Genomic DNA, 144,179 nt, shown 5'->3' with positions numbered 1-144,179 from the left:
TCCATCCCCACCCTTGTCTGCCTTCTGGAGAGACCACTCTCTCCGGGACTCGCTTGTCCGCTCCACACTCCCCTCCGGCCCCACCACACCTGGCACTTTCCCGTGAAACCGCAGGAACTGTTACACTTGCCCCCACACCACCTCCCTCACCCACATCCCAAGCCACAAGATGACTTGCCACATCAAGCAGATGTTCACCTGCACATCCACCAATGTGGTATACTGCATTTGCTGTACCCGTTGTGGCTTCCTCAACATTGGGGAAACCAAGCGGAGGCTTGGGACCGCTTTGCAGAACACCAATAAACAACCGCACCTCCCAGTCATGAACCACTTCAACTCCCCCTCCCATTCCTTAGACGACATGCCCATCATGGGCCTTCTGCAGTGCCATAATGATGCCACCCATAGGTTGCAGGAACAGCAACTCATATTCCGCTTGGGAACCGTGCAGCCCAATGGTATCAATGTGGATTTCACAAGCTTCAAAACCTCCCCCCCCCCCCCCCCCCCCACTGCATCCCAAAACCTGCCCAGCTCACCCCTGCCTCCCTAACCTGTTCCTCCTCTCACCTATCCCCTCCTCCCATCTCAAGCCACACCTCCATTTCCTACCTACTAACCTCATCCTGTCCCCTTGACCTGCCCGCCCTCCCCTCCCTACCTCCCCAGCTATAGTCTCCTCCACAGGCTCTATCCCCGCCCCTTTAACTTGTCTGTCTCCTCTCAACCTATCTTCTCCTCTATTCATCTTTGATACGCCTCCCCCCTCTCCCTATTTGTTTCAGAACTCTCTCCCCATCCCCCTTTTCTGATGAAATGTTAGCTTTTGTGCTCCTAAGATTCTGCTTGGCCTGCTGTGTTCATCCAGAATCACACTTTGTTATCTTGGATTCTCCAGGATCTGCAGTTCCCCTTATTGGTGATAAATACCAACTGTGTTTCAGTCAATATCTAACCTTAGCTGTGGAGCGTGAACATTGACTAAGTTTGGGCAGACCATATGGGATTTTTGGATTGAAATGGGAATGCCCTGCTCCTGAAAGTTAATGAATGGTGGTGTTGGGTGAACAGAGACATTTATTTAACAGAAACTCAACCTCTGGGCCAATTGAAGTTTCAGTGAGATCATCTACCATCCAGTTTCTGCCTTGCAGCCCTTGCTGTTCAGTGAGTATTGTGGAACCAATTGGGTTATTCATTAATACTTGACAGCATGCACACTTTAACGAAAGCCTCATTCGCTATGTGTTCATTAGTGGCACTTTGAATGAAAGCTCATTGCAATTTGATTCAGTCCAAAGCATTTCCGAGCCAAGCAGCAGATTAAATTCTGTTCAGAATGATGAATGGGGAACAGCGGCATGATGATTCCAACTGAAGACTGCATGTTCTTCATGGTTTGCAGCTAAACAGATAGGGACTTTAAGAACATGGAAACACAAAAAATAGGAATGAGGTAGACCAAATGGTGTAGTAAACCTGAATGGGCTTTCAATCTAATTTTTGGCTTCAACTTACCCATTCCTCATATCACCATAATTCTGAAGAGCCAAAAAGTCTCTCTCTCTGAAATATACCCAACGACGCAGAATTCACGACTCCCACAGGTAGAAAATTGCAAACATTCATGGTGTTTTTGAGACTGTGTTCCCAGTGAATGTCGTGATTTGCCTCCACCTCTGTTAATCACTCAGTCTCCTGAGCAAGGGCAGGGGAAGTCATTCAGAACTCATGCTCTTAATCTGTATCTTGGAGTTAGATGATAGCCACTCTGATCAATCCCCTCTGAGAAAGGGTCTTTGGATCTGAAATGTTAACTCTGCTTTTTCCTTCACAGGTGCTACCAGACCTGCTGGGTTTTTCCAGCAACCTTGGTTTAGTTCCTAATTTACAGCATCCGCAGTTCTTTTGGTTCTGCTCAGTCTTCTTGGGAAAAATATTTGCTATATTTGTGGTTCAGTTCCCACCTGTACTACAGAATGGCAAAGACTATTTTTATACACAAATGGGAGCAGTGTACAATAAACAACGGTATAATCACAGCCATGACCGCACAACCATGAAAACTCAACCGTCGTTCCAATGTGCCATCGCCTTTGGAGATATTGAATAATCGCTGCAGGTTGCCAACTCTGGAATGTTTCAATCACATGACCTCTTGCCTCCAAACCTCCTTCCCTTCCTCCTCCTTCCACCCACTGCCGGATCAGTCTTGCCACTATTTAGGATGGCAGCCTGCCACATTTACCCCTCACTGGTATTCTTTACCTTGGTGGCGGGTGGCAAGGTTGAGAACATGGTAGCGATGAAGGACAGGCAATTAATTTGGCAAATAAAAAAGAACAGCTATTTTCAAGGTGATTTTAGGGTTTACCAGGGCTGCATGGGGGTCCACAAACGTTCAGCGGCTCATTGGCTATAAAGTGGTAAGCATTCAATGTGATTGGCTGGGAAGCCAAAGTGAGCAGGACGGTGAGGGGCATTTAGTGACATGATGGCAAGGAGCACTGCAGCTGATCACTTTTATGCCACAGAGTCATTCCAAGGATCCCCTGTTGACATTAACAATAAAAACCTAACTTAAATACAGATGAAAAGAGAGACATGCTGCCAAACAATTCCATCTTGCAAATGCCAGGGCAAATGCAAGAATACCAAAAGTTTTAGCTGATCACAACAAGTTATCCTACAGGAGGAAAGGGCACGGATTGCTTGCCAAGTACCTTGCATTGGTCAAAATGTTGCCACAGAGAAAGCCACAGAGAACGATCAGCTTCCAAAGCTCTTAGGTATTCACAAAAGGTGCAAGGCTTGAACATAATCCTTTTGTTTGCAGAGACCGTGTTCCTTGGCATGAACGTTAGTCACTTCTAGAAAACATGAATGAGACACCTGACAAACTCGATTGATTATCTTAAATCGGTTGTTAGGGTAATTATTTAGCAGCAACTCACTAGATCTCAACCGATCATTGAATCAGTTGCAGCATTACAACCGGGTCCAGACAGATGGGCTGGCCTGCTCATAATAATCTGTCATCTCTAGCCATGCCTTTGGTGAGCCCTGATACCATCAGGTTCACAGTTCCTTGAAAGTGGAGTTGCAGGTAGATAGGTTAGTGAAGAAGGCATTTAGTATGTTTGCCTTCATTGGTCAGTGCATTGAGTATAGGAGTTAGGAGGTCTTGCTGCTGCTGTACAGGACATTGGTTAGGCCACTTTTGGAATATTGCATGCAATTCTGGTCTGCCTGTTATAGGTAGGATTTTTTGTATTAAACATCTACAGGATGAGGGTGTCACTGGTCAGGCAGCATTATTGCCCATCCCTGATTGGCCAGAGAGCAGTTAAGAGTCAACCACATTGCTGTGGGTCTGGAGTCACATGTAGGCTAGAAGATGTAAAGATGGCAGTTTCCTTCCCTGAAGGACATTAACGAATCAGATTTTTTTTTTGAATAATCTACAATGGATTCACGGTCATCATTGGATTTTTAATTCCAGCATTTATTGAATTCAAATTCCACCATCTGCTGTGGCAGGATTCAAACCCGGGCCCCCAGAATGTTATCTGGGTCTCTGGATTAACAGGCCAGCAATAATATCATCACCTAGTGTGAAACTTGAAAAGGTTCAGAAAAGATTTACGAGGATGTTGCCAGGATTGGAGGGTTTGAGGCTGAATAGGCTGGAGCTATTTTCCTTTGAGCATGAGGTTGAAGGGTGACCTTATAGAAGTTTATAAAATCATGAGGAGCATGGATAGGGTAAATAGACAAGGTCATTGTTCAGAATGGCAGAGCCCAAAACTAGAGGGCATTTTTAAGGTGAGAGGGGAACGATTTAAAAGGGACATAAGGAGTAATTTTTTCATGCAGAGGGTGGTGCATGTACTGAATGAGGTGCCAAAGGAAGCGGTGGAGGCTGGTACAATTCCAGCATTTAAACGATATCTGGATGTGTATACGAATAGGAAGAGTTTAGAGGGTTATAGGCCTAATGCTGGAAAATGGGATTAGATTTATTTAGGATGTTGGGCTGGCATGGATGAGTTGGACTGAAGAGTTTGTTTCCAAGCTGTACAGCTCTATGACTCTATCTTCCACATTAACTGAGAAAACACCTTTCTGTGTTCTTGCGAACAGCACCTTCAGGGAGGCATCACTAAACCTGGGAGTCACACTGCCTCCCATTGCAGCCATCCCTTGAAAATGAGTTACATTTAGTCTTATTCCCCAGTACCTCTCTGCACATTATCTTACTTTTTAAGGGCAATGCCTCTGTTTCGGCTTTGAGGATTTTCTCCTGCTCCTTCACGCATTAAGACACCTGCCTTCCATTACTTGGTAGCTGTCATCAAAATTCAGGGATCCTGTCTGGATCCTAGCCATGCAGCAACAAAACAATTTGGAGCCCCAACGTTGGGACTGCAGTGTCCAGTTGTGTTGTGTTTGATTGAGTCTGTTTACTGTTGATGCTCACTGTGCTTGATTGGATGTAGACTCAGAAAAAATGAACAATACCATTGAAAGAATTGGAGAAGGATTGGAGATAAAATCATGCTGAAGACCCCCTACAACTATACAACCTGCTGGGTAAGGGGAACTAGTCCCCATTGACAGTTTAGCTCAGTGGGGAGCTGCTTCCTGCTCTCACTCTTGATAAAAACTTGCACTTATCGAAAACTCCACTGCCCATCACCGTGTACTCGTTCAACAACAATGGCTTCCAGTGTGGCAACACCTTGATTGTAAAATTCCCATTCTTTTTATCAAAACCCTTCATGCAATGACTAACGAAATGTGCTAGGTAAATGCAAACTGTTGTTAGTGAGCTGAATGAGAGCACACAGGAAAGTATTGCAGTATCACACCTCAATGTGCACAGGCTGTTGACAGGTAACACACCCACAAGATTCCATGAAGAATGGGCCAAATTTAAGTTTGGTTCTGGCTAGACTATGAATCCTAGAATGTTGAAACAGTCTATATATTTGACCTGCAGAGTGTCGCTTGATGGATTGTTAACAAGACATTAATCTAATCGGGGGCAGTGCATTTGATGTATGACCTAATGCCAAATAAGAGAAGATTGGATTGCTGTAAAGTGGCGGGGTGACCTGGAGAAACTATAAGAATGAAGTTTATTTATCGTCTCTCCTGTATTGAAGGAAATATGGCTCTTTCTCAAATACAGGGCTGCAGTCTTATCTAAATGATGTGGCAAGCAGTGTACAATTACCAGCTGCCTTAAGTTTTGACGTCACCTTAACTCTGTGTGGGTCCAATGCTGGCTCCAACCTGTGGGCCTGTATCTTGCCAACTGTCACGTTGAACAACTACAGCCTTCAATCCACCAACTATAGCGTACTGTGGGTTTCAGGCCCCTTAAACTCACCACTTGTGACCTTCCCTCATCCACAGGACCTCCACTGATTCTGTCGTGGTGGGTGTGTTTGGGGGATGGGGTGGGGGGGTAATGCAAAACGATTCCTAAATGAGCCTATCAGGCTGGCGAAGCGTGAATACAGACCTGATTTGCCAAAACCTGAGCAGGCAGTCTATCAGGTCATCTGGGACCATAAAAATATTTTAACCGTTGTCTCACCTGAAAGGGGCCATCACTTAAACACCTGTCTACCAATGAAGAGGCAAGAAGAGGTTAAAGGAGAGGTTGAGATGAAATGCTGAAAGTTGTGAAAATGTTTGGAGATGCGGACAGGTCAAAGATTATTTCGAACTGGCTGGTGAATCACTGACAAAGGGACATAAACCCTGGGTCAATTCTTGATGCATGACTGAGAGAGCTGCAATGTTTTCCTTCCATTAAAAGGCTTATTAGGGATCGCATGCATCACCCCCTGAGTGCCTACTAAAGCTAATCCAACCGAGTTTTAAGTAAACATGAGGGAGTATCTCCACAATGCAGGAACTCTTGCGGAAAGTGGCCCTTCCAGGGAACTTAGAACCAGTGTGCTTTCCCTATTTTCTTTTGGTCAACAGAGCTAAACACTGGGATTTCTCAAAGGTTGCTGGATCTGGGTGAGAAAAAGAAACATGTGGTGAAATCCAATTTTTTCAGAAGATGAAAAGAATAAAAGTTCTAGGGAATGACATTCAAATGGATTGGATTAACTAGGTCCAGTGGGAAAGTTGGGAGGTGAACCGGAGTTAGTGCAGGCATAACAGGCCAAATGACCACTTCTTGGACTATAATTCCTCTGATTCTGCGAATGCTTGGCTGATGACTTCCAAATCTATTAGCTGCAGTTCAGGATACAGTCAATTCAATTTCAATCTCTGGTAGATGCAATACATTTCTTTAATTGTGGGGACTCAGCAATTTCTAAAGCTGGAACTATAGAGAGATAGTTGTGGAGCAGGGAAGGTGTTGAAAGCCAAATAGACTCGGTGGATGAAGAGATCATTCCAATCTCTGGTTCTTCACCCTGCTGGACTAATAAGAAAAAGGCAAAGTTACTACAGACCCAGTGGATCACAAGCCTGCTCTCCATTAGAGGGAGACGATTGGTGATGAGTTTAACCTGAGGGTCATCACATGTCAGGCCGAGGGGTAAGGCTGAGAAGTTGGGATCTTCATGGGTACCTGGACTAATGTCAACCCATCAAACAGATTATGTTTAGAGAGTTGCTGGTGTAATGGTAATGCCACTGGACAATTCATCCTGAAACAACAGGCTAATGCTTTGAAGACAAAGGTTCAAATCCCACCTTGCCAGAACTTAAAATCAATTAATTTAGAAAAATCTGGAATAAAATATTAACCTAATGGCAAACTTGAAACTACTGTCAATTATTGCAAAATCCTATCTGGTTTAATAATCCCCGGCAGGGAGGGAAGCAGCCATCCTGACTTGCTCGGACATAGACCCACTAAAATGTGGTTGGCCGTAACTGGCCTCTGAGAAAACAAAGAGGGGCAATAAATGGTGGCCTAATCCAGTGATGGCCATATCCTAATCAAGGAATAAAAAGCGACCATACTATTCTCCTCACAACTGTGTGGCCAAATTCCACCCCAACTCTATTTACAAGTTTGCTGACATCACGACTGTTGTAGGTCAGATCTCAAACAATGACAAGACAGAATACACGAAAGAGATTGGATGCTTAACAGCATGGTGTAAAGACAACAATCTCCCCATCAATGTTGACAAATGAGTTGGTCGTTGCTTCAGAGAGTGGAGTGGAGGGCACGCCACTGTCTGCTTCAATGGTGCTGAGGTGGAGATGGTCAAAAGCATTTAAGTTCCTGGGAGTGATGATCAGTGACAATTTATCATGATCCACCTGTTTTGACGCGATGGTCAAGACAGCACAAGAACATCTCTACTTCCTCAGGACGCTAAGGAAGTTCATCATGTTCACAAAGACAGCTACCAAATTTTATAGATGCTCCAAAGAGAGCATCCTATCTGGATGCATTACAGCATTGTGTGGCAGAATCTCTTCCCAAGGCCACTAGAAGCTTTAGAAAGTTGTGAACACAGTCCACTCCAACACGCAAACCAGCCTTCCATTCATTGAATCCCACTGTCTCGGGAAAACAACCGACATAATCAAGGACCCCTCCCACCCTGGTTATGCTCTCTTCCATCTTCTTCCATTGGGCAGAAGATATAAAAGTTTGAATAAGCATGCACACAGATTCAAGAACAGCTTCTTCCCTGCTGTTATCAGACTTTTGAACAGACCTCTCAAATGTTAGTTCTGATCTCTCTCTCTGTCTCTCTTTCTCTCTCTCTCTATACCTTCTCTGTGGCTCTAACACTGTATTCTGCACTTTGTTCTGCTTCCCTGACACACTTTATTTGGTACAATCTGCCTGCAGAGCACACAAAACAACACTTTTTATTGTGTCTCTGTATATGTGGCAACAACAAATTAAACAAGTCACGAACCATTTCAACTCCCCCTCCCATTCTTTAGACGACATGTCCATCATGGGCCTCCTGCACTACCACAATGATGCCACCCGAAGGTTGCAGGAACAGCAACTCATATTCTGTTTGGGAACCCTGCAGCCCAATGGTATCAATGTGGACTTCACCAGCTTCAAAATCTCCCCTTCCCCCACCGCATCCCAAAACCAGCCCAGTTCGTCCCCTCCCCCCACTGCACCACACAACCAGCCCAGCTCTTCCCCTCCCCGCACTGCATCCCGAAACCAGCCCAGCCTGTCTCTGCCTCCCTAACCTGTTCTTCCTCTCACCCATCCCTTCCTCCCATTCCAAGCCACACCTCCATTTCCTACCTACTAACCTCATCCCACCTCCTTGACCTGTCCGTCTTCCCTGGACTGACCTATCCCCTCCCCACCTCCCCACCTATACTCTCCTCTCCACCTATCTTCTTTTCTCTCCATCTTCGGTCTGCCTCCCCCTCTCTTCCTATTTATTCCAGAGCCCTCACCCCATCCCCCTCTCTGATGAAGGGTCTAGGCCTGAAACGTCAGCTTTTGTGCTCCTGAGATGCTGCTTGGCCTGCTGTGTTCATCCAGCTTCACACTTTATTATCTTGGATTCTCCAGCATCTGCAGTTCCCATTATCACCAATCAAACAAACAGTTTGCTTCTGGAAGCTTGCTGTGTTCGTTATTAATATGTGCATGCAGATATATCTTCAACTGCATGTAGACATCCAGGTATACACATGCAAGCATGCAGATGTGCTTACATGTAAATACACAGCCACACACACAACAATTGCCAAAACACAGGCACACATGTGCATAGAGACTGCCTCACCTGGCCTCTTATAAAAAGATCACAGCTCCTGTCATTGTGTTATCCATATGCCCTGCAATTGCATTGAAAGTTTCACTTTATCTGCCGCTGAGCTAGCTACAGTTCTGGTTGTTTCCCTCTGGGTGACAACATGATGACCAATTGGCTTCATATGGGAAGTACAGCCACAATTTGAGGCCGAATCCTTTCCTGCAGGTATGGTTCAAAGATCCACAGTGTTATAATAATTGAACCAGGAGAAAACCCTTGCATCCAAAACCATGCTGCAGAGATTTTAGTGACAACCGAAGCTAACATCCAGTACAGTACTGAGGGAGGGCTGCATCGTGGGTGGGATGCACTTGATGTTAAGGTTACTTCAGCAATTCCATGGTGCCATTTAAAGGAGATCAAGGCCAGCATTTTCCTTCCAACCAATGCAAAAATCAAAGTACTTTTGCCTTTCACTTTCTTGATTTTTGTGAATACTTCTTTGCTCAAAATGGCTGCTCTCGCATGATGACAAATATTGCACTAGAATATTCTGCAAGGTGCAATCAGTATTGTCCAGAGACTGATTTCAAGCAAATCATTTTGCTTTCTCATTAAATGTTGAAGTTTCCAGGTTGTTATAATATCCAGTCCATGCGAGGTGTCTTGTCACCAGAGGACTGTGGTTTGATGCTTCAGTAAGGTTGAGTTAAATTATAATGAATTAAAATGCTGATTTGTGGTGCTGTGAACTTTTGCCCACTCTTTGCATCAGAATCGTTAGTGTTTCTGCTCACCTCTCTTTCTAAACAGTGAACCAATTTCTCTGTTTCTGGAATGGAGTCTATGACTTGGGGGCATATTCTCACAATCAGAACTAAGCCTTTCAGAAATGAAGTTCAAAAATATTTTCATGCACAACATATGGCTGAAGTTTGGAAATCTCCTTCATAAATAGCAATTGAGGTAACCTTAAATCTGAGGTTTTTTTAAACCAATAATATTAAAGGGTTCAAGGCAAAAGTGAGGTAATCAGTATTGGGCTACAGGTCAACCCTCGTTATGTTAGAGAATAACAGAACAGGCCAAAGGAGCTAAGCAACACCCTCTTCTTCTTATGTTCTACTGCCATGTCCCCTAAATAATACTCCAATTTCCAATCAGCAGATGGAAATGCCCCAGAAACGCCTTCGCCACCAATCAGAGTGGGTAGGATGGGAAGGGAAAGAGTTGGGTGTGTCTCACATTACATAATACAGTGCTGGCTCTGACAGCCTGGATACAGCCAATGTGAATTGTCTGCAAATGATAGTTTTGTCATCTCAACTGGATTCCATTTCTCCTCTCTGATGAAGGGTCTAGGTCCAAAACGTCAGCTTTTTTGCTCCTGAGATGCTGCTTGGCCTGCTGTGTTCATCCAGCCTCACATTTTATTATCTCAAATAAGGAGGTATTAGGTTGTGACCAGGAACCTGGTCACAGGCGTTGTTGTAAAGTCGTATCTTAAAATAGGAGAAGACGTCAAGGGTGGAGATATTTAAGGAGGAAATTAAACTGACCATTGCTCAGTTCTGAGGGAGGGTCACCAGACCCGAAATGTTCACTCTGTTTTCTCCTTCGCAGATGCTGCCAGACCTGCTGAACTTTTGCACCAATTTTGTTTTTGTTGTTGAGTGTTGATATTGGTGCTACATTAGGTCCATTCTTTCTACAGCTGTCACACAATGTGGGTGGGGTCAAGAGGTTCTGCACCAGCTTTAAGAGGGAGCAGATGTATCTGTATCAGCTCTCTAAGGTCTTCTTAATTATGGCTGATCAAGTGCAGCTGTACTTGCACATACCGTAATGCTGTAAGATGCAGGACCAGATATGGGCTATTTGGCCATCAAGACTGTTTGCCGACATTCAACGAGATCATGGCTCATTTGATAATTGTCAAGTTTACTTTCCTGCCTTTTGCTATGTCGCTGTACGCAGACTGTTAATTCAGCGTGGGTATCACTGACAAAGCCATGCTTTATTGCCCTTGAGAAGATAATGATGACCCAGCATCTGGCTGCAGGCTTCTGGTGAAGCTTTTCCCACAATGCTTCTAGGAAAGGAGTTCTGGGATTTTACCCAGTAACGCTGAAGGAACGGCGATGTATTTCCAACTCAGGACGCTGAGTGGCTTGAAGGGGAACTTACAGGTGATGATTCCTATGTATCTGCTGTCCTTGTCCTTTTGGATGGTAGAAGTTTAGAATGTGCCGTTGAAGGAGCTTCAATGAGTTGCTGCAGTGCATCTTGTTTATGGCATTCACTGGAGGGTCTAATGCTTCATTGGTGAAGGGAGTGAATATTGAAGGTGGTAGACGGTGTGCCAAACAAGTGGGCTGCTTTATCTTAGATGGCATCTGGCTTCTTTAGTGTCATTGGAGTTGGAAGTGGCAAGCATTCTGACTAGTGCCTTATAGATAATGACCAGGAGGTGAGTTACTCGCTGTGGAGCTTGCAGCCTCTAGTCTACTGATTAGAACAAGCATTAGAATCAGAATTAGAATTAGAATTATGTTTTATTGTTTCATGCACTCAAGGTCAGGGATAAAGAGTACAGTGAAAAGTGTACAAAGTCGCCATTCTCAGATGCCATCTTAAGTAAAAAGGTTCCTAGGTACAAAACCTTGGATATAAAGCAGAAAATCAAGAAATAAAGTTAAAAGTTTAGCATTACAGGCCTTCTTAAGTGCTGAACCCTGGGCCTGGATTCAGGCTCCTCCACACTGGTGCTGAGACCATCACCAGCATGAATCCTCTCACTGCACCATCACAGCAGGAGCATGTTGCTATTCTTCGGTGCCATCTAGCCTCTACTGATGACGTTGCTTGCCACCAGAGCACACTCAGCCCTCCACCACCAGTGGACCAAGCTCAACTATGCAGCCACGTCTGAAACTGTTGGGTTCTCCCCACAGAAGGTAAGTAAGGTTAAAGTTAAAAAAAAACTTCACCTGGGCTTCTCTTTGAGTCTGCACTATCTCACCTTGTCACCACTGATACTTTCTGAGCACAAGAGGTAAGTAAGGAAAAGAAATGAAACAGACGTAGCCAACAAGCTCTAGCTCCTGAGTCCTACTCTGCTGTTAACTTGGAAGGACAGGGACTGTAGTTAAAGCATTTATATGACCTGTCTGATTCTTTTTCTGGCCAATGGTAACCCCCAGAATGTTGGAAACAGAGGTTTTCTTGATGATTTGCATTATATTTCTGGGAGAATATTTAGATTCAGTCTTATTGTGAATATGTATTACCTAACGTTTGTGTGAAGCACACGTTACTTTCAATATAAGAGGGAGGCACGGTGGCTCAGTGATTAGCACTGCTGCTTCACAGGGCCAGGGACCCGGGCTATATCCTATCCTCGGGCGACTGTCTGTGTGGAGTTTACACGTTATCCCTGTACCTGTGTGGGTTTCCTCTGGGTGCTTCAGTTTCCTCCAATAGTCCAAAGATGTGAAGGCTAGGTGTGTTGGCCGTGGGAAATACAGGGTTACAGGCATAAGGCGGGGTAGTGTGTCTGGTTGGGGCGTTCTTCAGAGGGTCGGTGTGGAATTGATGGGCCAAATGGCCTGCTTCCACAATCTAGGGATTCTATGATTTTGTGATATCAACTCAAGCCTGAACTTTGTCCAGGTCTACAAGCATATGGACACGGCTGCTTCAGAATTTGAGGAGTCATGGACGGTATGAAATATTGTGCAATCATTAGTGGATATTTCCACTCTGATTGTGTGATGGAAGGAAGGTCATTGATGTAGTTGTTAAAGATGGTTGGGCCAAGCGTACTAACCCAAGGAATTATGACAGATTTCCTGTGCCTGAAATGATCAGCCTTCAACAGCCACAACCATCTTCCTTTGTGCTGAATCTGTTTCCAACCAGGGGAGAGCTTTCCTCCTGATTACTGTTGACTCCAGTTTTGTTCAGGATTATTGACACCAACTGAGTCAAATGTTGCCTTGATGTTGAGGGCAGTCACTCTCACCTCACCTCTGGAGTTCAGCTGATTTTAAATTTTTGGACTAAGATTAAATTGGATCAGGAGCTGAATGTCCCTGGTGGAACCTAAAGTGAGTATCGTGACTCATTGTAAAAAGTTTAAAGACATGTGTTTCGTCCAAGACATAACATCACAGTGCAGCACTGCGTGGGCACTGCATTGTTAGAGCTGCTATTTTTCAGATGTGACCTTAAACTGTAGGCCCCATCTATGCTCTTAAATGGACATTTGTTCCCATAGCACTATTTCATACAACTGTAAAATATTTATTTGAAAAGCAATGGGTGAAATAGTTGGTAAATGTAGAGTGGGGAGGGATATTCAGGGACAAATTGGATAACTCCTTCATACATCCAGCATCAAGTTGATGGGCCAAATGGCCTCATTCCATGCTGTAAGATTCTGAAGAGTTTAATCTCCTTTCTGTGAAACAGCGGAAATGAATGATTTGGTGAGGCCACTGAACAGAGTGTATAAATGATTCTCCTCCTTTATGGGAACACTGTGAAATTATAACTTGGGCTACGTTCAGACACCATGACAGACACATGCACGGGTTCTGACCTTCCATAAAACAGATACATAATGCCACAGACTGCATTAAATCCAAGCAAAGACTCATCTGCTTCAGTGGATTCCAACATATTGGAACAGTTTAATGTTTAACAGTGTGTGCAAGCAGCTCCTCCTAGTCAATCACTGAATATGACACGGACAGTGAAATGTGGTGTGGACATGGATGTATCAGTAACCAGGGGAAATCCGCAGGGGGCCTGATCAACAGTGGCCAATGTGATCTTGCCTGGATATGCGCGCGCGTACAAACACACACACACACACACACACACACACACACACACACACACACACACACACACACACACACACACACACAAATACAGGCACATATGCATTTCCACAGACACACTCGTAGACATACACAGAAACACACACACTCCCACACACATGGGCATAATAGTGTGTGTTAGTGTGTGTACATTTGCACCAACTCCCCACTCTCCATTTATCAAATTTTTACTCATTGCTTTGCAAATATCTCCTATATAGTGTTATAGGAACTAATGTCCACTTAAAATGTTTAATGTCACATCTGAAAAATGGCAAATGGCATATGTCACTCACTTAAGGTGCACATACCTCCAGTGGACAGCTTCCATTCTCAGGTCAGATCAATAATGGAGCAAAACTGAAGCAGCTTCTTAGACTCGTTATATCAACTAGTCTAGGGGAAAGGCATGGTCAGTGGCTCATTCAGCTGCATTCTCACCTTTCAAGTCTGAAAGTTGTAGATTCAAGTCCCACACATCTAGAAATCCCTGATGTAGAACAGGTTGATGACAGTCTCTATTGATCGACTTGTAAAGCTAAGACCTTACCTGCTGTCTCAAGTGAGTGTAAATGATCCAGTGACACTAGTTCAAAGAGCAAGGGTTTTTCCCTGATGCACTGAACCTATTTCATAATGTCTGACTGTATTAGTCATTTGCAAAGCATTGGAAATATTCAGCAAGTCTGGCATTGGTGGAGAGTGAAATATAGTATTGGCCTGATCACCATACCTGGCACGTTGTGGTCCTTGCCACCTCTACTGGGTAAGGGCTATCCTTCTTTATCTTAGCCTTAATTAGCGGTCAGTGGTAGCAGATACACCAATGTAGCATATCTACAGTAGGGACACTGTACTTAGATAACCAGAAGTTTATTGTGTGATAGCAAATAAGCACAACTACATTGGATCAGGGAAAGTTGAATGGACCTTAGAGAACAAGCACAGATACTTCCTCTGCAAGTTAGAGTAGAGCTCCTTGGGTCTAATCACAGTGCATGTGTGAAATCAGTAGAATGGCTGGAGTCAATGGTAAATGAACATTAATTATTTCAGAACCATTATCTTATACAACAATATACCTAGTTAATGGGCTGAACTTTCCTATTTTGATTTAATGTGTTTTGTCCAGTGAGATGCAAGGTACCTGGCTCATGGTGACTCTTCTTGCATAATCTAGTGCCTCTTCGCCGCATGAATTTGCAACGGTGGTCTTCAGTGCCCTTCTCATGTAATCAGATGGCAGGAGGGGCTTGCTACAGCTGGGACCTTCTGGGATTCACACCACTGACACCATATTTAAAGCTTAGCTGCACCCCACTTCAGATTTTGCAAGCCTGAATTGATCTCTCATACTGCAGTGCTATACCAGTACCACCCAAAATGATAAATGGCCTAAAAAAGGCAGAATGGCCCCTCAGTTTGTGGACTGGAACCCAGGATTGTTGGTGGATGGGCCTGATGGAGCAAAAGGCAGTGTGTGTTATGCTGCTGGCCAATGTAGGAAACCGTAGCACCAGATACAGCCAGTGGGGACCCAGATAACACTGACTTGGGCCATTTTGTCTCACTGCAGGAGGAAGGTCACTGATCATCTGCTACCTCCCACTCACGGGATCACCACTCTGTCCAATTCTGTCACCTGTCACCAAGGCTTATGGACAACAACTTTCTTCTATTGTATACATTGTATCTGCTAACTGGCTCTTAGGTACCTCACCCACCCAACCACTACTGTGAAGCTATATCCCAGTGAGGGACCCCTTGTGTGGAACTGCACTAGAGCACCTTCAGGGCTTTGACAGAATTGGAAGAAGCAGTGCATTGTCCGGGAGCTGAGCTCATAGGTACCTGGTGCCAGATTGCCTCACCAAATATGGGCATCTTGAAGGAAGAAGTGTACAATTCTGACAGAGTTCCAACATCAGAGGAGTAACTGTCCATAAATTTCATATACAGTTGCATGCCCAAATCACATGACTAACTTGTCTTCTGCGGGGTTCTCAAAGAGCCGTCGCCGAAAGGCTTGGCAGAAGGAATCAGGGAGAACACAAAGGCATTTTACACTTATGTGAGGAATAAGAGAATGGTCAAAGAAAGTGTAGGGCCGATCAGGGATAGCATAGGGAACTTGTTTGTGGAGTCTGAGGAGGTAGGGGAAGCCCTTAATGAGTTTTTTGCTTCTGTCTTTACGAAAGAAATGAACTTAGTAGTGAATGAAACCTTTGAAGAGCAGGTGTGCATGCTGGAATGGATAGAGATAGAGGAAGCTGATGTGCTGAAAATTTTGTCAAACATTAAGATTGACAAGTCGCCAGGCCCGGACCAGATTTGTCCTCGGCTGCTTTGGGAAGCGAGAAATGAAATTGCTTCGCCACTTGTGAAGATCTTTGCATCCTCACTCTCCACTGGAGTCGTACCTGAGGACTGGAGAGAGGCAAATGTAATTCCTCTCTTCAAGAAAGGAAATAGGGAAATCCCCGGCAATTACAGACCAGTAAGTCTCACATCTGTCGTCTGCAAGGTGTTAGAAAGGATTCTGAGGGATAGGATTTATGACCATCTGGAGGAGCATGGCTTGATCAAATACAGTCAACACGCCTTTGTGAGGGGTAGGTCATGCCTCACAAACCTTATCGAGTTTTTTGAGGATGTGACTAGAAAAGTTGATGAGGGTCGAGCTGTGGATGTGGTGTATATGGACTTCAGTCAGGCATTTGATAAGGTTCCCCATGGTAGGCTCATTCAGAAGGTCAGGAGGAATGGGATACAGGGGAACTTAGCTGCTTGGATACAGAATTGGCTGGCCAACAGAAGACAGCAAGTGGCAGTAGAAGGAAAATATTCTGCCTGGAAGTCGGTGGTGAGTGGGGTTCCACAGGGCTCTGTCCTTGGGCCTCTACTGTTTGTAATTAGTGACTTGGATGAGGGGATTGAAGGATGGGTCAGCAAGTTTGCAGACGACACAAATGTCGGAGGTGTCGTTGACAGTATAAAGGGCTGTTGTAGGCTGTAGCAGGACATTGACAGGATGCAGAGATGGGCTGAGAGGTGGCAGATGGAGTTCAACCTGGGTAAATGCGAGGTGATGCATTTTGGAAGGTCGAATTTGAAAGCTGAGTACAGGATTAAGGATAGGATTCTTGGCAGTGTGGAGGAACAGAGGGATCTTGGTGTGCAGATACATAGATCCCTTAAAATGGCCACCCAAGTGGACAGGGTTGCTAAGAAAGCATATGGTGTTTTGGCTTTCATTAACAGGGGGATTGAGTTTAAGAGTCGTGAGATCTTGTTGCAACTCTATAAAGCCTTGGTTAGACCGCACTTGGAATACTGCGTCCAGTTCTGGTCGCCGTATTATAGGAAAGATGTGGATGCTTTGGAGAGGGTTCAGAGGAGGTTTACCAAGATGCTGCCTGGACTGGAGGGCTTATCTTATAAAGAGAGGTTGACTGAGCTTGGTCTCTTTTCATTGGAGAAAAGGAGGAGGAGAGGGGACCTAATTGAGGTATACAAGATAATGAGAGGCATAGATAGAGTTGATAGCCAGAGACTATTTCCCAGGGCAGAAACGGCTAGCACGAGAGGTCATAGTTTTAAGCTGGTTGGTGGAAAGTATAGAGGGGATGTCAGAGGTGGGTTCTTTACACAGAGAGTTGTGAGAGCGTGGAATGCGTTGCCAGCAGCAGTTGTGGAAGCAAGGTCATTGGGGTCATTTAAGAGACTGCTGGACATGCATATGGTCACAGAAATTTGAGGGTGCATACATGAGGATCAATGGCCGGCACAACATTGTGGGCTGAAGGGCCTGTTCTGTGCTGTACTGTTCTATGTTCTACCTCTGTGGGTTGGTATTGTGCCATAGTTTACTGGGTAACAGGGCTTAATTGATGCAGAATGTAAATTAGAATGAACTGCTCCACTCACCCTCCATCCTGTATCTCCTGCAGGGCTTGCATTCAAACTGGACATGGGCAGCACTAGAGATTCGGAGACTAGAATCCCTAACCGGTGAGTCAGGAATATTGATTGCAAAGGGAACAATGAGGAAACAACGACCAGCAATAGTGATGGATTTACAAGGAAGTGTCTAGGAGAGGGTAAAGAGATTGTAATATATTTGGATTACTGAGTTCTTACCTAATGTCTATTATTCCTTTCCACATAGTAAAGATGAGATTGAGAGCCAGAATTGCTTATTCCTGAGCAGGGATTCCACTGATTAGTGACAATGAGAAAGAACTGGTGGGTTATACCATCTCACTCCCATGCCACACTTTATGGGCTAACAATACCTACCCTGGGGGAGCAGCTGGTCCACTGTTTACAGAAAAGATAATATAACAAGAGTGCTGCCCTCTTCTAATTAAAGCTTGAAATGTATAGAGATAGATTAGGAGGTGACAACATGACTCTAATAGCCTGCTCTCTGCCCTTCAGTAAGATCATGACTGGTCTGATTACTCCACATTCCCAATAACCCCAATAATGTCCCATCTCCTTTCTCATCAAGAACCATTCACCTGTGCAATAATATTTTCAAAGGCTGCAAAGACCCATGGGTCCCTGTGAGAAACAATTTCTCACCCCTGCTTTAAATGGGTGACCTTTAATTTTTAAACAGTGACCCCTCCTTCACTGCTCTCCCACACGAGGGAGCATCCTGTCCACATCCACGCTGCCAAGATCCCAGAGGATCTTACGTAATGCAAGAAAGTTACCTTTTACCCTGCTCAACCCAGCAGACACAGGCCCAGCCTCATTTACCGTTCATCCTAAGACAATTTGCCCGTTGCAGGTATTTGTCTGGTAAACCTCCTCTAAGCTGCTTTTAATGGATTTACATCTTTCAAGAAATAAGATGAACAATATTGCAAGCCATATTTTAGATGTGTTCTCATCAATGCTCTGTATAACTGAAGCACACATTCCTTACTTTTGCATTCAACTTCTCTCACAATAAATAAACAATCTATTTGCTTTCTTAATGAATTTCTTGATCTGCATCCCAACATTTTGCAATTCAAACACGAGGACATCCAGACTTCTCTGCATCTCAGAGCTTCTACAATCTCTGTCTATTTAGGTAATATGCTTCTTTGCTAATCTTGTTTCCAAAATGGATAATTTTGCACTTTCTCACTTTATGCTCCAGATCTTTTAAGCAGTTACCTGACTGATCTCTGCCCCTTTGTAGCCTCCTTATATCCACCACCTAACTTACTTTCCAACTCTGATGACTTCATTGCAATCTGCTTACTCCGGAGGCTTAGCTTTGCTACCAGATGCTGTCAAAGCAGCCAAAAACAGACAGGCTGAATGTATGAATTGCCTGATGAAGGGTCTAGGCCCAAAACGTCAGCTTTTGTGCTCCTGAGATGCTGCTTGCCCTGCTGTGTTCATCCAGCTCCACACTTTATTATCTTGGATTCTCCAGCATCTGCAGTTCCCATTAACTCTGAATTTATGATTTGTTTGCCTTCCTAAAAGAATATATGAGGTCCTATGGGAATCATGTCAAAGAACTGTAGGGGAGACTTTTGTAGTGTCCTTCAACCAACATCATTAAAACTAGATCATCTGATGACACAGTGGTTTGTGGGAGCTTTCTGTGCATAGTGACCACAGTTCAAAAAATACTACCGTTGGTTGCAAAGAACTTTCAATAAGACGAAGGGGTAGAAATTAGGCCATTCAGCCCATCGGGTCTGTTCTACCATTCAATGATGGCTGATAAGTTTCTCAATCCCATTCTCCCACTTTCTCCCTGTAACCCTTGGTTCTCTTGACAATCAAGAACCTATCTATCTCCATATTAAATATACTCGATGATCTGGCTTCCACAGCCTTCTTTGGCAGTGAATTCCATAGATTCACCACTTTCCGGAGGAAGACATTTCTCCTTATCTTTGTTCTAAAAGGTCTTCCCTCTCTGAGAACTCTGAGGACGGGTCACTGGATCTGAAACGTTAACACTGTTTTTTCCTTCATGGATGCTGCCCGACCTGCTGAGCTGTTCCAGCAATTTCTGTTTTACTCTAGAGACTATGTCTGTATGTGAAGACTTTTAGAAATACAATATAATTTTGCAGTAAAAAGAAACTATACCATCCCCAGATACATTTACAGGAAAAAAACTTTTCCAAAATGGTTGTCCCTTTTGTTTGGTCTTCATTCAGCCTTCTCACCATATCCTTCGAATCTTTTATTCTTCAGAAGTGGATCTCCTTGCCCTTAATCTTTAACAAAGTAAAAATTGGAATCCACAGCAGAGACTATAAGCATAACGGCACAGTTCAGGTTTTGCTTCTATTGGAACTAACTGGTCTTGATTTAATCTCTGTACTGAGGTAAATAACACTGGCAGACCACACCCCTTAGCTCCACATTCAATCAATTCGCAGATCATCTGTAGAAATTTTTAATTAACATGTTCTCGAATGCGTTACAACGCGCGTTTGGAGCAGGGGAGGCTTGCATCCTGCCTTCTGGGCAGTGGAATGGTCACATCACCACTATATGGTTAACTCTTACCTACATTCTGAAATGACCTCACAATCCATTCAGTTCAAGGGCAAATAGGGATGGATGGTAAGGTCTGGTCTTCCGAGCAATACCCACATCCCATGAAATAACAAAGAAGGGAAAACATAATTTGCAGCCAGCAAAAATGCTCCTAGCCTTTTTGACTGTCTTTACAAAAGATTTGGAGTCATTAGCTGCCAGCCGAGTACAATCCCAGCTAATTCCTTTGTCTTTCAATGCGAATATGTAATGATAGGTTTCAGCAGAGTGGATAGGAATGAATTGATTCGAGTGACAAGGAAGGTTGGTAAGCAGAGGGACCCAAGGAATTCTTCTCTCCCCTCAGTGAGTTTTGATAATCTGGAATATACTGGCTGAAAGCTGATGAAATTAATTTGAATGGTAACTTTCACAAGGGAATTGGGGACTGTCAAATGAAACTGTCAGTAATTGAAAGAGTTAATTGATGTTATGAAATATGCTCTGCATCTGGATATAAAGAAAGAAAGCAAAATCGCTGTAGTCTGCTCTCTCTCATTAGAGAGACACCTGGTGTTGAGTTTAACCTGACGGCCACTATGTTTCAAGTAGGGAACAAAGTTTCGTAAATGACTTTCAGGGTGCCCTCACCATTGTAGACATTGATCTCACATGCTTGACGTCTCTCTGCATTGCAAACCAGTCACCACCAACTGGTCATGAGAGAAGCTAACCAGTTGTTGTCCTAAATGCTAACTTCTACGTAACTAACAGCCACCTACGCTCACTCTCAAGTCCAGCTTGAAGCTTACAAAGGTCTTTCTTGCAATTAGCAATGAAGTACTGTTTAATAAACCTATTCTGTTTATCAAGACTGAGTTCTGTTTTTGACAAAACTTCATGTGGGCAACCTTTCTCACTTGATAACAGAAACTTACATCAAGACCAATAAGGATTTGGAGGTGGCAGGGAATTTACCCAGTGCATCCCAGATGGTTGCACTGGGCAGAGACACAAGAGATACCATCGTTAACATTTTGGGTTGGGCCACCCTTCCTCAGAACTATTCTCCAGTTCTGAGGAAGATCCTGAAACGCTATCTCTGATTTTTCTTCACAGGTGCTGCCAGACTTGCTGAGCTTTTCCAGCAACTTCTGCTTTTGTTCCTGCTTTACAGCATCCACAGTTCTTTCGGTTTTTACAACCGATTCCATGCCAGCAGATCTGACACCTGAAAATACAACATGGTAAAATAATGAACTTGCAAGAGAGAGAAGGAGTAAAAGGATTAATTAAATTTCTCTCCTAAAATGCTGCCAGACCTGCCAAGCTTTTCCAGCAATTTCTGTTTGAGTTTCTGATTTCCAGCATCTGTGGTTGTTTGCTTTATCCTTCATATAGTGTTTAAGCCACTGCCGCATCTCTTCCAGGTATGCCCACCTTGAAGAACTTCTGCTCATCGTTTCAATGAGGATTTCCATTCCATTATTTCTTTTCTCATTTACTGACATTATATATCAACCTTGAACTATCTGCAGTCAGCTCTGATAAGTTAACTCTGTCTTTCTCTCACTCTCTCCACAGGTGCTGCCAGACCTGCTGAGATTTTCCAGCAATTTTTGTTTGTGTTAGTTAGATTGCTGTTTTGAAGAGTTTGCATGGTGGGTCGGTGGGGTGAAATGGTCTGAATGGTTTCTGTCTGTATGTTTTCAGTTGCTTCTGTGGTTTCACTTGAACTGATTGGCAAGGAATTAAACTGACCTCTGCCCTTGACTCCGATAAGGAACATGGCCCACTGTGAAATAGTTTACATAAATGGCCTGGAGCAACTGTTGCCTTGAATCAAGAGGTAGCACCTGCTGCCAAGGCTTGGGTTTATGAAGTTCCAAAGAGATATGGTGTACCGTCTGTACTTTATTCCAAGATGAGGTTTCAGAGATGTAGGTCATTTTGGAATAGCGCCAGGTCTAACAGGTTGGAGAAACAAAGCAGCTGTGTCTCACCTGCAGTCAGACAGAACCGTGAAATTCCCAGCACCGCAAGTCAGACCCAGTACTTGTTCATTGTTTGCCTGTCCCCACCAGTCCTAATGGCCGCCATGCGCTGTTACACATGGTTATGCCTGATGGTTCTCAAAAGAACGACAAGGCTCAAGAGTGAGATTTTTCAATAGGGTTCTCCAAATTTTCTGATTAATGTTGCTTCACTCAGAAATATCGACAAGGAAAGTCTGTCCCACCTACCTCCACCTTCATTCCCCCCCATGGCAGGAAGCTGGGTTGGGAGATGATGTGCATTATGTTGTGACCATTGAGAGGAGGTTTTACACTGGTCTCAAATTTTGCAATGAGCCAGTGAGTCATCCCCCACTTAGGTGTTCTTGTATTATATAGAAGAGAGTGGAAGTAAGACAAATTCTGTTACGTCTGCACATTTTTCCTAGCTCCCTCTCCGTCTACTCAAATCTGCAGTAGATATTAGGACAAGGTTAATGATGACAGGTTATCAGAATCTTTCACAACTAGGCAAACAGCAATCGGAACCCGTGCTAGTAACACAACAGCCCTCTCAAGGGATAATACTATTTGTGTTGTCATTCCACCAATCAAATCCCTTCTCTCTCAAGTAAACAAACTCTCCCGTTGAATGGAACAAGCAGACCTCTTTATTAAAAGGCAAGCTTACACTTAACATTTTAACAACATAAATGGTAGACTATCACTTTCCCTCGAGCATGTCTCAATGTTCTGAGTGAATTAAATGAACCCCATCTCATTCTATTCTGTCAAACAGCATGAGGGACAATTGCCCAGAATCATAGAACGCCTACAGAAGGGGGGCAGGCCATTCAGTCTACCAAGTCCAGAGTGACCATCCGAAGAATATCCCACCCAGACCCACCTCTCTACCCAGCATTTCCCCCGGCTAATCCACCTAACCTGCACATCTTTGGGTGTGGGAGGAAACCAGAGCACCTGGAGGAAATCCACACAGACACATGGAGAACGTGCAAATTCACGCAGACTGTCGCCCGGGTTTGGAATCAAACCCAGGTCCCTGGTGCTGTGAGGCAACAGTGCTAGCCATGCCCCCTGTGCAGTGACACAGTGAAGATATACACAAGTGAATGTATGAATATGTTTGCATTTGTGCATGGTTGTGTGCATGCATGGAATTGGTGTGTAAGCATATATTTATCTTGTTGGCTGCGCATGTGTCGGTGTGGATGTGAGTTTGTGCATACATGTCCTCACACATAGTTGTGCACATATTGTTGTGTGTAAGTTTGTCCATATGTATAAATATTTATGTATGTGTAAGTGTATATGTGCATGTGTGTGTGTGTGTGTTCATCAGGGAGAAATGTGCCTGAGGTGGGTTAGCATTAGTTTTAAGGGAAAGGCACCCTGACAGCTAATAAACATTACTTGTGAGTGGGTAATGCTCTCAATATAGTCAACAGAGGAACAATGTTTCTGAAACCTCCTTCACTTCAGCAGCCTGAAAGTGCACGATAACATGCAATTAGCACCTGTCTGTTAAGCGGCCTTTGAATTCTTTGCTTGAGATTATAATACAATTGTGAACATAAATTATATTGAAGTTGTTTACCTACTCTAGAAAATATGGGATTCTGTTAAAAAGTTGACTTATATTAGAAATAATTGAAGAGGGGAATGTTATGAATGAGTGAACAAACAAGCTGCGATATTACTGGGTCACTATACCCTTTTGGGAAATATGTCAGCATCTAAAATGGACCAGGGGGTTTTTGTGAGGTGCTGGAGAAAGAGGAGTGTGCCTGACCTCGCACAGAATGTTCCTTTTCCTTGTGAACAATGCACGACACACGCCAAGTTGGAGCTCTGCCAGCCACCATACAATATTCGCACATCAAACAGCCAGGAGCACAGAGGGAAACGGGGCCTAGTTTAGCGCAAGCTTCCCATTGGGCTAAACCTAAGATACATCATTGACTGGTTCCTGTCACTCCAAAATCAGAATTCATGCCCTTAAAGGCTTTGTCATGACACCGGTGAGAAACAGAGTGAAGCCAGCTGTTGACTGAGGCCATGCTGGTGCTTTCAAGCTGAAGCTGCTGCTGTTAACTGGTGATGGTTTGATCCCGCTTAGCTTTTCCCAAAGCAGAAGTAGTCAACCAAGCTAATTTAGTCAGCAAAAGCAGCAGGTCCCAAACTGAACTGTCAATTGATGATGATGCTCAATATCAAATTTCACATCCCAGTTTTTAAATTCCCTCAGAACCTGCTCAGCTCCAAATCTGTCTTCCCATTTTTTCCACCACTGGCACGATAACTGGCAAAATCACCCCTTATTCTGGTCTCTTGCATTTGCTGCTTCCTTAGTGGTTGTTATGTCTTCAAATATCTGGGCCCCAATCTCCTGAGTTGCTTCCAAAATTTCTCCCTGTCCTCCCCTTAGAATCTCTTTAAAATCTACCTCATAAACCTAGATTTTGGCCACTTTTCTGGATATGTCCCCATGTGTTTTATTGTCATATATTGACAGTATCATGAAAAGATTGTGGAAGCAGAAATGAGGCTGCAGGGACATTTAGTTGGGCAGGATATATAACATCAGCTTTCCAATAACAGTATGACAGTTGGTTTTTAAGCTGGCTGAAAGGGAGCTGATTAGGTTTCCCTTGGGAAGCTACAATTGCAAAGAGAAAACACAAAGTCAAGCCTCTTTACTTCTCACAATCATCGGAACGGGAATACAAGACACCAAGCTTGGAAAGGGAATGACAATTTATACAGCATGAGAAACTGGTGCCGATTGTTTGGCCCATGGTTGGTATTGGTAGCAGGTAGCAGATACGAGAGTGTGGATAGCCCGAATCGGTCAGTTGGTCAGGCAATGTGGCTCTCAGTCCAAGGGTAATTATTCTGAATCCTGCATGAAGTTTAATTTTCTGGATAAGGGAAACTGTCCCTATCAATGAAAGGATAGAAGATGAGAGGACACAGAGGGCAATCATTGACAAAAGAAGACAAAACAACACGAGAAAAATGGTTTATTGTAGCAAGCGGTTAGGGTCTGGAATGCATTCCTGTGATTGTTGTGGAGGTAAGTTCAACTGAAGCATTCAAAAGGGCATTAATATGGAACATAGCACAGTACAGTACATACAAACCCTTCGGACCACAATGTTGTGCTGACCTATTATCCTACTCTAAGATCAAAGTACCCTGCATATCCTATATTTAACTATCATTATATATTATCTAAAAGGAAACAATGTGCAGGGTTAATGGGTGAAGATGGAAAAATAGCACTAAATGATTATGCCTTTGGAGAGCTAGTGCAGGCATGATGGGCTGAATGTCCTCATTATGAGTTGTAATAATTCAGTGCTAGCTTAAATCGGTGCCCATTCATTCTTAGTCCTTCCATCAATTAGAACAGTTACTCCTTGTATACTGCCCTCATGATTATGAGCAAATTTATTAGGTCTGTTTTTAATCGTCCCTTTTCCAAGGAAAACAGTTTTAACTTCTCCAGCCTTTGAGTCTAACTGAAATTCCTTCTCCCTGGAACAATTCCCATGTATTTGTTCTGCACCTTCTTTAATGGCCTAAAGTGCAACACACAGAACAGGACACAATACTTCGGCTGAGGTCAAACCAGTGTTTTATACAAGTTGAACACAACTTTCTCACTTTTCTATTCTATGTATTAAGTAATAAGGCCCAGGATCCTGTACCCTTTGACCTTCAATGATTTATGCACATGTGCCACCAACTCCATGGACTCCTGCATGCCCGTTTAAAATTGTACGCTTTATTTTATATATTGCTGTTTCTCATGTTTTCTTCCATAATGTTTCGCTTTGAACTTCTCTGCACTCAATTATTTGCACACAATCATTCAGGCCATGACCACTAGATGGAGCATCTATCCATTATACCCCCTCCAATCAAGGAGAACTGTTTGTTCCGATAGGGGTGCTGCTGTTGCTATATTTGTCTACATGTCTAATTACTGTCCCCCCTCATGCCTTGCACCATCATCCTTTCATCACACCAGCATCCTTTCCTGCTCAAGTCCCTCCAGCGCTCAGCCCCTTCACCTCCACCTATCTTGCTCATGGTCATAATGGTGATTACACTTTGAAAGCATTGCATTAGCTGTGAAGCACTTTGAACAATCCTGAAGTAGAGGCTGTCTTCCATTATCGATGGAAGATCATTGGCCTGAAATTTTAACAGTCTTTGTCTCTTGTTATGACCAAGACTGGATCAATCCACTGTTGTTCTAGTCCTCTACTCCATGAACATCAGGTAAAATAAGAATATTTTTCTCGTCACAAAAATGACTGATTAAGTATGTTACCCATTCAGGCTTTAAACAATGAGATCTACCAACCAGGTTTCTTAATAAATACAATCATTACGTTGTTATCAAATCAAAATTTAGTCAATAAAGATGCAACAGCCAGTTAACATGTATAATTAGACATAGTAGTGTAAATACTAATGCATCTAAGTATCCTGGAAGACAGATCGGTGTTCACGTGCACACACACACACGCATAAACTCTACAGGAAAATAGAAAAAAAGAACAGATTTCTCAGTTGAAATTGGCTTTGTAAAAATGATATATATATAGGGCCATTGACTATTCTTGGAATGCAACAGGTAATATGTAGAATGATCCAGAATCAGTTGCTAGGATGTTCTGTTGGCTTGGTCAAGTCAGTGGTAATGCACAGATATCTTAATTTTGCAGCCATACAATCTTCAGATGTTTCCTTAATAATTAATTCAAGTGAACAAAGTGGTTTATCCTGAACTGAACAAGAGGGTTTTCTTTTCAGAAATGAGAGAAATCAGCTGGAGAGCTTGTTCTTAGAAGGTTTTCCTCCAATCAGCTTCTTCCTAGCAGGCTTTCTTCCAACTGAACCAGACAAAACAAGTACTTTACCAAGCCAGTCACTGTTTACAGAAAAACAAGCAATTATCACTAGTCATATAATTTACAAGAATCTTTGTTCAAACAAAAATTAGTCAAAATAATCTTGGTTAATTTTCCTGCATTCACAGAAAGAAAGTGTCTGTACTTTGTTTCACAGCTGCGATAAGAGCTGCAACTTGATCTGTGGTCTTTCTTTGCACTGATCCTGAATTACTCGCTAAATCCCATGGTTTGTCTCACAACCTCTAGCCGTCAGTAAGAAGATGTCCTGCCTTGTAACATGTGGGCACCCAGGCCTTTGGACATCTCTTCCACACTCAGTTCTTTACTTTTCAGCCTGAAGTGGAGATCCTGGGGTTTTCCCAGGTGCCCTACCTACTTGTCTTATTTTCATTTTCCATGCTTGACTTCTCTCAGGTTTGGGGTTGTCGTGTGCTCTGGACATGGCAGTCAGGGGAAAATTGTCTTCCCACTTTGTGGGCAGACACCTGGAGCTCCTGCTAGATGGGTGATGAAGGTACAGGACCTTCTCCTAGCACAGTACTGCAGTGTTGTCTTTGATAGCAGACCAAGCCAAACGGGTCTGGGTTATGGCAGTCTCAGTCATCTGGAGGGATACCCAACACTGTAGGAAAAAGATAGATGTCTTTCTCCACTCTACCAAATGCCACCATCTTCTTTCCAATGCCTCACACTCACTCTCTCTGCCACTGCACTCATCTCCCACAGGGCTCATGCTCTACCACTGTCACTATCGCCTACAACACCTTCCCTCATTCATTCTCACCATCCTTATACCCTGACACCAATATCTCACATGTCGTCTGTGCTGCCTACTCAGTTAGTTGGGACATCTGCCCACCTACACCAAAATTAAAAGCTGTGCCATCCAATTTTGTTTCCCTCATTCCAGGAGGAAAGCAGCACCCATTGAGGCAGAGAATTTCAACATGGGTAATGGGCTGCCCAAAATTCAGCTTCTCACTCTATGTAAGGACAGCATCCTGACTCTGATTGTCCCATCTGGCAGACTGATCATGTCCAAGCCCCTGGACTGGTATCAGATGCCACCCTTGACTTATTGTGCCAGTGATCCCTGATGACAGGCTCACAGACCCTCTTCTTCTTGTTCCTTTTATGAGCAGGAACAGTTTCTCCTTATCCACTCTATCCAGCTCTTTCAAGGTTTTGAAAATCTTTATCAAATCTCCTCACTGCCTTATTCTCTCCAAGGAGACCAGTCTCAACTTTTTAAAATCAATGCTCAAAACTGAAGTTCCTCATCCATGACTCCAATTTTGTAAATTGTTTCTGCACTTTCTTCAAAATGTTCACATACGTTCTATAACGTGGTTCCCAGAAATGTGCACAATATTCCAGTTGAGGTACAAAAAAATCTTATATAAGTTCAACATCACCTCCACAATCTTGCACTCTCTGTGCCTACTGATAAAGCTGACGATATTGTATACTTTGTGCACTGCTGTCTCTCTCTCTCTCTCTCTCCTGCCACCTACAATGATCTGTGCACATACACACCCTGGTCCTTCTGCATCACACTTCCTCTTTAGAATTTTACCTCCAATTTTTATTGTCTTTCAAAACTCTTCCCAACAAAATGCATCACCTTACACTTTTCTGCATTGAAACTCAACGACTACCTACCTGCCCATTCTGACAAATTGTCAATGTCCTTTTGAACTTCTGCACTGTCCTCCACAGTTTACATTTCTTCCAAATGCCACATTATCTGAAAGCTTTGAAATAATTCCCTGCACACCAACATTCAGATCGTTACTATCTTTCAGGAAAAGCAAGGATCCCAACATTGACACCTGGGAAACTGCACTACATACCTTCATCCAGCCCGAAAAGCATTCAGTGACCGTACTCTCCGTTCCCTATCACTCAGCCAATTTTATATCAACATTATCACTGTCCCTTTTACCCCTAATGCTGTAACATCTCTCTTCTGGCAACTGCCTGAACCTAGGGAAGACTGTAAGATTACAGACAGTGCCTCTGCACCTGTTGCTTTCACTTCCTTCAAGATCTTTAAATGTATCTCATCCAGTCCTGATACCTTGTCAACTTTTAGTACTGTCCAACATTCTTCCTCATCAGTTTTGAAACATTCCACTAACAGTTTCCTCCACCTTCATCATGGCCTGAGTACCACTTTGGTAACAACACACACAAAGTATTTATTTAACACTTCATCAATGTCCTTGCCTCCAGGTATAAACCCCTTTTCTGATCTCTTGTTGGCCCTAGTCCTTTTACTGGGTGAGGGGGCAAAGCATAAACAGATAAAATATGCCAATTCAAGGCAGGGATGCTTTGAGCTTCCAAGTGGGTGCTGAATGAGTGAGCGCTATGACAGTGAATGAAGAATCCAGTGTTACTGTTCGGTCCAATCCATAGTCTGTGTCCCTGACAGCAATGTGTCTTTGATGCAGCACTACATTGATAGCTGCCCATGGGCCCCGAGGTGCTGGGTTGAATGTAATGGATTGGAGATGTGCCATGAGGATTCTCAGGGGCTGTCACATTGCAGACGCCAATGTCTGTGGATGTGGGGGTGAGCTTGAGTGGTGTAACATGGAGCATGCTCTGAGATGTTGTTCCTCGGTGTCCAGCATGAGGATCTTTCAGGGCAAGTGGTGAATGGAACCTTTTGTTTCCATGTTGAGTTTTCTTAATGTTTCGCTTGTTTTGGCAAGTTTCGTAAAGTAGGAAGCTAAATATTAATAAGGCTGGTGGTGTCATTAACAAGGTGCTCAACAAGCAATAATACCCCTTAAATGGCAACTTGCTGCTTCTGGTTCCTGCCTGTCAATCATAAAAAATGGCATGAGATGCCCCTGACATTAGGATGAGCCTCACTGGGCTTCTTGTCTGATTCTGCCACTAATCTCATCATAACACACATCGCTCAAACTCTTAGACCTACGTTCCCATACTCCTTGCCTCTTTCAGTTCCCTCTTATAAATGACTCCTGAAAAACCCTCTCTTTGACCAAACATTCACATTTCCCTAAAACTCCTTGTAAGACCATGAGATATAGGAGCAGAACTAGACCATTTGGTCCATCAAGTCTGCCCTGCTGTTTGATCATGGCTGATAGTTTTCTCAATCCCAATCTATTGCCTTCTCCCTGTAATCCTTGAGCCCCCTTACAAATCAAGAACCTTTCTCAGGCTTAAATGCACTCAATGACTCGACCTCCACAGCCTTCTTTGGCAATGAGTTTCACAGATTCACCAACCTCTAGATGAAGAAATTCCTCCTCATCTCAGTCCTATAGGATTGTTCCTTCATTCTGATGTTGTGACTTCGGGTCCAAGTCTCTCCCACCAGGGGAAACACCTTCTCCACATCTGCTCTATCCTGGCCTCTCGGCATTCTGTAGGTTTCAATAAGACTTGGGTGGCTCAGTGCTGAAATGTGTTTTACAATCACTCCTGTAAAGCACCTTAGGACATTTTACTAGGTTAACGGTGCTATTTAAGTGCAAGGTATTGAACTGATAATTAGCTGATCTCTTCAGCAACGTTGAAAGTGGAAGGACAAATTATATCATGTAAATTTCTATCCCCATTCTTTCTCGGGGGCCCAAAACTAAAACCTATTCAAACCTTCAGTCTGCCATGGACTTTCCGTCAACTGGCTCCTCAAAACCCAACATCTGTTGTCAAATAATGAATACTTTCTGACTGTTCCACCTTTCCTTGCACTGCAGGTGATATTTCGGATGCATTTTCCTGCCGTGGTGAGTGTTTTCTGAGGTGGCCAGGGGAACAAGGAGTTGTCAATGCTATCAGGCTGTGGTCTGTCATTTGAGAATTAACAACTGCATGGGGATGGGTTTGTGGTTGGTACGCAGTCCAGGGGTTTGCATCACCAATATTGCAAAACACATTCAATTAAACTCCCGGCTCATAAATCACCAGCAAATGTCAGAACGTTACTGCTAATTCCCTCTGAGAATCGCTTCTTGTATTGTCTCAGAACACTGACGCGAGCTGCCAGCATTGAATTAATTAAATAGATTAGGAATTAACCTGATAATTTCTCCCTATTAGCATGCATTTATTGGCCATGGCTCTTGCCTTGAATCAGACGTGTATGAGTTTGAACCTCTACCCAGAACTGAGACCACAGAACCTAGACTGACCCTCTGAATGCTGCAGTGTTGGAGATGTAATGTTTTGGACAAGATGTTAAGCTGAGACTAGAACAGAACTTGCTGGAGAAACTTAGCAGGTCTGGCAGCATCTGTGGAGAGAAATCAGAGTTAACGTGTTGGGACGAGTGACCCTTTTTCAGAACCATTAGAGTCATAGAGGTCCACAGCATGGAAACAGACCCTTCGGCTCAACTTGCCCATGCTGGCCAGTTTTCACAATTAATATAGTTCCATTTGCCTGTGTTTGGTGCATCTCTCTCCATACCTATCCCATTCATGTACCTTTCTAAATGTTTCTTTAATGACAAAATTGTAATGGCTTTCATCACTAGCTCTAGCAGCCATTGCAAACACTTACCACACTCTGTGATAAAATTGCCCCCGGGACCCTTTTGAATCTCTCCTCTGTCACCTTACACCTATGGTCTGTAGTTTTAGATTTCCCTGCTGTGGGGAAAAGCTGTTGGCTATGTACCTTATCTATGCTTCTAATGATTTTATAGACCTCTACAAAGTCAACCCTCAATCTCCTATGCTCCAGGGAAAAAAAGACTGTTCTGAGAAAAGGTCACTGGACCTGAAATGTTTCTCTCCACAAATGCTATCAGATCTACTGAGCTTTTCACAATTTCTGTCCTATTGTCTGGTTTCCATCATCCTCAGTTATTTCGGTTTTTATGTTAAAGTGCAAACCTGTCTGGTCTCTCAGGTGAAGGGTAAAGCTTCTAAGTCACCATTTTGAAGAAGATCAAAGTGAGTTCTCCTCAATCCTTCAGTTATCCCTCAACCAATATCACTATCAACAAAACGGATTACCTGTTCACATCTGTTTTGGTTGGAGTTTGCTGTGTGCAAGTTGCTAGGTTTCATGTTTTACAGCCATGACTGCACTCCAGATTCACTTCAGAAGTTAGGGGATATCCTAAAGCTTTTAGATCTGCTACACTTTGTTGAAATTCACCACTTCTCCTCTATAGCACACAGACAAATTTGGCCGATCAAAAGGAGTGTATCACTGGAACAGTCTACCCTAGTAATATTTTCGATTTTTTTTTACATTTGATTTATGCCGTTGCTTATTGTATGGACTTGTTTGTTGCTATGAAATTGGAGAAAGACTTCAAGGTCTGAGTCTGGCCACAGAAAATTTGCTCTTAAGATTCAGCTTCTTTGCAGTCTGTTCTTCATTTGAAGAGCTCTATTGCAAGAACTCAACCTGCCATCTCCCCTTAATTCTCCCAATAGAGTGACTATCAGTGCACATCCTTCTGGCTTTGGCTTGATTAGTTTACAATGCATGCACCCTGCACACAGGCACATAGTTTGGAATTAACAGCCAGCTACTGAGTTGCCTTGGCACACTCCCCATATCTGCTCCGAGGGCTGTAAAAGTCCAGGAGGCAGGTGATGCAAGTTTCCAAATACCTTTACAATTGTACCAGTGTCAAACATGCCAATTACTTTTAGTGCAACAATATTTCCGATAAGAGACTACCTTTGTCCTCAAGTCGTAAACTCTGAAATGCTGATTGCCTTAATGACTCTTTCAGCCCTGTCTTTTTAATTAAGCACGTCTGCCAAAGTTATTTTAAGTCTTCAGCATTTACATGAGCTCTTTCCAGGACAAGTATGCAACTCAACCTCACCCCACTCCTGAGCAAGGACACCCATTGGGAAACTATCATTTGCTGAAAAAAATTTACAGAAATAAAAAAGACTGAAATTTAAAAATAACACATAGCACAGCTATAGGCCATTCAGTCCATCTTCCCCATGCTGGCTTTGAAAATATTCCAACTAAACCATTCTGTGATCCTCACTGCTGATTGCTGGGTCAGATTGACATCCAACCATTTTTAAAGATACGCAAGACACATCTCCTCACCCTATCAACAACTTGCATTTATATGGCAACTCTATCAGAACAAAATACTTTGATGTGCTTTACAGGGGCAATGATCAAATAACATTTGACACAGATGAACATAAGGAGATATTATGACAGGCGCCAAAAAGCTTGTTCTAGGATTTGGGCATTATGGAATGTCTCAGAGGAGAGTGTTGAAGAGGTTTAAGAAAAGCATTCCAGAAGTTGGGGTCTAAGTAGTTGAAAGCACTGCCTCTAATAGGGGGCTGAATGGAGTCTGGGATGTCCAAGGGGTTCTTTACTTGTATACAGAGATATCAGGCAACTGTAGGATTATAGGAGGTCGCACAGCACCCAAAGAGAATCTTAGCCCCTAGTCTTCATGACCTCATATCAGGATGAATAGTGACAAAAAAACCCACCAGATTAAAATGCAACTGTTTCAACAGTTAAACAGGGAAGGGAATCTGCATCCCCCTACCCTTCCTGACCTACACCTGAAACCAGGCCAAAAGTTAGCTGTTAAACCCATCATGGTAACCAGTGAAGGGCAATAATTTCGGCCTGGCCTGTGGTTTGAAGATCTCTAGAAATTAACAGCTTAAAGACATCTTTCATTTTATATTCTGTATTTTTGTTCAACCGAGGCTTTGCTGCACATTTTAAAGCAAGTTACCGAAACTCATTGCATGTGGTGTTTACACTGCTGATTTTGTTCAAGCAGTGGAGGAAACTGGTTGCAGATTGCATGGCACTGGGATGTGTGTGTTGAATGCAATTTGGCTGGCAACATTGGCTTGTGATTGGTTTGTATAATTGAAACCAGTTGCAGCAGCAAAAATCATCAGCGTGATATAACCTCCCTGATTGGTTCCAGGGCAACTAAATGGCTTGTGGGTGTGAGCAATTTATCAAGAAGCCTTCAGACTGCTGGAGGGGCAGATTGTGTGTCTCTACCTCTGCAGTAAAATAGCTAAAGCCTGAAGCAAGCCAGTTATTTGCTTCCTCCAGTTGCTAAAAGTTTTTAACCAGTACATAAGTGAGGAGAAGGAAAAATGGAAACAAATAAGCTTCCTCTGGGCAGCTGGGTGGGGAAGGGCGTAGTGGTTGGTCACCTCCTATGTAGGAAAGATCGGGGTGATGCAAGGAGAGCATGCAGTTGGGAGGTACAACTGAATGAGCAAAGGAAACATGGGAAAGCAGTTGGGAAACCAGAATGGACGGTACGAGAGTTACTTATCAAGAAAGTGAAAAAAAATGCTGGTGATGAGGTCATTGGGGGCACATGAGAGAGTTCAAAATAACTCACTTTTCATATTGATTTTGTCCAGTTAACCATCGATCTAGAAAGGTAATTGATTCTTGTTGCTGTCTTCTCATTTCAGCTAGCAGCAGCAGGAGGATGCTGTTTATCATAGCTCATAGCAGGAGAGGGGACATTCAACTCATACATGGAGATTTGTTTAGATTTGAGTCCACATAATAATCTCATGCAAAGACAGGACAAAGAAGACTGAGTGCACGAGAAATAAAATTGTGATTGAGGCTGTTGCCAAAAAAGGAGTCAAACTATACCTGACTTGGGAGCTTTAGATGAGATGGAAAAGCTTTGCGCTGTATCTAATCCCATCCTATAAACGGCCTGTGAGTGTTTGATGGGGACGGTGCAGAGAGAGCATTACTGTGTACCTTTGTGCTGTACCTAGCCTGGGAGTATTTAATGGGGACAGTGCAGATTGACCCTTCGTCTGTGTATTACCCATTGCTATACCTAGCCTGAGAGTGTTTTTTGGAGGCAGTGCAGAGGGAGCTTTTCCTTATACTGGAACCATGGTTATATCTGCTCTCGAGCTATTTGACAGGGAAAAAAAGATAACCGAATGAAAGGACCCCATACAGAACACTGACGCCATTCAACTTGATGAGCACAGAAATGTATTTGTGTGACCCTTTAAAATCAGGTTATTTTCATATCAAAATAGTAAACAAAACACATTCTACATGATGTTGTAAAAGTTTTTTTTTAAAGTTTGTGAAAGTAATATTCAAAAATTATAAGTTGATAATTACAGGAACTGCAATAGAATCTTTTTTCTCCCCATGAAGCATTTTCCACTCTGAGAATGCTTTTGATATTCACAACAAACAGACCAGGTCAGGTATTCAGCCCAAGATCTTCTCCATAGATTCCAATCCTTCAGCGCTTTGCTACTGAAAGTCTTTAGACAGTAAGTTTTCCCGAGTTTTACTGCACCCCTCAGCTTGTAGACCTTGGCCTTGGAATGGGCCAGTCTGCAGCACTTGGTTGAGGACAGTGCCTTGCATAGGAAGACCATCAAGCTTCAGGCTCTCACAGAGTTGCTGGTCCATTAGACACTGTTGGTGTTATCTTGTATATGTTCCTGGGAAATTGTATGGAGCACTGAGGCCTTATCACAGAGTTTCTTAGGATCAATCTCAACGAAAACCATTACATTACTTTCCAGAACTTCTTTCCAAAAGCATTCTTCTCACATGCAGTAGAAGAGAATTCTGTAAGATGAAAAGAAATGCTTATATTTTGATAACATCTTTCCCAAGGATTTTACAGTCTATAAAGCACTTTTGAAATGTAGTCACAACAATATAGATGCGCAGTATAATCCAACCCCTCTTACCAATTTGTACATATGTTAATGTAGATACAAATCCATTACTCATATGCTTAATCAGGATTTAACTTGATGCAAATAGCCCTTATATAATGCAACATTGATACACACACAATGCAGTGTATCCTAACCATTACATTTGCAGATAAACACTGTTCAGTTTCAGCCATCGCAAAGCATGCTGTGGATATTCACCTACAAAGCCAAATTCAGCTTATTCATTGTAGACTGAGTATCCACAGAATTTCCACGACTACCATTAGCCTGTGGTAACGTATTATGATTCACAATTTACTCTTTTTGAATCTCAGTAGCGTTTACTAGATCTGTCAACTGAGGTGAGTCTTTACCAAGTAGTTTGATTTATTGCATTCATTAAAGAATTTCAAGATTCAAGAAATTCTTTTCTCAGTTTTGATTGTTGATGCTAATCCCATTTATTTCTGCCTGGACTTGGTTATAAATCTTATACAGCCCAAAGGTGGGGAGAAAGTCTAAGGGGAAATTAAGAAATAAGTCCCCAGAAGAGAAAGCTTAAAAGCTTCCTATCATAAGTTGAGCTCATCAATTCTCTTTAAAATAATTTATACTGAGTTATGCTGAATATGCAGCTTAGAAACAGGCTATTTGGTCCATGTTAGTGTTTATAGCCCACTCAAATCTCACCCTACCCCTCTTCAGCTTATAATCCTTTTCCTTCTAGTTTCCCCTTAACTGCAACTGTTTTAATCGCCTCAACCACTCTTTTAAATTTTTTTTTCATTTGTTGGCGGGATGACGACATTGCTGGCTAGGCAGCACTTATTGCCCATCCCTAATTGCCCAGAGGGCGGTTCAGAGTCAATCACATTGCTGTGGGTCTGAAGTCACATGTAGGCCAGACCAGGTAAGGATGGCACTTCCCTTCCTAAAGGACGTTAGTGAACCAGATGGTTTTTTTTCAGACAATCGGCAATGGATTCATGATCATCATTAGATACTTAATTCCAGATATTTTTATTGAACTCAAATTCCACCATCTGCTGTGGTAAGATTTGAACCTGGGTCCCCAGAATGTTTTCTTGATTAACAGTCCAGCGATAATACCACTAGGCCGTTGCTCCCTCTGGCAACAAGTTCCACCATCTCACAACAAAGATAGATTTATTGACGATTATTAATATTTACGTTGTTTCGGTTCCTCAAGTGGAAACATCTCTGTGCCTACACTCTCAAATCCTTTTATAATGCTAAAGCCCTGTATCACATCGCCCTCATTCATCTCTTTTCTGGAGAAAAGTGGGGTCTGGTCGGAATTTCCTGACAATTCTAACTATTTGATACTTTAAGCATTCCTGACCAATGTTTCTACATCTTTTCTAACAACTCTTTTTAGATTGTTGATTGCAAAAGATGAATACCATGGAGAATGGACATGATCAAAGCAATTGGATTTGACAGGGGGAAATTAGAACATAAAACATAGAACAGTATGGCACAGGAACAGGCCCTTTGAGCCACGATATTGTGTGAAACATGATACCAAATTAAACTACTCCCTTCTGCCTGCTGTTGGTCCATATCCTCCATTCCTTGCACATTCACGTGCTTATCTAACAGCCCCCTTAAATGCTCCTATTGCATTTGCGTCCAGCACCACCTCTGGGAGAGCGTTCCAGACCCCTACAACTCTGTGAAAGACTTGTCCTTCACATCTCCATTGAATTTTCAAAAGCAGAAGTTGCATGGAAAAGCTTTGTTTTTGTTCCTGATTTACAGCATCCGCAGTTCTTTCGGTTTCCATTGACCTTTTCCTGTCTCACCTTAAAGCCGGGGAGAATTCTCAGTTTTCCAACCAATACCTATGCCTCAACAACAAAAGCAAATTATCCTTATCTATTATTGTGTGATTGCAGGAGTTTGCTGTGTGCAAATTCGTTGCTTTGGGTGTGAAGCACTTTTTGGGATAACCTGAGATGGCAAAAAATGCCTCAATGGAAGTCTTTCATACACAAATAGATCAGTTGTGTTGCCGATCATGGGCTATTGCTATTGGCTGCGGGTTAGTCTTTTTGAAACACACACAAAACATTTTCAAGGCTGCAGGAGTGGGTTGGATGGATGTTCAATTTACACTGTTCACCGTGCGAATCAAATGAAATCCAATATCCAATTACCCTGGCAAGTCAAGTGGCTAGGGGCATATTGAACTGGGAATTGCAAAGTAATGTGAGTCGGTGCTGAGTGGTAGAATATCCTGTTCTTCAACACTATCATTGCCTGATTAGCACCTGAGAACATGATACTTCATTTTAATAATCTCTCCTCTGACCTCTGCATTCATGTTACCTCAAGGACCCTAATTATCTGTGTCAAAATGCTTGGCTGTCTCTATGTAATTGCTAAACTGAGAGAGAGGCAGAGAAGAGTTGCAATTATCAATTGCTCTTAGCTCAGCTGCTGACTTTTCATTGGGGTTTGACAGATTGTTATTCATCAAGGGAATTAAGGAGTAAGTTTGGATGTTACAGAGTTAGTTTGCAGCATTGCAGAATGGCAGAATTGATTAAGGGGTTAAAAGGTCTACTCCAATTCTTAGCCTCTCACGTATCACCGTGTGGTCATTTTTGTTCTTTTACCTGGTTGCCCATCAGAAGGTCAGAGCTCAAAGTTGGTCTGGTTACCAGGAAAGTGAATTGCACTTGTTAAGTTTCACTGCCATCATGTTTGAGTCTGCGGATGGTATGAAGGTACCATACCAGTTGCTAATTGACATTTTTAGTTCACTCGCTGTAAGGACAAAACCAGACCGAGATGCAGCTTCAAAATGCTAATGATGGGAAATGATTCTGGGCTCCTGGTCAATGAGAGCTTCAAAATTCTTATTGAATATCTTCCTGCCACAGCAGATTGCATTTTCAGCTGAATCTAAAACTCATTCAAAATGGTCAAATATCCCATTCTCAATGATACCTTTATCCAAGTAGTCCACTGGTTCTGAATAGGCAAAAGTAGATATTGAGCTGCTCCAAATTGATGCTGGAAGGCTAGTGATGGGAGATAAAGAAATAGCTGAAGAACTTAATAAGTACTTTGTGTCAGTCTTCACAGTGGAAGACATGAGTAGTATGCCAACAATTAGGGAGAGCCGGGGGCAGAGTTGAGTGCGGTAGGCATTACAAAAGAGAAAGTGCTAGAAAAGCTAAACAGTCTAAAAATTGATAAATCTCCTGGCCCCGATGGGCTACATCCTAGAGGGAGGTGGCTGAGGAAATAGCGGAGGCTTTGGTCGTGATCTTTCAAAAGTCACTGGAGTCAGGGAAAGTCCCAGATGTTTGGAAAATTGCTGTTGTAACTCCCTTGTTTAAGAAAGGATCAAGGCAAAAGATGGAAAATTTTAGGCCGATTAGCCTAACCTCGGTAGTTGGTAAAATTCTAGAATCCATTGTCAAGGATGAGATTTCTAAATTCCTGGAAGTGCAGGGTCAGATTAAAACAAGTCAGCATGGTTTTAGTAAGGGGAGGTCATGCCTGACAAATCTGTTAGAATTCTTTGAAAAGGTAACAAGTATATTAGACCAGGGAAACCCAGTAGATGTTATCTATCTAGACTTCCAAAAGGCCTTTGATACAGTGCCTCACGGGAGGCTGCTGAGCAAGGTGAGGGCCCACGGTGTTCGAGGTGAGCTACTGGCTTGGATTGAGGATTGGCTGTCTGACAGAAGGCAGAGAGTTGGGATAAAAGGCTCTTTCTCGGAATGGCAACCGGTGACGAGTGGTGTCCCGCAGGGTTCAGTGTTGGGGCCACAACTGTTCATCTTATATATTAATGATCTGGATGAAGGGACTGGGGGAATTCTGGCGAAGTTTGCCGATGATACGAAGATAGGTGGACAGGCAGGTAGTACTGAGGAGGTGGGGAAGCTGCAGAAAGATTTAGACAGTTTAGGAGAGTGATCCAGGAAATGACTGATGAAATTCAATGTGAGTAAATGTGAGGTTTTGCACTTTGGAAAAAAGAATACAGGCATGGACTATTTTCTAAACGGTGAGAAAATTCGCAAATCAGAAGTGCAAAGGGATCTGGGAGTGTTGGTCCAGGATTCTCTAAAAGTAACTTGCAGGTAGAGTCCGTAATTAAGAAAGCGAATGTAATGTTGTCGTTTATCTCAAGAGGGTTGGAATATAAAAGCAGCAATGTGCTTCTGAGGCTTTATAAGGCTCTAGTTAGGCCCCATATAGAATACTGTGTCCAATTTTGGGCCCCACACCTCAGGAAGGACATACTAGCCCTGGAGCGTGTCCAGCGGAGATTCACACAGATGATCCCTGGAATGGTAGGTTTAGCGTATGATGAAAAGCTAAGGATCCTGGGATTGTACTCATTAGAGTTTAGAAGGTTGAGAGGAGATCTAATAGAAACTTACAAGATAATGTATGGTTTAGAAGGGGTGGACGCTAGGAAGTTGTTTCTGTTAGGTGGGGAGACTAGGACCCGTGGGCACAGCCTTAAAATTAGAGTGGGTAAATTTAAAACTGAAATGAGACGACATTTCTTCAGCCAGAGAGTGGTGGGCTTGTGGAATTCATTGCCGCAGAGTGCAGTGGAGGCTGGGACGTTGGATGCCTTCAAGGCAGAGATCGACAAATTCTTGATCTCAACAGGAATCAAGGGCTACGGGGAGGGTGCAGGGAAGTGGTGTTGAAATGCCCATCAGCCATGATTTAAATGGCGGAGTGGAATTGATGGGCCGAATGGCCTTACTTCCTCTCCTATGTCTTATGGTCTTATGGTCTTATGAATAATTGTACAATTTTATTTTATTGGCTGCTATTTTGGTCAGATAAATACTGACATGGGCATGCCTTATTATTCATCTCTAATTGCCCCAAGGGTACAAAGGAAACATAGTATTGGAGCAGTTATGTTCCTGGATAATTCAGGTTAAACATTCATCATTGGCAGTTTGAGAATTTATAGAATCATACAGTTCAGAAGAGGCTCTTCAGTCCATCCCGTCTGCACTGACAAAATCTACTTTAAATCTACATTGGTCCCACTGCCCAGCACCAGGCCTGCAGCCTTGAATGTTATGACATTTTAAGTGCTCAGACAGGTACTGTTGTGAACTTTCCTGCCTCAATTAGCCTCCCAGGCAGAGTATTCCAGATTCACGTCACCCTCTAGGTGTAAAATATTTGTCCTAAATCTCTTTTTTTACCCCTCTGACTTTTGCACACCCCCACCCCCAACATTGTTATTGACCCTTCAACTCAGGGGAACTGCTGCTTTCTATTCACCTTGCCCATGCCCCTCATACTCTTAGACACCTCGGCCAGGGCTCCGTTAGCCTACTCTACTCTAACAAAAACAACCTGAGCTTATCCAGATCCTTTTCAGGTTAAACCTTTCCATCCCAGGCAACATCCTGGTGAATCTCCTTTGCATCCCCTCCATTGTGGTCCTTCATATAGTGTGGAGACCAAAACTGCACACAGTGCTCCAGCTATGGCCTAAACAAAGTCCTCGACAGCTCCAACGTAATCTCTCTTCCCTTACAATCCATGCCATGATTGCATCATAGGGAGATAGGATCAGGAGGAGGCCATTCAATCCCTTGAGCCTGCTTCACCATTCTAGATCAGCAAAGTTCTTGCCTAAAATCTCATCAGCATGTAAACACAAGCTCATTGCTAAGGATGTGCATTGTGGCTCAGAACAAGAGGGACCTTTCACTCAAATTAAACTAGTAATGACATCACCAATGATGATGCACCATGATGTCAATGATGAAGACACATTGTTGTATGGCAGCGGTGAGGCTGGATTTGGAGCAACATTAATCCAAAAAGGACAACCAGTGACATTTCCATTTGCGGAAAATAATACGGGAGAAAGCATGTCTATTCTTCAGAATAAACTTTTATCGAACTTACATAGAACATTACAGCACAGTACAGGCTATTCGGCCCTCGATGTTGTGCCGACCTGTCATACCGATCTCAAGCCCATCTAACCTACACTATTCCATATACGTCCATCTGCTTGTCCAATGACAACTTAAATGTACCTAAAGTTGGTGAATCTACTACCGTTGCAGGCAAAGCATTCCATCCTCTTACTACTCTCTGAGTAAAGAAACTACCTCTGACATCTGTCCTATATCTTTCACCCCTCAATTTAAAGCTATGCCCCCTCATGCTTGCCGTCACCATCCTAGGAAAAAGGGTCTCCCTATCCACCCTATCTAACCATCTGATTATTTTATATGTTTCTATTAAGTCACCTCTCAACCTTCTTCTCTCTAATGAAAACAGCCTCAAGTCCCTCAGCCTTTCCTCGTAAGACCTTCCCTCCATACCAGGCAACATCCTAGTAAATCTCCTCTGCACCCTTTCCAAAGCTTTCACATCCTTCTTATAATGTGGTGACCAGAACTGTACACAATACTCCAAGTGCGGCCGCACCAGAGTTTTGTACAGCTTCACCATAACCTCTTGGTGCCGGAACTCGATCCCTCTATTAATAAAAGCTAAAACACTGTATGCCTTCTTAACTGCCCTGTCAACCTGGGTGGCAACTTTCAAGGATCTGTGTACATGGACACCGAGATCTCTCTGCTCATCTACACTGCTAAGAATCTTACCATTAGCCCTGTACTTTGCCTTCTGGTTACTCCTACCAAAGTGCATCACTGCACACTTGTCTGCATTAAACTCCATTTGCCACCTCTCAGCCCAGCTCTGCAGCTTATCTATGTCTCTCTGCAACCTACAGCATCCTTCGTCACTATCCACAACTCCACCGACCTTAGTGCCGTCTGCAAATTTACTAACCCATCCTTCTACGCCCTCATCCAGGTCATTTATAAAAATGACAAACAGCAGTGGACCCAACACCGTCCCTTGCGGTACACCACTAGTAACTGTGCATTCTGTCTTTCTGTCCATCGATGTTGCCAGGCCTGCTGAATTTCTCTAGCAATTTGTGTTTTTATTTCAGATTTAGTGCATCTGCAGTATTTTGCTTTTAATGGCTTCACTCGGATTGAGAAAGGGTGAACAGTTATTTTTGCTTGTGAGTATTTTGATTAACACCTACATTTGTGCGAGGCAAAATGACAATGGAATCTGATCACAGGCCAGTTCAAAGCAACTTCCTCGAAATCTGCTCCAAAGTAGTTGCAAAGAATGTTGTTTCATTTAGCAGAGATATTTAGGCAGGTAGATCTGGGTGGAACGCTTTTCAGAGGGTCAGTATGGGTTTAATGGGCTGAATGGCCTGTTTTCACATTATAGGGCTTCTATGATATTGTCTGGGTTTGATAGACAAGTAAAAGATTCAGACTATTGATGTTAACATGATGTTGAGAACAGGAATCCCTATGAAAAAACCTGAGGATGCTAAGACAGAATATCAAACCTTCACATTCAATGAGAAGCATTGAACCGTTAAATCAGTGAGTCAAATTTCATCCTCAGACCAAGCAAACTATGCAATAAGATACAGCTCTGCAAGTGTTGCAGGAAGTAGTTATGAAAGGATGGGCTGCAATCCTCCATGACACACCAGTTTACAATGACACAAAGGTAGAAGGATAGGAAAATATATTGCAAAGAGGTTGGTGTAGATGGGTAGAGATTGGTTGAGTGAATGGGCAAAATTCTGGATCACGTCATAAAATGGGAAAATGTGAAGGTATTCATTTGGCAGGAAAAGTAAAAAGGAGCAGAGTATTATATAAATCGAGAGCATCTTTTGAATTTTGGGGTGCAGAGGGATCTAAGTATGCTAAGGTATGAGTTCCAAAAAGTTGTTACGCATGCCCAGCAATTAATTAAGCTAATGGAATGCTGTTCTTTATTATGCAAGAAATTGAACATAAAATGTTTCAATTATGCAGAGCATTATTGAGATCAAATCTCAAATACTTGTGTGTGCAGATTTGGTCTCCATTGGAAGGAAGGGTACAAATGCATTGGAGACAGTTCTGAGGGCGTTTACTAGGCTGTCATCTGGAAAGAGCAGGCTGTCTTATCATAAATGATTGGGCTTGATTCCACTGGCATTTAGAAGGGTAAGTGATGATTTCATTGAAGAATACAAGATTATGAATGGTCTTGACAAAGTGACTGTGGAAAGGATGTTTAATCTCACATATCAGTATAGAATTGGAGGTACTGAGTAAACGTTAGAGCTCATCCTTTTAGGGAAGAGGTGAAGAGAAAGGCTTTCCCTCAGGAAGTTGTGTAACTTTAGAACTGTCTGCATGGGAACACGGGGGAGGCAAGGACCATTGAATATTTTAAAAGTGGAGGCACGTGGATTTTTGTTGAGCAACGGAATCAATGGCTACTGGGGTTAGATGGGAATATGACCGTATGATCATAAGATGCGAGACCAGAAGTAGGCTATTCAGCCCATTGAGACTGCTCTGCCATTCAATGAGATCATTGCTGAGCTGATAACTCGATTTTTCTGCCTTTCCCTTACAATCCTTCATTCCTTTACTGGTTAAAAATCTGTCTATCTTGGTCTTGAAAATACTTAATTATTGAGGAATTAGAGACAGAAATAGGGTAGCCATTACTGAATGATGAAGCAGGGTTGGGGATTCAAATAGCCTAATTCTGCGCCTATTTCATATGTTTGCATGTTGGGCATACAGATATAAAGTAACAGCCCAAGATGGCATGCTGTAAAATGGAAATAGAATTATTATCCCTGAAGAAATGAGGCAAGAAATGCTAAAGCATATCCATGAAAGCCATCAAGGAATTGTGTATAGTCCGAGGAAGGCAAGAAAAGACTGGCCAAACAAAATTAGTGAGATTTAGGACTGCATCAACAGTTCACTGTTGTTAACAAATCTGAAGCTAAGCAAGTTTAGGACACAAGATATCCCAAGGCAGAACATTGGTGAATGTTGGAGTAGACCCTTTGCTTAAGCAGGAACTGATTATCTTGTCACTATCAACTATTATTCTGACAAATGGAACTTAGACTGGGTGTTGTCAGGGACTGCAGGTTGCCTGAAGGCTCACTTTAAAGATTACACCATTCCAGACATTGTGACGAATGGTGATGGTTCTCAATTCATGAGTGAAGAATTCAGCTGCTCCATAAAGGATTGGGAACTTCAAAATCATTTCCCAGCCATCCACAGTTAAATTTTGAAGTAGCAGTGAAAATCACCAAGGGATCATGAAGAAATCAAATGAACCCAACAGACGCTGTACAAGTCAATGCTTGATGTGGGAGTAGAGAAAGACTTACTGAAGACATTGAAAGTAGCCCAGTCTGAAGACTTAACATCACTCTTCACCAAAGCTACTTGTCAAAAGCAAAGAACTAAGAAAGTTACAAGTAGTAACAAGGGTAAGTGACAAAAAAAAAGTTTTTCTTTGATAAAACTGCTCAGTTATTGCCAGAGTTGAGCACGGAAGAGTCAGTCAGAGTGCAAATATTCAATGCTGTGAACAAAAGCCAACCCATGTATAAAATTGCTGCCTTGATCTTACAAAATGGATGTATGCGACCAGATTATCAGTGCCAGTTTACAGAATAACTGTCAATCTCATCTATCCTAGGGGTCCATTTCTCCCCAGCGGCAAAAGTACATCAGCAACAGCAGATGTCATAGTCACAGCAGATGCCATGGGAACAATACTCCCTGAAGGAAAGAAATTAGCTGATATCAAAGGAGCAGCCAACAACAATGTGCACAAGTACCATTAGGAAATTTGCACAATTTGAAGACTACATGCTGAAAATGATAAAAGTGGAACTGACTAGACTCTGTTGTTAATGAATAATTGTTTTCTTTGTGACCATGTACATCTAGTAATTTACATAATTTGCAAATGTAAGTTATAGTGCATTAAATCTTGTTTTTTGTTTTCTTTTGCAGAAAGGACAATATATGAAGAAATGCCATGGTACGTAGTATAGCAGTGATCTTGCTGTAGCTATGTGCTCCCTACCTCTGCTGTAATTACTTTTGTGTACAGTCTATATCAGCCAATACTCACATCACTTGAAATAGGCCTACAGCAAGTGGTGAGCTCCTAACGGCTTCTAAAATAGTCTCATACACCATTCAATTATCTCAAACTGTCTCCTGTGGTCTGAGTAGAAAGCTCACTTCCACCTTCTTAGGCATCAAGGGATGAGTAAGGACTCAGCAAAACCCATGCCAGAATGAATGCTATCACTTGTAAAATGTCGATCAGAGATAATGGGAACTGCAGAGGCTGGAGAATCTGAGATAACAATGGTCTAGGCCCGACATGTCAGCTTTTGTGCTCCTAAGATGCTGCTTGGCCTGCCCATCCAGCTTCACACTTTGTTAACTTGTAAAATGTCGTAGGGATGATGTATTGGCCCAGACCATATTTGGTCAGCAGGTTAAATTATTAAGCAAGCTACCAGATTTGAGATCATTCTTTTAAGATACATGTTCAAAAGTTAGCCCAATTCTGAAATTATCTTTCCAACATTGTTCTGATTGAAGTTAAACTCAATGATTTTTGCTGCACCAGTACACCTGATAATCTAGCGACATATATTTCACACTATCTTTCAATGGAACATATTTGATTTAAACATAATTTCAAATGCCACCAACAAGTGGTCACTTAATTCCTGATCCCATAACATCTACCAATCCTATGTTTCTAAAATGACAGCAAATCTCCAACTGGGGCCTCTTTTGCACCCACACTCCTCAGCCCTGGAATTCCTTTCAAAAACCTCCCGACTGTTCTTTTCTCCTTTTCATATGCAACTAACTCCTACCTTTGACTATGTTTTTAGTCACCTGGCCTAATATGGTGATGGGACAACATAAAGGAAGCTGTGTATCAGAGACAATGGGAACTGCAGATGCTGGAGAATCCAAGATAACAAAGTGTGGAGCTGGATGAACACAGCAGGCCAAGCAGCATCTCAGGAGCACCAAAGCTGACGTTTCGGGCCTAGACCCTTCATCAGAAAAGGGGGTTGGGGTGAGGGTTCTGGAATAAATAGGGTGAGAGGGGGAGGCGGACCGAAGATGGAGAGAAAAGAAGATAGGTGGAGAGGAGAAGAGATTGCAAGAGAGTTGCAGTGGGAGAGAGATTCCCTGAGGTTAACTCTCTTGCAATCTCTTCTCCCCTCCACCTATCTTCTTTTCTCTCCATCTTCGGTCCGCCTCCCCCTCTCACCCTATTTATTCCAGTTCCCTCTCCCCATCCCTCTCTCTGATGAAGGGTCTAAGCACGAAACGTCAGCTTTTGTCATCCAGCTTCACACTTTGTTATCTTATAAAGGAAGCTTTACTTTGTCTCTACCTCCGTGCTCTAACAGTAGCTGGAATGTTTGACAGGGAAAGTATATCAAGAGATTCACTCTAAGTGTAACCCTGTGCTGTATGTATCCTGAGAGTGTTTGATGGGGAAAGTGTATAAAAGATTTACTCTGTATCTAACTCAATGCTACACCTGTTCTGGGGGTGTTTGATGGGGCTACTGTATAGGAAGATTTACATTGTATTTGACGCTGTGCCGCACCTACCCTGGGAATGTTTTGACAGTGACAATGCAGAGGGATCTTTACTCTCTATTTAAATCCATGTTGTACCTATCTTGAGTTGTTTGATGATAAATGATGCAGGTGCTTTAATCTGTATTTAATCTGTCTGTCCTGCTTTCTCTCTGACCCAGTGACCAATGCCTTAGCCAAGGTCACCCATCTCAAAACGCAGAGGTGCTTTATCTACCGAATGGCTGACCTAATCGGTAGCTGAGCTCACTGAGCTGTAGTGGAAACACAAGACTGTTTGAAGGAGTACTTGGTCCTGTCAGGGTGAGGAAGCTAAATTAACACCAGTTGATTTACAACTGTCAAATCAATGGGCTTCCGTAATTGTCATTTCAACCGTGCCCAAGTATTCAGCTCCCCCGTACTGCTAGATCAATAAATCTTTCAAGACAGCTGAACCATAAACTTGGCTCGTACTTAAACAGGAGTGAATGATGTTTGGCAATTGTTCCTTCAATGTCTGATCTAATGCTCTCCAGCAATGACAAGAGTGTCAATTTGCATTTATATAGCCCTTTACCTTACTAATAAGGCATAAGATGTTCTTCAGATGACGTGTTAAACCTATTGTCATTTTGTGGCTCATGAAATATCCTATAACATCATTTCAAATGAAAGGAGGGATGCACTGTCCAGTATTCTGATTCAGTATTTAACCCTCTAATAACATCACTAAACAACCTGGACTAACTTATCGTCACCACTTGGCAGCTCTTGGACTTGTTGTGCAAAGCTTGACCTGCCATCTTTGCCAAAATGTTTGCATTTCGAGAGGACTTTGTTGTTTATGAAGGCCTGAAGGAAATCCAGAGGCTGTGGAAAACACCATTAGATGCAAAGTTTTCTTTTTATCTTTATATGATAGCACTGATATTTCACTGGTGAATCCTTGTGATAACAGAATGTCCCAAAGCACTTTAACAGGTAGTGAAGTACTTTTTGAAATGAGACTCTTGTAATGTAGGGAATGCGAGCTAGGTAAGAGATTGCACTAAGCACATGGCCCTGTTCAGGTGGATAGTGAAATTATGCCATGACTATATTCCAAGAAAAGTGAGATATTCCCTTGGTGACCTGGCCAATGAGGAGCACTGAATCAATATCAACAGAAGCAAATCAGTTATTTAGGTTCTTTGCTATTTCCCGGATCTTGAGGTTTGCATAATGGCTCCAATAGAACCAATGGAACAACACAATCCCTAAAACCTATAGAACACAAAGGTGGGTGGGAGGCAGACTGTGAGGAGGATGTGTAGATGCTTCAGTTTGATTTGGAGAAGTTGAGTGAGTGTGCAAGTGCATGGCAGGTAAAATACAATGTAGATAGATGTGAAGTCATCCACTTTGGTAGCAAAAACCGATTATTATCCGAATGGCTATAAATTGAGAGAGACCAGTGTGCAATGAGGCCTGGGATGTCCTTACATACCAGTTGCTGAAGATAAGCATGCAAGTGCAGCAGGTTGGAAAGAAGGCAAATGGTATATTGTCCTTCGTAATGTGAGGATTCAAGGACAAGAGCCGTGATATTTTGCTGCAAATATACAGGATTTTGGTGAGACCACATCTGGAGTATTGTGTGTAATTTTGGTCTCCTCATGTGAGGCAGGATATTCTTGCTATGGAAAGAGTACAGCAAAGGTTTATTAGACTGACTCCTGGTTGGCGAGACCGACATACGAGGAGAGGTTGAATTGGTTAGAATTATATTTTCTGGAGTTCAGAAGAATGATGAGGGGATCTCATAGAAACCCATAAAGCTCTAACAGGACTGGACAGGGTAGATGCAGGAAGAATGTTCCTGATGGTGGAAGAATTGAGAACCTGAGGTCACTATCTAAAGGTATATATGAGGAGAAATCTCTTCACTCAGAGCCTGTGGAATTTGCTACCACAGTAAGTAAACATGGCTAAAACATTGTATGGCTTCAGGAAGGAGTTGGGCTTAGGCCTTGAGGCTAATGGGATCAAAGGATATGAGGGAGACGGTCGGGAACAGGTTATTGAATTGGATAATCAGCGTACTCAGAACTAATTGCAGACCATACTGGAAGGGCTGAATGGCCTACACCTGTTCCTATTTTCTATGTTTTTAAATTGCTCCCTATAATCCACATAACAGCGAAACATGTAATGGATATAGTGAGAAAATGACTCCTGATAATTAATACAACAGAAAAGTGGCTCTGAAAACAACAATAAAGACTCAAATAACTCTATCAACAAAAAGATTTCTTTTAACCTATATAACAAAATTCACCGTGTGACACTTGAAAAGCGATCAATCGTAGGTAAATTATGTTGGAATTTTATTTGGTTAAGGAAATAAGGAATTAGGTATTGTAAGTCTTTCTCTCATTAACCTTATAACTTGATACAAGCCTATAAAGCCTGGCATCCTCCAGTGCATTTCTAACTATGGAGTGAATATTGACACAGGACCACTGGAATAGCCATTGATGAAAGTTTGGGAGTTAAATCAACAGAGACTAGTAATTCAACAAACAGCCAACAATCTCTATTCAAGTAATAGGTCTCACACCACAGTCTATTTAAATGGAGACACTATGGGCCGAAGCAAACAAACATATCGTCAAAAGTGCACCAACTTCCTCCAACAAAGTAGGGCTTTGACCCCAGCAAAATGCAGCAAATGGAAGAGTCACCCAATATAAACTACGCATGACACTAATTCTGAGAAGAGAGGGGGGTTTCCCTTAACATTCTGGACAATATTTAAACTTCAACCGCATCATGAAGAAACCTCAGGTGTTTGTCATTTGACATTGCTGGGCATTGAAGATTGATTTCTGCGTTTGCTTCCACTTCAAAAGTACTTCATTAACTGGGAAGTGCTTTGGGACATGCTGGATCCAAACTCAAACTCCTTCAAAGTATACAACCTATACCCTAATTCACACCAAATCCTATTCATCCATGATCCCTTCTTACATGGCCTCCTAGTCCATCAAGGTCTCAGGTTTATCTTGTATTCAAATCATTTGGGTTTAGTCTTGTGCATCTCTTTAACACCTTGTGCAAACCACTACTGGTCTCCCATGCATTCCAGATTGATATAATCATGGAGTCATTGATCCAATGTTGGGGACAATGCCTTCAGCTACGCAGACTCTAAACATTGGAATTCCCATTGTCAATCTTTCAAATTTATTCAAGATGCTCCCTTAAAACCTCTCTGTTTGAATTATTCTTTTGGTTACTTGATTGTCATCAGGGAAGAGGTCCTGCCTCCAGCAGACAGTTTACTTGTCCCAGCAGCACCACCAGGAACAGTGGTAATTGCTGGAATTGCAGGCAGTCTCTGAAGATGGGCCCAGGCCAATGGTAAATGCTAAGTCTTGTCAAGACCAGGTTCCTGGCTCACAGCAAATGGGTACACAGCCAGAATTGAAAGGTATGAGAAAGGGGAGGCTGTGAAATATATCTGGACCACTCACTGGTCCAGATGCAAGACTTACCAGGTTTTACTAGATGGCCTTGTGGAATTGTGTTTCAATAACGACCAAAATCGGTGAGTGGCAAAAATAATCTCTTTATTTAGCATCCACATTAACACAGTTTAAGATGGCGAAGGATTCAAAAGTACATTTTTACAGTAGCCTCTTTATGCACAGTTCTTACACACGGTAAAGTTTTAGCACTATGGTGTTGTATAGTTGCATCTATTGTACACAAAAGTTTGCGTGACATCTGGTTTAAGTACTTGCTAAATGCTCATTGTTACTTCTGATGGGATTAGAATGTCCTTCCAGCCTAAACTTGCATAATCAAGAAGTGTTAGTCTTTTGTTTTTAAAGTCAATAATGTTAGAAAAAATACTAGACCTGAATGATTTAAATAAGTGAAAAATTATAAGTGTATTAAATTAAAGTGGAGAGGATGACAAACTGGTCTTTCGCAACTGGATCATCAGATTTCATTTACTATTGCCAGTTTTGATAGTTCTTACACAGTCATTCGTGCAGTTTCATGGAAGTGTTGTTTTGAAAGTAAGTTTCTTAAAGGGGATAGCAATCCTATCTAATATGTGTCTAAAAAGCACATACTAGTGGAGGAAACTGTTTGACCTATTCAAGTCCCAAAAGATGGCTGCTAAGGGCTAATTAATATAATCTTTCCATAGTTTCGAGTGGGTTATGGAGACACAATGGCTGGGATAGCATTTATTTGAGTAGTTTATGGTATTAACAATTATTCAGTGATAGCCTTTGATTCAGAAACAGGTCTAAATACTGCTTGCAGTATGGGGCTAATAAGGATTGAAAGTAGTAAAGAAACAGCTATAGGTTAGAAGGGATGTTCAATTTAACTTACAAAATATACTATAAAAATGTGGTTTTATGAATGAGTGAATGAAAATGTGGTATAGCAAACGTAGCGTTTGTGAATGAGTTAGTAAAGAGTTATGAATGAATGAATGGACATGAGGTAATGTAAACAAAAAGTGCTTGTGAGTTAGTTAGTACAGAGAATTATACTACAATATCTCACAGCCTGGATACTTGGCCTCCCATATCATGTGCAAAATACTCATTGCAGCACAAGTGCTCCCTGTGGTGTTTAATTGTTCTCTGTTTGATTTTGTATGACTGTTTTTAATTGATGGTCACTGAGCCTGGGTTAATGTTAAGTAAACAAAACTCCAGTAGGAGTAGAAAGTTAGAGCTAGAAGCATGGAGCAGACAATAGGTGCTGGAGTAGGCCATTCAGCCCTCGAGCCAGCACCACCATTCATTATGATCATGGCTGATCATCCACAATCAGTATCCTGTTCCTGCCTTGTCCCCATAACCCCTGATTCCACATTTTAAAGCACTTTAAATAAAACCTATGACATATGTAGAAACCTATTTCATCTCTGCAGCGATCCAAGGTATAAAACACCCATGCAATCTGCTCCCAGGGGAATGTAAAATTGCTGCCTTGTGGCCAGTGTAATTTAATTGCTCCTGTAAAATATCTTTGGTTATTTTATGACATTAAAAGTCCTAGATGACTATAACATCAACTGTAACCTGACAAGTCACTTTCAATGGCATTTTCCAAATCCACATTCACTCCCATCTACAATAGACAAGAGAAGCAGGTACATGGGAACACCATCAACTGCAATTCCCCTCCCAGTCGCTTACTGTCCTGACTTGGAAATATATTGTTGTTCCTTCACTGTCACTGGATCAAAATGCTGGAATTCCTTCCAGAACAGCATTAAGGCTGTCCCTACAATCAATGGACTGCAGTAGTTTAGGAAGATATCTAACCACCACCTTCTCAAGGGCAACAAGGAGACAATAGCCGAGTGGTATTATTGCTAGACTATTAATCAAGAGACCCAGATAATGTTCTGAGGATGTGGACTCGAATCATGGGTGGCATTTGAATTCAATTTGAGAAAGAATCTGGAATTAAAGGTCCTAATGATATCCATGAAACTATTGTTAATTGTTAGGGAATAAAACTGTCTGGCTCATTAATGCCCTTCAGGGAAGGAAACTGGCCTGGTCTATATGCAACTCCGGACCCACAGGATTGTAGTTGATTCCAAATTACCCTCTGGGCTATTAGAGATAGATAATAAATGCTGGACGTTCTAATCCCATATCCTGTGACTGAATAAAAAAAGAGCTGTAATAAAAAAGTAAATGCTGGCCCAGCCAGCAAAATCCACATCCCATGAAATATTGTTGTTCAAAGAAGTAATTGAAGCTAAAGATGAGCTCTTCCAGTGAAGGAGTGCACTTGGAATGGAGCTTACACATTAACAATTCTTGCATTCTTTCATCTCAACCCTTCCTGTCATCAGTCTCTCCGTAGGAGATTCCGCTGGGCAAAACCGCATGACTCAGATTTTATTCCATACTTTTACTGTCTCTCTTGCATCCTTGCTGTTTTCTCATCCAAAGTTATTTCATACCTTGGATGGAACCGTTTTTTTTCACTTTTTACCACAACATGTTCTCGTTTGCAAATTCCATTCTTAAGTGAGGAGAGAAAGAGAAAATAAAGGGAAATCTGTGTTTGTACAGAGCCTTATCATGTCCAGATACATTCCTTAAGTGCTTCACGTAGAGAATGATTTACTATGAAGGACAGTTACTGTTGCTATTTGGGCAAACGTGGCAACAAGTTTTTGCACAGTTGGATCCCATGAACAAAAGAGCATAGGATGTGGGAGCAGAAAGAGGCCATTCAGCCCTTTAAGCCTGTTCCGTCACTCAGTAATATAATGGTTGATCTAATTGTGATCTGAGCTCCATTCTCTTGTTGGTGCTTCGTAACTCTACGTTCTGTCATCTGTCAAAAGTCACTTTGCCTTACTCAGTCTTGAATATATTTAATCAACTAATCTCTGCTGCTGTAAGGTAAGGTAATTCCACAGGCTACTGATACGCTGAAAGTGAAATATTTTCCATATATCTAGCTGAAAAGAGAAGCCTCTAAGGAAATATCCTCCCTATTCAATTCAATCAAGTTCCATCAGAATCTTCAAGATCACCTCCCGTTCTTCTGAACTCCAATAGGTATAGATTCTACCTGCTCAACCTTTCTTCTTATGACAAATCCCTCATCTCAGAAATGAGACAAATGCACTTACTTTGAATTGTTCTAATCACAGTTATACTCTTGCTCAAATAAAGAGATGAGAATTGTAAACTCTACTCCATAACTGGTCTCACTGAGATAGAGTGGAATGTATATACTACTAAATTCTATTATCCTAACAATACTCACCAACATTCAATGATTTTGCTGCCACGGCTGTGAAATTGTAAAATCATATGTTTTGAAAAGAAACTAATGTTTCTTTAAATGGACACGAGGATTATAAAAAGATGGGTCTCAGGAGTCACATGACTGCTCAAAGTTGGTTTTGAAAGATGGACAGGTGGTTATGTTATTTCAGTGTTAACTCCATAAGGAGATATTTAGAATATTTTTAACCCTCGAACAACTTGATGGGTTCCTCTTAAACTTTACGAATTCAAAGCTCCGGAGAAAGCCAGTGAAACGAATGGACCCAATAGGGAACATCAGTATAATTGACTTTGCTGTGTGGAGTGCTGACTCATCAAAAGTTAACATGGCAACCAACCTAAGTTTCAATCTGTAGAAGACAATCTGTGTGATACTGTTTTAAGCAGAATACAAAGGAGAATCCAGAGAAACATCGTCTGCAAATGTGTTCTCAACAAGCAGAAGAGGTAAAGGCAAACCAGTTAAGAACTCCTGCACTGAACAATGCTATCAAGGACCACCACAAACTACATGCTAGGACAGTGAAATGAAGGAGTGTTTGCTTCCTCCTAAAACATATTTCATTCAGCTCACTTGTGGGAAAACCTTCAATAACTCAGCTACAGAAGTATCATGGATGCTGTAATCAAATATTAAGTTTGCAACTTCTATCTTTTCAGAAAGAGAATTTCCAAGCAAATAACAGGCTCTCAATGGTAATAAACTGAATTTACTTGCGTCTTTATAAGTATCTTGCATCCAAAATTAGTTTCAACATTAAAATCTATATTTAAATAATAGTAGAATCTCTTTTGACAATAATTGTGTACTAAACTATTTTTTAGCTTTGTTAAAGACTAAAGATTTACTGCTAATTATTTTTAAACAGAAACAATAGAAGAAATGAACTAGATAAATGTACAGTTCATTGGCCTGCCTGAAGACATTTCCAGTATGATCATTACGCTTGTTACGAAGTTGGGTAAAATATTTGTGAATTGAAAGGCTGAAAGCTAAAACGTGGGGTCACTTTAAGAGGAAAAGAGCTTTTCAGCTTAGAGTTAAACAGAGAAGGTGCCTGTAAGCATCTGGGAAATAGTACAGAAAGTTCTAAAATTGCAATTTGTATCCATTGGCTGGGTGAATGGAACCTTAGACTTGTTTTGATGTTTTGACAACAAGTTTAAATTTGGGCAATTAATTTAAAACAAGCAGCTAGACACAGAAAGGCAACTGAATTTAAATCTGGTTGTATTGACAACCTAAAGCCAATCACATTATGTAAGATAACAAAGTGTGAAGCTGGATGAACACAGCAGGCTAAGCAGCATCTCAGGAGCACAAAAGCTGACATTTCAGGCCTAGACCCTTCATCAGAGAGGGGGATGGGGAGAGGGTTCTGGAATAAATAGGGAGAGAGGGGGAGGCGGACCAAAGATGGAGAGAAAAGAAGATAGGTGGAGAGGAGAGTATAGGTGGGGAGGTAGCGGGGGGATAGGTCAGTCCAGGGAAGATGGACAGATCAAGGAGGTGGGATGAGGTTAGTAGGTAGGAAATTGAGGTGCGGCTTGGGGTGGGAGGAAGGGATGGGTGAGAGGAAGAACAGGTAAGGGAGGCAGAGACAGGCTGGGCTGGTTTTGGGATGCACTGGGGGGAGGGGACGAGCTGGGCTGGTTGTGTGATGCAGTGGGGGGAGGGGAAGAACTGGGCTGGTTTTGGGATGCGGTGGGGGAAGGGGAGATTTTGAAGCTGGTGAAGTCCACATTGATACCATTGGGCTGCAGGGTTCCCAGGCGGAATATGAGTTGCTGTTCCTGCAACCTTTGGGTGGCATTAGTGTGGCACTGCAGGAGGCCCATGATGGACATGTCGTCTAAAGAATGGGAGGGGGAGTTAAAATGCTTCGCGACTGGGAGGTTCAGTTGTTTATTGCGAACCGAGCGGAGGTGTTCTGCAAAGCGGTTCCCAAGCCTCCTCTTGGTTTCCCCAATGTAGAGGAAGCCACACCGGGTACAATGGGTACAGTATACCACATTGGCGGATGTGCAGGTGAACCTCTGCTTAATATGGAAAGTCATCTTGGGGCCTGGGATGGGGGTGAGGGAGGAGGTGTGGGGGCAAGTGTAGCACTTCCTGCGGTTGCAGGGGAAGGTGCTGGGTGTGGTGGGGTTGGAGGGGAGTGTGGAGCGGACAAGGGAGTCACGGAGAGAGTGGTCTCTCCGGAAAGCAGACAAGGGTGGGGATGGAAAAATGTCTTGGGTGGTGGGGTTGGATTGTAGATGGCGGAAGTGTCGGACAATGATGCGTTGTGTCCGGAAGTTGGTGGGGTGGTGTGTGAGAACGAGGGGGATCCTCTTGGGGCGGTTGTGGCGGGGGCGGAGTGTGAGGGATGTGTTGTGGGAAATGCTGGAGACGAGGTCAAGGGCGTTCTCGACCACTGCGGGGGGAAAGTTGCAGTCCTTGAAGAACGTGGATATCTGGGATGTGCGGGAGTTTACATTATGTAAATTGATGTGTCATTGGGGAGCATATAAAGATGAAGGCATTTAGAAACTTAGAGAGAGTCAAGATTCAATTGTAGTGAAAGGAAACTGCTATCTGAGATACAATCCTAGCTCTTACATAAAGCTGAGTGCCCTGAAAAGACAAGACTCATCAAAGGTATCCTGGTGTTTTTGCTCAAAGCCCTCACTGAAAAAAATTACAGGGGTAAAAAAGTTTCCCTGACAGCAGAACCAGTGGCACAAAGACATTTGTGATGTAAAATCAACAGAAGGAAGATTGGCAATAAAGTGGAGAAGACAGACTGTGTGAGCTTGGAGAGATTAAGCTTTAATTTATTGTTGTCTTATTAATTGGGTGTACATTAGTGGGATTTGTTTATTTGAACAGCATTCAATAGAATTTAGACTAGTTTGGGAGTAGTTAGTCGAAGAAGGATCTGTTTGGTTTCCTAGTCATCTTGTTAATTATTGGTTTAAATAAATTTGTTTCTTGTTATTTATAAAATGGAGATCAGGGACTTTCTTTCTTGTAGCCACTTTTAACGGATTATGAGCGGAAAGGTGAGCCTCTGGGTGTTTTAGGGCTAATTATTGGAGGAGAACACCCACACCTATAATGACAGATTGGGGCTTGTGTTTTGGCCTAACTATCAGAAGGGTTCAGCCATTCCTTCTCCATAACACACTTCTGAATCACTTGATATATCTGCATACCTTTATTTTTTGTTTTATCAGTTCACTGCCTCTGTCAGAGTTCTGTAATCTCCTATGTTTAACTAACATGTTGCTTTTCTATTCTTCCTACTAACGCAAGCAATTTCATATTTTCACACTCCATAGTCTGCTACCTAATTTTTGACCACTCACAATTTGGATTCCTTTGTAGACTCCTTGCCTCCTCTCAACAAACTTTCCTCCCCACTTTGTTCCGCAGATTTAACAAATATACATTTGATACTTTCATAAAGTCAATGATCTAGATTTGTTAAAAAGTTGAGATGCCAGCACTGATCACTGTGGCACTCTACTGAGAGCTTCCCAACACAAAGAAAAGGCCAGCTTAGCTCTACTCTCGGCTTCCTGTAAGCTATCTATCTCAATCCATGCTCATATGTTGCCCTCTACACTGTGAAGTCTTATTTCGGAGAGGCATATTTACAAAGAACTTTTAAAATGTATATAATCCACATCAACAGGTTCCACTTTATTCAATATTTCCTCAAAAAATCTAAATTAGTTAAACTTGATTTCACTTTCACAAAGCCATTATCACTCCACCTGACCTAATCCCTGTCATATTAGTACAGTTCACTGCCAACAATCCTCTTTTCTTCGCTGCATCTAAGGGTAGAGGGTAGACAATTTGAGTCTTAAGAAGACGCACTTCCCTTGTTTAGTAAAGTTTAGTTTTTAATGCACAATATTAATTGTTCCAGTTAACACTAACTTGTTTGGCATGATTATAACTATCTGAAGCCAAGTATGTCTCATATGTCTCCATTGAGACTTTGTGCAAGGCTAACCATTTCTCCACGAAAGCCTAAGCGATATTATCACATGGAGTAGAACTAATGCAACTTCAAAATTAACTTTTTTGGAGCTATTGCCACATATAGCAATCCCATAATAGTTTCTCTTCTATAACCTCTTTAATAATTGATTCTAGTAATTTTCCAGTGCTAGATTTCTAGGCTAGCTAGCCTAAAGATTCCTGCAGTCTGTCTCCCCCCACCCCTTATCGAACAATGGTGGTAATTTTGGTGTTTCCCAGTCCACAAGAGATGGACCAGCCAATCAGCTTTCCGTGATAATAAAATGTGAGGCTGGATGAACACAGCAGGCCAAGCAGCATCTCAGGAGCACAAAAGCTGACGTTTCGGGCCTAGACCCTTCATCAGAGAGGGGGATGGGGAGAGGGAACTGGAATAAATAGGGAGAGAGGGGGAGGCGGACCGAAGATGGAGAGTAAAGAAGATAGGTGGAGAGAGTGTAGGTGGGGAAGTAGGGAGGGGATAGGTCAGTCCAGGGAAGACGGACAGGTCAAGGAGGTGGGATGAGGTTAGTAGGTAGCTGGGGGTGCGGCTTGGGGTGGGAGGAAGGGATGGGTGAGAGGAAGAACCGGTTAGGGAGGCGGAGACAGGTTGGACTGGCTTTCCGTGGTGTTCATTGAGGAACACACGTAGGAAGGTTTGGATTAAGAGGAGGCTATTTAACCCCACCAATCTGTTCTGGCATTCACTAAGGTCATGACTGATCCGTACCTCAATGTTATTCACCAACCTTTACTCCGTATCCATTACCAAATAAATCAACCTTAGCTCTCTGCTCTGGTTGATCCGAATGTCCACAATTCATTTGGGAAGAGAGAGATCCCGTTTACTATCTGTGTTCATAACATTATCCCTGCAAACCTTACTCTAAAGTTAAGAATATTAATCCTTGTTCTTGATTCGCACGCCAAAGGAAATTGTAGATTCATGCAGCACCAGATATTTACAGAGGGCTCTTCGCTGAAATGGTACAGCTACAACTGAAAGCAGACAGGAAGTCTCAGCTTAATGTGTTACCCAAAGGATAACACCCGCAGGCAGAGCTACACCACCCAGTACTGCACTGGGATCACTGGACTCGTTTTATATCTTTGAGGGGGCGAGAGTGTCACCCACTGAACCACAGTGGGTACTGGAGAATTGCAGCATGACAGAAGATTAAGAAGAGTGTAGATATCTCAGATGATTTTAGGCTTGGAGAAGTTGACAGAAATACCGAGGGAGAGGGCCATAGAGAAGTATGAAACATACATAAGATCTTTTAAGCTTAAGGCACTGTCAAAATGAGAGCCAGTTGGGAGATTGTACGAGACATTAGTGTGACCACATTTGGAGCACTGTGCACAGTACATGTCTCCTTATTAAAAGGAAAAGTGGAAAAGTATTGAGAGCAGATGGCTGACGAGACTACTGGATAAAATGTGTGGGTTGTCTTATAAGAAAAGATTACACAGCCTAAGCTTCACACTTAGTCTGCTCCACACTCCCCTCCAACCCCACCACACCCGGCACCTTCCACTGCAACCGCAGGACGTGCTACACTTGCCCCCACACCTCCTCCCTCACCCCTATCCCAGGCCCCAAGATGACATTCCACATTAAGCAGATGTTCACCTGCACATCTGCCAATGTGGTGTATTGTATCCATTGTACCCGGTGTGGCTTCCTCTACATTGGGGAAACCAAGAGGAGGCTTGGGAACTGCTTTGCAGAACACCTCCGCTTGGTTTGCAATAAACAACTGCACCTCCCAGTCACGAACCATTTTCACTCCCCCTCCCATTCCTTAGACGACATGTCCATCATGGGCCTCCTGCAGTGCCACAATGATGCCACCCGAAGGTTGCAGGAACAGCAACTCATACTCCACTTGGGAATCCTGCAGCCCAATGGTATCAATGTGGACTTCACCAGCTTCAAAATCTCCCCTCCCCTCACTGCATCCCAAAACCAGCCCAGCTTGTCCCCGCCTCCCAAACCTGTTCTTCCTCTCACCTATCCCCTCCTCCCACTTCAAGCCGCACCTCCATTTCCCACCTACTAACCTCATCCCGCCTCCTTGACCTGACCGTCCTCCCCGGACTGACCTATCCCCTCCCTACCTCCCCACCTACACTCTCCTCTCCACTTATCTGCTCCTCTATCCATCTTTGGTCTGCCTCCCCCTCGTTCCCTATTTATTTCAGAACCCTTTCCCCATCCCCCTCTCTGATGAAGGGTCTAGGCCCAAAATGTCAGCTTTTGTCCTCCTGAGATGCTGCTTGGTCTGCTGTGTTCATCCAGCTTCACACTTTGTTAACTTGGATTCTCCAGCATCTGCAGTTCCCATTATCTCTGATCACAGTCTGAGCTTGTATCCTCTAGGTGAGAGGTGACTTGTTTGAAACATACAAGATCTTGAAGGGTCTTGGCAAGCTGGCTATGGAAAGGATATTTTCTCTTGTGGGAGAATTTAGAACTAGGGGTCACTGTTTAAAAATAAGGAGTCAACCATTTGAAACCAAGCTTTGGAGAACTTTGCCTCACGGAGGGTCTTGAGGCTTTGGATCAGCTTTCCTGAAAAGGTAGTTGAATCGGAATCCATGAATATTTTTAAGGCAGAAATAAAAAGATTTTTGTTTTTACAAGGTGGTTAAAAAGAAAACCAATCGGATGGGAACATGGAGTCATCAGATCAGCCATAATCTTATTGAATGGTGAAGCAGCATCAAGAGGCTGAGTGGGCCAATTTTACTCCTAATGCTTATGTTCCTAGGTTAGGAAGCCACACGTGGGTGATGAATGAACTGAGATCGTAGGAACTATCGATGCTGGAGAATCTGAGATAACAAGATGTAGAGCTGGATGAACGGAGCAGGCCAAGCTGACGTTTCAGGTCTTGACTATTCTTCAGAAATGGGGGAGGGGAAGGGGATTTTGAAATAAGTAGGGAGAGAGGGCGAGGAGGATAGAAGATGGATAAAGGAGAAAATACGTGGAGAGGGGACAGACAGGTCAAGGAGGCAGGTTTGGAACCAGTAAAGGTGCAGTAGGGAGGGGATAGGTCGGTCCAGGGTGGACAGACATGTCAAGGAGGCGGGATGAGGCTAGTAGGCAGGAAATGGGGCTGGGGCTTGAGGTGGGAGGAGGGGATAGATTAGTGGAAGGACAGGTTAGGGAGGTTGGTGCGAGCTGGGCTGGTTTTGGGACGCAGGGGGGGAGGGGAGATTTTGAAACTTGTGAAGCCCACATTGATACCATTGGGCTGCAGGGTTCCCAAGCGGAATATGAGTTGCAGTTCCTGCAACCTTCGGGTGGCATCATTGTGGCACTGCAGGAGGCCCAGGATGAACATGTCGTTTAAGGAATGGGAGGTGGAGTGGAAATGGTTTGCGACTGGGAGGTGCAGTTGTTTATTGCGAACTGAGCATAGGGTGTTCCACAAAGCTGTTCCCAAGCCTCCGCTTGGTTTCCCCGATGTAGAGGAAGCCACAACAGGAGCAGTGGATACAGTATACCACATTGGCGGATGTGCAGGTTAACATCTGTTTGATGTGGAAAGTCTTCTTGGGGCTGGAATAGGGGTGAGAGGGGAGGTGTAGGGGCTGGCGATTGCAGGGAAAAGTGCCGGGTATGGTGGGGTCAGAGGGGAATGTGGAGTGGACAAGGGAGTCGTGGAGAGAGTGGTTTCTCCAGAAAGCAGATAAGGGTGGGGAGGGAAAACTCTCTTTGGTGGTGGGGTGGGATTGCAGATGGCGGAAATGCCGGAAGTTGATGCATTGGATCCGAGGTTGGTGGGATGGTATGTGAGGACAAGGGAAATTCTATTTTGGTTGTTATTGCGGGAAGGGGATGTGAGGGATGAGTTGCGGGAAATGCGAGAGACACGGTCAGGGTGTTTTTGACCACTGTGGAGGCGATGTTGTGGTCCATGAAAAATGAGGACATCTGGAATATCTGGGAGTGGAATGCCTCATCGTGGGAGCAGATGTGGTGGAGACAACGGAATTGGGAATAGGGGATCAGAGATAATGGGAAATGCAGATGCTGGAGAATCCAAGATAACAAAGTGTGAAGCTGGATGAACACAGCAGGCCAAGCAGCATCTCAGGAGCACAAAAGCTGACGTTTCGGGCCAAGACCCTTCATCAGGGTCTAGGCCCAAAATGTCAGCTGTTGTGCTCCTGAGATGCTGCTTGGTCTGCTGTGTTAATCCAGCTTCACACTTTGTTATCTGGGAATAGGGGATGGCCTTTTTGCAGGAAAGTGGGTGAGAGGAGGAGTACTCCAGGTAGCTGATGGAGTCGGTAGGCTTGGAATGGATATTGGTTTCCAGGTGGCTGCCAGAGATGGAAATAGAGAGGTTCAGGAAGGAGAGCGAGGTATTGGACATGGTCCAGGTGAACTTAAGGTTGGGGTGGAAGGTGTTAGTGAAGTGGATGAACTGTTTGAGCTCTCGTGGGAGCATGAGGCTGCATTGATACAGCCATCGATGTAACGGAGGAAGAGGTGGGGTATAGGGCCAGTGTAGCTTCAGAAGAGGGATTGTTCCACATAACCTACAAAAAGACAGGCATACCTTGGGCCCATGCAGGTACCCATGGACACGCCCTTTGTCTGTAGGAAGTGGGAGGAATCGAAAGAGAAGTTGTTAAGGGTGAGGACGAGTTCAGCTAGGCGGATGAGGGTGTCAGTGGAGGGGGACTGGTCAGGCCTGCGGGACAGGAAGATTCATGATGAATGAACTGGATGTGTTGTGAGGTGGAATATGAGTGGCAGAGTTATAGATAGCTGGAGTTCCTGTTAAGCGAAGGCAGGATGACATTGCCTCTTGCTCCTTTCTGTTTTGACACATTACATTGAGCGAAATACTAATAGCAGGTGTACTGAAAATTGTGACAAGTGAAGCACTCGTGTCAGCCCAATGACTTAGCTGCACAGGTCTGTTTCAAAGCTGCAACTGTGGAGTTTGCACATGCCAGGACACCAACACACTCTGTAGTGTTTGATTTCATTCCCAAAACAGGTGCGGCTCCTCTCCAAAACCTACTGTGTAATTACTTCAGCAGAAGTCTCTGACAGCACAGCTCAGAGCCAGCTCCCTCCCTGTAATTTTGCCTGTCAAATTTCCTCTGGTCTAACCTTTCAAATTTGGCAACTGGCTAGAAAAATATAGAGTGTCCTAGAATGATCTCCTCCTCATTTGTTTGATGCTTAAATGGGATGTAGGCATTGCTGGCCAAACCAGCATTTACTACGCCTCCCTAGTGGCATGGAGAAAGTGGTGGTGAGCTGCCTTGTTGAACCACTGCAGTTTGAGTGGTATAAGCGCATCCAGCAATAATGAAGGTGTGATATTGTTCCAAGCCAGGATGGTGAGTGGATTAGAGGGAAACCTGCAGGGTGTGGTGTTGCTCTGAATGTCCTGCCCTTGTCCTTCTAAATGGTAGCAGTAACAGATTTGGAGGGTGCCTTGTTACAATGCATCTTTGTGGATAACAGGAGGGAGTGAATGTTGAAGGCTCTGAATGGGTCTTGGCTGCAGTATTGTCCTGCTCAGTTCTGTTCTGTTCAAGATGGTTTGGAGGAGGAGGAGTTCATGTTGGTTTGCGTGGCACAAATCAGCATAAGATTTGATGAATGAAAATAGCTCAGGAAATGTAAGGCAGGGCTTTTTGGATGGCGTCATTTTGCTGTTTGAAGAGTTGGTCGGGTTGCAGCCCCACAGTGTTAACAATCTGAGGGGTAAATGCTTCGAGGCAGGACTTTCACCCCTCACTCAGGCAGACATCCAGCCTAGAGAGCTGATGCACAGTTACATAGGCTGAATGGCATGTCAACAACAGAGGCAGCGATGTCCAGGACTTGGACTACAGGTAGGCCACAGAATCTACATCCTGGAGTCCAGAACCAGATACCTGTTGGGGTGGGGTCAAAGGGTTGATGGGTCTTACAGTGAGGTGGGGATTGAGTTTTGATGGGTTTAATGGTAATGTCGGGAGAGAAGGTTGATGAGTTTTATGGTGAGGTGGGGAGAGAAGCTAATATGTCTCATGATGAGGTGGGGAGAGAGGGTTAATGAGTCTTATGGTAGAGAGAGAGGGTTAATGGGCCTTATGGTGAGGTGGGGATAGAGGGTTGATGTATCTAATGGTGAGGTGGAGACAGAGGGTTGATGTGTCTGATGGTGAGGGGAGGACAGAGGGTTTATGGGTCTAATGGTGAAGTGAGGAAAGAGGATTGATGGGTCTTATGGTGAGGTGAGGAAAGAGGATTGATGGGTCTAATGGTGAGGTGAGGGCAGGGGGTTTATGGGTCTAATGGTGAGGTGGGGACAGAGGGTTGATGTGTCTGATGGTGAGGTGAGGAAAGACGGTTTATGGGTCTAATGGTGAGGTGGGGAGAAAGGGTTGATGGGTCTAATGGTGACATGGGAAGAGAGGTTTAATGGGTGTAATGGTGTGGCAGGGACAGACGGTTAATGGGTGTAATGGTGAGTTGGGGACAGAGGATTAATGGATTTAATGGTGAGGTATGGAGAGAAGATAGGTGAGCCCTGATTTTGAGGCCAGAGGAGGGAGTAGCTGCAAGGGCAGAGCTTGTGTGGGGTGCCCATAGTGAAAAGGCTGCCCTCCTCTGATCTCTGCACACCTGTGTCCCAGGCAGGGTGATATGCCAGGATCCCCCTATGTTTGAACAGTTCCTGCCAGTCCCAGAGATGAGGCTTGCTGCAAGTTGGCCCTTGAGTGGTCAATATTAAGGCTTGAGTAAAATGAAGGCTCAGTCTAATGATACAAAGTGGGGGACATTGGCCTAGTGGTATTATCACTATCAGTTCATCCAGAGACCCAGTTAATGCTCTGGGGGCCTATGTTTGAATTCTGCTATGGTAGATGGCGAATTTAGTAAAGAACACTGGAATGAAGGGCTCATGATGACCATGGAACTATTATCAGGGAAAGCCCAGTTGGTTCACTAATGTCCTTCAGGAAAGGGAACTGGCATCCTTACCCATTTGGCTTATATGTGGCATGAAGCAACGTGGTTGACTCTTAATTTCTCGATGGGCAAAAAAAAAATGTGGCCCAGCCAGCAATGCCCACATTCTGTGAATGAATGAGAAAACAATCTAGAGACATTGGCTCAGTTACCACCACAGCAGCTGTTGAAATTTATTTATAAACCAAGAATATTTGTAAACATCTTTGGTGATAGTGCCAATGAGACAACTATCAATTGTTGTAAAAATCCATCTGGTTCACTCATCTCTTTTCAGCAATGGAGTCTGCCTCTTGTGTTGCTCTGATCTCTTGCGTGACTTCTGATCCACAGTGATGTGGTCGATGTTTAATTGCCCCCTGAAACGGCCCTTGCAAGCCACACGGTTTACAGGTGATTAGGGATCAACAAAGGCCTTGCCAGTGACACTCTCATCCCATGAAAGAAATGTAGAAATAGAGCAGGGGTAGGCCATTCGGGCCTTTGAGTTTCCTCAGCCAGTCAATATGATCATGGCTGATCGTACGACTCAGTGCTCTATTTCTGCTTTCTCCCCAAACCCTGAGATCCCTTTAGCCCTAAGAACTTACTGATGTCTTGAAAATAGTCTACATTACAGAAGAGGTGGGGCTGGAGGTCTTAAAAAGTCTTAAAAAGCATGAAGGTTGACAGATCTCTGAGACCTGATCAAGTGTATCCATGGACGTTGCAGAAAGCTAGGGAAGAAATTGCAGAGCCTGTAACAAAGATATTTGTATGATCTACAGCCACAGGTGAGTTGACAGAAGACTGGAGGGTGGTTTATCTTGTGTCTTTATTTAAGAAAGGCTGCAAGGGGGAAGCCTGGGAACTGTAGATCGGTGAGTCTGATGTTAGTGGAGGGTAAGTTGTTGGAGGGAATTCACATGCATTTTGAGAAGCAAAGATTTATTAGGGATAGTCATCATGGCTTTGTGCATGGGAAATCATGTCTGTTAAACTTGTTTGAGTTTTTTGAGGATGTGACCAAGAAGATAGACAAAGGCAGAGCAATAGTCATTGTCTACAGGGACTGTAATAAGGACTTTAACAATGTTCCACATGGTAAACTGATTAGTAAAGTTAGATCACATGAGACTCAGGGAGAGCTTGCCAATTAGATACAAAATTGGCTTGATGGTAGGAGACAGGGGGTGGTGGTGCAGGGCTGTTTATCAGACTGGAGGCCTGTAACCAGTAATATTCCACACGGATCGATGTTGGGTCCACTGTTGTTGTCTTCCATATAAGTAATTTTGATGAGAATTTAGGAAGCATGGTTAGGAAGTTTGTGGACGACACCAAAGTCGGTGGCACAGTAGACATTGAAGAAGCTTATCTAAGATTACAAAGAAATCTTGATCAATTGGGCCAAGAGGTTGAGGAGTGGCAGATAAAGTTTACTTTAGATAAATGTGAGATATTGCATTTTGGTCAAATGCACAAGGCCAGCACTTACAGTGGTTGGGCCCTGGGGAGCGTCAGTGAACTGACCATTGAGTAAAGGAGTTGGGAGTCATGTTGAGGTTGGTGGTGAGATGACTTTTAGAGTGTTATATAGAGTTCTGGTTGGCCTGCTATAGGAAAATATTATTAAATTGGAGAGGATGCAGAAAAGATTTTAAAGATGATACCTGGCCTGGAGGGTTGTAGTTATTAGGAGAGGCTGGATAGACGGCACCTTTTTCACTGGAACATAGAAGGTTGAGGGGTGACCTTATTAAAGTTTATAAAATCATGAGAGACATAGATAAGCTGAATAGCCAGGGTCATTTCCCTAGGGTAGACGCGTTTAAAATTAGAGGGCATAATTTTAAGGTGAGGGGGCAAGATTTAAAAAAAGGATCTGAAGGCTGCCTTTTCACACTGAGGGTGGTTCATATAGATCAAAGAATCAGTGTGGAAACAGGCCCTTCAGCCCAACAAATCCACACTGACCCTCAAAGCATTCCACTCAGAACCTATCCCTCTTTGGCACTCATCCCTGAATACTGGACAATTTAGCATGGCCAATCCATCTAGCCTGCATATCTTTGGACTGTGAAAGGAAACCAGAGGACCTGGAGGAAACCCACACAGACCGGGGGGAGAGTGTGCAAACTCCACACAGACAGTTGCCCGAGGGTGGAATCGATCCCAGGTCCCTGGTGCTGTGAGACAGCAGTGATACCCACTGAGCCACCGTGTTGCCCATATGGAATGAACTGGTAGAGGGAGAGGTAGATGCAGGTACAGTTACGAAATTTAAAAGTCACTTGGACAGGTACATGAATGGTGAAGGTTTAGAGGGATATGGGCTGGATGCAGGCACATGGGTTTGGGAAATTTGGTTGGCAAGGACGAACTGGAGTGAACTGTCTGTTTCTGTGCTGTATGAGTATGACTCTATAACTATATCTAATTCCTTCTTGGAAACATTCAATATTTTAGCCTCAATTACTTTCCATTGCAGAGACTTCCACATGCTCACCACTCTCTGAGTGAAGAAATTTCTCCTCATCTCAGTCCTAAATGGCCTACTCTGCATCCTTAGACTGTAACCCCTGGTTCTGGACTTCTGGATCATCTGGAATATCTTTCTGGCCCTGTTAAAAATGAAGAATAAAGAAAACTTAACTTAACTGTTTGAAGGGTGTGAAGTCTCCCCAACCTCTCCAAAACGCCAGTAAAGTTGCTGACAGCTTGGGAGTGGTTAAGACAATAGCAGGAATTCAATCCCAACTTGACCACCAGCACAGGAGAGGGGAAGGGTAAAATTCTTCCATACAATCAGGAAGAGGCCATCAGTATGATAATGGTCAACCTGAACCTCAAATGCATCTTTCAATCATTGCTTCATACCCTGTGAATATTTCACCACAATAATCTATCCAGCTTGACCCTGAAGATTTAGTCGACCTCCCTGTTATCTCATCTCTTACCATTGTAAATATCATGATTAGATTTATGAAAATATATGTAGTTGTGTCCTCCTTATTTGCAAAGTGGATGATTGACATTTTCACTCTGCTCTTGCATTGTCTTTCTTGGACTATTGCTATTGACTCTGTTCCCTGATAAACCATGGCCTCAGAGCAGGTCACAGCTCATAGTTAGGAGGGAGTTTCAATGAAACTAACTTTGACACATCAGCAAAACTGGGAGTCTAATTGAAGGTATATAGGAAGACAAGACAATGTTTAAAAAAAAAAATCTGATATGGAGATCCACAACAAATGGCTGTGATTTTGTCAAACAGCTTTTGTTTTTTTTTGAGTTCATAGACAGTGCTTACACTGTGTGTATGACCATTATTGATTGACTCTGTTCCAAATGAGTGAACATTCAGAAAAGCACGATTGTTAAAAGGCGCTGTCTATACCTACAATAGGTCTTTATCCTGCATCATAGCTTTAAGAGCCACAAGTGTGCTTGATGATAGCTGGGAGGCGATGTAGGCCTGTGTATCTCAGGAACCGCTCTTGGTCCCTTCACTGCTATTGTGCAGGTTATTGGAAATTGATGTTTCCATCAGACAGTCAGGCAACAAGAACATGCATTGCGATAAAATATTATGAAAGTTTGTAGCATGAGCTCTCCCTCTGTTGCATCCCACTGGATCAGTGCTGTATCCTTTAGGGAAGGTGGTCAATTTGGTGAAATTGGATTGGAAACCAGTGTGCACCTCGCTCCATAAGTCATGACTTGTGGTTTGACCTCTGAGAGTGAAAATTACACATGAGTGCGGCATTTGTGAGTAGGAGGATGCTGCTGGCCGGTTCTCTTTTTTGGACTGGGTCAAAAAGACCATTTGGTTCACAGTGAAAGGGAGACAACCAGTCATGGGTCATAAGAGCTAGGGGCAAGAGTAGATCATCTGATGCACTGAGCCTGCTCAGACATTCAGTAAGATCATAGCTGATCTTTCCATTTACCTGCCTGCTCACTATAAACCTTAATTCCTTTACGATTCAAAGCCTTGGTAGGAGAGCCTCCTGTCCTGAATGATTTGTCGTTTATTGCATGATGGCAATCAGGTACCAGTTACATTGGCTTGTTTACCATTGTTACAAGGCAACAAAAGCAGACAGTACTAGAGAAACTCAGCATGCCTGGAGGAAATCACTAACTGTTTATCTCAACATGGATTCTGCCAGGCCTGTTGAGCTTTTGCATATTTTTCTGTTCTTTTTTAGATTTCCAGCATGCTCAGAATGTTGGTTTTTAAAATCATAGTTACTAAGACTACAGAGAAACTTGTGGCATACACCCACTCTGCACTAGATGCTTCACAGAATCCCTACAGCATGGGAACAGGCCCTTCAGTCCGGCAATTTGGCACCAATCCTCAGAGCCTCCCACCAAGACCTATCCCCCTATAAGCCACATGTCCCTGAATACAACGAGCAATTTAGCATGGCCAATCCACCCAACCTGCACATCTTTGGACTGTGAGAGGAAACCCACGCAGACCCAGGGAGAATGTGCAATCTCCACACACACAATTGTCCAAGGGTGGATTTGAACCTGGTTCCTGGTCTTGTGAGGCAGCAGTCCTAACCGCTGAGCCACCGTGCTGCTCCATGTACCGTATGCCTTTCTGTCTTATCCCTCTCCTAATCTATGTGACATCTGATTGGGTGAAGCCCCCCCCCCCCCCCAGCCCCAACCCCATGACAGTCACGACATTAACCCTTTCAGAACCATGAAATCACACAGCAATGGTGTCTATTATGACAATGTGTTGCTATGCAGCCCAAGCTTAAAATATTTTCCTGTCACACCTATTGTCTTAGACGTGAGTCAGGGAGAGAGACAAAGAGAAAAAGACAGTTGACAAAGTCAGAGGGCGGCTAAACAAACAGAGAGACAACAGTAAAGAGTGAGAGAAAGAAAGAAAAACTGAGAAATTGAGTGATGTGGAGGAATAGGAAAAGAGAGAGAAGCCAGAGATGATCAGAAGGAAAATAGAGAAGGGGATAGAGACAAAGCTGAGAAAGAAACTAAGACAGTACAGAAATAATAATGAACAGACTCTGGTGGGCTAAGGAAGGTGTGGGACAATAATCGGCCATAGAGAGACAGATGATTGAGGATGTCTCTGAGTTGACCTGTTGCCCTTCCCAGCTTGCTAGTTGATCAGGTGAAATCCATGACTAAGTCACCCTTTATTTACATACAGAAAGTCCTTAACACTGATCCCATTTCATCAGAGCCAGCTCTCAGAATAAACAGAATCTCTGACACTTTTGTTTGGATTGTCAAATTGCACTGTAGTGTCCAGGGATGTGCAGACTATGTAGGCTAGCTATAATCAACATGGGGTTACAGAGATTGGGGGTGGCGGTGCAGGTCAAGGTGGGATTCTCTTTGGAGGGTCAGTGCAGACTTGATGGACTGAATGACCTCTTTCTGCACTGTAGGGATTCTTTTAAATGGGTAAACACTTACTGTCAAATTATGCCCTAGACTTTCCCACCAATGGTAACAAACTTTCTGCATTTTCCCTGTATAGTCCCCCAAGAGGCTAAAGAAATATTGTCTTCATTCTAACAAATGAAATAGTTCAGCCAATGTCAAAAGGTGCTGTTTGGGTTGAAGAATGCTATAGCTACAATCCTATATGAATCAGTTAGTAGCCAAAGTCCATAACTGTGCAGTATATTTGGACAATGTTATAACACATAGTAACATATTGGAAGAGCGTGTGAGTCAGGTAGAAATCCTGTGTAAGCAATTACACTTGGCTGGATGAATAATGAATTCAGCCATTAGTAAATATAGTAAAGCAAGAATAATTTGCTCAGGACATTTCATAGGACAAGGACAGGTGTTATGGAGGATAGTGAAAGTGAAGGCTCTAATAGAATTAAAAATCAAAAGAACTGTGAATGCTGTAAATCAGAAACAAACACAGAGATTGTTGGAAAAGCTCAGCAGGTCTGACTGCGTCTGTGAAGAAAAATCGGAGTTAATATGTTGTGGCTGGATATTGAACGTTAACTCTGATTTCTCCTCACAGATGCTGCCAGGTCTGCTAAGCTTTTCCAGCAATTTCTGTGTTTGCTCTCATAGAATTCCTGTTTCCCGAAACTAAACGTGAAAGCGTTAGGAATATGTTGTCTTTACTAGAAAGTTGCACATAAGTTTAGCTGTAACTCTAACGAATTTGGTCACAAAACAAGCAAACATAGCTTCATCTGAAGTAAACTAGGCAGCCTTTGAGATGTTGAAGAAAATGCTAATGAATGAGCCACCCCTGATTGTATTTTGATGGTTTGAATATGATGGTTAATGCTGGTGACTTGGGAATAGGCACAGTCTTATTACAGGATGATGAATTCGGAGCAACATTCTCTCTGAGCTGTGTAAGGAGAGTTGGTGACTTCAGAGGTCTATTCAAGAGAAAAACATTTGAGGGAACGTTGATCAGGAGGAGAGAAGCCAGTATGGTTCTAACGAACTGAGTCTCTGTCAGTGGGAGCACGCTTGCCTGGCGAAACAGACTTTCGGTTAATATTGGCTCTACAACATCTTGAAGTCTGTGTCTGGCATGGTAACAAATAAATAGTAATTTACACTGACCATAATCCATTAGCATTCTTTGAAAATTTTAAAGCTCAAAACGCAAGACTAATAGGATAGAGTCTATTGTTGAAATCATTTAATGTTAAGATTGTTCAGATTTCTGGAACAGATAACTTGTTTGCAGATGTATGTTCTGAGTGTGAAATGATGGGATAAAAGATTGTATAAGGTTGTATAAGGGGAGAGGAGGGATGAATGGATGTAACTCTTGTTCTTTGTCATTGTATGTAGCAAAACATGAGAGCAAGCAAACTTATCTTTGAAATGGTGTTTTATCTCTTAAGCATGGATGCATGTAGAGGTCGCATTGTGTTCTGTATTCTTATTTATGGGCTGAAATAAGAAAGAACGTCTGTTTAAAACCAAAACCTGCGGATGGAATGGCTTCGTTTATTAAAAACAAGTTCCTGAAATTCAATGCGTGCAGTGTTTACGCTGCTGCTGAGTCCCAGCAATGGTGCCTGGGTGGGGGAATGTTTGTAGCAGCACAACACCATTTGTGTGTGTGTGTGTGTGTGTGTGTGTGTGTGTGTGTGTGTATGTGTGTGTTTAGGGTGAGATTTAGCTAGCAACAGTAGCTGATTGGTTTGTGCAATTGTGGCTAGTCATGGATACCAAAGCTCATCAGCTTGACAGCATCTCTTTGATGCATTCCTGGGTAGCTGAAAACCTTGAAGGTATGAGTGACACAGAGACAAAACATTGGGCTGCTGGCAGGGCAGGTGGTATATATCTCTCTCCTTCTGTAGTATAAAGACCTGAAGCCTGAAGAAAACTTCTGTTCTCCCACCAGTGGCTGTCAGCTGTTGCCCTTAACCAGTAACTAAGAGACTTTGTAGTTATTGTACTAGTCACACTGGGTCTCCTGTAAACAAGTGAAAAAAAAACCCGAAGAAAGGAGATTGAAGAAAATCAAATGCCAGAAAGAGCTTTTCAATGAACTCTTTGAATTGGTGCTATCGAATTATGTTTTCCATTTTTTCCATGCCAATGTTTTTATGTTCGTCTGTATTTGTCTGTATGGTGTGTATAGGGAGTGAGAGTTTTAACTGGTAAGGCACATTTTGATAGTTCATAGTTGTTTATTTGTGATTAGAAATTGTTTATTTGTAACTAATAGTAGTTCCTGTTAAGTGCAGGAACTTGGGCACTGTTTTCTGTTAACTTCATGTCCGACAGACTGGCCAATCAAGAACTTTGCATATTTGGGTTCGGCAATTAACTTTTGCAGTGACCTCCACAGTAATGCAGCTTGAGATTCTGTGCGCTTTCTCAAACAATGGCCAGAGCAGCGGATGTGTTCTGTATGGACTTCAGTAAGGCTTTTGGCAGGCTTCCTCATGGTAGACTGGTTAGCAAGGTCAGATCACATGGAATAGGGGGAGAACCAGCCATTTGGACACAGAACTGGCTCGACTGTAGAAGACAGAGGGTGGAGGTGGAGAATTGCTTTTCAGACTGGAGGCCTGCAACCAGCGAAGTGTTACAAGGATCGGCGCTGGGTCCACTGCTTTTTGTCATTGATATAAATGCTAGCGAGTTTTGAGAAGATTTGTAACTCAGGTTGAGGTTCTGGATGTGAGTTTGCAAGCTGAGCATTTCATAAATGATTTGGATGTGAACATAAGAGGTATGGTTGTAGATGACAGCAAAATTGGAGGCGTAGCGGACAGCGAAGAAGGTTACCTCACAGCACAACAGGATGTTGATCAGAGGCCAATGGGCCAAGGAGTGGCAGATGGAGTTTAATTCAGATAAATGTGAGGTGCTGCACTGTGAAAAGGCAAATCAGGGCAGGATTTATATACTTAATTGAGCAATGTTGCTAAACAAGGAGATCTTGGAGTGCAGGTTCATAGTTCCTTGAAAGTGAAGTCGCAGGCAGAAAGAATCATGAAAAAGGTGTTTGACACGCTTGCCTTTATCAATTGGTGCATTAAGTATAGGAGTTGGGAGGTCATGTTACGGCTGTACAGGACATTGGTTAGGTTACTTTTGGAAAACTGCTTACAGTTCAGCTGTCCCTGCTTTATGAAGGATGTTGTGAAACTTGAAAGGGTTCAGAAAATGTATACATGGATATTGCCAGAGTTAGAGGGTTTGAGCTATAGGGAGAGGCTGAATAGGCCGGGGCTATTTTCCCTGGAGTGTCAGAGGCTGAGGGGTGACCCTGTAGAGGTTTATTAAATCATGAGGAGCATTGATAGGGAGAATAGACAAGGTCTTTTCCTTCTTTCCTCCCATGTGGCAGCTGAACAAAATAAATTGTATGTGATACTGACACATACAACTTACAACACATGGGCTGGCATGGTGGCTCCGTGGTTAGCACTGCTGCCTCAGCAAAAGGAACCAGGGTTCGGTTCCAGCCTTGGGTGTCTGTGTGGAGTTTGCACACTCTTCATGAGTCTGCGTGAGTTCCCTCTGGGTGCTCTGGTCTCCTCTCACAGCCCAAAGATGTGCAGGTTAGGTGGATTGACCACGCTAAATTGTCCGTGGTGTCCAGGGAAGTGCAGGACAGGTGGGTTAGCTAAGGTAAAATGTGAGATAACGAGGTGAGGGTGGGGAGTGCTGGGTCTGAGTGGGATGTTGTTCAGCGATTCAGCGTGGACCCGATGGGCCCAATGGCCTCTTTCCACACCATAGGGATTCTATAATTCAGCCAGGTGCTGGAGAAGAAGAGGCAAGGAGAGCTGCGTCAAGTCTGAGACGGTCACACTCAGCCCTACATCAGGAAGGATGTTGCATGATGACAGTGTGTTAGCCCCTTCTCCCAGGAGCCGACTGTGAGCAGACACCACTGCACCTGTACACTGGTGAGTGCGTGAACATGGCAGATCCCAGAGAAAACCCTGAGCCACAGGTCACACAAGGGTCAAGCATTTGTGAACTGCTTTGTTAAACCCGAGGCGAGATATCTTTAAACAGGTTCCATGAGCAAGGCTGTAATTAGGCTGACAAATGCTCAAAGGATTATAAATTGGGAGATATAAAATTACAACAAGTGCCAGAGTAGATTATTAACAATATCGAGAATAGAAAGAAAGTGAAACAAGTACAGAAGTGAACAGATGAAAAGACTGCAATGTTCAGAGACTCGAAAACTAACGAAAAATAAGAATCTCAGGAACTGCTGATGCTGGAGTCTGAGATAACAAGGTGTGGAGCTGGATGAACACAGCAGGCCAAGCAGCATCAGAGGAGCAGGAAAGCTGACGTTCTGAAGAAGGGTCCAGACCTGAAATGTTAGCTTTCGTGTTCCTCTAATGTTGCCTGGCCTGCTTCTCTCACTCACAGACACACACACACAGACACACACATACACACACACATAGACACACACACAGACATACACACAGACACACACATACACAGACACACACACAGACATACACACAGACACACACACAGACATACACACACACACACACACAGGGAAAGTCACAGTGAGAAAGACAAAGAGAGCAACAGATACAGACAGAATCAGAGACAGAGAGAAACATAAAGGTACAAACAGAGACAGAGACATAGAGACAGAGAGATAGAAAGATAGAGACATACGAAAAGACAGAGAAACAGCAGGATGGAGAAACAACGATTGTTATACCTAAACGGAGGCAGACATGATAGGGTGAGGGGAAATACAGTTAGTCAGAGGAGATATCCAAAAATAGACAGCCAGTAAGAGGAGTGCAAACACAACAGAGACAGATATAGTTGTAGAAAGGGAGCGAGAGAAAAGTCAGAAAGGAAAAAGATTTGTATTTCTAAGTTACAGTCTTTGAATTACTTTTGAGGGATGGTCTCTGTTGTCATGTAAGTAAATCATTAAATCCCTACAGTGTGGAGACAGGCCATTTGGCCCAACAAGTCCACACCACCCTAACCCATTCCCATGTCCCTGCGTTTCCCATATCTAACCCAAACATCCTTGGGCACTATAGCACAGCCAAATCACCTAAACTGCACATCTTTGGATTGTGGGAGGAAACCACAGCACCTGGAGGAAATCCATGCAGACACGGGGAGAATGTGCAAACTCCACACAGTCACCCAAGGGTGGAATTGAACTTGGGTCCCTGGCACTGTGAGGCAACAGTGCTAACCACTGAGCCACCCTGCTGCCCCTTCATGCATGAAAAGATGCAACAAAAGGTAATGGAATAAATGATCAAATAATGAAACTATTAAGGGATTTAACTGTGGGATAAACTTATTTCTTTTTATTCATTCCCTTGAGAAGGTGGTGATGAACTGCCTTCTGGAATTGTCGCAGTCCTCATTCAGTAGGTAGGCCAACAATGCTGTTAGGGAGGGAATTCCATGATTTTGATTCAGTGACGCTGAGGGAACGGAGATATTTTTCCATAGCAGGATGGTGAGTTGTTTAGGGAGTAACTTATATGTGGTGGTGTTCTTATCTGCCTGCTGTCCTTGTCCTTCTCAATGACTGTCTTTGGTTTGGAAGGTGTTGTATATACAGCCTTGTAAATTCCTGCAGTGCATCTCGTAGAGAATACACACTGCTGCTTCTGATATTGACCAGAACCCCAGCGAAAACACCACCACAGTGCCACAAGATCATTGACATCTCCTTGGGAGGGCAGCCAGGGAAGCAAAAACAGAACGCTGAAGAAGTGTCACTGGACCTGAAACATTAACTCTGATTTCTCTCCACAGATGATGCCAGACCTGCAGAGCTTTTCCAGCAATTTCTGCTTTTGTTTCTGATTTCCAGCATCCGCTCTGTTTTTAATCAGAGAAGCCTCATTCATAAGATGACTCCGCTGCCAGTAGAGTTAGTCCTTCGGTGCTGGACTATGGTGTTGAAAGGAAAGTAGCACTTTCACATTTCCAGGCTTGAGGTAGACAGTCAAAAAATATCTTTCTGAAACCACGGCAACTACTCACTGAGGGACGACGGAGTCTAATGGTTTCTGACATCATAATCGCACACAAGGTTCTGCGGCTTCTGTGAGCAACATCAAGATGGCCATGAATCTGCTGGGCTTCCAGCTCAGGAGCATCCTTTCACAGAGTGGCCCATGGGGCTTTGCTGTAAATCAGTGCCGTCAAGTGAAGACAGGAGACTAGAGGAGGTCCAATGGAGCAGTCAGGCAAGGTGGAGGAGCTTTTTCCAAAAGAGAGGAGGCCTTGGAAGAAATGTACTTGAGGAAAAAGGAGAGTGAGTTGCTGCAATCCTTGAAGACACACCACCAGGAGGAGATTTCTGCTCAAGAGCAAGAGATCAAACGTTTGCAGGAGATCATTAAGTGGCACATGGAGAAGTTGAAGGGTCTGGACGCATACAAGAGCACAGATGGCTAACTTGGCTGACCCTAGTGCTCATGGGTAACTTTCAGTAGATTTTACACAGAGGGTGTTTGCTTGGGAGTAACAATAAAGGCCACATGATGATTTTTCTTTGCTTGTGTTCTGAGTTTTAGGTGCTGCAAATTCAGTGAGGTGTGTCACTTTTGAGCAGCTGGTCATTTTGGAGTAGGTTCTGGGTTCAAACCTCCCACACTCCATCCCCACTCTGAGGCATGATCACATCATCCCATCTGGACCCTCCAACTCTGACAGATTTCCTTGTTATCTTAATTTAATATGGTCATCCCCGCATGACCGATGACAGCTGACCTTGATAAAGCACCTTTAATATCCCATAATGCTTCACAGGTGCACCAACAAACAATGGCAGACATGAAGATGTCAACACAGGCATCGTAATAGGTGAACAGAAACTGGTCAAGATGTTTTTTTTGTTCTCCAGAAGAGGAATGAGATTGAGAGAGTGAAGTGGCAACTGATGTGAAATTTCAAAGCTCAAAGCCCAAGCAGCTGAAGGTAGAATGTAGAAAGTTGAAGACATACAGCTCTGTGCAGAGATCCCATAATCCCCACAGGGAGGGTGGCGATGGAGCAGTTATAGAACTGTTGAAGCTAGTGAGAGACCTGTTGATGCAACAAAAGGGGAGAGAATGTTACAACTAAGCCATTGCTGGTAAGGGAACCATAACAGATCAGCAAGCACAGGGGTGAGATGTGCATGGTGTGGGACAATAACACAAACACCCATCAGCCTGTCTCTGTGGCTGAGACACACATACAACCCAATGCCACTCTTAAAAGAAAGGTAGGTCTGTATTGCTAAATGCATTTTACTCAAAACAGTCCCCTTTCCCGTTATTGTTGGTCAGTCAAACCACAGCCATTTGTGGAAATCTGCTGACCAACACTGTTGGACCTTCCTTCAGATAAATGCAGAGAGGACTGGAACCTTTGGCCTGTGTTTTACAGGCTGTCTGCCAACAGGAAGTTGGGCGTACACCCATAGGGTCTGTCACCATCATTCAAGTGACTGGTGAGGTGCTAGCTGAAATCCTCATCCCAATGCCACTCAGATTCAAAAGCCAGGCAAGTTCAATCAACTCTGCCCTCCAAAGCTCAGAGAAGGATTTGGGATGGGGAGGGGAGACGTGTAGCCTCCATGAAAGGCTACACTTGGGTTGAATCCATTCATGACACTGTTGGGGTCCACTCACCTGATTGTAGGGGGTGATCCCCATGGTTCAGTGAAATCAGCTGCAAGTGACCAGCAGGAATCCGGTGAGATCTCGAAACGTGATAATGGGAACTCTCTGATGAAGGGTCTAGGCCCGAAACGTCAGCTTTTGTGCTCCTGAGTTGCTGCTGTGTTCATCCAGCTTCACACTTTGTTATCTGAGACCTCGAAACGTGTCCGAGACAGGTGCAGAATTGAAATGACAACTTCATTCTTAGAGGCCAGTTGCTGAGTCACTGTTTGTGGCCTTCCCACGATGATGAGCTGGAGATAATTACACCTCCCATCGCTTTGAGATACCTCATGTTAGACAGTCCGGGGAATGGCTCCCTGCAGAGAACTGACCGTTCGATCACTCATTCAATCACTTAGCGAAAATGTATGGAATGAATCCACATCGACTTCTGTTTCAAAATAGAGAAAGTCAAAGCAGAAACAGTTGGACACTGTTCAAGATGCATATGATACATCCTTCTTTAGCTGATGACTCGGGAATGAGGTTATTGTGTCTTTGTATGTGTAAGTCTGGGAGTGGAATGTTAATGTGAGGGAATAACACACAATCACAGACTGCGAACAGAGGGAAAGCACACGGTTAGAGACAGAGTGAAACTGCTTTTATTCTTTCAAACCAGAAGTAAAGTTTATCTTTTGAACTGAAAGTAAAGCTTTCTGGGCACCATCCCCATCAGATACGCCGAGAACAGGAATAGCACAGAGTTGGATAGACAGTAAAGCTCCCTCTACTCTTTTCAAACTGTACGTAAAGCTGCCTCTCGTCTATCCCCATCAAACATTCCCAGGATAGGTACAGCACAGGGTTAGATGCAGAATAAAGCTCCCTCTCTCTTTTCAACGTAAATCTCCTCTACTATCCAAATCAGACACTCCCAGCACGGGGTTAGCTACAAATTAAGATACTCCCCACTCACTTAAACTGAAATTAAAGCTCTCTCAACACGAGCATCGTTAAACACTCCCCTCAGAGCGACAGCATGACGTTAGATGGAGGCTTAATCACCCTCTACTCCTTTAAACTTAAAGTAAAACTTCCTCTGCACTGCCCCCATCTGAGGCAGCATGGGGCTAGACACAGGGTAAAGCTTCCATCATGTATTCAAACTAAACGCGAGAAAGAACATCCCATGTGCAGCAAAATTGTTATCCAATTTCCCATGCTAGCCTCTCTGATAGTCATCATTACATGCGGCACCGAATATCTCTGAACATTTAACATTAATGACAGATTAGAAGCATCATATTGCAGTGTCGTGCGTTCGTAGTAGCTTTAAAAAAAAACCCAGAAGTTCCTTCTGTGCAAAACGCAACAATTTTTGCCGCCTAAGGTGCTGCTTGGCCTGCTGTGTTCATGCAGCTCCACACGTTGTTACCCCACAACTGCCGCCTGTTGTGTTAAAATGGAAGTGTCGCTCGTGTAATTATTCCAGTCACCACTAGATGTCAGGGACGGTCCATCACTGGCTGTCATTTCAGCGCTGATTGATTCAAGGCTCTTTTAAATAGAAGATTGGTAGCTAGTGTTTCTCTGCCCTGTCTAGAGGATGCAGGTCAGAATTGCATGCAACAATGAGTTTACACTGACCAGGAACCTTTTTACACAAGTTTATCACAACTGTAAGACCATAAGACATAGGAGTGGAAGTAAGGCCATTCGGTCCATCAAGTCCACTCCGCCATTTAAATCATGGCTGATGGGCATTTCAACTCCACTTCCCTGCACTCTCCCCGTAGCCCTTGATTCCTTCTGAGATCAAGAATTTGTCGATCTCTGCCTTGAAGGCATCCAACGTCCCGGCCTCCACTGCACTCCGTGGCAATGAATTCCACAAGCCCACCACTCTCTGGCTGAAGAAATGTCGTCTCATTTCAGTTTTAAATTTACCCCCTCTAATTTTAAGGCTGTGCCCACAGGTCCTAGTCTCCCCACCTAACAGAAACAACGTCCTAGCGTCCACCTCTTCACGTCTTTTGAATGCTGTCCCCTGACAATAATTCCTAGGGCTTTGTAACCTTTTCAATAAATTTGCTAACAGGTGCTGCTGCTACAGCTGTTTTTCTAAAAAACCTGTACCATTGAATCTTTTGCTCTTCTTCCCCACTTGGTTTCTATTTTCTGAGGCGCAGGTGAATAATTTTACACAAAAAAACCTATCAAAGTGCATCACCCATACATTTATCCATGATGAAGGAAAAAGTAGCGAAGTGTTGGAAATGCTTGGCAGCTCAGGCAGCACTGACAGTGGCAGATCAGCAGCAATTAATTGGGGTACAGTGATCATACAAAAATGATGGTGGAGAGAGATGAGCTTCCCCCAGTGGGAATTAGCTCTGGAGTAAACAATTCCAGTTCATCTGGTCTCACCACAGCTGAATCACCTTAGTACAGGCAAGATTCCAATGAATCCCAGCTGTATACCCTCCAGTGCAAATACATCATTTCCATCATGTGGTGACCAGAACTGCACGTAGTAATCCAACTGGGGCCTAACTCATGTCATGTACAGCTCCATCATAGTCTCCTTGCTCTTTTATTCAATGCCTTGACAAAAAAGCACAGCCAACCTGTCTGTCTTCTTCCCAATCTCTTTATATTCCTGTCTTGCTGCCTTCCAGGATTCATGAATGTGGCCTACGCCTGATGATACAAGAGAATGTTGCAATTCTAACCTTGGAGGAAGTGGGAACCTTGGTCAGATATTGATGGTGTTCAGCCTTCACTAACGGGGTGCACAGAATGGGCATGTTTGGAGTGAAAACGCAATGCAGTTAGTCTCCAACACAGCAGGAATTTGGCAAGGCTGCAACATCAGCAATTATAGCCTCTCCGGCTCAGTAATCAGTTCCACAACTTCAGGGGCTGACCCAGTCCTTCATTTTATTGCATTTGTCTCCCAGTTATATCATGCCAAACATTTACACCTACTTCACATCTCAACCGCTCCTTCACCACCATTAGCACTGTCACAATCTGCTCCTCTATCTACAGCATGGAAACCACCATTTTCTAGTCCTTTTCAGTTTGGAAGAAGTATCATATCAGACTCAGAGAGTTGATTATATTTCACTTCCTTTAGTCATTGACAGACCTGCTAAGTTTCTTGAGGAAGGGTCACTCAATCCAAAATGTTAACTCTGATTGCTCTCGACAGATGCTGCCAGAGCTGTTGAGCTTTTCCAACAATTTCTTATGAGTTTCTCCAACATTTTGTTTTTGGTAAGCTCAGCTAAAGGTCATACAATGATACAGATCGGATTTTGAGACAATCCTCTGGTTGCACAGTTACCAGTAATGATGCCAGCTTTTTATTTCAGAATATTTTACTTCTCATTGAAATTTCCCAGTTAAATTTAAATTCATGTTTCCTTCCTTGCCTGAGCTTCCAGATTATGCGCCCTCTCACATAACCATAATGCTACTTTAAATCAGACTGCTATGGGTTGTGAACTAAAGTAGTTGGGTGAAGAAATGAATTGTGAATTAAGCAGGAGCTCACTGCATCTTGAACACTGCCTTGGAAACACTTTGCAATGAATAATAATGTGGTAGTGGTGACGTGTGCTAAGCCTGACGGTGATTCACAAGAACAAAGACAGAGAACGTTGGGGAAGCGCAACAAATTCTGAGGCAGAGCCAGATTTGAGACTGAGTTGAGGAGGAAAGTCTTCACCCAAAAGGTTGTGAATCTGTGGAATTTTCTGCCCAGCGAAGTAGCTGAGGCCACCTTGTTGAATGTTTTTAAGCAAAAGACAGACAGATTTTTGAACAGTAAAGGAATTAAGGGTTATGGTGAGGGAGGAGGTGAGTGGAACTGAGTCCAGGACAAGATGAAAGGCAAAGCAGGCTCGAGGGGCCAGTGGACCTACACCTGCTCCTATCTCTTATGTACTCAACTTCTTAAAGCAGGCAGCGATCTCTGGAGAGAGAAAAAGAATCAGTGTTCACGTTTTACATCCAGTATGACTCTTCTTCCGAAGAGAAATGTCTGAAGAAGGGTCACATGAATCAGAGAGGTTTAGAGGGAAAGGTACTGAATGCTGCAAAATGCGAACAGATCAACCTGGTCAATGCCAATGAGTTGAACCATTTTCATGCTGCATAACTAAGAGTTACTGGTCTTGAAACATTAATTTTGTTTTTCTCTCCACATATACTACCAGACCCACTAAGTTTCCCAATTGTTCTCTGTTTTGAACGTATAACTATGATACAGCCAGGAAGGGAAAGCAATCAGGGGTCCTCTAATCAAAATGCAGGGCAGTGTTCATGCCCTGAAATTGTTGAATCCCACATTGAGTGCCAGAGGTTGTAAAGTACCGAAGTGGAAGAAGAGAGATAACAAGGTGTAGAGCTGGACGAACACAGCAGGCCAAGCAGCATCAGGGGAGCAGGATGCCTGATGTTTTGGGTCTGGACGCGTCTTCAGAAATGGCATTTTTTTTTGAACAGTAAATCAAAATGATAATAAGCTTACTGTTATACGCACAACGTTATGGAAAGGTGGTGGCATAGCAGTAACATCACTTGAATAGTGACCCAGAAATCCAGGTTAACTCTCTTGGGATAACAAAGTGTGGAGCTGGATGAACACAGCAGGCCAAGAAGCATCAGATGCTTCTTGGCCTGCTGTGTTCATTCAGTTCCACACTCTGTTATCTCACATTCTCCAGCATCTGCAGTTCCCATTATTTCAAACTCTCTTGGGATGTCAGTCCAAATTACACCATTGACAGCTGGTGACATTTAAATTGGATGAACAAATATGGAACATAAAATTCAACTCAGCAATGTTACAGGGAAAGCATTGTCAATTATCACAAAACTCATCTGGTTCACTAATGTCCACCAACCTCACCCGGTCTGGATAAAATTATTACTTAAACTAACACTGCAAGCTCACAAAGCCAACCCGCCAAATCACCGACAGTTAACTAATGATTCAGTGCTCTGTGGTCACACATAAATATCAACCAACTGGTTACTTTACAATTGTTAAGTGAACCAAAAGGAGTGCAATATTCATGGCAAGTCTCAAATTCAACGTCACATCTTATAGCAAATAAAATAATAATCCACATTATTCAGATGCTCCATATGAAGTATTGTGTAAAAAATAAACTCATTTCTAAGATGTGAAAATGCTTAGAATGAACCTTTTTTGTGGTTTATTTTGAAAGTTAAAAAAAAAGAGGTTACGGAAAATTCACTGCAAACATTAGATTTTTTTCTTAAACAAGGCTTCCTTGAGTTCCTGAGACTGGTGAGAACAGCTTGCTTTACTGTAGATCCTGTAGCTGCTTGAACTTTGACGGGATGGACAGTGCCTTGGGTATCAGAAGTAACTGGGGTGGTGACGACTGTGTCTAGCTGATTGTTCCCATTCCTGAAAAGCAAAGATTCCTATTGCATTCAGGGCGAGACATATCTGCTGTTTGGAGAGTGACTGAAAGGACTACCTCGATTCTGTATTTTCTGAGCAAGCTTTGTCTGAAGGACCCGCAGAGTCAACTGTGCTTGATTAATGACTTGGCTGCACAAATAAAAACATCAGAGGCACAGACTTTGTGACACTGTATGTTTTATCTATTCTTTCTCAAGAATAACTCATGGGCCAAAGCACTTTTCTTTCAGACAATCAACCTCTGCAGAGGAATGTGTTTTTTTTTTTCTCTTCCTTTCACGAGAAGCTCATATTTTGGGGCTATTGAAAGGCATACATACTTCTATATTACTGACTCAATATGGTACTCAATTGTTGCATCTTCATTGAATAGCTGTAAGGGAAATCAGGAAGCTCAGCTGGCTGTTTAAGTGATGCAAACAGCTGGCGTTCAGTTCCTGTGCTGGCTGAGGTTACCATAAAGTGCTCTCCTTTTCAACCTTCCCCCTCACTTGAGGCATGATGACCCTCAGGCTAAACAACCGTCAGTCATGTCAGACCTGGTACCAGCCATACTGAATAAGATTGGTTTTGATAGTATAACCAAAAATTGTGTTCTTCCAACATTATGATTGGTTGAGATAATATACTTAATTACCCGTTTTCATAACTTTTTATTTTTTGCTGTGACCCAGAGTTGACAGTGAATAGCAAGTGTACTCCTCTGTCTCCATTGGCGCCACACTGTCCCAGTTACTACAACAAATATTAATCTCATTGGCTAAATAATTTGAATTCGATTTTCAGCAGCTTAGTGGCAAGGTGCAAAAACCAGAAGTTGCTGGAAATGCTCAGCAGGTCTGGCAGCATATGTGGAGAAAAAAAAAGTCAGAGCTAACGCATCGGGTCCGGTGACCCTTCCTCAGAACAGGTTACGGGACCAGAAATGTTAACGCTGATTTATTCCCCCCGCAGATGCTGCCAGATCTGCCGAGCTTTTCCAGCAAATTATTCTTTGACAAGGAGGCCTTGCTTATGGTCCACCAGCAGATCATCTGCCAGAAACTGGCCAAATCCATCATGTTCACTTGTCTTATTTGATTATTCAAAAAAAAAGGATGCCATTAGTTTGATCTCCAGGAATTCCACTCGCATTGGGCTAAGAAGGCTGCCAATTCAACTAGACACCATTCCTTTGTTTTTTGGGTTCCCTCTAAACCATTTCCCATTGCCTACCATTTATAGTAGGAACCTTTCTATTCAATGAGCCAGAAAGTCCTCAAGGGGCTTAATTTCTGTTCCACTATTTCACTAAGAAGCAATTGGCTCCTCTGCCTATAATACACAGTCCCCGCCTGCTGGTGAAGATCACCCCTTGAGTTCCTGGCTTAGCTGAAGCAGTATGACATTAGCAAACCATCAAAAATCTTCAGAGGACTGGAAATTCAAATTCCAAAACTGAAACTCCACCCACTTTTAAACATACTTGTTATCTGTCCAGTTAGAGATTATGAGAACGTAACCACAGCTGACATTTGACCAACAAATTCAACTATTGTCATTTGACCTCTCTCCATCCTTGAACAAAGGTTTAATTCTGACCCGGTCCAATTCTCCTATCTCCTTTCTGATTTCGTTCAGCAGGCAACACCAAAACACCGTGAATTGTCTCCACCTTGTTGAAATGTGGAAAGCAGAAACACAGACACAGAGTGGTGGAGGGGGGGAACAACTGTAGGGCAATGGAGTGATGGCTCAAGAGGGAAAGCATCATTCACATGCTTCTACTGTGGTTCTTTTGCTGTCCTTCATATCATGCCTGAATTGCGCTGGAAGCCACATCAGAGACATCAGGAACATCAACAGGAAGACAAGGAGGGGAGGTTTTCCCGAATGTATTCCTCAACACTGTGCTAGTACTCTACAGTGTCAAGTCAGGTATAGGGAAGAACAATCATGATGGCAACACTTTGGTGGAACATGAAGGTCATTTCCATCAGAGATGGTTCCAGAATCAAATTCATTTAACAGTCAACTTGAAGAGGCAGAGGCAGACTTCTGAAATGTGTTTGGCTGGTTGAATTTCTACAATGTCATTGGACAAAAAAGCAAATGCTGGCAGGATTACTGGTCTACTTAGAGACTGGCAAACAACAAGAACATAGTGAAAGCGAGGACACAATTGAAAATTCAGGGAGCACGGGATCAAATGCCCTTTAGAAGTCAAATCTTTTGGATAATGCTGCAAAGGAACGCTTGTCTTTGCTGTGCTTGGTAAGACAGAAGGAGATTGGAACAAAATATGCACAGGACATTAGTTCCAATTCCACCTCCTCACTATACTGCCACCGGTAAGCTATATATTACAAATGGTATGACGGCAGTTTGAAGATTTGATCTTTAAACTTTGTTCCATTCACTTATCCCCGGATTTGTACCATTTCGGAATCTTTGAAAAGGAGCATTGTCTATGGGAAGAATTTTATTGTTAAATAAGAAATTAATGTTCAACACATGGGGGATTTGGCTTCTTTTGTAGAGTATTCAACAATTGTTAAGTCATTGTTTGCTCTTTAAATCATGGATATTAAGACATTTGTTGGCAAGCGCGCAGTTCTTGGAAACAGAAGGATTGGGCAATTTTCCATCTTGGAGCAGTGAGTCACAATTGTCACATGCTGACCTCCTGCTCTTCCTTTCAGACCTCTGTGTTTTTCTTTTCGTGGGAAGGGCAACCCGGAGCTGCTTCCAGAATCGGCTCGTGGGATCTTGTGACCTCTCCCCTTCCCACTTGATGGTTGCCATCACCGCCTTCAGTCTCCTCAGCTCTGCCACGTGGTGGACTTTCTTCACTGGGATGAACTCCACCAATATAACTCGGATCTGCCCAGTGCTGGCCATGCGCTCAATGCCAGCCTTCAACTCTAAAAGAGCCTGTGTCCCATTCACCAGGTAATTTGGGCTCAGCACCACCAACAGCCTCCTGCTTTTCCAAATACAAGCCAATGTCTCGTCTGTAATGACTGAAATACAAAAAAAAGGCGTGTCAGGACTGAAAAAATGAATAATAAGTCAGTCAACATTCACAACAAACGCTGCCAGCCGAACACTACGCTTCTGTTATATGATGTTAAACAGTCTGAAGAGGCTGTTCAGCTAATCACCTCTAAGTCAAGCTATCTACACTTATCTTAATTCCTAGCACTCAGTCCCGTGTTTCAATATTAATGACAGTGTTATCTGTAACTTATACCAAACCACCTTGAACTCTCTGCATGATTCTGGTCTCCATAGTGTAAAAGGAAGTTTGAACAGTTTGAAGTGAATGGTGGAATGGCCTAGAGGAACTGAATGGCCTATGCCCTCTCCTGTTTTCCCGAGCTCCAGGAGAGCCTAGTTGTGATCGAAGAGCAGGCAATATTAATTGAACCAATTCCATTTTGATTTAATCCCCTTCCTCTTTCCCTACCCTTCACTCTTGTTACTGCTGCCCTGCCCTGGTGGGTGCACTGTGTTTTACTAACCGCTCTCTCTACCTGTTCCGCCATCTTCAATGACTTGTGCACATGTACACCCAGCCCCCTCCACTCTTTCATAAATGATCTTCTGACTAAAGTGCCTCATCTCTCGTTCCTCTGCATTGAGCTCCACCTGCCACGCACCTGGCCAAATGCCAACTTTCCAATGGCCTTCTGGAATTCCAAACTGTCCTCCTCACAGTTTATAATTCTTCCAAGTTTTCTGTAATCTGTAACCTTTGAAATCATCCCTTGCACACCAAGATCCAGATCATTTATACAATCAGAAAAAACAAGGGTTCCAAAAACTGCCACCTGGGGAGCTTGACTAGTCTCCAGCCAAAAATATCTATCACTCTCTGTTTCCTATTACTCAGCCAATTCTGTATCCACTTGAAGATCAGGTCATAGAATCCCTACAGTGTGGAAACAGGCCCATCTGCCCAATAAATCCACAGTGACCCTGAGCATCCCACCCAGACCCATCCCTGTTATAACCCACCTAATCTACACATCCCTGAACACTACGGGCAATTTAACACGGCCAATCCACCTAGCCTGCACATCTTTGGACTGTGGGAGGAAACCGGAGCACCCAGAGGAAACCCACGCAGACACAGGGAGTCTGTGCAAACTCCACACAGACAGACACAGTTTCCTGAGGCTGGAATCAAACTCAGGTTCCTGGCACAGTGAGGCAGCAGTGCTAACCACTGAGCCACCGTGCCGCAAGCATTCTCAAAGTTTGGTGTATTGGAATTTAAGTCATATCCGTCTTTGTACAGTCTAAACCTTTCTTGACAATAATCTTAGCATTTTTAGATAATAAAACAACTGAGGGTGCTGGAGATCTGAAACCTAAAAACAGAAACTGCCGGCAAAACTCAGCAGGTCTGGCAGCATCCGATGGGAATCATAGAATCCCTACAGTGTGGAAACAGGCCCTGCGGTCCAACAAGTCCACACTGAATCTCAAAGCATCCCACCCAGACCCATCCCCTTACAACCCACCTAATCTACACATCCCTATGGGCAATTTAGCATGGCCAATCCACCTAACCTACACATCTTTGGACTGTGGGAGGAAACTGGAGCACCAGAGGAAACCCATGCAGACACAGGGAGAATGTGAAAACTCCACAGAGACAGTTGCCCCGAGGCTGGAGTCGAACCTGGGACCCTGGCGCTGTGAGGCAGCAGTGCTAACCACTGAGACATCACGCCACCCTGAAGAAAGCAGAGTTGTGTTGAGTTCCGGTAAGGGTCACCAGACACTAAACATTAACTCTGCATTCTTCACGCAGATGCTGTATGACTTGCTGAGTGTCTCCAGCAAATCTGCTTTCATTTCATGTCTTCGCATATTTGTTGGAGTAAGTTTTATTTGAAATTAACTCATTTTTCTTTGCTGGCCAAAAGATACCTGTCTATGAATTATTTCTTGTATCAAAATTGATATAGACCGAGACTCTCACAATTATTTAAAATTCTCATTTGTTATGGCCAGTGGAGGAGTTTTATGAAAAGAAAAGTCAGTCAATCTGTGCAGATGTCCCCATCCTGACCTGAATTGGAAGAATAAACCAATGTGAAAAGATGGACTTGCAACTGTTCCCTCATTTACCAGCTAAATAATTACCTGATTAATGTTGGATGCTGATGTTTACACTGAACAGATACAGTTACAGCCCAGGTAAATAAAGCAACACCAACAAGAAAATAATTCTGTGTCCGAGTGTGTGAATAGTTTAAGCTGTGGATCTAAGAGGAGGGGGAAAAGGAAGAAGCAATCCCGAAAGGAAAGTTGAGCTTCAGTCTGAGAAACTGCAATCTTCAGTTTGCTCTCTGTTGTCCTACCTTACTTCGTGTGATTGGCAGAAAGAGGTGATCACAATTAGGCGGAAACACAGTGGGTGGTTAGAGAAGGGGATCTGGCATTCAAACAGGATCTTTTGTATCATGATCAGAAGCTGTCAAGCACATCCATTGGATTTTCCTGGGTAGAAGTATGGTATGTTTGCCTTTATTGGTCGGAGCACTGAGTGTAATAGCTGGAATGCCATGTTGCAGCTGTACAAGACATTAGTTAGGCCAATATTGGAATACCGCATTCAGTTCTGGTCTCCCTGCCTTAGGACAGGTGTTTTTCAACTTGAAAGGGATCAGAAAAGATTTACAAAGATGTTGCCGGGGCTGGAGGTTTTTAACCATAGGGAGAGGCTGAATAGACTGGGGCCATTTTCCCTGAAACATGGGAGGCTGAGGGATGGCCTTAGAGGTTCATAAAATCATATGGGGCATGGATAAGGTAAATAGCCATGGTCTTTTTCCCAGGGTAGGGACAGTCCAAAAATAGAATTTATACATTTCATGTGAGTTAGCAAGTTAGCAAGTGAGGGGCAAATTTCTCATGCAGAGGGTGGTGCGTGCATGGAAAGAGCTACTAGAAGATGTGGAGGAGGCTGGTATATTTACAGCATTTAAAAGGCATTTGGATGGGTACAGGTTTGAAAGGGACATGGGTTAAATGCTGGCGGATAAGACTAGATCAGTTTAGGATATCTGGTCAGCATGGATGAGTTGGACCGAAGGGTCTGTTCCTGTGTTGTACAACTCTTATGACTGTATGACCCTTGAGAGACACGGACTAGAGGGAAAAGGCTAGGGGAATACAGGAGCTCTAGAAGAAATAGCAGGAGGTGGTGATCTTGAAAGACGCTATACATACTTCCACCAGGCAAACTATCCCGGTCATAGATACAGACTTTGTATCCATATTCATTTTCTAGAACAGATTGCAGAGTGGTGAGGACAAACTCCTCTTCTTTGGAATTCCTTGCGTACGACATGTAGACATCAAACTCCTTCCCATCTGTAAAAAATTAGAGGGAGAAGGAAGCAGAGAGAAAAGCTTTAATGTGAATGCCTTGTGACAGCCGCATTTCCACATTCTGGTCAGACTCGGACGCGCACGCGGTATACACAGTGGATTAGCGATCCACAATCACTGAGTATTAATCCAATGCAGAACTGATAACAAGAACCCTCTGATGTTTCAATGCTGTAAAATGATTAATGTAGGGACTACAGCAGCCTGTATATAGTTCTGAAGTCATACCAGGCTCAAAACGTTAACTCTGTTAATCTACCATGTTGTTACTTTGTTTCAGATTTTCAGCATCCACAGTATTTTGCCTTTATTATAGTACAGAGGTTAGGCAGGTGAGTAGGGGGCACCAGGACAGAAATCAACTGCCCTGTACTAGGAAGAGGAAAGAGCGAGTTAGGATCTCGCTCTCTTGTCATACTAGTTACAATGCCCACACTTGGGGACAGGCTCTGGGTCACTAGGGTCCGCACTGTGTCAACTGACGGATGAAAAGCCATCACTTCTTTGGAAAATGTTGGATATCAGGGACTCCAATTTCCTGGATCCACTCAATGGGAATTCTGAACATGACACATAGATACATCATGTCACAGGTACAGCTCAACAATCATCCTACTGCAGGCTTCCCTCACCTCCCACTGTCTCATCGGCTCCAAAGTACAGTCGGTAAAGCAATATGATCTCGATCCACCAAAAGTGGTAGACAATGACTGAAGTGACCAGTATCAACAGCGTAACTCCAAAGGCACATCCAAGTTCGACTGCATAATTAGGAGCTGGTAACAAATGATAAAAGGTTGTTAGAAGGAAAACAAAAGTACGAAAATAACACTTAATACCCCCAGAACATCCAGAAGTCCTTAATATTATTCAACTAAGCCTAACATGGAAAACAGTAAAAAGATAGGGTGACATGATGGCTTGGTGGTTCGCACTGCTGCCTTACAGTACAGGGAGCAGGCTCAAGTCCACCCTCCAGAAACTGTCTGTGGGGAGTCTGCACATTCTCCCTACGTTTTGGTGCTCCAGTTTCCTCCCACAGTCAAAAAAGTGTGCAGGTTGGGTGGATTGGCCATTAGAAATGCAGGGTAGGAGATGGGTCTGGATAGGACGCTCTTCAGAAGGTTGGTATGGACTCGATGGGCCAAATAGACAGTTTCCACAGTGTACAGAATCTATAATTACAAACTTTTATCCATTCACTATATGGGCACTGCAGGCTAGGTGAGAATTTATTGCCTGTCCCTAATTATCCAGGAGGATACTTTCAAGGTCAATCTTTTTTTAGATTCCCTACAGTGTGGAAACAGGCCTTTCGGCTCAACAAGTCCACACCGTCCCTTGAAGCATCCCACCCAGACCCATCCCCCTATAAGCCACACACCCCTGAACACTGGGCAATTTAGCATGGCCACTCCACCTAGCCTGCATACGTTTGGACTGTGGGAGGAAACCAGAGCATCCGGAGGAAACCCACGCAGTCACAGGGAGAATGCGCAAACTCCACACAGACAGTCGCCCGAGGCTGGAATTGAACCCGGGTCCCTGGCGCTGTGAGGCTGCAGTGCTAACCACTGAGCCACCGTGCCACCCTAATATTGTGGTGAGTCAGGAGTCACACGTAGGCCAGGCCAGGTAGACAGCAATTTCCTTCTGCCTTCTTAATAGCCTTCTGAATAAACTTAAAATTAGTACTTTGACATTACAGCTCTTGTCTAGGACCACTAACACTGTGTCATCTCTCATCAATCCTCCTAAACTCTATCCTCCACTCAGGCCTCTCAAAACTCCTCATTGTTTTCAGAGATTGACTTTTTGTCAACTTGAAATGTTAACTTTGTTTCTGTCTCCACGGCTGCTGCCAGACCAGTTAAGTACTTTCCGCTCCCATTTCAGATTTCCAAATTCCATGGTATTTGCTTTTCCACTGAGCAGTTTACACTCCCTTGACTCCCATTCCAATGCCCTTTCTCACTATCTTTGTTTCTTCAGTGAAGTTAGCGATCCTGTGGAATCACCAACTTGGCTGACTCCAATTGATCAGGAAATTTAATATTCTGATGGGTAATTCCCCAAACCTGGAACGTCACACTATCAGAGAATTCAGAGGACTCTGCTGCATTAAGTGAAAGAAGTTAATTAGGAGAAGTTCAACTGTTAAAAACCTCAGTCTATGTCTCAATTCAATGGATCCACCCCACAACCTTACAAAACCCAAATCAAGACTTGATAGGATAATAAAATGTGAGGCTGGATGAACACAGCAGGCCAAGCAGCATCTCAGGAGCACAATGCCAAGAAGATGCTGCTTGGCCTGCTGTGTTCATCCAGCCTCACATTTTATTATCTTGGAATTCTCCAGCATCTGCAGTTCCCATTATCTCTCAAGACTTGATAGGACCCCACTCTCACCCCAGACCTGATAAAACTCCCCTCAACACTCGGGCCTTAGTGTCACATTCCACGCCCCCCCACCACAACCCCGCTGCCCCATTCAACACCTCAACCCACCCTTGCATCCAACAGCACCTTCTCACCCCAGGAGCCCAACAGTCCCCTTCGATCACAAGATACTCCAAAGCCAACAAAAGGATGTGTGAAGTGCAGTCAACAGTCTAAAATGCCTTGAACAATATGCACTCAGCAAGATGGTAAATGAACAAATAGCTACTTTTCACGACATGAGGGTCAGGGTGCCACAGACAACTCTTCTTTTTTCTTGGAAGGAGAGTTATTGAACCTTTTACCTCGACCTGAGCAGGACAGACAGGATACTGGCGCAGCTTCTGCCTGAAAGATGGCAGTGCAACACTCCATCACTACTGACCTACAGGCAACACGGTAGCTCAGTGGTTGGCATGGTTATCCCACAGCATCAGGGACCCCAACCTTGGGTGACTGTGCAGACTCCATACAGAGAGATATGTAGTGTCTGCGTGGTGTTCCTCCCACAGTCCAAAGACGAGCAGGTTAGATGGATTGGCCATGTTAAATTGCCCCTTAGAGTCCAGGGATATGTAGCCATGGTAGATGCAGGGTTATGGGGATTGGATAGGGCTTGGATCTGGGCAAGACAGTCTTCCGAGGGTTGGTGCAGAGTCAGTGGGCCAATGGCCTCTTTCCACACTGTAGGAATTCTATGATTATAAATAACTATGTGCTCATGTCCTTGAAATGGAACTTGAATCCGTGATCTTGTTTTAGTTGGAAGAGTTTAAAAAGATTACACTAGAAATATTGTAGGCACTGAATCAGATTAAAGCAAGTAGAGCGCTAAGGTCCCCTGACATGTTTTTAGTAAAGTGTGGATACCTTTCCAGGCTAAAGTCACTTGTACACTGGTCAGGCCTTTGCTGTTTTGTCCAAAGCAGGTGTAGTTCCTTTGGAGGTCACTAGAGGTCATGATTTTGATGCTTATTGTGTTTGTAATGACTTTGTCCTTGAGCTTCAACAACTCTTCACTGCAACAAGAGGTGAGAATTAAGTATCCTGGTAGTTACCAAGTCTGGGCTTCAGAGATGATGGGAACTGCAGATGCTGGAGAATCCAAGCTAATGAAGTGTGAAGCTGGATGAACACAGCAGGCCAAGCAGCATCTCAGGAGCAGAAATGATGATGCTTTGGGCCTAGACCCTTCATCAGAGAGGGGGATGGGGAGAGGGAACTGGAATAAATAGGAAGAGAGGGGGAGGCGGACCGAAGATGGAGAGTAAAGAAGATAGGTGGAGAGAGTATAGGTGGGGAGGTAGGGAGGGGATAGGTCAGTCCAGGGAAGACGGACAGGTCAAGGAGGTGGGATGAGGTGGTAGGTAGGAAATGGAGGTGCGGCTTGAGGTGGGAGGAAGGGATGGGTGAGAGGAAGAACAGGTTAGGGAGGCAGAGACAGGCTGGGCTGGTTTTGGGATGCAGTGGGGGGAGCGGACGAACTGGGCTGGTTTTGGGATGCGGTGGGGGAAGGGGAGATTTTGAAGCTGGTGAAATCCACATTGATACCATTGGGCTGCAGGGTTCCCAAGCAGAATGAACAACTGCACATCCCAGTCGCGAACCATTTTAACTCCCCCTCCCATTCCTCAGACGACATGTCCATCATGGGCCTCCTGCAGTGCCACAATGATGCCACCCGAAGGTTGCAGGAACAGCAACTCATATTCTGCTTGGGAACCCTGCAGCCCAATGGTATCAATGTGGACTTCACCAGCTTCAAAATTTCCCCTTCCCCCGCCGCATCTCAAAACCAGCCCAGTTCGTCCCCTCCCCCCACTGCATCCCAAAACCAGCCCAGCCTGTCTCCGCCTCCCTAATCTGTTCTTCCTCTCACCCATCGCTTCCTCCCACCTCAAGCCGCACCTCCATTTCCTACCTACTAACCTCATCCCACCTCCTTGACCTGTCCGTCTTCCCTGGACTGACCTATCCCCTCCCTACCTCCCCACCTATACTCTCCTCTCCACCTATCTTCTTTTCTCTCGATCTTTGGTCCACCTCCCCCTCTCTCCCTATTTATTCCAGGACCCTCTCCCCATCCCCCTCTCTGATGAAGGGTCTAGGCCCAAAACGTCAGCTTTTGTGCTCCTGAGATGCTGCTTGGCCTGCTGTGTTCATCCAGCTTCACACTGTTATCTGGGCTTCAGACCAGCTTCCTTTTCCTCTGTAGCAAATAAAAGATAAACAACACAGGAATGTTGGGTTTTGAACAAGCAGCATGTGTGTGTTGATCCATGTGCATGAGGAGGTTTAGTCATCAACTTGTCAGTATTACTGAAGCCACAACTGTAAACTAGTATGTGTCAGAGAACAAACTTTCTTTTGATGTGGTCTTGCTCAAGCTTTCGTACAAATTCAAAACTGAAAGAACTGCAGATGCTGTAAATCAGGAACAAAAGCAAAGTTGCTGGAGAAGCTTGGCAGACCCTTCCTCAGGGTCACTGGATCCGAAACGCTAACTCTGTTTTTGCTTCCCTTCACAGATGCTGCCAGACCTGCTGATCTTCTCCAGCAACTTTGTTTTTCTTTCCTATAACTTTGGTGTCTGTTGACACAGCAATTTTTCACAGTCTGACCACTAGGAAGAGGTGCGGAGCAAGTTGCTGAAATTTCCTTAACAACCCACATACCATCTTGCACAAGAATTTGCATTGAATGATTTGATCACTGGCAATCTTATTTTTATTCAAAAATGTTGTGCTGAAAATTGTATTGCTTTTTTCAATTTGAATTAAATTTGACGGTTCTACGCAAATGTATTTGCATAAATATTCAATTAAATATTTTCTATTTTTCAGTGCAGCAGGAAAGTGTCCATAATTCTTTAGTGTCCAGGAACATAGTTTCTGATGAGGGGTCTCATACATAAATAAGTGCACTGGACAGCATCTTTCCTTGGAAGAATCTTGAAGACAAAATTATTAAGACAATTTCTCCCTTCTCAAAATGGTATTACTGCCATGTGCCCATCATAAAACCATAAGAGTTAGGAACAGGAGTAGGCCATTCAGCCCCTCGAGTCTGCTCTTCAATAGGATCATGGCTGATCTGATCATTTTTACATCTGCTTTCCTGCCCTTTCCCTGTGACCTTAGATTCTTAATCACTAGAGGAGTCAATCATAGCCTTAAATATACACAAGGATTCCACCCCCACAGTTTGCTGTGGCAAGGAGTTCCACAGACTCACCTCTGGCAGAAGAAATTCCTCCTTGTCTCAGTCTTAAATTGCCCTTTAATACAGAGGCTGTGTCCTCTGGTTTAGACTTTCCATGAGGAGAAACAGAAGTAACTGTTGCCTCAAAAGTCATGTGCTTGTATTCAGCTGGAAGATTGTAACCTGAACGGCTCAGAGCTTGCTGCTCTTTAGCCTTCCCATCACATACAGCCTATTGATGAATGTTATTCAAAGGGCACCTGGATAACACCCCTGAACTTGTGTGAAGCTTGAAGAATACATTCTAGAGCATAACTTCAAAACAACATGAATCAATGATAACACAGCAGGCCAGGCAGCATCAGAGGAGCAGGAAAGTTGACATTTTGGGTTGGGGCCCTGCTTCAGAATTTCTGAAGATTTCTGAAGAAGGGTCCAAACTCGAAACGTCAACTTTCCTGCTCCTCTGATGCTGCCTGGCCTGCTGTGTTCCTCCAGCTCCACACTGTGACTCCAGCATCAGCAGTTCTTACTATCTCAATGTAAGAGAATGAGCAAGTTTTCAGAAAGGAATTTTTCCACTCTTACCAAACACCTACACAAATTTCTGAAAACTCACTTTTCCTAGTATATCAAACCCGGGGCTGTTGCCTCTCTTGGTGGCAAGGCCCGCCTAGGCAAACTGACTTTTGAATCAGAGTAAAAATTGAAGCAATTGGTTTTGGTTGCAACATGGATTTTAGAATTTCCCAATCTCTTGCCTGACCTTGGCTAATTCCACCCAGGATGTATCAGTGTGACAGCCAGAAGCTATATTTTTAATAAGTGGAAACCCACCTTCAGGTGGTTCAAAAGTACCTCTGAAATATTTTTATTGCTGGAGTTAGGTCCTTTGCATGTTGTCCATTGACAGTCCACCAGAGATTTGTGGGTGAATTCTGGATACAATGGAAGTACATCCTACATGTTAAATTTACTTCCTGACCTAGTCAGAAATTGAAAATAACATTTAATAAGTGCAATGTCACAATCTGATAAACATATCAATCTCTCCCACAAACAAAGGTAACTTTACTTTCACATGTTTATTCTGTGGTCTCTATTTGCAAACGAAGGCCATTTTTGTGGCCAAAATGTGACATTTGAGTATGTCATAATTTCAGTAAAATTTCTTGTAGTACTTTTCATCAAAAGGTAAAAAAGTGTTATTGAAAGTTCTGTATGGGCCACACAGCTTCCATCCACAAAGATGAACTTTCTTTTGACACAGTCTAGTTTGTGCTTTCCTGCCCGCAGTACAACATGGTAATTTACAACGTCAAGAGGCACTAAGTAATTACAGGCTGACTATTGGGAGGACATGTGAAACAGGTTGCTGAAATCTTTTTTACAAATCGCTTGCCATCTTGTACAAGATCTTGCATTGATCAACTTGATCACTGACAATTTACAGCTGCATTATTTAAATTACCTCACGCTGCTAAAATTTTGCAAAAACCAAACACAAAAGGCAAAAGACCTCACTCACCATGTTCCACTTTAATCTGTTGATCAAACTTTGGCAAAATTAAAACCGGTGCCTTCAGTTCCTGTTGGCTAGCTGTGGTCAAACAAATATCTCAAATTAAGATAAGAATCATCAACCTGATAATTAGCCCAAGGTTCTGGGACCAAGAAAGAAATTGTGCACTAGGTCAAAAGGAAGATTTACCACAAATCGAGACGATGACGGTTCTGGTCAGACTGTAAGGCCGTTCCCCTTGTGTCATTGTTGTGATACAAGTGTATTCTCCTTTGTGGTATTCTCTTACAATTGAGAATACCAGTTTACCCTCAATCTCTCTCACCATGTCCACCACATTCTCAACTCTACAACACCCCTAAAAGTGGAAAAGAAAGAAAGAAATAAAGGCCAAAACAAATAACATCAGGTTGTTTCTCATTTATACCCATTAAAACTGAAAATTGATATTGTCTAATCACATACTAGTCACAAAAATGTAGCCATCTCGGATCACCCAAATTCACTATTCTCAAAAAGGGACCTTGACGATCTAAAGAGACTAAAGCAGCAGGGATAGAGAAGTACCATCACCTCCAAGTCAGATACTCCAACCTGAATTATAATTATAAATTCTTTGCACTTTCACTGTGATGATACAAGGCTCCCTTGCCAGCTGTACAGCAGTGGTTCAAGAAGGTGACTCAAGGCCACCTTCTCAAGGATAAATAGAGACGCCATTAAAAAAGAAGGTCTCATCACTAACTCTCTCACATACCAATTCAGTTTTTTAAAAAATATTGTGAGCAACATGGTTTAAAGAAAAGAAAAAGTACACAACATCAAGTAAACTATGAGACCATTGAGGGCAGGAATGAAACTGGTTTCAGGAAACTGCATGCAAGGATAAGCACATTAATAGAAATGTCATGCATATGATTGAATCAGTCTCAGACAACGACCAAGAGGAGGAACAGAGTCAGTGTCTCAGGAACAGAGCTCATAGACAGCACTGAAGACATTGGGTTTTAGTCTTTGCGGAACTTAGCAGCAGGAAATTTCTGCTCCTTAAGAAATTGTAGATTCATGAAACAATTACAGGTAGCAGAGTTGGCTGTGTGAGGCAGAGTAGGGTACTGGCAGCATACATTGGAACCAACAATGTCTGAAGTATCCATTTACATGTTGAATGCAGAAGAGAGCAACCAAGTTTATATTGGTACAGGAGTCTTCCTAAAGTTTAGGAGACTTCAGCCTCAAGGAGGCATTCCACCTGAACATTGGATAAAATGCTTAAATGAGCAGTAAATGTAAACTTGAAACAATTTTCTATAAGTAAATGTAACTCCTTTTAAAGGAAGAATGTAACAGTCAGACACAAGCATTGGTGAAACAATAATGTGGATTCTATGTTTGAAGCCTACATGCAGATAATATTCACTAGATCATGTTACGTACCAGACCAAACCCCTTCAAATATATAAAAGGATAGCTTGGACCTTATTTTTTAAAACTTACTTAAAGGCAAGCGTAAGGTGCTGTGTTCCCGGTATAATTCGGTTGAACATACTACTCAGCTTCAAGCAAAACGTACATTATTCTTACCTCCGGTTAAAACAAAAGGAAGGATTGGTCTAACTTGAACTTTACTGGAAAACTTAACAGAATAATAGATTAATTAACTACTCAACAGAAATTTTACAATCTAGTAAAATATAACATAAACACACCCTTAGAAAAAGCAGATTCAGTAAAACAGACTATTTCACATGTGATTCTGGCAGCAGAGAGAGCCCAAGCTTCTGGCTGTCGCAACTTCCACAAGCAGCTTCAAAACTCAATAACCACTTAAAGGTAAACCAAAGCCCAGATTCTGTGAGAGCCTGACTCCACCCATTCATGCTGCTTCTAATGCTCCAAAAATAAAACACAAGGATTCACAGGCTGTTGACTGTATTGGCTTGGAACTGACCCCTCATTACCCTTGTCTCAACCTCTCTTCTTGGAAAAATAAAATGCAACTCTTAAAGCCACAGTATTATCAATCATCACATATGATCTCTATCATTGTTACTTCAGATTGCTTGGTAAATCAAAAATCTGAAACATTAAATTTTGTTGAGTTGTGCAAGCTAATCGTTCTGAAGGGGCTAATATTTCTGTTACATTACCTTATTCTACGGATGTTGTACAGTCGCTGGGTGGAGGCAGGAAGTTCTACATTATCTCTCAGAGGAATATCTGTACTGGCTCCCTTAGGTCCTGGTAATATGCCTGACCTAATGTAATTGTACATATTGCTATCATGCAAAAAAAACCGTCTTGTTATCTAAAAACAATGTCTCAGCTATAAAAACTCTACATGGTGAATCGTCTAGCACTGGTCACTATATAGGCCTAAGACGGAGCAAATATTAAAAACAGAGGATAGCTGCCAGCAAAATGCTTCAGACAACTGTTACCCAGTACAACATACTGTAGATGTAGCAAATATTATATACTACCAGGAGTGGTTGTTGGGGAAAATATTATTGGAGTTATTGACTGTGTCTAAGACACAGTGCCTTAAAAAGGTATATAAAAAATACTCTTTCAATTCTGGCTGAAGATTTACTCCTGAAGAGTCAAGCTATTCACACCTCAACAAAAGAAAATAACCCTACTTCTGAATGTACTTTAGACAGGCGGGAATACAACAGTTTACAAGCCCCTGAAATATATCTGCTTTTTGTTCATCTATCCAGGTTTAGTTATAGTGATATTTGCTGGATGCTGTTGTGTTTTCAGAATGTTGGTTAAGGTCACTTTTTTTTGTTTTACATCTTGGATTATATTCTAGTTGCAATTCTGTTACTGTGCTTCTTATCGTGCATCCGTTTCATCACACTTTCATGCCATTTGGTGTTCAGATGTGAAACGTTCATGGATCTGGGCATATGCTGAAGATTTCTGTTGAATTTCAGCTGCCATCAGTTGGATAATGTATTCAAACATTTGTCCAATATGCAAATTGAGTAATTCATGACCTGCATGCAGTCACGGGCTTCTTTCACCTTGGCTGTTTTTCCAAGTAATGCATCTTGCGCTCCTGGGAGCATTGATGAGTGATGACTGGGGAGGTTTGTCTATACTTGACTGCCAAAAATCAGATCTGCATTAGTTTAATAGATCGACGAAGAGACCAAGTTTGGAATACTCTGTTCTAAATTGTGTCAAATAGTATTTTGGCCAATGATCATTTTTCTGTATAAGCGTAAAGCTTCCATTGCTGGTGGCCAGATACAACTCCTTGTAAACTAAGACAACAAAGTGTGGAGCTGGATGCACACAGCAGGCCAAGCAGCATCTCAGGAGCACAAAAGCTGATGTTTCGGGCCTAGGCCCTTCATCAGAGAGCAGGGTCTAGGCCCGAAACGTCAGCTTTTGTGCTCCTGAGATGCTGCTTGGCCTGCTGTGTTCATCCAGCTCCACACTTTGTTATCTTGGATTCTCCAGCATCTGCAGTTCCCATTATCACTGATACAACTCCTTGTAGTCTGGTACATCTGTGATCACTGGATCATGGATCCATGCTGTCTACAACACGAGGTAACCAGGGTGAGTTGCTTGGTGATCAGGGAGAGTTGTGATAGTGGCAGGAATGGAATCACTGAGCCATTGTAAAAGAAAAACTGACAGAGGTTGTTTCAATCAATTTCCACTTCTGTAGGTACATGCATACATGTGATGAAGGTACATACTATACAAATGGTTATTTTGCCTTCTCCTGCTGCTAAGTCCTTTGTTGCAATGCTGCTTTTGCATAGCAACTCTCAGGACGGTCACACTTTTCCACAAACATTTGCTGAAGCAAATAGATCATTCTCAACCAACTTCAGTCAAACAGTCCTTTTCCTCCCACTTCCTCGATCTCTCTTCATAAAATTGTTTAAAAAAAAAGCAATTTAGATTGAGCACAAAATAAACTAGAACAATCTTTTTTAAAATATCCCAATTATTCTTTTCCAGGGCTTCCTTATGATAGCGTCCTGGAAATCAATCCTCAATTCCTCATCAATTCATGATCAACCTGAAGGAGTTGGCAACAAGATGCCACACAGACCCCAAACTCAAGGCCCCTTGGGTCCTTCAGTAGGTAAATAGATTTGTTTATTAAAAAAATATGCTTTGAGGACTGATTGACAAGTGCAGAACAACTGCTTAAATGATCATAGCTATTTTCCCCCAAGTGCTTCCTATGTTAGAAGGAGAGTAGCCATCAGAACTGACCAATGGCAAAATTCATTGAGTTCTTGTGGAGCAGTGAGTAGTGCCCTGCCTCAGAACTAGGTTCTCCATGTTTGAGTCCCACTCCAGGACTTGCCAGACAAGGAATGTGCATTCATTATACAGTCAAACTACAAATCTTTCCAACACGCACCAATGGCAGACAATTAGTCTGGGTGAGATTTCCGGTCAGGCACATGGTGGAATAAAGATTGGATCTTCTACCTTCACCATCAATAGTTCTCGACTCTAATATGCATCACATAAAAGTACAAGTAACCACAATAACCTGGAATCCCGGTGAGAACTGCAATACGCCACAAGTGTTCCATACCTGACACTGGTCCTTTGAGTGGTATTCCGAAGGGGCCTCATTTGCATACCAGGCGACTGTTGAGCTGACTGAAGACTTGGCAAACTCAGTAGTGTCTGGACAGCTCAAGATTTTGGTTTCTCCAAGAGCCAACTGAACAGGGAAAATCATTTCCTTACTGCTGTTGCAAACATTGTGTCCTTTCTGAATGACCAGAAGGGGTACAGCCACCTTGAGACAATAGGTGGTGTTCCTAGGATGAAATTAATTTGAGAGAAGATTCTAATCAATGCAACCGTGTTGATGAGACCAAATGTACTTTTTTACAACAGAAAGGGGCACAAAGGAGCTTTATTTTCCAATATGATTAAATCCTCCTTACTCATGCTATTTACATTTTATCATTGCACATGCCCTGTGCTTACAGCATTTACTGGCATTCTTTAAGCTAGGGCTTCCCACATGTTTTCTCAATGTCAGCCTATTTTATACTTGAAAATTGCCATGACCCAGTTCGAGATGTGGGTCGGTAAATGTGTGACAGTGAGGGGTTGTGGCTAGTAAAGCAGGTGGGAAATGTGTGAAAAGAGCATGTTTAATCTACAGAACTCTTAAGTAAAATAAATCTACTTTCTTACTGGGCTTTGAGACAGGATTCAGGTCTCCAGGCTTGATCAATTAGGCCATGCTCATTATTTCAAAGAGCAACTCCAAGGCTTAAAAAGGGACCATGCATCTGTTAGCACTCATTTGGAACTTACAGCCTCACAATTGCTAACTATACCAGTGTTTTTTTGGCCTGGGGGTTGTGGATGGGTTGTATCCTATAGTTTGAAAAAACCCTGATTGAAGATTTCCCCACTGTTTGATCATATGGTTTGTTCGATTATCGATACAGATGCCTAACATCTTGGTAACTTTCAATATAGGCTTCTTGCTACACTCTACCTGATGGTAAAGTATGGGACCGGGTGCTTCCAGCTGAACAGGTCCGACCTGAAACTCTAACTCAGATTTCCTTCATGTTGCTGCCAGGACCTGCTGAGCCTTTCCAGGGATTTCCATTTTTGGGTCTAACTTTTTCCAGGTATTTCACAACAAGATCACGAAGGTCACAATGACATTGTTGATTATCTCAGTAGCTTACATTCATCATGTTCAACCCCTCTCAATACACCCATCATTTATACATATATCAGCTGGTAACATTCCTGCACTCAGAGGATCCAAGGGGGCAAAGTGGCACTGTGTGCGTGCACTCATGCATGTGTGTATCTACCCGCTCCCCCCCCCAACTTTCAATACCAAGTTAACAGGCAGCACAGAAAGAAAAAAAACAAAAACAGCAAAAACTGTGCAAAGATCTTGTTAAGTGGCAAAAATCTTTAAAACAAACATTTTCAAGCAAAATACCTCAACATGCAGGTGTAGTTCCCAGAATCATTAGCAAACACTGGCCAAAACCACAGCACTTCCAGCTTCTTTGTGATTCGATTCCCTGCTTGGTCAAAGTCTATCAGCTCTTCCAGCTCTCCATTTTCTCTGGTTTTATACCACACTAGTGTTAGTCCTGAGTCATTGGCCATGCTGTAGCTTAACTTGGAGTGGGCCAGGAAGAGGGGGCAGCTAACCCTCACTGGCTCCTCACTGTAGGCCTTCACTTCGGCGACATTATCCACATCCCAGTCCATGCATTGTCCTGAACCAAAAAAAAACAAACGGATAAAAAAAGAAGAGAAGGCAGTCAATTTCAACAACCAACATTCCAAGACCTGGGACACAAAGGAAATGCTAGAAGAGATGACCAAAAGCTTAACCAAAAAGAGTTGGTTTTAAGGAGGTGATACACATGATTCGTTAAATGGAAAATTTAGGGATTGGTGTGTGAAGGTGGGGAGAGTAGTGCTGGAGGAGCATATGTATATAGGAATGGGTGGAGACAGAGAAGAGACAGAATCTTCCCATTTTGAGTCCAATGACTCTTCCTTAGAATGGAAGCAGGCTCAAAGCCTGACGTTCTAAAGCTGTTGAGAAGTGGAGGGAAGGAGGGGGAAGTGGAACAAATGGAAAAACAGAGCCCAGAACAAAAAGCAATGGGAGCGCTCATAGTAATACAGCAGTAGAAAGACCATAAAACACAGGAGAAGTAATAGCCCCTTCAGCTCATCAATTCTGCTGTGTCATTCATTAGACCATGATAATCCTTAATGCCACTTTCCAATCTTATCCCTACAATCTTCAATTTCCTCGCTGATTAAAAATATGTTTATCTCAGCCATTAATATGCTTAATGATCCAACCTCCACAGTCCTCTGGTAAAGAAATCTACAAATTCAGTACCTTCTGAGAGAAGAAATTTCACCTCACCAATATAAGAAATAGTTTTTCCCCAGAAAAAAGGAGTTAATTTCAAACAGTTAAGTATTGGGTTACCTCAGTTTAGTTTAAAAGTTCCAGACAAGTAGTGTTTCATTGGAATGCTGAAGGGGCTGTTTAAAGCTGAGAAGGTCTAAGCTCAGTTTCATGACTAATCAAACAAAAAAACAATTGAATTCTCAAGCCTGGGAATTGAAAGAATAGGTTTCTATTAGCTGTTGTGATCGAGAAAGGAACTTTTTCTGGTGTTAAGCACTGTTAGGTGATGGTGTTGAGATAGATGGAACCATATTTTAACAGCATGCTTTAAAATCTTTCATATGGTGTTGTATATAAATTGCTTGGTTTACTCTATTTTATCTTCATTTCTTTTGCATGATAAACTTCTGTTTATTTGTTAAAACTAATCTGCAGTTTAAGTGTAAGATCACCTTGTTAAATAAAAACTTGTTCCATCAAACTAGATTTCAGTCTGTCCAGTCATAACTTCTGAGATCATATCACTGTACACAAGTTGGTTTCCATTATAATGATGACTACACTTGGGGAGCTACTTCACTGGCTGTAAAGTACTTTGGGATGGATACTCCCAAGTTGTCGTGAATTCCTGGAGTTGATCAGAGGAGAGTGTCATCACGGGTTTCATGGTCTCAGGAAGACAACGAGAATGCTGAACAGGATGAAGGGTTTTGGCCCAAAACATTGACTTTAGGCCATTCCACTATTCTTAAACTTAATCACCGGCTTTCTTCCCATAATCTTTGATCCCCTTACTAATCAAGGATCTTTCTCTGTCTTTAAATACACTCAATGACATGGCCTTCACGTTCTCCTTGGCAACAAATTCCACGGGTTCATCATGCTCTGGCTGAAGAAGTTCCTCCTCATCTCAGTTGTAAAGGGTGGTCTCCTCACTGAGGCTCAGCCATCAGGTCCTAGTCTGTCCAACTAGTGCAAACATCTTCTCCACATCCAGTCTATCCAGGCCTCTCAATATTCTGTAAGTTTCAATGAGATCACCCCTCATCCTTCTAAACATCATCAACCCAGAATCCTCAACTGCCACTTATATGAAAAGCCTTTCATCCCTGGGATCATTCTTATAAATCTCCTCTGGACCCTTCCAAGGCTGGAACATCCTTCCCTAGATATGGGGCCAAAAATTGCCCACAATATTCCAAATGACCAGGATCTTATACCACCTCAGCAGTACATCCTTGCTCTTGTATTCTAGCCCATTTGAAATGAATGCAAACATTGCATTTGCTTTAACTGCTCACTGAACCTTAAGAGAATCCTGAACTAGGATTCCAAGTCCAATTGTGCTTCAGTTTTCCATGGTCTTTCCCCAGTTAAAAAATAGTTTGTACCTCTGTTCACCTACCAAATCGCATAACCTCACAGTTTCCCCACATGGTATTCCATCGGCTAATTCTTTACCCACTCGCCTGATCTGGCCAAGTCCTTCTGCAGCTTCCCCACTCACTGAACATGACCTGCACCCCTCGGCCCCCCACCCACCCTCCTTCACTATCTTTGTGTCACCTGCAAATGCAGCAACAATGCCCTCAGCTCCTTTGTGTGGTAGAAGTCAAACAAGGAGTTCAGAGGGCTAAAAGAGGCCATGAAAGATCTTTTGTTAGCAAGATTAAGGAAAATTCCAAGGTATTTTACACATAAATAAGCAGCAAGAGGGTAGCTACGGAAAATGTAGCTCCACTCAAGGACATAGGAGGGAATTCATGTGTGGAGCTACAGCAAGTGAATAAGGTCCTTAACAAATACTTTGCATCCATATTCGCAAAGGAGAAGGACAGAGTGGATGGTGAGTCTCAGAGTGGTGTTGAGTGTTTTGAAAAGACAGCTAACTCCTTCAGAACTCTAAGGCGTAGTCCATCTGGTATGGGTGATATATCCTCCTGCAGATGTTTTCAGCTTCCCGAGCATGTTCTTCCTAGTGATGGCTACTACACTCATTATGTCTGCTGAATCTCTCAATATTCTGGTATGCTACTGGCACCTTCTACCATGAAAACTGATACAAAGTACCTGTTCAGTTCCTGAGCCATTTCTTTGTTCCTTGTTACTGTCTCCACCATCATTTTCCAGCAGTTCATATCTGCTCTTGCCTCTCTTCAACATCTTTAAAAATCTCTTGCAATCTTTTACATTACTAGCTAGCTTACTCTCATATTTCATCTTCTCCCCTGCCAGTTTTCAGAGACATCCCAAACCTCTGGCTTCCCACTAATCTTCACCACATTGTATGTTTTTTTTCCCCCCTGTTGTGCTGACTCATCCTTGCCTAGTCACCATGGTTGTTAGTATGTTTCCTCTTCCTGGAGAGGAGTTTCTATTGTGCCTCCCGAATTATCCCCACAACTTCCTGCCATCGCTACTCCACAGTCTTCTCCACGAGGCTCCCTTTCCAATCAATTCTGGCCAGCTCCTCCCTCCTGTCTTTGTAATTGCTTTTACAAATTGTAATACCTGTACATTAAATTCTAGCTTGTCTCTGTCAAACTGCAGGGTGAATTCTGTCGCTTATGGTCACTGCCCCCAGTGGTTCCTTCACCTTAAGCTCCTCACTTCGTGCTTCATTCCACATCAGCAATTCCAGAATTTCCCTCATGGCCTCTCCACAAACTGCTGTGAAAAGCCATCTTGTAGACATTCCTCAAATTCCTTCTCTTGGAATCCACTGCCAATTGGATCTACCCAGTCCACCTGCATATTGAAGATTCTCAGATTATTGTAATAGTGCCTTTTTTTGCACGCTTTTCCTTTTCCCTGATTTGTTTTCTGCCCCACATTCTGACTACTGCTCGGAAACATGTGCACAATTCCCATCAGAGTCCTTCTTCCTTTGTGGTTCCTCAATTCTACCCTAACAGACTCTATGCCTTCTGACTCTATATCACTTATTGCTAAGAATTTATTTCATTTCTGTCTAAAAAAAGGCACCCTTCCCCCTCTGCCCATTCTTTTGAATGGACTTGTGTCCTACGATAATTAGTTCCCAGCCTTAAGCCCTTTGCAGCTACGTCTCTGTGATGCCCACAACATTATACTCACCAATTTCAATCTGTACTACAAGCTTAGTTACTTTGTTTCATACGCTGCACACATTTAAGTGCAATGCCTTCAGTCCTGCGTTGACCATCTTCCCCAATCTCATATCTATCCCTTTATCTACCATGCCTGAAGTAAGATTCCTGGCTCCATCCATATTCTGCTCTATTACTTGTTCTGGAAACTTTAATAACTGCTGCTGAACCCTCCCTCCTCCCTTAACTAGCTTGAAATCCTTGTGACTTTCATTTGGAACATCAATTCATCGACCTTGTTCTGAATGCTTCATGCATGAAGATACAAATTCTTTTTGGGCTTCCCTACACTCTTATGGCTCAAGGGTACAATGTGATATTTACACATTCTGTATGATTTAATATTCCTACTTCATGTACATAAATTCTAATCTGTTGCAACGTTACAGATTGTGCAGTGAGCACATCATTGCTACTGGAGTTTGGCATTTATTCTTCACACAGATTCTACACTTGGCAACTGACTGCCTATTTTTGCTCAGAAAGACAGACCGAGGGGTGACCTGCTAGGGACCTATAAATTTGCAACGGTCTTTGATCAGTTAAGATATTTCAGTATTTAAGTATGTTCAAAACTATATAGTCTGTCAGATATAAGATTGTCACAATAAGTCTATGAGGGAATTTGGAAGAAACTGGTGTAGTGGGAGTGTAGGGCTTATATTACAGGGGTAATTAGATGGGTGTAAGGGGAACCTAAATACACACTTACTGGAGAGAGGAATAGAAGGCTATATTGATGCAGTGACATTAAAATTTGGTGAAAGGAGGATCTTATTCAGAATAAATACCAGCATGAAGCAGACAGATCAAGTAGCCCTGCTCAGTGATGCAAGTTTTACATAATTCATGAGCACTTCCAGGTAATAATGATTGTATGTTTAAAGTCTGTTACTGCAATCTATTTAGGGACTTCACACCATTAAAGCAGATTAAAATCTTTTTATACCCTACTTTCTGTTACAATGCTAAAAGCCTTGTTGGTCTGGGTTTTGCCAGCTCTTTTCTTTGTAGTCCCTCAAAAACAAGGATGACTGATTGGCTTCTACGCCAGAGGATGGGTCCTGAGGTAACTAAATGCTCCTTGCTGGACGCATATACCCCTGACATGGTTGGAGCAAGTGGTGTTTGAATAGACAACTGGGTGGGGTGCATAAGCTTTTGCATGCTCCTTCCATTTGGGTCGGTCAGAGATTTGAGATGGTTAGCACTTTTGCAGATGCTTTTCCTCTAATTTTGGCAATCTTAGACAAGTGATTCCCACAAATCTGTGGGGACATTGCATTTTCCAGGCATTAACCTAATCGTGTATTTTCTCTGTTGGCTGTGTGATAGCATATCTGAAATCTTGTACTACAGTCACTAATGGATTAAACCACTGATTTATGTTTGTAAAGGACTTCAGGATCTTAGAGCAAACTTGCTATGATGTTACAGATCTTCTCATCGCTGAGCTTAAATAGCACGGTGTGGGCTTTGTTAAAAGGAATCTCATGGAGAAGCCTCTTGAATCCAAAGACAGAGTCAGTCAGTAACCTGAAATCTGAATAGTCTTTTAAACATGTAACAAGATTAAAGTCTGGTATATCTATGACTACAATGTCTAAACAGTATTACAAAGAAAAACAAGCCTAAAGATCGCGACTTTGCCTTCTTCTCAACCTGTCGTGCTGGAGCCTAAACTTTTGGATACAGGCATAAAACCTCACAACAAAGGCTTTGATGGGAATTAAATTTCTTGGGCTTGAATTAGCCATGAAAGAGCCGACTTTTAGCCAGGGGGCAAGACAGGGTTATGTGAATAAGACTATTGTCTCTGAAGCAGTAGGTCCTGTGTTCAAGTCCAACACCAGAGACCTGAGCTCAACATTTGATCTGATATTGAAGTGCGGTATTGAGAGTCCAGTACTAATTTTAAATGCCATTATTTTAGGTGAAATGTTAAATTGATTTTCCATTTGCTCTCTCAGGTAGGTATAAGTGATCACATGGCATTCTTTGGAGAGAATTTTCCCTGTGCTCTGGACAGTAGATGTCTCTGAATCAATGTTACAGAGAAATGTTACCTTATGATGACCATATTATTGTTTGCTGGCGTTAGCTGCCGGCAAATTGGCAACTAACTTCACAGACATTTAGTTGATGTAAAGGACTTAAGGATATACGGAGGTTGTGAAAGGGATAGCACAAACAATTGGTAATACTCCAGTGATCTGTCAATCACTATCCAGTTATAGAGACCAGAGATAAACAATCACCTTCAGGATGATCATGCAGCACTCTGAAGTGTGTCGGACTAAATTTCAACAATCTGTGTATTAATTAGGCTGGGGCTGCCTTATGGAAAGAGATAAATTGGTTTACATTTCAATTTGCTGTGTACGTGTCCAACATGCACTTCTTAATAGACTGTTATTATGTTCATTTATTTTACTGTCCCGTACAGTCCATTGTTTGGGTCACAGAACCAAGCAGCACAAAAACTGTCTATTTGACCCACGTACAGAGCAATCCACTAACTCCTCATGACAGTAGCCATTATCGCCCCGAGTTCTCGGAGTAATTGTGCCTCCAGAAACACTGACAAGTTAAATTATTAAAACCCCTCATACGCCCAAAATAAAAAACTTCAAACTATAAAATAAATTATTTTAATACATATTTTTGCGGGGAGGCAATGGCCTAGTGATATTATTGCCGGCCTGTTACTCCAGAGACCCAGATAACGTTTTGGGGGCCTGGGTTTGAATCCCACCACGGCAGAATCTAATGATGACTGTAAATCTATTGTCGATTGTCAGGAAAAACCCATCGGGCTCACTAACATCCTTTAGGGAAGGAAACTGCTATCCTTACCTGGTCTGGCCTACATGTGACACCAGTCCCACAGCAATGTGATTGCCTCTGAACTGCCCCCTGGGCAATTAGGGATGGGCAATAATGCTGACTGGCCAGCAACATCCTCATCCCGTGGCCGAATTTAAAAATGTTTATACATACTTATATTTAAACAGCAAGTTCCTAAGGACAATATGAGAATACCCAGATTTTAGTGAATGACATCTTTTTACAGCCACAAAATACACAGGGACTCAGTTAAAGTCTTATCTAAAGAAAGATGCCACCTCAGAGAGTGCTGCACCTAATCAACACCGCACTGGAATGGCGGCTTGGAGTGTGCGCACAAGTATCTGAGTGGAATTTGAACCAAAGACTGTCAGATGCAAAAATAAAAGTGGAGGACATGCAGATTGAAACAAATGAACACATCAGACCAGACCAAGGACAGATACAGGTAGCGTTCTTACCAAATAATAGGTCACAGTAAAGGGTCAGACTGCAACTCTGGGAGGAAAGGCAGCGGAGTGAGTCTAATTGGATAACTCTATCAAGAGCTGGCAGATGTGTAAAGGGGCTCAACAATCTTTTTTCTGTACAATTATACCATTCCATAATAAAAACAGAGGACAGATACTGTAAATATATTTCATTATTCAAGAGGTAAAAGTCTCACCAGATGCGCTGAGCCGATGAGTTACCGTTGCAACAATACAGGTCAATATGTACACAGCAAAGATTGAAAGGGACCAAGGCATTCTAAAACAAAACAGAAATAAGCTTCAATTTTTTTAAAGAGAAATTGACAGCAAGATAAATTTCTCTATCAAGGTTCAGCAAGTTTAAAACACAGAATGTTACAGGTGAGAGACAGATGATTGGGATGGCTCCCCGTTTCTTAACCTCTCAATTAACTGAAGACAGAACATTTTAAATAAGTAAAACAAGTGTCTTAACTTTTGTAATTATCAGGAATAGGTTGCCTCATAAACTTGAAAAGAAATAGGGCTACTACTCAACACCAATACATATCCCCTGAACACACAACTTACAAATTCAAATCAAACTTAAAGTTAGATATAATTCTTCAAAATTTAGAACACTACTTTCCAAATAACCATGATATATCAAGAATCTTGATTACCGATAACACATTTGATAGCTGTAGTAATTGGAACAAGGGCCTGGTGGATCCATTAACCAAGAGGGGTTGTTAACCTGGGCTAATCAGTGAGCCCTGGCTGACAGGTAGAAACAGGAGTTTCAGGGAGTCTCCTCAGTCTAGGTACTGGCTTGGAGATGGCTGTGCTCAAGTAAATAATGGGTCACTTGGTGATGGGACACCAGCCTCTGTGGAGTTATTTCAATAGTAAACAGCAGCTTGGCCATTTACACCCTATTCTTGATGATCAGTAAAGTGATGGAAGGTGTCATTAACAGTGCTATCAAGTAGTACCTGCTCAGCGACGCCCAGCTTGGGTTCTGCCAGGGCCACTCAGCTCTTGATTTCATTACAGCCTTGGTTCAAACATGGACAAAGAAACCTATATCCAGAGATGAAGGGAGACACTGGCAGCCCTTAACATCAAGGTAGGATTTGACTGAGTGGTATCAAGGAGACCTAGCAGGACTGGAATCATTGGGAGGCATTAGGAAAACATGAGATGGAGTCTTTTCTATCTCGGATGGAATAGCTGTGGTTGACAGCAGCTGGTGATTTCAGCTTTAGGACATCTCTGCAAGAGTTCTTCAGTGTGGATGTTTTCTAATTGATCTGTTCAGAGATGTTACTACACACCCCTGAAGCAGGTGGAACTTGAGTCTGGGACTCCTGGCTTTGACAGATGGGCACTACCACTGTGGCAAAAGAATAATAATTCTCAGAGAGGTGTCCTCGGCCTGACCACCTTCAGCTGCTTCAATGATCTTCCCTTCATTACCTGGTCAGAAAGAGATGTTCACTGATGATTGCAAAACGTTGCACACTATCCATGAATCTCCAGATATAGATGATTCCAAATGTCAAAATGTAGTAGAGCCTGGAAAATATTCAGCTTGGGCTGGTAGCTAGAAAATAGTATTTGCACCATACAAAATGAGAGGCAGTAACCCACTGCAGTGAGAAAATCTAACCTTCACCCTTTGACATTTAGATGTATTATCATCATCGAATCCTCCACAAATCAACATTTTGGGGGCCACCACTGACCAGAAACTGACCCAGACTAGCCACATAAATACTGTGGTGCAACAGTAGATCAGAACTAGAAGCTAGGAATCCTGCAAACTGTAACTTACCTGCTGACTCCCAAAATCTCTTAATCATCTACAAGACACAAGTCACACACTCACCTGGATGGGTGCAGCTCCAGCAACACAAGAAGATTGAGACCATCAGGGAAAAGCAGTCTGTTTTATTCACACCTGATCCACTACTGTTCAACATTCACTCTGTCCAATGATGACCATTACCTACAGGGTGAACCATCTACAAGATGCACTGCAACAACTCACCACCTTCAACAATACTTACTAAACCCACAAACCTCACCACTGAGAAAGGACAAGGCCATCAGATACATGGGAACAATCGCTTACAAATTCCCCTCCAAGCCACACACCATCCAAATTTGAAAATATGTCATCATTCCTTCTGGGTTGCTGAATCCAAAAATCCAGGAACTCCCACCCTAATGGCAATGTGGATGCCCCTATACCCAGGACTATGGTGGTTCACAATGCAGCTCACCACCTTCCAAACGGAATGCAGGAATGCACAGCAAATGCTGAACCAGCCAGCTATGTTCAAATGCCGTAAAAGATATATATTTTTTAAAAAGTGAACACAAAGCACGGTGCACCTTAATGGACAAGCTGTGACCATTCTATGAAATAGGTAGCAAATTCCTCCCAATCATTAATGTCTATGTGGTCATCTGTCAAGGAGACCTTGACTCTCGCTTTAAAGCATTTTCTTTGTCCTGCCCTTTAATGGTGACAACTTGTGAGTTGAGAAAATATTGGCATGGCAGGACAATAATTTTCCACTGACCAGACACAGTTTTCAGTCTAAAGTTGGTTTGGAAGGAGTTTTGAGAGAAAGCTAGTAGAGTTGGCTTGCTTTTGCTGTAGTCGTCCTCCTGCTGAATCTGGAAGATGCAGCAGAGGCATTGCAGATGGAATTCCTTTAGCCCCCTCATATGGCACTGATACACAGTGCTTGGAGACAATAAGGACTGCAGATGCTGGAAGCCAGAGTCGAAACATGTGGAGCTGGTAAAGCTCAGCAGGTCAGACAGCATCCGAGGAGCAGGAAAGTCAACGTTTTGGGCCAACACCCTTCATCAGGACTGGGGAGGGGGAGGCAAGTCCAGAAGTAAATGGGGGGTGGTTGTGGGAAAGGGTATTGGAATGGTGATGGGTGGTTGCAGGAATGGGGTTATTGTGATTGGTCAGTGGGAAGGGTGGATTGGATAGATGAGTAAGAAGATGGACAGCTTAGGTCAGTTCAGAGAGGCGAGAAGGAGGGGAAGGGCTGGACAGGAAATGGTGGAAGGATTTTGAAGCTGGTGAAGTCAATATTCAGGCCATTGGGCTGTAAGCTCCCGAGGCAAAATATCAGGGGCGGTTCCTCCAGTTGACATTTGGCCTCACTCTGACAGTGGAAGAGGCCAAGGACAGCATATCACTAAGGGAGCGAAGAGGGAACTAAAATGGACGGCAGCCGGAAGGACAGGTTGGTTAGTGCATGCTGAGTGCAGTGCTGCACAAACCGGTCCCCAAGTCTGTGTGGGTCTCCAGACATAAAGGAGGCTACATCGGGAGTAACAGATATAACAGATCAGGTTGTATGAAATGCAGGTGATTCTCTGCGGAATTTGGAAGGATTGTTTGGGGTCTCAGACGGAGGCGATGAGGTGGTTTGGGGGAGGTGTTACAACTCTTGTGGCTGCAGGGAAAGGTGCCAGGTGTGGTGGAGAAGATGGTGGGGAGTGCAGAGCTGACGAGGGAGATGCAGAATGAATGGTCTTTGAAAAGTAGGCAGGGTTGGGAAAGGAAATATGTTTTTGGTGGTGTCTAATTGCAGGTGATGGAAATGTCAGAGGATGAAGAATTGGATTCGGAGGTTGTTGGGGTGGTATGTGAGGACTAAGGGGGCTCTATCCTTGTTGTTGTTGTTGGGGGGGGGTGGGGGGGGAGGAGGGGATTTGAGGGAAAACCGGTGGGAAATGAATGAAACGTGGTTGAGGGCACCCTCGAATTATGTAGGAGGGGAAATTGCAGTCCCTAAATTAGGAGGAAATCTGGGATGTCCCAGAGCAGCATGCCTCATCCTGGGAGCAGATGTGGTGGAGGCAGAGGGATTGAGAGTGTGGGGTAGCATTTCTGTTTACAGCAGGGTGGGTGAGAGGAGATGTAGTCGAGGTAGTTGTTGGCTCGGAGACCAGAGTCTGAATCCAGAGTTCGTAATAACATCCCTGGAGAGGGTGATCAAAAATACCTGTCATGAATACATCATCAGGTCTCACTGGAACAACAATCACTTAGGCCACTTTGATGACTCGTCGGGTCACAGTTGTCTAATATGCACTGGCATCATTTGTGAAAGTTTGGGTTGGTGTAGCTGATTGAGTGTTGGATTTCTTCATCAATGGTGGCTTTTTGAGAGATGTGGCTGCCAATTTTGGGGATTTTGCTCAAAGTATTCCACCGTCTCTCTTTCAACACACATTGGAGGAGGAATATTTGACTGACCAAGGCTGATTGATATATGAGGCTCTGTGCCAACCTAATTGACCACTCTAGTCACGTAACATGTGGACGATGACAGTTTTGCAGCTTACTCTATACAAGAGTTTGGAAACTCTCAATCTCTTTAATTCTACACAAGGGATTTAGTCTGTCCTTGAATGCTGTCAAAAAATTAAAAATCTTTAAGTGTCAAGAGAACATTAATTAAACTGTCAATGCCCCAATCAGTAAGGTCCAAATCTGACTCGAGAGATATTTGGCTTCTCCCCATCTGAAGCAAGTTTGATTCCATTAAAATAGAATTGCAATTTTCACAGTGTTGTCTGAGGTATACTTAAGCTGGTAAACACTTGCCAAAGTTAAGACATGACAGATGTTTCCAGTTAGTGTATTCTCAAACCTGTCTCCTGAATTTTGTTCCTCTTCAAGTTTAATCATATACACAGCAAATATGGCTAATTAATCACCTTCATTGCTCAGACCTTTAAGTATAGGAGTTGGAACATCGTGTCAGCAGTTATACAGGACATTGGTGAGGGCTCTTCTGGAGTTCTGTGTCCAGTTCTGGTTTCCCTGCTACAGAAGGATATATTATAGAGTTGGTGAGAGGTCAGAAAATATTTACCTGGATGTGGCTGGGAATGGACGGTTTGAGTTATATTAAAAAAAATAGGCTGGGACTCTTTTCATTGGAGCATAGGATGTGGAGGAATGACCTTTTGGAGATTTATAAAATCATGAGGGGTATAGATTAGGTGAATGGCAGGTATATTTTCCCTAGGGTAAGAGTTTTCAAGAATAGGGGTCATTTTTTGTGGCGAGAGGAGAAAGATTTAAAAATCATATGAGAGTCAACCATTTTACACAGAGAATTGTGCGCAGGATGAACTTCAAGAGGAAATGGTGGATGTGGGTACAGTTACAGCGTTTAAAAGACATTTAGACAAGTACATAAACAAAAAAAATTGTTTGGAGGGATACGGGCCATGTGAGGTAGTTGGAACTAGTTTAGTTTAGGTTTATGGTCATCATAAACTGGTTGGACCGAAGGTCTGTTTCCATGCTGTACAACTCTGACCTAAGCCACTTTTGTGTACACAGTAACAATTTTAAACAAGATGTAATTTTTCCTTAAATTAATGCCTTTCACTCTAACCCAGATCTCAGAGAAATGAAACAATGCAACAAGGGTATGCATCAACAAACAGAAATAATCAGCCTCCTCTTCCCACTCACTTGTATCAGTTTAATTTTCGATCTTTTCAGCTCAAGCCAATGGAGGTCAATGCTAAGGGATTCATACACTCAATTTCCTGAACAAAGTGTTAGCATCAAGCACTTCCAGGTCAGTCACTCTGGAAACAGCTTAAGAGAAAAGCTAACAAGCACCAACATGTAATCATCCACAATGCGAGCCAGGCAAACTGATTAAGCAATAACCAAACTGCAGGTCACGAGTTGTGGAGCCATTTCCAAACAAACAATAGGTGTCACTAGAAAAAGAAGAAAGAATTACATTTATAAAGCACCTTTCACAAGTTTGGAACATCCATCAGCAATTTACAGCTAATTATGTACTTGTTTATAACTGTTGGAACACAGAAAATGTGGCAGCCAACTTGTACATAACAAATCCCACAGAAAGCAATAAGATCCGATCATAGAGCCATAGAGACCTACAGCATAGAAAAAGGCCCCTGTGGCCCCCATTGCATCTGCACCAGCCAAAAACAGCTATTTTAATTCCATTTTCCAGCACTTGGCCCACAGCCTTGTATGCCTTGGCAGTAATGAGCAATGACGTCTTAGAAGGCTCCTGAAACTAAGCCATATGGGGTAGAACTTAAAAACCAAAAAGAAGCAATCGATTGCTGGGAGTGTAAAATGGAATCCCTAACAGTTTGAGGGAAATAGAAGAGCAGATATGGAGGCAAATATCAGGGAAGTGTCAAAATAATAGGGTAGTGATAGTCAGGGATTTCATTTTCCACAAAATGAACTGGAGTAATCATAGTGTAAAAGATTGCAGGGTAGAGGGAGTGGAATTCTCAAAAACATATTGAGGCAGCTTTTTAAACGAGTACGTAGAAAGGCCCAAAAAGAAAGGGAGTGATCCTAGACTTAAATTTAGATAATGAAGCCAGGCAAGTGGTTGAAATATCATTGTGGGAATGTTTTGTAGGCAGCAGTTGTAACTGTGTTAGATTCAAGGATTGTTGAGAAGGACAAGGACAAGTTTGGGTCTGAAATCAAAGTTCGCAACTGGGGATAGGCTGATGTTAATAAGATCAGGTATGAAATGGCTGGAGTGAACCGCGAGCAGATATTTTCAGGTAAATCTGTCTCAGAACAGTGGGATACATTCAAGGAAATAAGCAGGGTATAGAGCCAATATTTTCCAACAAAAGAAAGGGTTGGGGCCATCCAAAGGTTGGATATCGAGGGACATAGAGCATTGGATTGAGAGGAAAAAGGGAGGCTTACAGCAGATGCTTAGGTTTGAAAACAGCAAAATGCCTACAAGAGTGCGGAATGTGGAAGAGGGAATTTAAGAAGCAAATTAGGACAGCTAAAAAGGTGACATGAAAGGACACCGGCACGGAGAGTAAAGGAAAATCCTAAATTGTTTTACAGGCTCATTAAGGGTAAAAAGGAAAACAAGGGAAAGAGTAGGGCCCATGAGGGACCACATCAATTTGCGCATGGAGCCAGAGGATAAAGAGGCTTCTAAATGAATACTTTCTTTTTATATTTGGAGAGAGGGATAATCTTGGTATAGAAATCAGCAAGAAAGTCCATGATATGATTTTCAAAGACAGCATAGACAAAGAGGAGGTTCTGTGGGGTCTGGCAGGCTTAAAAGAAGTCAAACCTCCAGGGCTGGATAAAATGTTTCCCAGGTTATTGGGCAAGGGAGGAAAGAGGCAAGGACACTTAAGAAAATACTCATCTCCTCTCTGCCCAGAGGAGAGGTGTCAGAGGACAGCCAATGTGGTCCCATTATTCAGAAGGTAGCAAAAGGATAAACCGGGAAACTACAAGCCAGTCAGTCTAATCTCGCTGGTGGGGAAAATATTGGAAGCAGTTCTGAGAGACAGAATTAAGCTGGCATTTCGAGAAGCAGGGATTACTCAAGAACAGTCAGCATGGTTTTGTTCAGGGGACCAACTTGACCAACTTGACGATTGTTTCAAGTAGTGGCGAGGTGTGTGGATAAAAATAATGCTTTCGATGTCGTCTACTTGGACTTCAGCAAGGCTTTTGATAAGGTCTTGCACGGGAAGCTGATAGTGAGGTTAAAAGTTCATGGATTCCAAGGAAATTTGGTGAATTGGATCCATAAATGACTGAGTGACAGGAAGTAGAGGGCGACTGTTGACGGGTGTTTTACCGACCGGAGGTCTGTGTCCAGTGGCAAATGTTTGGCTCCTGCTGATTTTGGTTTAAATAAGTGATTTAGACTTGAATGTAGGAAGGTTGATTGGCAAGTCTCACACATAATACAAAAGTGAGGAGAATAGCTTTAGATGACAGGAGGATACAGATGGGATGGTCAGATGGGCTGATCAGTGGCAAATAGAACTCAATCCAAAAAGATGTGAGGTGATGCATTTGGGCAGGATAAACTAATCAAGGGAATTTTTGATGAACACTAGGACCCTGGAAACACCGAGGATCAGAGGGTCTTAAGTTATCAGGACAGGTGGATAAGTGGTTAAGAATGCATATGTTAATCTTGCCACTATTAGCTGAGGCTGAGGGCTTAAAAGCAGGAAGGTCACGCTGTAACTGTGTAAAACATTGGTCAGCCCACAGCTAGTGTATTGTGTACAGTTCTGGACGCCACATTACAGGGGAGATGTGATAGCACTGGAGAGGATGCAGAGGAGATTTATCAAGATAAAAACCAAAAGAACTGTGGATGCTGTGAATCAGGAACAAAGCCAAAGCCAAAGTTGCTGGAAAAGCTCAGCAGGTCTGGCAGCAGCTGTGGAGGAGAAAACAGAGTTAACATTTCAGGTCCGGTGACCGTTCCTCAGTTCTGATGAAGGGTCACCGGACCCGAAACGTTAACTCTGTTCTCTCCTCTACAGATGCTGCCAGATTTATCAAGATGTTGTCTGGGCTACAGAGTTTCAATTAGAAGAGAGATTGGACAGACGAGGATTGCTTTCCTGAGAGCAGAGGAGACTGAGGGTGGACATGATTGAGAGGTATAATGTTACAATGGCATACATTAGACAGGAAGAACCTTTAGGAATAATTTTACAGGAAGAAACCAGATGGATGGATCATTGACCAGTGAGCATAGATTTAAGGTAAGGGATGGAAGAGATAGAGGACATGTGGGAAAAACTTTTCACTCAGTGGGTGGTGGGACTCTACAACTCACCTGTCTGGAAGAGACATTAACCCTCACAACATCGAAGAAGTATTTAGATGTGCATCATATCATTTGTCTGAGTGATGTTGATTAAGCGATGTTAATCAGATGCCCAGGATAACAAAGTGTGAAGCTGGATCAACACAGCAGGCCAAGCAGCATCTCAGGAGCACAAAAGCTGACGTTTCAGGCCTAGATCCCCTCTCTGATGAAGGGTCTAGGCCCGAAACGTCAGCTTTTGTGCTCCCGAGATGCTGCTTGGCCTGCTGTGTTCATCCAGCTCCACACTTTGTATTCTTGGATTCTTCAGCATCTGCAGATCCCATTATCACTTAATCAGAAGCCCTCTGCTTTTTGAACATCGGCAGAATATTTAATATGCAGGAGTTCAGTCCAATATCTTCAAGGAAGCATGGATATCCAACAGTTCTGGACTCCCTCAGCACTGGTCTACAAGCATCAAGGTAAATCATTGTGCATAAATATCTGAAGTGACACTTGAGCCCATACGCTCTGACTCAGAGGTGAGATAGCGTTAGTCATGGTTGAAAATTAAGGGTCAAAAGGGCAAGCTCATGACTGCACAGAGGTTTTGACTGTGCTGAATGAAGGACTGTTAATTCAACAGAGTATTACTCATATTTTTCCCTGATGGTCAGATCTCAATCACATTCAATTTGGTCATTTTCCTCTTCAGACACACAGAAAATATATAAAAATGAGGAGCAGGCCATTTGGCTCCTTGACCTGTCACTCCATTCGATGAGATCATAGCTAATCAGACTGTGGCCTCAACTCATCATCACTGTCTTACTACAATTAAATAATGTGAGTTTGCTCGCTGAGCTGGAAGGTTAGTTTTCAGACGTTTCGTCACCATTCTAGATAACATCATCAGTGAGCCACCGACGAAGCTTCGTCGGAGGCTCACTGATATTACCTAGAATGGTGACGAAATGTCTGAAAACTAACCTTCCAGTTCAGCGAGCAAACTCACATCCAAAACCTCAACCTGAGCTACAAATCTTCTCAAAACTCACTAACAATTAAATAAACTAAATCTTATTTTCACCGAAGTACCATTGATGGATTGAGGTGTCAGAGGGTTCAATAAAATCTTGAGATAGCCCTGAGCTGTACTGGCAGTGAATTATTCTGGGAGCTGCTGACACAGGAGCTGTGACAAATCCTCAATCATCGACTGTGCACCAATGTCTTCCAGAGTCACTGAAGAGTGCATTACAAACGTGTCCTGAGGAAACCTTCACTGACAATTTAGGACATTAATTCTTTATTCATGAGAAACTCGCTTCAAATCAATTTATGGAGAGACAGAGATTGGAGAAGCTGTGGGTGTCCTCAAAGGAGTAGAAAAGATTGACAGTTGCTTTGAAAGAGAACTGGATGATCATGAAGGATTTTGACAGTTTCTCCTTATTTACTCTGTTTGCCGTTGGTACAAGTGCTGGTGTGGCATAGTGAGCTCATTGCTGAGCTCTGCTGCCTCACAGCGCCAGGGACTTGGCTTTGCGTGCAGCCTTGGATGACTATCTGTACAGGGCTTGCATTTTCTCCCAGTGTTTGCGTGGGTTTCCTGTGGATGCTCCGCTTTCCTCCCACAAACCAAAGATGTGCAGGCCAGGTGGATTAGGCTTGGGAAATGCAGAGTTACAGGGATAGGATGGGGTAGGGGGTGGAATCACTCTTCAGAAGGGTCAACGTGGAATTGATGAGCTGAATAGTGTGCTGCCACACTGTGGGAATTCTGTCATTGTACAAGTGTCTGTAGCCATGAGAGATGGATTTAAGACCCTAGCGCACAATGTCTCTCATTCAACTCTAGACACACTATCTCATGAACTTTCACCCAATCCCAGTTTGTAGGACCTCTTTCACCAACACCATTAAGAGTTTCTTCCTCCCCAGTCTCAATCATTGTGTGCTTTCCAACACACAGATAGCTCGCCCTATATCCCAATCCCAGCCACAGCCAAACAAGACCTGTCCCCTCAGAGTTCCAGCCTGCACAAAATAACATCAAACACCTTCAAGTCAAGAGGAAAAAGTTAAATAGACATTAACAGACATAGAATAGACGTAGAAAAAGTCATTTTCAGCTTTATTAGAAAAAAAAGTTAATGGGATTTGAATGTCATCGGCTGGACCAAGATTTACTGCGTATGAACTAACTGCACATGGAACTAAAGGATTTGCTATGTCACTTCAGAGGACAATTAAGGGTCAACCACATTGCCATGGGTCTGGAGTCACACATAGGACATACAGAAGGTCATCAGTGACCAAAATGGGTTTCACAACATTCAACAGGGGTTGTAGTTGCCAATGGGCTAGCTTTGAATTCCAGATTGTTTGTTATTATGGGATTCAAGTTCTACCATCTTCAATGGTTGGAATCAAACCCACGATTCCAACACATTAGCCTAGTCCCTGAGGATTACTAATCCAGGATCATCCACTATGCCACCACCTCCTTTCTTCAGCAGAAGTCCTTATACAAAAAATCTCAAGCTGTTTCACAAGAAGGTGACTAATCAAAATTTGATACTGAGCCAAAGGAGATGACCAAAAGCGCAATGAAGTAGATCTTAAAAGTGGATCCTTCAAAAGGAGAGAGGTAGAGAATTGGACTAGTTTAAAACCTTAAGTTTTGTGAGCAGAAGTAGGCCATTTGATCCATTGAGACTGTTTCACCATTCATAGAGATCATTGCTGATCTGATAATCCTCTATTCCACTTTGTCTTATCCTCACAGCCCTTGATTCCCTTACTGATTAAAAATCTGTCTGTAGCACACTTGAACTTACTTAACAATGCAGCCTCCTCAACTATCTGTGGTAGCAGAAAATTCCACAGGAATTCCACAAAGGAAGAAATCCTCTCTATTACTGTCTTAAACAGGTGACTCCTTACTTAGAGATTATGCCCTCTGGTCCTAGGGAAAACAATCTTTCCGCATCTACCTTGTCAAGGCCCTCTACATTGGGGAAACCAAGCGGAGGCTTGGGGACCGCTTTGCAGAACACCTCCGCTCAGTTCGCAACAAACAACTGCACCTCCCAGTCGCAAACCATTTCCACTCCCCCTCCCATTCTCTAGATGACATGTCCATCATGGGCCTCCTGCACTGCCACAATGATGCCACCCGAAGGTTGCAGGAACAGCAACTCATATTCCGCCTGGGAACCCTGCAGCCATATGGTATCAATGTGGACTTCACCAGTTTCAAAATCTCCCCTTCCCCTACTGCATCCCTAAACCAGCCCAGTTCATCCCCTCCCCCCACTGCACCACACAACCAGCCCAGCTCTTCCCCCCAACCCACTGCATCCCAAAACCAGTCCAACCTGTCTCTGCCTCCCTAACCGGTTCTTCCTCTCACCCATCCCTTCCTCCCACCCCAAGCCGCACCCCCAGCTACCTACTAACCTCATCCCACCTCCTTGACCTGTCCGTCTTCCCTGGACTGACCTATCCCCTCCCCACCTCCCCACCTACACTCTCTCCACCTATCTTCTTTACTCTCCATCTTCGGTCCGCCTCCCCCTCTCTCCCTATTTATTCCAGTTCCCTCTCCCCATCCCCCTCTCTGAAGGGTCTAGGCCCGAAACGTCAGCTTTTGTGCTCCCGAGATGCTGCTTGGCCTGCTGTGTTCATCCAGCCTCACATTGTATTATCTTGGAATTCTCCAGCATCTGCAGTTCCCATTATCCCCAAGAATCTTACATGTTTTGATAAGGTCACCTCTGATCATCTGAACTCTAATGAATGCAGGCCTATCTACTCAACTTCTCCTGAAAAGACAGCTCCCCCACCAAATACTAAGAATCAACCTAGTGAAGCTTCTCTGGTCTGCCTCCAATATCAATTTTTATTTTAGAAAAGGAGCCTAAAACTGTTCATTGTGTTCAGTGGTGGTCTGACAAGTGACTAGTATAGTTTTAGCAAGACCTCCCTATTTTTAAAATCCATTTCCTTTGAAAAAAGATGGGATATTTTCCAACTTTGGGAAAGGTGAAGATGACAGATGACTAGGTGATGGCCTAGTGGTATATCGCTGGACTGTTAATCCAGACACACAGATAATGTTCTGGGGACCTGGGTTCAAATCCCAACACGGCAGATGGCCGAATTTGAATTCAATAAATATTTGGAATTAACAGTCCAATGATGAGCGTGAATCCATTGTGGATTGTTGTAAAACCCATCTGGTCACTTAATGCCCTTTCGGGAAGGAAGCTGCCATCCTTACCTGGTCTGGCCTACATGTGACTCCAGACCCACAGCAATGTAGTTACCTTCTGGGCAATTAGGAATGGGCAATAAATGCTATCTGGCCAGTGACAACCTCATCCCATGAATGAATAAAGAATAAAGGAGGTTACCAAACAAAAGAGGTGTGTACAAACCCAGACTAGGAGGCGTACAAAGATCTCAATAGGATGTCTTACAGAGCAGTTAGAGGTTACTGAGACAGGGAAGAGTAAAGCCATGGAGAGATTTGAAATGGAGGGTGAAGATTTTGAAAAAAGCACCAAAAGGAAATTGCCAAGATAGGAGCCAAAGCTGGTCAGCAGGAATAAGGGTGATAGGTGAATTGGATTTGTGCGAGTTAGGATGTAGATAGAGTTTTCAATGAACTGATAACTTACGGATTGCAGAAAAAACACATTCGATCACTGGCACTGGCTCCTATTGAAGCAGCTTCTTGATGATTTTTTTAAAAAAATCACCACCAAGATGTGGGCATACCTTTCTGCCTTAAAGACTCTTAATGACTTGGACTCAACGGCCTTCTGTGGCAATAAGGTCCACAGAATCCACTGGTTAAACTGGACAGGATGCAACATGATAACTTCTAGCCAGCAGGATGAAAGTTGGGAAGCAATGTAGTGGAGGATTGAGGGAGGTTCGTGATTCCTGTTGATGCTACAACTTGTTTTTAATACATTAGTATGCCGTGCATAGAGCAGTAGCTGCAAGGCAGGTTAGTTGGGTATTCAGAGGGAAGAGATCAAGATGGTAGAGGGGAGGTCAGTCTCAATGTGGACAGGGCACGCACAAAAAAAAGAAATCAAAGCGGGTCTCGAAGGCTGATCACGGATAATAAACGGAAATTTGAGGATGAGGAGTGATGGGGTGAAAGTGCCAGGGGAAGGTCTGGGAACGTGTGTCGAGGTGGGAAGAGCTTGATGGTGACTGGGGTGTTTTAGGTCTGGACTGAAAGGCAGTTGGTTTCGGATGATAATGGATAGCTTGCGATTTGAGGTGTGACAGTAAGACCTGAGTTACATACCTGGCCTCAGTACGAAGTTGTATTCCGGGTTCTGCACCAGAACACACTCTTTCCAACCTAACTCCTCAGTCAGTCCATGGCTTCTTCCAGTCCAGGCTTCTGCTCTCCCAGACCCAGATTGCCCCTGCTTCCCAATCTCCTCTTCCCCTCATCTCCCCAACATTCATCTGCCTTCTTTACATCCAAATGTCTTTCATTCCTCCCACTATTACTTCTTCCTCCCGTTTATTTCCGAGTCTCTGTTTGCTTCTCAGTCTCTGGTCGTCCCACTCTCTGTGTCTATATCCGGCTTTGACCACCAGTATGCCTGAATCAGACACTCTCTCTCCCTCCCCCTCTATTTGCCTGCCTGTCTTTGTATCTATTACTCTCACACACTATCCTTCTCTCTCTATGTAACTTTGTCTGTCACCCCCTCTTCGACCGCCACTTTTTCTGGCTTGGGGTCTCTCTACTTCTCCTTTGTTTGTCTCTATCTGTCTCTCTGCCTGTGTGCGTGTCTGTCACTGTTACTATCTCAATGATTCTCCCTGCCTGCCGCTTTCTCTCTTACACACACACAGACACACACAAACTGACTCTCTTTCTCTTTCTCTCTCTGCCCCTTCCTGCCTCTCGCTCGCTGTGTCTGTTACTGTCCCCTCGCACAATGCCTATCTTGTCACGCTCACCCTCTCTGTGTGACTCTCCGTCCCTCGGGATGTCTGCCTCAGACCCACACTCTGTCTAAGTGCTCCCCTCCCCGCTCTTGCCCTGAAACTGACCCGGGCGAAGCCGGAACACTAGAACGGACACACTGTCGAAAGATTGCAGAAGCCTGGCTACAAATCGAAAGCCTGTGATCCCAGTAATTTCCTCTCGGGGGCACGCTCAGATCCGCTAGTACCACGCCTCTTTAAAGGAAATACGTCTTCCGGCGAGAACAATTTGACTGACTTTTTTTTTGCTCGACTCACTGTTAAAAACAGGCAACAAATCCGATATTCATTTGACAGTATTGTGTCTTTCTGTTTCCTCAGTCTCCCTCTCGCTCGCTCTCCCCTCTCAGTGTCTCAATTTGTTTATGTCTCTCGCTCTCATTTTGTTTTGAAAAACCTAATTTTCTAAATTAACAAAGTGTGGAGCTGGATGAACACAGCAGGCCGAGCAGCATCTTAAGATCCCTGCCTGCTGTGTTCATCCAGCTCCACCTTGTTGCCTCGGATTCTCCAGCATCTGCAGTTCCCATTGTCTCTAACTTTATAAATTAACCTGCTCACAGATATTATTACACACCCCTGGCACGGTAAGATTTGAACTCGGCCTCCCTGTTCACGGGTAGAGACGCTACAACTGCATCGCAAAAGAGTCCCTGAAAGCGGAAAGGAACCGCTTTCCTCACTTAAAATTGGGATTGAATTAGAGATGATTATATCATCAGTCTAACGCTGTCCCAAGGTGAACTTTTGCAATCCTCCTAACAGTCTCTCTATTCCCTCAATAGGTCCCTTTCTCTGTCTGCCTCCTCTCACACACACAGTGCCTGTCCCTATCTGTTAGTTACCCTCATAGTTTCAGTCTGCCTCTCTGTCTTCAGTCTCTCCCACACTACCTCATCAATTTAAATTTGTCTTCCTTCTCTCCCTCAGTCTCTCTCTTCACACACTCTTTCTCTCTATCCCTCAATTCCTTGGTCAGGCCCTCTTCGTCCTTTGTCTCCCTCTCTTCCCCCATTTCCTCAGTCTGACTCCCTCTTTCTCCCTCTCTCTCTCCTTCAATTCCATAGCCTGTCTCTCTCTTTGTCTTCTCTGTCTCTCTCTTCCTTAGTTTTCAGTCTCTCTCAGCACCCTTTTGTCTATCTGTCTGTCTCTCCCCCTCCCTTAGTTCCACAGTCTATCTCTTCACTCTCTCTCTTTCTCTCCTTCGGTTCCTCAATCTGTCCCTCTCTTCACTCTGTCTGTCTGTCTCTCTCTCTCTCCCCCCTCCCCCTCACCTTCTCTGTTTGTTTCAATCTTTCACCCTCTTGGTGACAGGAAGTTGTTCAGCCCATCATGTCCATGCTGCCTCTCTAAAAGTCTCCAATTCAATCCAGTTAGATTGAATATTCATCACATAAACAATCCACTCTACAGGAGCCTCTTCATTCTAACAAATTCTAGCAACAATTCCTTTTCTCTCAAATGCTTTCTGTACTACCAAGTGGGAGAAGAAGTGCAGGAGTTAAGTTATGGTCCCTGTTGTAAAAAGAGACTTGTATTTACATAGTGCTCCCAGCAGTTTATAGACAATGGCATGCTTTATAAAGATAGTTGCTGTTGGAATACAGGAAAAGAGGTCAACTCTCTGGAGTCAGATTTGAACCTGCACCTGCTGACAACTGTATCACACAATATGGACTACTATTTATTAATTTTAACATGCAATCAAACTTCCAAGTCAGAAACCTGGCAGAAACTGCCACTCCTTAATTGGCCTGGTTATGTGTGACTCCAGTCTGTAATAATGTGATCAATTAGTATCCACCCACTGAAGATTTTTAATTAATGGAATCTTGGAAATGGAGAAAAAAATTGACAGCAACACCAGCTTCCCAAGAATTAATGAAAAACACAGTTAGTGCCTTCCAATTCCTGGCACACAGACATGGCTTGCTTTTCCCTCTTTCACTCTGTCAGGATTTTCAGATAATCGTAGCCTGATCACAGTGCGCAAGAGGCCTTTCTGTATGTCATGTTTGTGCTGGCCCTCTGCAAGCCAGTCCTAATCACCTATCCTTTCCTCACAGCCATGTAAATAATTTCCATTCAGGAAACAGTCCAATTCCTTTTTGGAAACTGTGACTAATTCTGCCTGCAGCACACCCTGTGGCTGTGCCTTTCAAATCCCAGCCATTCATTGCTAAACATGTTTTCCTTCATGTCATCTTTGGTCTTTTGGTATTCGTGGTAAGTCAATGTCCTCTGGTTCTCAACCTTCCAACCAATGGGAACAGTACTTCTTGATCTTCTCTGTACAGACCCATCAATCAAATCATCCTTTAGCCTTATCTTCTCCAAGGAGAAAACTCTAACCTTTCCGTGTAACTGAGATTCTCAACCCTGCAACATTCTCTGCACCTACTATTTAGTGGTACCTCAGGGATTTAACAGGAGCTGCTTGGCATTACTGCTGGTTCGACTTACGAGCCTCCTGATGATTATCAGATCAGTGAAGATCTCACTAAGTGGTGATGAGACTTGATGAACCAAAAGGCCCACTTCTGCTCTTTTGCCTTACGGTCGTATGGGTGAGGCCTGAAGGTGATGATTGAAAAGCCTGAAAGGCCGCCAGAACCAATGGGGTTAGCGGTGGGGTTGGGTCCCTGTCATTCCCCAAAGAGTTGGTGAGGCCTCCGACGACTGAACAAAACCCAATCCAATGTTTCAGTTCAATGAGACCAGACAGAAATGTGGACGAGTGAAAGGAGAGAGGAGGAATAATAGGTAAGTTCCATGAAAGGGTTGAAGGTGGGAGAGATTAAACAGCAAACATTTTTGTGATTCAAGAGGCAGAGGAAGTGGTTACGATAAAGTTAAGAGATGAAATTTGTGTCCCAATGAGGGTGAGTGATAAGACTGCAAAACAAAGGGAGGAATTTTACAAAAGTAAACCAGTGAAAACCAAAATATTGAAGAAACTGGAGATAGAGTTAATGATATCATATACAAGAGAAAAATTTTATTTTGTTACAGGGAATGAAGTTAGCCCCACCCCCCTTCAATCCTATTTGGGCCCTTTGAACAAAGAGAAAAGTACAGGCTTCAGGTTCAATGCCTCCTTTTTTAAAATTTGTTTATGGGATGAGGGCATCACTGGCCAGGCTGCATTTATTGCCCATCCCTAAGTGCCCAGAGGGCACATTGCTATGGGCCGAGAGTCACATGTAGGCCAGACCAGGTAAGGATGGCCGTTTCCTTCCCTAATAAGGATCAGTGAACCAGACAGGTTCTCCCCAACAATCGACAATGGATTCATGGTCATCATTCGAATTTTAATTCCAGATTTTCTTTTATTGAATTCAAATCTACCATCTGCTGTGGCGGGATTCGAACCTGTGTTCTCAGAACATTGTCTGGGTCTCTAGATTAGCAGTCCAGCGATAACACCACAAGGACATTATTTGCAGCTCAAAAGAATCTCACCAGTTCTGGGAGCGATTCCAGAGTGGAGGATATCTTCAGGAGTAAATAGGATGTCCAGGTCACAAATAGTCCAGGTGATAAGTGAGAATAATGAAGTCAAAGGCTCAGAAATGGAGATGTGGCATGGTCTGAACACAATGGCATCAGCTTTCCTCAATATTGAGCCACAGTATACTTTTACATTGCAGTCACTGTTGCAATATAGGAAATACGACAACCAATTTGTAAGCTCCCCCCAACAGCAATCAGATAATGACTAGATAGTCTACGCCAGTGATATTGTTTGGAAGATAAAAAATTCTAGACAAAGGAGACCTCCCCTGCTTCCCCTATGAAGACCAATGGATTCTTCAGCAATGCAGCATTCCATCAGTGAGTGCACATTGATGATAGGTTGAAGTCTCCAGAGCAGGGGTGGAACTGATACCCCTTCCCCTCAGAAACACGATTGTGGTCCACACCAGTAGTAGGGAAGAGCAGCCAAGGTTCCAGCTTCACCTGCTGGTGATGTGTAGATATATGCAGGACCAGGCTTCTCGTGATGCCTTTCCCAGACAAACAACCCTCTCACTCTCGTGACTCACACTTGCTCGGAAAGATGGGCAGCAGATGAGGCTATTTAAAGGAAGCCTCGGTCATGAAAGAGGTGTATGGGCGATGCCAGGAGGGCGCTTAGTCGGAGCAGGAAAAACATGGTGTGATTTCAACTCCAGTTCTCTCGCTCCTGGAGAATCCAAGTATCAAGGCCCATCCCAGCAGGGAATGGCCACCTGCTGCTGGGCTCGGGGATGGGCAGAGGCTGGTAGGAGTGGGAGACTATGCAGCACAGGGGATTGTAGAGGGGTTGGTTTGTCATGGGTACACTTAGGGTGAGGAACGGGATGCATTGGGTGTCTGTAAACCCTCAGGTAAACCATTGAACCTTAATTATGGTAGCCCTGTCACAACAGGCACTGCATAGAGCTTGCCTGGCGCAAAGTAGGAAGTGTGCCAGGGTCCTAATTGCGCTCAGAGGCAAAACTAGAAAATAATATGTTAATATTTGGAAAGGAACATACTGGTGATATTGGAGCCATCTTGAGTTACACAAGGCAAGTCCGACCACAATGTGCCATTTACAAATTTAACTGACTTGCAACCCAGACACCACAATATAAATGATGACTCCCTCAGTTTACCTGAGTAAGGACTGGTCTCCTGTAGTGCACTGGTATAGTCGTACCTCGAGATCAGAAGGCCTGGGTCCCAATCCCAGATACCTCATAAGAGATTGTTTAAATGTAGCTACCTAGGTGAGAACATTTTTTGAAGAAGAGTCCAGACCCAAAACGTCAGCTCTCCTGCTCCTCTGATGCTGCTTGGCCTGCTGTGTTCATCCAGCTCTACACCTTGTTATCTAAGACAGAGATGTTGGGTCAAGGAACAGGGTGGTGTGTCGCAGTGGCAGGTGACTGGAAGCTCAGAATCTTTTTTGCAGACAGAAAGTAGGTGTTCTGAAAAGTGGTTGCCTGTCTTTTTTTTTGTCTCCTTGGTGTAGAGAAGACCACATTGTGAGCAGTGAATACAGTAGACTGGCCACCACCAAACAGGTATTCCTTTCCGAGATAATAGGAACTGCAGATGCTGGAGAATCCCAGATAACAAAGTGTGGAGCTGGATGAACACAGCAGGCCAAGCAGAATCTTAGGAGCACAAAAGCTGACGTTTCGGGCCTAGACACTTCATCAGAAATGGGGGAGGGGGAGAGGGTTCTGAAATAAATCGGGAGAAAGGAGGAGGCGGATTGAAGATGGATAGAGGAGAAGATAGGTGGAGAGGAGACAGACAGTTAAAGAGGCGGGGATGGAGCTTGTAGAAGTGAGTGTAGGTGGGGATTTCGGAGAGGATAGGTCAGTCCGGGGAGGACGGACAGGTCAAGGGGCAGGATGAGGTTGGTAGAAAGGAAATGGGGATGCAGCTTGAGGTGGGAGGAGGGGATAAGTGAGAGGAAGAACAGGGCAGGTAGGCGGGGATGAGCCAGCCCAGCTCATCCCCACCTACCTATCCTGTTCTTCGTCGCACCTATCCCCTCCTCCTACCTCAAGCCACACCCCCGATTCCTTCCTACCAACCTCATCCCACCCCCTTGACCTGTCTGTCCTCCCCAGACTGACCTATCCCCTCCCTACCTACCCACCTATATTCTCCTCTCCATCTATCTTCTCCTTTATCCATCTTCTATCCGTGTCCCCTCCTCTCCCTATTTATTTGAGAACCATCTCCCCCTCCCCCATTTCTGATGAAGGGTCTAGGCCCAAAACGTCAGCTTTTCTGCTCCTAGGATGCTGCTTGACCTGCTGTGTTCATCCAGCTCTACACTTTGTTATCATGTATTCCTTTCCCCTCCCTTGTCATCCTATCACAGGGACCGTTCCCTCTGGGATACCTTGGTCCACTCCTCCTCCACTCCTAACACCTTCCCAAGCAATCCCAGAAGGTGTAACAGCTATCTATTTATTTCGTCCCTCCTCACTACCCAAAGCCTCAGACACACCTTCCAGGTGAAGCAGGGCTTTATCTACACTTCACTCAACCTAGCCTACTGTATTCACTGCTTACACTGTGGTCGCCTCTACACTGGGGAGGAGAGTGAGAACCTGAACATCTTCTTTCATGTCTTTTACACACCCCATACCCCAGGCGCTAATTTAGCACTTGGAAATATATCACCGTAACTTCATTGTTGCTGGGTCAAAATGCTGGAACCTCCTGTCTGATAGCTCTGTAGGCATATCTATGCTGCAAGGACTGCAATGGTTTAAGAAGACAGCTCACCATCACCTGCCCCAGGCTCAAATAGGGATGGGCAATGAGAGTCGGTCCCACCAGTACTGCCCACATCCCATGACTAAAATAAACCCCTTTTGAAGGAGAGTCACTGGATGCAAACTGTTAATTCATCTCCACAACTGCTGCCAGACCTGTTGACCTTTCCCAGCAATTCCTGTCTATGTTTCAGATTTCCAGCATCCACAATTCTGGAAGTAAATTGATACACAACTTAGAACACAGAAAGAGGTCATTCAGCCCGACAGGTCCATGCTGCTGCTAATGCTCCACACAAGCCTCTTCCTACTTTTCTTCATCTCAACCTATCAATAATGCCCTCCTGCTCACGGGTGTGTTCCAGAGTTTAGATTAGCATAACTCACTGCAACAAAACATTACAGGAGGCTTGGGGACCGCTTTGCAGAACACCTCCGTTCGGTTCGCAATAAACAACTGCACCTCCCAGTTGCAAACCACTTCCACTCCCCCTCCCATTCTTTAAATGACATGTCCATCATGGGCCTCCTGCAGTGCCACAATGATGCCACCCGAAGGTTGCAGGAACAGCAACTCATATTCCGCTTGGGAGCCCTGCAGCCCAATGGTATCAATGTGGACTTCACCAGCTTCAAAATCTCCCTTTCCCCCACTGCATCCCAAAACCAGCCCAGTTCGTCCCCTCCACCCACTGCATCCGAAAACCAGTCCAACCTGTCTATGCCTCCCTAGCCTGTTCTTCATCTCACCCATCCCTTCCTCCCACCCCAAGCCGCACCTCCATCTCCTACCTACTAACCTCATCCCACCTCCTTGACCTGTCCGTCTTCCCGGGACTGACCTATCCCCCCGCTACCTCCCCACCTATACTCTCCTCTCCACCTATCTTCTTTTCTCTCCATCTTCGGTCCGCCTCCCTCTCTCTCCCTATTTATTCCAGAACCCTCATCCCATCCCCCTCTCTGATGAAGGGTCTAGGCCCGAAACGTCAGCTTTTGTGCTCCTGAGATGCTGCTTGGCCTGCTGTGATCTTCCAGCCTCACATTTCATTATTTCGGATTCTCCAGCATCTGCAGTTCCCATTATCAATGGTCTTTCTCCTGATGCCTTAAAGTTATGAGCTCTGGATAGCAACACCTGCTTCAGCTACCAGAGGCATGTCTAGCCATTGACATTTAAGAAAAACCCTTTGCTGGTTCAGAACACCCCCAGTAAACCTTTCTTCACCCCCACCCCCAGTAAACCTCCTCTTTCAATAAGAGGACAAGCTGTGCTGCACCAATTTATGAAATGCCACTCAGAACCTGTTCAATTGGTCATTATCACATTGTTGTTTGGGAGATGCATTGGCCACAATTTGGCAGCCAGCACCTCTCCAATTCCACTGTGACTACCGTTCAAAAGGGTTCCTTATAAAATTCTTTTCACGGGATCTGGATGTTACTGGCTGGGGCAACTCTTTTATTGCCCATCCGTAATTGAGCCTGGAAAAGGTGATGGTAAGCTGCCTTCTTACACTGTTGCAGTGCTTGGCATGTAAATACATCCACAGCACTGTTAGACAGGAGGTTCTAGGTTTTTGGCCCAGCACCACTGAAGCGATGGCAATATATTTCCAAGTTAGAATGGTGTGTGGCTCGGAGCAGAACTTGCATTTGGTGGGCTTCATGACTTAAGAATGATGAGCAGCATCTGCAGTTCCTATTATCTCTGACCCCAGCCCATGGAATTCTCTGCCACTGAATGTTTTCAAGAAAGAGATAGATGCAGTTCTTAGGGCAAAAAAGGATTCAAGGGTATGGGACAAAAACAGGAAGAGGGTACTTTGGAATATCAGCCATGATCATATTGAATGGTGGAGCAAGGCCAAAAGGGCCAAATGACCTACTCCTGTTCCAATGCTCCTATGTATCTGGTACTCTTGTCCTGCTAGATGGTACTGGTTATGAGTTTAGAAGGTGCTGTTTGAGGAGATTGCTGAGTTGCTGCACTGCATCTTGCAGATCTAACGCACTGCAGCTACTTAATATTGAAGGTGGATGGGGCAAATGTTGAAGGTGGTGGATGGGATGTCAATAAATCAAGCTGTTTTTTTTAGATTAGATTCGATTCCCCACAGTGTGGAAACAGGCCCTTCAGTCCAACAAGTCCACACCACCCCTTGAAGCATCCCACCCAGACCCATCCCCCTATAATCCAAACACCCCTGAACACGATGGGCATTTTAGCATAGCCAATCCACCCAGCCTGCACATCTTTGGACTGTGGGAGGAAACCGGAGCACCCGGAGAAAACCCATGCAGACATGGTGAGAACGTGCAAACTACACACAGCCAGTCACCCGAGGCTGGAATTGAACCTGGGTCTGGCACTGTGAGGCTGCAGTGCTAACCACTGAATCACCATGCCGCCCCTGAACACCCTGTGAACATCCAGACTGTGCTGGATGATGCCAAGATTCTTGTTGGAGCTGAATTTATCTGAACACAGACAGATCCATTAGTGAATGTAAAGAAAGCTTAAACAATGAGTTAGGAGGGCTAAAAGGAGCCATGAAATATCCTTGGCAAACATTATTAAGGAAACCCCCAAGGCATGTATAAGGAGCGAGACGGTAGCTAGGGAAAGGACAGATTCACTCAAGAACAAGGGTGGGGATTTATGTGAGGAGTGAGAGAGAACAGATGAGGTACTTAATGAATACTTTGCATCGGTATTCACAAAGGAAAAGCATATGGTGGATGGTGAGTCTTGGGACGGGTACGTTGATATTGTAAGGCACATCAATATATATATAAAAAAGAGATGTTGAGTATTTTGGAAAACATTAAGAAAGATATGTCCCCAGCCCCTAATGGGATCTGTCCCAGGATATTGAGGGAGGAAATTGTTGCAACCTATTGCAAAATCTTTGTTTTCTTTCGCCACCAGAGGACCTGAGAATAATAATGTTCCCATGTTTAAGAACAGCAGCAGGGATAATCTGGGAAATTACCAGCCGGATGATCCCAAGTCAGTGGTAGGGAAATTATTGAAAAAATTTCTTAGGTTTCCTAAGGATGGGATTTACTCATATTTGTAAAAAGTATGGACCTATTAGCAATAGACAGCATGTTTTATACTGGGGAGGTCATGTCTCACAAACATGATTGAGTTTTTTGAGGAAATGACAAAGTTGGGCAGGGTGGTGGATGTTGTCTACACGGACATTGGCAAGGCCTTTGACAGGGTCCCTCATGGAAGTCATATGGGGTCATGATGAGCTGGCGGGATCGATACCGAACTGGTTTAGTCATAGAAGACAGAGACTAGTGGTGGAAGGGTACTTTTCTGACTGGGATATCTGTGACCAGTGGTGTTCCAAAGGGATGAACATGGGGACACCTATTATTTGTTATATATATCACAGATGAAGTTTAAACTGGACAATGTGATGTGATGCATTTTGGAAAGCCTAATGCAGCAGGAAAATATACAGTAAATGGCAGAACCCTTAGAAGTATTAACACACCCAACGATCTATCCCTACATGTCCACAGTTCCCTGAGAGTGGCAACACGAGTGGATAAAATGGTCAAGAAGGTATGTAGCATGCTTGCTTTCATCAGCCGGGGCACAGAGTATACAAATTGATAAGTCATGTTGTAATGGTATTGAACTTTAGTCAGGCCACGTTTGGAATATTGTGTTCCGTTCCGGTTGCCGCACTACCAGAACGATGTGGAGACTTTGAAGCAACTACAGAAACAGTTTACCAGGATGTTGCTTGGCTTGGAAGATATTAGCTATGAGGAAAGACTAGACAAACTTGGTTTGTTTATACTTGAACATTGGAGGCTGAGGAGGGGCCTAATAGAAATCTACAAAATTATGAGAGGCATAGATAGAGTGGTCAGCTGGAGTCTTTTACCCAGGGTAGATATGCCAATTATTAGGAGATATAGGTTTAAGATGAAAGGGAGAATGTTTAAAGGAAATGCGACAGGCAAATTTTTAGACAGAAGGTTGTAAGAATGTGCTTTCAGCAGTGATGACAGAAGCAGATATAACAGCAACATATAAGAGGCATCTGGACAGAAACATGAAGCATAGAGTTAGACGTTTAGGGTTAGAGGGATACAGACTGTGTAGAGGTAATGTGTTTTCATTTAGAAAGGCACCCGTTCCCATTCGGTACTGTTCTTTGTTCTTTACGTATTCAAGAAGGGAGTGTTCCATTCTGACTTGGAGGATATAATGGTGAGTTACTCGTTGCAGGACTTCTAGGCTCTGAAGTGGTCTTTTAACCACAACATTAGCATGGCTGATTCAGTTTAGAGTCTGGTCCATGCTAACTACCCCCAGGGATGTTAATATTGGGAGATTCAATGATAGCCATTTCTTTGAATCTCAAGGGATGATGGTTATGCTCTGTCTTGTTAGATATGGTCATTGCCTGGCACTTGTGTCATGCGCGTTATTTGTCATTTGTCAGCCATGGTCTGGAATTTGTCCAGGTCAAACTACGGTGTGAACCACTTTAGTATCTGAGGAAAGGTGAATAGTCCTGAACATTGTACGGCCTTCAGCGAACATCCTCACTTCTGACCTTATGATACAGGGAAGGTCATTGATAAAGCAGCTGAAGATAGTTGGATCGAGGGCACTACCCTGGGGACTTCCTGAAGAGATGCGCTGGAGCTGAGAGGATGTGCCAAGTATGACTCCAACCAGCAGAAAGTTTTACCCCGATACCCATTGACTCCAGTGTTCCAACAGTTCCTTGATGCCGCACTCTGTCAATTGAGGCCTTGTTGTCGAAGGCAGACACTCTCACCTCATCTCTGGAATTCAAAGATCAAAGAAGATTTATAGTGACACAGTGGTTTCAGTAACTCTCCCTCATTGTGATAAAACTCCAACTAGTTCATCAAGGCCCTGGAGTGGTAGGCAATCTGTAATCCTTACTTGGTCTGGCCTATATGTGACTGCAGATCCACAGCAATGTCAATGTCTCTGACTGCCCTCTGAAGTGGCCCAGCGAGCAACTTAGTTCAAGAGCACTTATAGATGACAACAAATGCCCACGTTGTGAGCAACCCTCATATCCCATGAAAAGAAATTTTAAAGAAGAGGGAGATTCAAAAAGGGAATGGCGCGTCTCACAGCCCAGGCAGCTGAAGTCATGTTGGTCAGTGGCCAAGGACTTAAAATTAGAGACATTCAAGATCTCAGAAATGGTTTTCAAATTGCAGGATTGAAGGAGATTACTGCCTGGGAGAGTGGAGTTTGAGTTCCTCACAGATTCCTGGAGAGTTGATTAGTCACTGTATTAATGTCGTGTTTCCCATTTAATTTAGAATCAGGTTGAGTTTGTCAAAGGTCAGTGTTTAGACATCTTATGTGTGGCTGTTCACCATTAACCGAAGATACCCCTCCTCCTCACAAGTTCAATGTTCACCCCAGAGGGGGTTGGATCTTTGGAAGGAAGCCCCCCAATGTCTACTGAAGAATCACAGGGCAGGTCAACATGAGAGAGATCATAGAATCCCTACAGTGTGGAAACAGGCCCTTCAGCCCAACAAGTCCACACCGACCCTCGGACCATTCCACACCGATCCTCAGAGCATCCCACCCAGACACAGCCCCCATAACTCACCTGATCTCCACATCCCTGAACACTATGGGCAATTTAGCATGGCCAATCCACCTAGCCTGCACATCTTTGGACTGTGGGAGGAAACCAGAGCACCCAAAGGAAACCCACGCAGACACGGGGAGAACTTGTAAACTCCACACAGACAGTCGCCTGAGGGTGGAATCGAACCAAGTCCCTGGTGCTGTAAGGCTGCAGTGCTCACCACTGAGCCACCGTGCCGCCCTAAAGAAGATCTTTTGATCCATCATAGATCTTCAGTTCAAATTTAACCTGCAGACTCCACTTCCAACTCAGCATTCAATTTATTTCAGCCTTCGGGCTCGGAAAGGTTTGAATTCAAGCCACAGCCCAGAGACTAGGAAGACACTGCAGTGCAGTACTGAGGGAATGCTGCACTGTGAGGCATTAAACGTAGTCCCCAACTGTACCTGCTAATGGAAACAAAAAAATCACAACGTATTAAACTGAACACTACTGGGGAGTTCTCCCCAGTTTTCACATGATATTTACCTTCTACTGACCTTTGCTACAGCTCACTATCACATTGCTGTTTGTGGGTTCTTCCTGTGTAAAGAAGCAGCAGCAGCGGGAGTGATGACCAGGGGGCTGCCGGGAAGGTAAGTTCTTCATTTCGGCAGTGGAGCTGAGTGGGAGCGGTCGAATTGCTCTCTGGGAAGGTGACTGAACTGAACATGTGTAGTGTCTCCCACCCACCCTCCTCCTCTGACCAAAAAAAAAAGTCTCTGATGTTTTGATAAGTTGTGTTTTTCTTTTTCTTCCTTTTTGTTGTGTGCTGGTAAGTAGAGTGATTTGGTACAAATTGTTTTCATTTCAATTATCTAGTATTTGATATTATAGTAAGACTAAGTCAAGCTTAAGAATAAAAATGGCAGGAGATCCCAGACCCATGTTATGCTCCTCTTGCTCAATGTGGGAGCTCAGAGACGTGGTTGATGTCCTTGAATCTTACACATGCAGGAAGTGTGTCCAGCTGCAGCTCTGGTTAGGTCGCATGCAAGCTCTGGACCTGCAGACGGACTCACTTCGGAGCATCCGCGATGCTGAGGAATTCGTGAATAGCACATTCAGCAAATTGGTCACACCGCAGATTAGGATTGCTGAGGGAGAAAGGGAATGGGTCACCAAAAGGCAGAATAAAAAGCAGGAAAGCAGTGCAAGTGTCCCCTACGGTCATCTCCCACCAAAACAGGTATACCGTTTTGGATACTGTTGGGGGAGATGGCTCACAAAGGGAAGGCAGCAGTAGCCAGGTTCATGGCTTCATGCCTGGCTCTGCTGTACAGAAGGGCGGGAAAAAGAATGGAAGGGCTTTGGGGATTCAATTGTAGGGGGAGTAGATAGCCGATTCTGTGGTTGAAAATGAGACTCCTGAATGGTATGTTGCATCCCAGGTGCACAAGTCAGGGATGTCTCAGATCGACTGCAGGACATTCTGAAAGAGGAAGGTGAACAGCCAGCTGTCGTGGTGCATACAGACACCAATGATATAGGTAATAAATGGGATAGGTTCTACAAGCAAAATTTAGGGAGTTATGGACCAAGTTAAAAAGTATGACCTCAGAGGTAGTAATCTCAGGATTGTGACCTGTGCCACGTGCAAGTTAGAGTAGAAATGAAAGAATAGGCAGGACTAATGAGTGGCTTGAGAGATGGTGCAGGAGGGAGGGGTTCAGATTTTTGGGGCATTGGGGCCGGTTCTGGGGAATTTGGGGCTATTCCAAATCAGCCAGTCTACACCTGGGCAGGACTGGAACCAATGTCCTAGGGGCTGCTTTTGCTAACGCTGTTGGGAGGGTTTAAACTAATGTGGCAGGCGGATGGGAACTAAATGCGGAGATTAGTGCACTGTAAGGAGGTAGTAACTAAAGTCTGTAGGAACTAGATAATGAAGTCAGTGTGACTAAGGGAAACAGTAGGCAGAGAGCAGGTGATGAATGCAAAGGGACAGGTGGTCTGAGGTGCATCTGTTTTAATGCGAGAAGTGTAGTAAGTAAGGCAGATGAACTTAGGGCTTGGATTAGTACCTGGGAGTATGGTGTTATTGCTATTACTGAGACTTGGTTGAGGGAAGGGCATGATTGGTAACTAAATATCCCAGGATAAAGATGCTTCAGGCAGGGTAGAGAGGGAGGTAAAAGGGGTGGAGGAGTTGCATTACTGGCTAAAGAGAATATCACAGCTGTGCTGAAGGAGGGCACTATGGAGGACTCAAGCAGTGAGGCTATATGGGCAGAGCTCAGAAATAGGAAGGGTGCAGTAACAATGCTGGGGCTGTACTACAGGCCTCCCAACAGCGAGTGTGAGACAGGCACAAATATGTAGACAGATTATGGAAAGATGTAGGAGCAACAGGGTGGTGATGATGGGAGATTTTAATTTTCCCAAAATTGACTGGGATTCACTTTGTGTTAGGGGTTTCGATGGAGCAGAATTTGTGAGGAGCATCAAGGAGAGTTTTCTAGAGCAGTATGTAAATAGCCCAACTCGGGAAGGGTCCATACTGGACCTGGTATTGGGGAATGAGCCCGGCTAAGTGGATGAAGTTTCAGCAGGGGATTACTTTGGGAATAGTGATCACAATTCCATGAGTTTGAGAGTACTGATGGACAAAGTTTAGAGTGGTCTGAAAGGAAGAGTGCTGAACTGGGGGAAGGCCAACTATAGCAAAATTCGGCAGGAGCTGGGGAATGTGAAGTGGGAGCAGCAGTTTGAGGGTAAATCCATATTTGATCGGTGGGAGGTTTTTAAAGAGAGGTTGATTAGAGTGCAGGACAGACATGTCCGTTTGAAAATGAGGGATAGAAAGGGCAAGATTAGGGAACCATAGATGGCAGGTGAAATTGTGAGACGAACAAAGAGGAGAAAGGAAACATACATAAGATCTAGGTGACTGAGAATAGATGAAGCTTTGGAAGAATATTGGGAAAGTAGGACCAATCTGAAATGAGGAATTAAGAGGGCTAAAAGGGGTCATGAAATATCTTTAGCAAACACGGTTGAGGAAAATCACAAAGCCTTATTCATACATAAGGACCAAGACGGTAACTAGAGAAAGGGTTGGCCCACTCAAGGACAGAGGAAGGAAATTATGCGAGGAGTCAGAGAAAATGACAGATTCTTAAAGAATATGTTGCATCAGCATTCACTGAGGAGAGGGACATGATGAATGTTGAGGTTAGGAATAAATGCCTGATTACTCTTGGTCAAGTCAGCATAACGGGGGGGCAAGTGTTGGTTATTCTAAAAGGCATTAGGGTGAACATGTCCCCAGGTCTGGATGGGATCTATCCCAGCTTACTGAGGGAAGAGAGAGAGGAAACAGCTGGGGCCTTTACAGATATCTTTGCAGCATCCTTGAGCACGGGTGACGTCCCAGAGGACTGGAGAATTGGAGATCTGGAGAATTGCTAATGTTGTCCACTTGTTTAAGAAGGATAGCAAGGTTAATCCAGGTAATTATGGACTGGTGAGCCTGATGTCAGTGGTGGGGAAGCTGCTGGAGAAGATACTGAGGGATAGGATCTATTTACATTTGGAAGAAAATGGGCTTATTAGTGATAGGCATCACAGTTTTGTGCAGGGAGGTCATGTCTTACCTACTTGATAGAATTCTTTGAGGAAGTCACAGAGGTGATCAATGAGGGAATGGCTGTAGATGTCATATACATGGGCTTCAGTAAGACATTTGACAAGGTTCCCCATGGTAGGCTGATGGAGAAGGTGAAGTCACGTGGGGTCCAGGGTATACTAGCTAGTTGGATAGACAGCTGGCTGGGCAAGAGGAGACAGAGAGTTGGAGTGGAAGGGAGTTTCTTAAAATGGAGAACTGTGACCAGTGGTGTTCCACAGGGATCCGTGTTGGGACCACTGTTGTTAGTGATATACATAAATGATCTGGAGGAAGGTATAGATGGTCTGATTAGCAAGTTTGAAGACAACACTAAGATTGGTGGAATAGGAGATAGTGAATGAGACTGTCGGAGAATGCAGTTGAAGGAGGATAGATTGGAAAGTTGGGAGGAGAAATGGCAGATGGAGTTCAATCCAGGCAAATGCGAGGTGATGCATTTTGGAAGATCTAATTCAAGAGCAAACTATATGGTAAATGGAAAAGCCCTGGGGAAAATTGATACACAGAGATCTGGGTGTTCAGATCCATTGTACCGCGAAGGTGGCAACGCAGGTCGATACAGTGGTCAAGAAGGCATACGGCATGCTTTCATTCTTCGGACGGGGTATTGAGTACAAGAGTTGGCAAGTCATGTTACAGATGTATAGGAGGTAACAAAGTGTGGAGCTGGATGAACACAGCAGGCCAAGCAGCATCTTAGGACCACAAAAGCTGACGTTTCGGGCCTAGACCATTCATCAGGGTCGAGGCCCAAAACGTCAGCTTTTGTGCTCCTAAGATGCTGCTTGGCCTGCTGTGTTCATCCAGCTCCACACTTTGTTATCTCAGATTCTCCAGCATCTGCAGTTCCCATTATCACTCACAGATGTATAGACTTTGGTTCAACCACATTTGGAATACTGTGTACAGTTCTGGTAGCCACATTACCAAAAGGATGCTTTGGAGAGGGTGCAGAAGAGGTTCATCAGGATGTTGCCTGGTATGGAGGGCACTAGCTATGAAGAGAGGTTGAATAGATTAGGATTATTTACGTTAGAATGATGGAGTCTGAGGGGGGACCTGATTGAGGTCTACAAAATCATGAGAGGTATAGACAGGGTGGATAGCAAGAGGATTTTTCCCAGACTGGGGGACTCAATTACTAGGGGTCACGATTTCAAGGTGAGAGGGGAAAGGTTTAAGGGAGATATGCGTGGAAAGTTCTTTCCGCAGAGCGTGGTGGGTGCCTGGAACGCGTTGCTAGCAGAGGCAGACATGATAGCGTCACTTAAGTTGCATCTAGACATACGTGAATGGACAGGAAGAAGAGGGATACAGATCCTTGAAAAATAGGTGACAGGTTTAGATCGAGGATTTGGATTGGCAGGCTTGACGGGCCGAAGGGCCTGTTTGTGTGCAATAATTTTCTTCGTTCTTTGATCTCATGTGTGACTCACAAGTTTGCACATCATATGATTATGACAAATAAAATGACATCATTGACTGGAAAGGAGCTTGGGGGCCTGGAAGGTACGACAGAAATACATGTCTTTTATCATGTGTCACTCCGGACAGTGAGTGCCAGCAACACATTCAACTGCGAGAGGCATCACAGCAATAACCAATAGTTGCTTTGAAAAACAACACGAAAGGTGGATGAGAGATAATAGGAACTGCAGATGCTGGGAAATTCGAGATAACAAGCTGTAGAGCTGGATGAACACAGCAGGCCAAGCAGCATCTTAGGAGCAGGAAAGGTCACTGGGCTCAAAACGTTGACTCTGTTTTCTTCCCCCCACAGGTGCTGCCAGACCTTCTCCAGCATGAAGGGTCTAAGCCCGAAACTTCAGCTTTTGTGCTGCTTGGCCTGCTGTGTTCATCCAGATCCACACTTTGTTATCTTGGATTCTCCAGCATCTGCAGTTCCCATTATCTCTCTTCTCGAGCAATTTCTGTCCTTGTTAAAAATAGAAGCCTCATGCAGTTCAATGTACTTCCAGCAGAGGGAACAAGAAACCAGGAAAGATTTGCAAAGGCTTTCGATGACACTGACTGACTGTTGTTGAGTAAATCCCAATAGAATTCCGTAAACTCACGCAACTTTGCTGCCTGTGAATTGTCGTGGTGGGCAGTGAAGTTGAAATATTTTATTAAGTTTTAGCAAAACCCATTGGCTTTTGTACTCTTTACCTCTATTTATGAAGCTGATCGAAAGCTTAGTTGTATCAGAGATAATGGGAGCTGCAGATGCTGGAGAATCTGAGGTAACAAAGTGTGGAGCTGGATGAACACAGCAGGCCGAGCAGCATCTTTAGAGCACAAAAGCTGACATTTTGGAAAGCTTTTCTGATGAAGAGTCTAGGCCCGAAACGTCAGCTTTTGTGCTCCTAAGATGCTGCTTGGCCTGCTGTGTTCACCCAGCTCCACACTTTGTCATTTCAAAAGCTTAGTTTTCTGTTTAATACAAATTACACCCATCGCTGTGTTAGTCAAATACACGTAGCTTAATTATTGCTATTATGGAACTAGCTCCGCTCCTTTGAACCTGGCACAATGCAATATTCATTCAGCAACTTGAAAAACTTTGAATCTTAAGAGTCTCACAATCAATAATGAAATGAGGACACCTTGAACTAACATAATCTATTGGTGTATGACGTTCAATTTTAAAAATCACAGAAGCTTCCAATAAATTAGCACCAACCACTTCACCGGCAAATATGTGTTACCTCCATTCACACAAGTGCGCTTTGTTTACAGAAAATTACACGTTGTACCGAGTGATGAATATATTGCATTTCAAACTGAAACTAACCACATTTATATATGTCCAATATGGAGCAGACATCAGGACAGCAAGATACCAAAACAGCTGGAAAACCAATCCATAAACTGAAAATGCTGGAAGTACTCCTCAGCTCAGGTGATGAGCGTGTAGAGAGAATAGGAGCCAGCCCTATGTGTCTTCAGTAATGCTGACTAAGGCTCACTGACCTCTGTTTCCCTCGGCCCAGATGTCACTGGACGTACTGAACATTTTGAACAGTTCCTGTTTCTGGTCCACCAGAAACAATCTCTTTGGTAACCCCTCCAAATAGCAATCAGCTTCTCATTCCCCTTCAGCAAGAAGCTGACAACAGCTTCCTGAGAGCACAACATTAAACTTAAACAAATTTAACAAAAGATAATTTGAGGTATGAGGAAAACATACGTAAATTCCTGAGCAAAAATAAATCAATAGCAAAGTAAATTGAAGCTGAATTGATCATTTTAAAAGTGAATAATGAATAAAATGACCATTAAAATGTTCCAGGCAGCTGAGCTAACCGATAATAATTTCTTTCTGGAATTTCAGTCAAGAAGCAGA

At 43.5% G+C, this 144,179-nt stretch overlaps 1 protein-coding gene across 3 annotated transcripts; it reads right to left on the bottom strand.

The window, feature by feature from the left end:
* Positions 1 to 82,958: 82,958 nt before the first annotated feature.
* LOC125457762 (interleukin-1 receptor accessory protein-like) lies at positions 82,959 to 125,430 on the bottom strand. 3 transcript variants are annotated; one of them, XM_059651193.1, is made up of 12 exons: positions 124,579 to 125,430; positions 116,117 to 116,373; positions 110,805 to 110,887; positions 103,221 to 103,506; positions 101,829 to 102,060; positions 97,439 to 97,607; positions 97,256 to 97,327; positions 96,586 to 96,712; positions 93,397 to 93,545; positions 90,717 to 90,860; positions 89,923 to 90,066; positions 82,959 to 86,699 (listed from the first exon to the last, which is right to left on the bottom strand). In XM_059651193.1, exons 3-12 carry the CDS (start codon positions 110,884 to 110,886, stop codon positions 86,236 to 86,238), a joined length of 1,869 nt encoding a protein of 622 aa, XP_059507176.1. In that variant the 5' UTR covers position 110,887; positions 116,117 to 116,373; positions 124,579 to 125,430; the 3' UTR covers positions 82,959 to 86,235. The 3 variants fall into 3 exon arrangements, with proteins under 3 accessions (XP_059507176.1, XP_048398306.1, XP_048398307.1); XM_048542349.2 differs by lacking the exon at positions 116,117 to 116,373 and adding an exon at positions 112,069 to 112,195; XM_048542350.2 differs by lacking the exon at positions 116,117 to 116,373.
* Positions 125,431 to 144,179: the final 18,749 nt, after the last annotated feature.

The sequence above is a fragment of the Stegostoma tigrinum genome, chromosome 14 (genome assembly GCF_030684315.1).
Source record: "Stegostoma tigrinum isolate sSteTig4 chromosome 14, sSteTig4.hap1, whole genome shotgun sequence".
Taxonomy (NCBI): domain Eukaryota; kingdom Metazoa; phylum Chordata; class Chondrichthyes; order Orectolobiformes; family Stegostomatidae; genus Stegostoma; species Stegostoma tigrinum.
Note: the sequence above shows the minus strand (reverse complement) of the source record. Positions and strands in the feature narration are given on the sequence as shown.

Excerpts from the sequence above, each read along its gene's own strand:
- LOC125457762 (XM_048542349.2), bottom strand. The coding sequence starts at position 112,121 with ATGGATAGTGTGCAACGTTTTGCAATCATCAGTGAACATCTCTTTCTG. Across the intron at positions 110,888-112,068 it reads GAACATCTCTTTCTGACCAG|AATGCCTTGGTCCCTTTCAA; the intron begins GTAATGAAGGGA and ends GTTTTGTTTTAG. Across the intron at positions 90,861-93,396 it reads AGTGACTTTAGCCTGGAAAG|CTCCTAATTATGCAGTCGAA; the intron begins GTATCCACACTT and ends ATTTGTTACCAG.